At 42.6% G+C, this 144,179-nt stretch overlaps 1 protein-coding gene, 1 long non-coding RNA gene and 1 pseudogene across 2 annotated transcripts; 1 reads left to right on the top strand and 2 right to left on the bottom strand.

The window, feature by feature from the left end:
- Positions 1–5,746: 5,746 nt before the first annotated feature.
- LOC122487437 (RING1 and YY1 binding protein) lies at positions 5,747–90,408 on the bottom strand. The gene is made up of 5 exons (XM_043587937.1): positions 90,281–90,408; positions 89,402–89,527; positions 10,366–10,542; positions 10,171–10,269; positions 5,747–9,736 (listed from the first exon to the last, which is right to left on the bottom strand). Exons 1-5 carry the CDS (start codon positions 90,310–90,312, stop codon positions 9,484–9,486), a joined length of 687 nt encoding a protein of 228 aa, XP_043443872.1. The 5' UTR covers positions 90,313–90,408; the 3' UTR covers positions 5,747–9,483.
- Positions 27,004–27,864, top strand: LOC122487438. Its single transcript, XR_006298385.1, has 2 exons — positions 27,004–27,116; positions 27,549–27,864. It is a non-coding gene; the product is annotated as an uncharacterized LOC122487438 (long non-coding RNA).
- A 13,934-nt stretch (positions 90,409–104,342) lies between the features above and the next one.
- Positions 104,343–105,529, bottom strand: LOC122488181 (annotated as a pseudogene).
- Between the last annotated feature and the right edge of the window lie 38,650 nt (positions 105,530–144,179).

Consider the following 144,179-nt stretch of genomic DNA (forward strand, 5'->3'; position numbering starts at 1 on the left):
TCCAACCGGCAGCGAGTCCGCCAGTTCTTGCGCTTCATTCTTAAACACGTGGCCGGAGGACTTGGCCACACCACGCTTCGGGCAAGGACACTGCGGTCCGGCCGCTCCTGCGAGCCCACTGGCCTCTCCGGCTCCACCCTTTCCCTGCCCCCTTCCCCTTCTCCGTCCCCAGTCCTGTCCCGGGCCCCTTTCCCGTCCCCCCACCTTCCCCATCCCCGGATCAATCCCCACCCCGTTCTCCCGACCCCTTCCGCCACCCCGGCCCCCACTCCCTGGTCCCATTCGTGGCCTGTCCGCTTGCCCCCGGGGCCCTTGGCGCGGCAGCCTCCCGCAGGCCGGGAGCCCCCACAGCCCTCCTTCGCGGCACCGGACTCTATTAAACCGCATCTTCAGATGTCTGGGATGCGGGCGGAGGGGACTTTCTCAGACTCCGAAGTGGACGGTCATGTCAAGAGGCCGCGGAAGCCTCACCTGCTGCCGGGAACAAAGGCTTCCGGCGTCGGGGGAGTCAAGAACGACTCACTCAAGCAGGAGTGTGACTGAGATGAGAGCGGAATCCAGAGTCCAGCTGACAGCCAGGGCGCACCGTTAGATCTACTCAGAGTGGGTCGGAGGAGAAACCTCTGAGGCTGAGCGCACGGGCTGGCCAGGGCCTGGGCCACGCTGCTGGCTCTCACTGGCTGGAGCCCGCTCTCCCCGCGGCTTCTCTCTCCTGCGGTGGGGGTTCCCTGTTATGGCTCTGAATGGTCCTATCCTTGTAACTCATGGGCACTGGGAGGTGACGCGAGCCACCCCTTTGCAAAGCTACTGTGGTCCGCACGTGGCCTCAAAGGTAGGAAATGGCGGGTGTGCCCGATGCGGAGTCACCCTGTGGAGCAGGGAACTGAGATTTTGTAGGTATCTAGGAGGAGCCGGGAACTCTAGCTCACGAGACCTTTGTGTTACCGTTCTCCAGAGAAAGAAGCCAAGGTTCAGAGAGGCTCAATCATTTTCTAACGGCCACAGAGAGGCCCAGTAGGTCTTAACTACAGTCTTTTCACAAACGCTCCCCCCAGAGTTAGGTTAGTTGGTGGAATACATTTTTAAAACACCATATTAAAGAAAGTGAAATGGGTTTCTTTCCAGCAGGACTTCTCAGAGCCTTTGATATACTAATGATCACTGTGAAACTCCAAGAGGGCTTCTGTATTAAACAGGACTTCAACCAAATGTATTTGGCCACAGCCAGGCATCTGGCCTAACTCGAGTTCAAGGAACATACTTTGGAGGAAGCTGCCCATTCAGCCTCTTGAAGACTAAACTCTGAATTAGACAGCCTTGATTCAAATCCCAATTCCTCCACTTACTAGCTGGGTGGCCTTGGGCAAGTTCCTTAAGATCTCCGTGCTCCAGTTGCCTCATTTGTAAAACAGGCAGGCAGTGATTTCTTCATTCCACAACCATTTATCCAGCACAAACTGCCAGTAACCCTTCTAGACACTGAGGGCTATGTCAGTGCTTACCTCATAGAATGTGACAGACGGCAGTGTATTCCAGGAAGTAGTACATTTTTTTCTCCGAGGGGCCAGATAATAAATATTTTAGGCTCTGTGGCCCACACGGTCTCCACTGCAACAATTCCACTCTGACTTTGTAGCAGGAAAGCAGCCACAGACAGCACGTGAACGAACGAACGGGTGTGGCTGTGTGCCAATAAAACTTTATTTATAGATGCTGAAATCTGAATTTCATATATTTTTCATCACAAATATCATTCTTTAAAAATTTCTTTCAACCACTTAAAAATGTAAAATCCATTCTGAACTCATGGGCTGTACAAATACAGGCAGTGGGGAAGGATGTGGCCCACAGGCTGTCGTGTGCCCATCCTGACTATATTCCATAATGTTTCTGTGCGGATTAAGTGAGTTAATACTAGGCGCTAAACACAGTACCAAGAAAGTGTGTTCTTGCTATGTAAATAAATTTTGCTACGGTGATGTCGCTCCACGTTGCGCAGAAGGGATTCACAGAGTCAGGATGAAGTGAGGGATTGTCACAGAGCTGGGAACATAAAAAAGGGTCCCACGCAACTGTGGTTCCCAGGACCCGCCACTCACACCCGCTGTTCCTGGTGTACACAGTGCTCTTCGAGGGTAAATCCCCACTAGGGATTCACGGGGCTTCTACGGAAGAGTAGCAAGCCCAGACGTTGTCGGCCCTCGGCCTCTGCTCAGCAGCCACCGAAGTGGTCCCCACGTCTCGCCGGCCACACAGGCAAGCTGGCCCCTCCGTCCACCAGTGGCTGCTGATGGCTTCGGGATGAATGGAGGTGCCAGCAGTTCTCCCTCTTATTAGTCTATTTGTTTGCATTGTCAGGATGATCTCTGCACACAGGAGTCACTTGGAACGTTACAGTACCATTTATTAGAGGGTCTTGCCTCTTGGGAATGCCTCCCCTTCACACATTTTCCACTCTGGCAGATTGTTATAATTCCAGCCAATGAGATAACTCTACTGTAGACTTCTCCAAACGGGTACAAATTTCTTTAAACGTGAAGAGGCAATGAATACAATTTATATATCTGCCTTGCTCCCCTGCACGGAGCTCTCCTCCTTCTGGGGCTGCTGTGATGGCTGAATTACTCAGGCTGAAAAAATGGTTCTCATCTACAATTCACTCTCCATGAGCGTATTTGGGGCCGATCTAATGGATTGTAGCTCAAACTTCTCTGTGCCAGGAGCTCGTGACATTTATGCACGAATGAAAAGCCCCACTCCCCATCAGTACACATGTGCGTATACACTTATGACATACACACGTATAGACACATATGCATGCAGGTACAATATATGTGTGTGTAATCCACAACCGATGCTTAGTAATCTACTGTCATGATGCCAGGCACCCTGTGGCTCTCTAATTCTCCCACTGACTCTAAACTTCTTTTTTGGTAATAACAGGACAGTGAACATCATTTTAAAAAAATCAAACTTTTAATGAAGAGAAGCCATATTCATTGTAACACTGTGTGTAGATACAGAAACACCAAGCAGCTGTCAAAAATACCACCGGACTTGATTTACATGTGGCCTTTGCCCGATTGCTCTGGGCCAGGGCCGGGGGGGTGGGGGGGGCAGGTATATAACATAAAATATAAAAAGATAAAACAATCACAAACCAAACCTTTCTCATTCCCAGTGTTGCCATCAGCGAAGCATTATAGCGAACGTCCAGGAAATAAAGTTGTCCCACTTATTAAAACCACGACAAAATAGAAGCAACCCTGGGGGGCGGGGGCGGGGGGGGGGGAGCAGAGACCTGGGCAGAGTAGGGTTTGTTTCTGAGATGAGGAAAATGAGCCTAGGGAGGCTGACTTGCCCACAGTCACCCACAAAGTCAGGTAGAGGTGGGAGCCTTCCACAGCTCTGACTCCCAGCATGAGCCTTGCTGTTTCCAGGAATCACATCCGTTTGGTGTTTTGCCCTGTTATTTGAGAGTCCCTGGGGTTGGCAGAACCGGTGCGACAGCCTGGGCAGGTCCTGGTCTGGCCTACATGGCTACACCCATCACTGCCAGCAGGCCTTTGGGTCTGGCATTTAAAGCTACAATGCTTGGCACTGGCCGCCTCCTCTGGTCCCATTTTAAACAGGAAAGCGGAGGTTTTCGAAAAGTTGGTGTTGGATATTTAGTTTCCTTCTTTCCGGACTCCTTCAAGTCTCTCAGCCAGCCTTCCATTGAGAATCCCTATGGCCCCAGGGAGGGCTCCACAACGGAAGAGTTGACTAAGTCAGCCTTGTAGGGTCCCCCAGTTGCTTTGGATGGGTTTGGTCCAGGGAAGGAATGGCAAATGAGTTTTACCACACAGGAACACGGGGTCACGAAGACTGTAGAGCTGTGTTGAGGCTTTGGAGTCTGAATTCAGCTGAAAAGACAGTACTGTGAGTGATTAGTGAGGTCTGGCACAGCTCCAGATGGGGGAACAGGTGGGGGTGTGGTCACTTGAATGCCAGGTCTAGGTCAAAAGCACCAGCAGGAGGGGGCCAATTTCAGTCTGCATCCACGCGCTTATCCCCCTTAGCTGTGTTCTGGCAAAGCACTGGATCTGTCATTGGGACTAGAAACACCCAGTCCCCAGGTGCCCTACAGTGAGCTCCCCGTCGCAGCCTTGTGATGAATGCCTGGAGAGAAGGCAGGTTTCCCAGGCAGAACATGACACCTGGATATCTACTTTCGCTTCAGGGTCTGCCCTGACCTGAACCTGCCCTGAGCCCCTTCCTCTCTCTTTCCAGACATGTCCTATGACCTTTTCTAGAAAAATCAGAGCCTCCCCTGCAGTATTCAGTGGTCCGTGTCTATTGCACTTCACAGAACTCCGACTGCTAGGGAAAAGACTGCACCTTCCTGACAAACACTATTAGGAGCGGCCAGAACAGACCTTGGCTTCTTTGACAATTAACAAGCAGGACCTTGATCAAGAGGATGGTTCTGAACCTTTCCTTCCCGGGATGTTAAGGTTTCGGAGTAGCTCTTCAGAACCGCTCGGAGATCAGGGACGAGACAGACCAAAGGCCTCCCTGACACCCCTCATCTCCTTGCTGCCCCAGGCAGAGGCTGGCCAGTTGCCACGTCACAGGATTGTGAGAGCAGAGCATAAGCCTGGGTGCCTTCTGGCTTCAGGGATCATCCTATCCTTGACCAGGATGAATTCAGCCAGCGTCTATACCATGTCGGTGTCACACCTCAGCCACGGTGTTCCTCAGTGGGGGTCTGGACGCGTCGACACGGCGTTTAGCCGAGGACAAGAGGGAAGGAGCCATTGTCTCCCTTCCCTCTTGTCCTTACGGCCAGAAAGGATACAACTTCTTGCTGTACGCCTCTATCTATGCGAGGCAGCTGCCATCCTCCTCAAAGGGTGGAGCCAGGGCCACCAGCAGCGGGGACCCTCACGCAGGACTCCTCAGACACCAAAGAAAGCAGAGAGGTAGGGGGTACAACCAATCGCCTGTCTATAGCCACAATAGCCGCTGGGAAACAGGAGACGCCATCTGATCCCTGCCCTTACACCCTTCCAGATCCTTTCCGAGACTTCTGAGGAGCCAGACTTGGGTGACACTCCGTACCGGCAATTAAGGACCAAGGAGAACGCAGCTTTCTTAGTTTCCTTTCGTCAGGACGAACCCATTTTCCAGTTGGGGGTCCTGCACCATGTTACACCGTGTTCCTTTCAGTGCTAGTCCAAGTGCAAACTCAGGACAAAGAAGAGTAATCGGGTGCATCCTGAAGCGTTTCAAGTGGTTTTCGTATCCTCTGGAAGGGCACAGCGACTGCTGCGGCCACTCAGCAGTGGTCTCCCTAGCACGCGGCAAGCTTTGTGTGTGTGGCCTTCAGGTCTGACACTGCACTTCGTTTACATCGGAGTGACAATTTACCTAACTGCAGTTGGCCAGAAATGGGTTGTCTTCTGACAGTTTGCGGCGAGCCACCGAACTGACTGTTGTCAGCCGCCAGCTCTTTTTAAATCGCTATAACCGATCTCAAAGGATGAGCTTAGACACATTAAGATGGTTTTCTTCCCAAATCTGGACATTCTTTTTGTTCAGTTAGGTTTGCTGTTGCAGCTTTGAGATATGCACACCTAAACCAACTTGCGCTCTTGGCCTCCTGTTCCCACTGGAAATAACCCGCGAGCTAAAAATCCGAGTACAAAATGGAACCATTTTCCTAAGGCTAAAATCTATACACAAGGAAATAAAGATTTCAGTGTAAATTTTACTATTTTATTTGTGAAAAAACTACAAGCAGAATTCATAAATAGACATTTCTATTTAAAGCAGGAAAATGATAAAGTGGCTTCTAATAACATAGTCGTGCACATGCCAGTAACAGGAATATATTAACATCTTTTATTTGCTAGACAAAGAGCAGTGTCCAATATAAATTTCCCCAAAACATTTAAGACCTGTGAATTTCTGACCAGTTCACAAAACCACCAACTGACACTTTAGCATGAAGAAAAAAAACAAACCTAACAGACTGTCAGCTCTAAAGACGTTACAGAGCAGAAACTTCCAAAAGCGTTATACAAGCTGTCTTTCTGGGCAAATGAAAAATATAGCTCGTATAATACATTAACAAAAATTCACAAGATAAGATTATGTTTTGACATACTTAACAAGCATTCTCTATTTGTCTCCAACAAACAAAGCTAAGGAAATAATGTAACCATCTTTACACAGTAAATTAAGGTTACAAGTCATACACAAGAACAGAACTGCTTGCGCATTAAAAACTGTTCAGCTCCATTGTCATACTCTAAATGTTGGCTCTTAAACCATTTTCGGTTACATACAAGCAAAGGTTATTATATATTCAGCAATTAATAAATTTTCAATAATTTAAGATACGGTAGCTTAAAAAAGTAGACTGAGAATGGTCTTGATAAGGCAGGTGAGACATCTTAGTGGAACTAAACTCACAGAAGCTTCTGCCAATGTTTTTAAAGATCCAGATTGAAACTGAAAGGTTTGATCAGAATATTTTGTGGGTGTCAAGATGTCTTTCCCTTTTTTTTTTTAAAACTGCATGACTCAAGCAGAGCACGCTGGGGAAGCTCTGTCGTGTGTGCGCACGCACGAGTGTGATAGAGCGTGTGGTATGAAAACAAATGGAAACTTGCAAGCGTAACACTGTGCTTTTGTTTGTTTTGTTTTTATAACCTGCTTACTGTGCCACTGAATACCAAGTATTTCTGGTCCTCTTTTAATATATATCTTTATAAACTACACTAGTGTTTTTATGCGCTGCCTACTAGTTGTAGGGCAAACTGCAAATGCAGAAGTTATAGGAATTCCATTTCCAGAATACATGCCTGAGGGATGTCTTCAATTTCGGAAATTAAAAGTGTAGAGTCCCCACCACTTCACTACCTCAACAGGATACACCACAGCAGCTGGAGGACTGGCCCAACGGCATGTGACTGTCGAGAAGTCCCAGTGTTAGCTGCAGTTTCTAGCAAAATGCCAATTTCACCTTACCTGTTTGAAAGCAACCCTCCCTGCCTTCACCCCTCCCAATCCTTTCCTCTATTCTTTATCACGGAGGCAAAACTGAAAAACCAAGACACTGGCGATGAATTAATTAGCAGCCTATGAGTAGCTGGTTCATCAGCTCTTTCCACTAATCTAGGGGTCCAATCACTTTACATGAAACGAATTTTGAGAAAGTACACAGTGTTTCTGAACAAAGTGCATACCAACACTTATTGGTTCAAAAAGCAGTGCAACCCACGAGTTTGGTGGCATTTAAATTTTCTTAAAAAGGTAATTAGAAAACGTAGCAATTCCTTACATCTCTGGAAAATAAATATGGCTGACTAATTTACCCTCCCTGAGACCCTTAATAAAAGGAATATTAAAACTTTAGAAGGAATGTCTTTGCAATATCCCACTAATATTAAAATGTGGATTTAAAATTCATAGTCAAATCACTATGGATTATATATTCTGATGCTTACAGAAAGCATCTGATTTCCTTTGGTTCATTAATAAATACTTTAAAAATGTATTTAAAAAGAGAGCATAGCTTGCATCCCAGATACAAGCATCATTTTAAAAAGAGGGGAACAATTGTCCATGCATTTGAGAATAGGAGCACAGCAACAAATAGCACTGCTTTACAGCCTACACCTTTGAGGACAGAATTTAAATTACGGCACACCAGTGACTACCGAATAGTTTTAATGTAAATGTGAAAGGAACCTTTCCTCTTGGCTACTCAAATCAAGCTGTTAATTGTTTCTTTTTACTCGTTGCCTCCATAGACAGGTACTTCTGTTCTTAAGCAAACCAGGTTTTTCACCCCACAATGTGGCACTTCATCACAAATCGCTGCCCTCCTGTGAGTCCTTCAGTATGATCAAATAAAGGAAGGTGACACCAAGTTCCCATGTTTGAAATGACTCTGAAGCCTACAGACCGCGTGGATATGAACGTAAGAGTCAAACGCAAGAGACCCGAAATCCAAACAAAGCAAAACAACACATTTGAAAAACAAGGAGGGGGTGGAATCATGTTAGTGGTCTTTGTTTTTTGTTTTGTTTTTGCAAGACAGTGAAAAATAAGGGAACAGAAATGTTGAAAAAGACAAAGATCACACGCTCGCAGGAAGTCTGAACTTTCCCTGCAATTCTGGCTGCTAATGCTTAAACCATTCACCACGTTCCCACAGCAGGGAATCGAGAAATGTCTCTAAACACTGTAAATACTCCATGTCGGGACTGGATGTGCGTTTGATAACCTTGGTTCAGTCAAAAACAAACAAGAGTAGGTTTTAAGAAGGAAGAAGAATTCTCATAAACTAAATTGGCAGGGTAAGGAAAAGGAGAGGACACAAGGCAAACCAACTTCAATTACAAAAACCACGACTGCAATGTCACGTGCAAAGTGGTAATAGGGAGTTGCTTCTTGTATGGACCAAAAATATAGGTTAGACAGTTTCAGTCCTGAAACTAAGAGATTTACCTCAGACATGAGTGGAGGTCTGGAAAATGGATGGAATTCGAGTTACAGAATACCATATTTTCATGAGTGCTTATGTAAGAACAGCAATGCTAACATGTAACCGGAACTTACACGAATACTTGGCATTCTGGAGCTAGTTCAGTTACTTTTGAATCGTCTTCAAAGCCCTCCCAACTAAACCATTTGTGATTTGTCAGTTATTCCATTGCAAATGCAGGCTATCTGGAGCAGTCTTGAAAACTGAGATCACATTGTGTAAAAAATATATATTTTTATATCGTCCAGTACTCTTTAGACAGATGAGAGTCAAGTTCCCACGTGGGTTGGAACATACTTCATGTAGGACTGATTTTAATTTAATTTCAGCACTTTCCTAGAAGGGACTGTCCCAGATCTGTAACTGTTCAATGTTGTATTCACTTCACAGTGTATCAAGCACCAGCGTTGCCATGGATTGGTTTCAAATAACCCTTTATATATAATTTTATATTTATATATATATAGTTATATCAAAACTGATAGTACATAGTATAACTGGAAGAAAGAACTAAACTTAAAAGGATATGCTGAAAGGATGGAGTCTGTGAACACAATAAATAAAAGTTCCCTCCCCCACCCAGCCCCCCACCGCCCCCCCCCAACAAAACAAAAACAAAAAACCAGTTGTCATGTACATGGAAAATTGTGCACAGCAGATTTTTTTTTTTTTTATAAAAAGTAGATTCAGGAGCACATCCAATTATAAATGATTGTTAGGAAAATCATATAAAACAATGGAATACATAAAAGTGTCAAGAGTAATCGTCAGGGTGCGAAATTCCTTGGTGGCCAGATGCCCATGGCAAGCAGAAATCATCCTGGCAGCTTCACTAAGAGGCCGATGTCCACAGAAGATTCTCCAGGGGGTGCAAGCAGCATGGGCAGGTGGAGGATTTGAATTTCATACCCTGATTCATAGTTTTCACAATTCCATGTGCAATTTCAGAAAGATTCATCATTTACTGCTGACATGTCGCCCTTTGGCGTGGAGGAACGGGAGGAGCCCTTGTCTGTGCTCTCTGACCCCGAGCTGCTCTGGTTCTGCTGTTCTGACCCTGCACTGGAGGTCACTGTGGATGAGGAGGTCGAGGAGGAGCGAGTCTTTTCCTTAAAGTCTGTGATAATGACGGTGACGTTGCCCACAGTCACTGCCAACTGCTGTGCGGTGCTCCTGTCCACGTTTTTCAGCCGGGGCCTGAAAGCAACACCCCGGGGAACAGCCAATTAAATATAAGCTATGGATTCAAAGCAACTTCTCCATCAATATACACACGGACCTCACGCTACCGTGGGTGGCAAGGGGTCTAAATCGCCACCACACACACCAAGAGCTTCCAGCAAAGTCTGCTGATTAACTTTTAGCGACAGAAACCACCACCGGTTAAACCAAGCTTTTGGACCAATGCAAAATTATCATCGGTTGATCTTTCTCCTGTTGTGGGCACAGTGATACAGAAGAAACCCACATATTTACAAGTGTGTTTTCCAAGTGAACAGGCCCACACCTAGCTCCTGCCCCCCACCCCTTCTTAGCTTGCAAGCTCACAGGCACAAAACCTGCCCCGGGTTATGGACCAGGACAAAGTAAATCAGAGCAGCAATGCTGTGTTTCAATCTAGCTTCAAATACCTTGAGGTGTGATTCGTTTCACTGGTCTTTGTTGTAGCATTTGCAGACTGTATACTGTTTGCTTCACTAGGAGGATCTTTCAGAATATCGGACTTTGGTCTGGGGGGCGGGGCGGAAACAAAAAGAGGCATTTAAAACAGGGCTGGAGTTCACCGGCAAAATAACAGAACTGTGCAGAGTGGGCTGGGAACTTACTTTGTTTTCTTGTTGGTATTTTTCTTGGTAACACTAGGACTGATTTCCTTATCTTTCTCAGGTTTCTCTTTGTCTTGCTTCTCCACCTTCTCCTTCTTTTCCTTCTTCGGGGGCGGCGGGGTGGCGTACTGCTGCGCCACTTGCTGCGCCACCAGCTGAGAATTGATCCGAGGTTTTCTAAAACGTTTAAGGAAAGACACGTCACTATTTGCTTTGTATTATTTCTCTCACTTTTTTTTGCTTTGGTCTTACAATCTCTCAAAGTATTTTATGACCGGTGTCTGGCAAGTGCAGACTACACTACTTGTTATTTCTCCGTTATTGCTCCTATGCAATAGGTAGAACCCTCTTCCTCTTTCAGATCCACCTCTTGCATGTCTGCCTTTAATGACACACACACATGTGCTCACACAGACACATCCCTTTGCAGAAAAAGTCTTTTGGCCCATAAAACATGACACTGTTTCTAAGAGTGCAGAGAGCACTTCTTCTTTTGAGCTGTCAAGATTATACTGACTGACAGCTTTCAAATACTCCTGCTGCAGAGGGTTAATCTCATTTTATTAAATGGACACTGGTAATCCCTTGAAAGGAGAATGAAATTAGAAGTGTGACATTCACTCCTCAATCTAATTATTCCAACTCGGTCTGCTCCCCTGCAGCTCTGTGATTGGCATGGACAACACATATAGAGCAATAAAAGGTAACTGTGGTTCATACTAGCTCCCAAGGGGAGTCAAAGACTGAAAGTCACTATAAAAAAACCTCAGACAAGTGATACATTCATTGTGCCATCAACCATTATGTCCGCGCCAATCTCCAACTGACACCGGCTCTTAACACTATTGTTTACAAAATCTAAGTGCTGCCAAACACTTTGCACAATGCAGGAGCATTCAGACCCAAATGGGAAAGGGAGACAGAAGAGCCTATGCGTTATTTCTATCAATATTAATTTTCAAACATTTCCCATCTAGATCTCCATTTATAATATAATAGATCGCCATTTGCAATATAGTAACTTCTCCAAGAACAAGGTAGGAAACAAACACCTCCAGGTGGGTCGTTAATAAGGTGAAATGACCGGCTGCCACAATGTAACCATCACCTTCAGACCCTACATCTCCCTCTGGGTCCCCAGGATGGAGAAGAGGGCTGGGGAAAAATAACCAGCCACACTAGGTCCAGCTCATCATTGGGAAGCCTGGGGGCGGGGGGAGTGAAACAAATGTGTGTGTGTGGGAAGCTTCCTTCTTAAGTAATTCTGCCATTTTGGGGCAGGAAAACAGTTGCTAGATACCTGACATGCTGAACCCCTAATTCCTGGAGCTTCTGAGGGCCGGTGTGGCGTGGATGAGGAGGAAAGCAGCACAAGGAGGAGACAGTCAGCTCACTCCTGCGAGTTCCCCAAGGTGAGCCTGAGCGTGGAAGGCACTGGGTTTGCTCTGAGCGTTTCAGTACTTGTTCGGTGGTAGGGTGGCTTTACCAGAAAACGTACCAACAAAGGTATAATCTCAGAGCAAACCTCCTATCAGTCTCTAGCAACATAGGCCTTGGTCATGGGTGGTCACCACAAAACCCAGTCACAGGTACACCTCAGCCTGGACCACAATATTGCCAGTGGTAAGAGATGCAAACACAGACGTGAAGTACCTCTAGAGAAAGGGAGGAAGGTACTTAACTCTAAGCCCCCAGAGGATCCCGTATGGAAGTAACTTTCTTTTTCCACAGGTTCTGAGAAAGGCGGCAGCAGCCATGCTAACACATTCTACTCCTTCAAAGAGCAAGCACGAATGTGTTCATACTTACAAAGAAGATCATCACCACCACAAACATTTCCCAAGCGCTCACTGGGGATCCAAACAGATCAGCTGTCTAAAGGGATTACCAGTTTAATTCAGGTGAAACAAAATGCCACACACTAAACAATACTCTGGTATCAAAATAAGTCAGCCAGAGTTAATACTGTGAATAAACCATAAAAACTATGAAAAAACTACACCTTGAGAGAGAATTTCAATTAAGCCAGCACATTCATTTTATTCCAGAGAAGTCTGACGTGCAAGAAGATGAAAGGACACCCGGACATCAGTCTAAGAGAACCTTCCACAGGGAAGGAATAGAAGGTTAACTGCCAGCCAAATCACCAAGCCCATCCAATCCGAGTTAGAGGTGCCTGTCTCATTCTAGAACACTCTACAAAGTTCTGTCACTTACAACGCTGTACTGTGATTGCCAGTCAACTGTACACCCCTCAGTGGCAACCTCACATCTTAATCATTCTTGTCACCATGTCATTCAGCACAGTGTCAGGTGCTCAATAAAGTTATCTACTGGATGAATAAAGAATAAACGAACATAGCAAAGACAAAGTAAAATGAGGATGAACAAGAGGGCCCAAGCTTCGATAACCAGAAGGAGGTCAATGCCAACCACCAGGAGAGCAAGCCACATGGGATCAAGGGCTGCGAAGATGGACGGACGGTCAGCGCACTAGTACAGAGATGGCCAATAGGAACCCTTCTGAGAACTGTGGTGCGAAAGTGAGCACGGCCCTGGCCATTGTGGAAAGGGGTAAGCAGGGTTTGAGACTGCTATAGGAAAAGAAGACTTAAATCATGCTGTATGCTGAAACAGACTGGAGGCAGGCAAGAGAGGTTAATTCATGGGGTAAAGGAGAGAAAGTACAATCAAGACAAGTCCTGGGAAAGGAACGGGGACACATTCTTCTGAAGCAGGAAAGGGATGCTAAATGGGGGTTATGGGCAAAATTTGGGAATGAGAAGTCAGAAGAGATTCAGAAACCAGGGACCTTAGAAGCAGTGCCTGGTTCAGTGAGTAGCAGGCACTAACATTAGCAGAAACGAGAGCTAATGATGAACGGAGAGAAAGGGAAATTGCTTCTTTTGAGTACAGCTGACATACCAGGTTAGTTTCAGGTGATTCAACAACTCTATATGCTGTACTCACCCCAAGTGTAGCTACCATCAAAAAGAAAGCTACTTGTATCTCACGAATGGCCCTTAAGGGCATGAGTGGGGGGACCATAAGAAGCTGTGAGGCAGCCAGACATCACACGTGTTCAGGACGGAGTACCCCGAAACGAGGCCGGCTTGCCAAGGCTCCAGGCAGACTGTGGACAACAGGTGAGGTGCCTGCGGTGTGTTTCTGTGCCAGATAAGCATTCCCTAAGACTTCAGCAAAATGCATGGTCTAAATTCTTCAGCACATGCAAACCATGATTCACTATCTACAGGAAAAAATCTATATATACCTAAGGTAAAAATCAGCTGTGATTCCTAATACACAACACACATGCACAGCCATGTGATGGCTTGTACCTGCTCCTAAGAAAATGAATGTCTGACTAGAAGAGTGAATGCCGCTCTCCGCCAATGGTTAACCAAGCCACAAGCTCAGAAAACGACAAGGACCCAAGGCTATTTGTGATCTGATAATAAGCAAGGAATAGGGGATGTCTGCTAAAGACATTTGTGTTGTTTCAAAGGTATTACTGTGTTTTATGTCACCCATTTCCAAAGTCACAACCTAACTCCTCAGTTGTTACCTGACCCCCTCCTCACAAAAAAACCCTCCAAAACTGAGGAATATTTATTATTGAAATTACTATTGCCAAAAAAAAAAAAAAAATTACTATCGCAGCTTTTTCAAACTCTCTCTCTCCAACAAGTCCCATAGGATTTCTAAGATCAGGGTACAGAGGATGTAGGAAATAAACCTAGCCAATTTTTAAAAGATTTGATTTTTAAGTAATCTCTACACCCAACATGGGGCTCAAACTCACAACCCCAAGACCAAGAGTCACATGTTCTCCTGAGACAGCCAGGTGCCCCAAACCTATCCAATTTTTACCAGCTGCACAGTACTTTTCTCAATCAAGTGCATACCAATACTTACTGGTTCAAAAAGCAAAGCCAACTTTTTTGCAAGGGGAAGGTTAAGAAGACCAGAAGGCCCACCAGTGTGTACCTGCCAAATAAAAGTGCCACCCCGTCAGCACTACTCGGGCAGCTCCTGCCATCTGTCCCCTCTGGTTCCTAGGCTTATGCTCTGACTGCATGTGGGACAATGGGGACGCCCCATCTCCATGAGAGCTGCACCCACCTCACTCCAGTGAGGCCACCCCAGCCTCTCTAGACTAGACACGGCGAAGTGCCTGGAGTAGCAGAGGCAGATCCATTTCCCAGCCATCACAAGACAGGCACAACGTGAAGCTAGATTTAGCACAACTCTCGGAAGAACTGACTGTCTCCAAATTACAAATTAAGAAGATTGAGGACCACAAAGATAAACTTGTCTAAGGCTAACAATTAAGTGGCTGAGCTGGGATTTTTAACCCAAATCCATCTGGACTCTTCGTGGATTCCTATCTTGAAGGTAACCTCAAAAGAGTCTCTCTGCCTTAAATAGCCCAGACATGTCTACGTGTGTGTGTGTGTGTGTGTGTGTGTGTGTGTGTGTGTGTGTGTGTGTGAGTGAGTGAGTGAGTGACTTGGGCCTGAGGTACTAGAGATGAAAACCTCAGGTCAATCCGTTGAGCTAGACAACTCACTGACAATGCCAGGAGCCTCATTAGCCTCGTCATCCTCATTGTGGCAAGAGGACTACTTGGTTGTCCCTAAGGGAAGAGAAAAGGGCAGTGGAAACTACCAAGAATGCTTTCCACTGCCTGTGGAACATTCCCAGTAACAAGGGAACACCTATCATGATTATGTGATACTGCTGATCAGTGAGAAATCATTACTTCCCACAGATTTACATAGCTCACTGCATCTTCTAAGTGTCATACAACACACAGTGTAGACAGCACATTTAGTGGGCAGAACTTTCAACATGTTGCAGAAAGTCAATCCTTCAGTATGCAGCTGCAGAGTCTGGGTTCTTCAAAATTATCTGTTTTCCAACTATCAAACCTAAAATAAACTATTAATAGCCTTCAAAATACAGTGGGAAACATAGATCAAAACATATGGCTTAAGCTTTTGATGTCTAAGCCTTGAACTAAAGCCAATAAACTAACAACAACATAAAACAAAAACACTACTGGAGAAGTTATAGTAAACAGGGGTTCTAGTTTCTTTAAAAAGAGTAAAGCTGACACTGAACAAGTTTTCTGTATCTTCCTCAAGACTTTTTTATAACCAAAAAAAAAAAAAATTACCCTATGGGTTTATGGTTGCTGTCTCAGTAACATTTACAAATGAAAATCTGCTGTGAAATTTCAGTAAAAGACATCATCAGGAAAACATGTCTATTTATTTGCTTTTAAAACAGCTTAATACTTCAGGGGTGTCTGGGTGGCTCAGTGAGTTAAGCATCTGACTATTTCATTATCTGGCTGAGTGTGGTGCCTGCTTAAGATTCTCTCCCTCTTTCTGGGGCTCGCACTCTCTTAAAAACAAAAAACAAGAACCCAGCTAATATTTCAGAAAAGTCCATTCCATGAAAAGCGAAGCAAATCTTCATCTAGGGACAGCCTTAATTTTAGAAAAGGAAAATTTTCAGAGTTTGAACATACATGAGTAAATGAACACAGTAAGAGCACAAAACAATCTTTCTGAATTGTTTCTGGTATGTGTACTCATGTCACTGGGGTAAGCACAGACCTTTTTTTCTTTCTTTTTTTTAAAGGCAAACCATATTTTTAAGAGGTGTTTCTACCATATACCTTTTTCCTTGTTTGCCTGTATACTCAGGGGAACCTGAGATTTTACCGCTCATTTCTCATAAACTCTATATCTAAGCTACCTAACAAGCAACAACACAAACCACCGTCTTGTGGTTCAGGCAACAAAGAGCAAGAAGAATCTCTAACAAATTGTATCTTTCCCTTGATTATGTTCAGCTTTTCCTAAATTATCATTTGTGCATTTTGCCAACTTAGAGAATTCCATCTGGTGTTTCACTTTTCAATTAAAATACCCTAAAGGCTCTGGAATCAGACAATCAACTCATCCATTAAAAAAACAAAAAAAACAAAACAAAAAACAAAAAAAAATGGTGCTTTACAAACTTGCCAAATCGTCTTCACTGAGCTTATACAGTCCTTGAGTTCTCTGGCCATTTACATCTCCCCAACCTCTTCCTTGCTTTGGTGATCTGCTAGGTGAAGAACTATTAACTTCTAGGATTTAACAGCTGTGAGAATGCTTTTCCATTTAGCTCACTTCTATCAGGACCCAAGATTCTTCATGAGAGACCACATGGCAATACAATTTTTTTTTTAACGTTTATTATTGAGACAGAGAGAGAGAGAGAGAGCATGAGTAGGGGAGAAGCAGAGAGAGGAGGAGACACAGAATCTGAAGCAGGCTCCAGGCTCCAAGCTGTCAGCAGAGAGCCCGACGTGGGGCTCGAACTCACAAACTGCAAGATCATGACCTGAGCCGAAGTCAGACACTCAACCAACTGAGCCACCCAGGCACCCCGACCACATGGCAATATAAAAGGAAACTTGACATGACCAATTTTCCGGTCCTTACATGCAAAAGGTCATCCTACACATATTGTTACACCAGCTAGGACAGATTCTACGCCACCCATAGTGATTGAATTTTTGTATTGATGATGCCCCCCACCCAAAAAAAAAAAAAAAAAAAAACACACAGCAGCTGGGAACACAGCGCAGTCTGTATTTATGGCAAAGGCAATATACATGTTGGGTCAACAACACTGGTCACTACACACTAATGGCCCCTGGCTTTGATGCCTAGTACAGAAAAGAGGCCCTACAAGAACAACCTGTTTTCTTTTAAAAAAAAAAAAAAATTTTTTTTTAACGTTTATTTATTTTTGAGACAGAGAGAGACAGAGCATGAACGGGGGAGGGTCAGAGAGAGGGAGACACAGAATCTGAAACAGGCTCCAGGCTCTAAGCTGTCAGCACAGAGCCCGACGTGGGGCTCGAACTCACGGACCGTGAGATCATGACTGAGCCGAAGCTGGCCACTCAACCGACTGAGCCACCCAGGCACCCCAAGAACAACCTGTTTTCTATTCATTTTACCTTTCGGCTCTTGAGCCATTGTATTTTTTTTTTTTTTTAATACCAAAGATAACCCAAAGTAGAAATGCTGCAAACAGAACACAAGTTAGAATTCCAGCTTTGACACCAAGGATCACAAGCCTAATGAGTCAAAATCATTTGTTTTAGTTTAAACTAATTATCATATTCAGTTCATTCTAGCCCTTTCTGGATTCGTTCATAGGCTAGACTTGTGGCTCAGAAATGAAATTAATAGTAGTGTCACGGTGAGTATGGTTGATAAGTTGTCTCTTTGAGAGGCTCAGGGTAAGGGTAGCAGGAGTGCGATCTCTAGGTCAGTAGAAATGTAACAGCTACTAGGAAAAACTTTATGGAGAAGGGCAGGCGGGCAGACAGACCCTAGCGTGGGTCAAATCCGCATTCATATGGGCTTGCTTTTTCTGCGTAGATGTTTAGTTGGAGCAGGCAGAATGCAATTAGTATGAGTAGTGTAGATAATAATGTGTTGGTCAGTAAAGTTAATATTCCATTTATTATTCCTTTTCGGATTACACCGAATGTATAGAACAGATTTCAAGTTAACAGGCTACCTTTAGGGCTCTTCCCCCTCTGCGTGTACTTATATATATTTTTTTAACAACTGTTGCCTCACTTTGTATCTTTAACAGTTCTAAAAGGTAACTTAAAGACTAAGATTCTCAGTTTTTAAAAATGAGAGGATTAACAACTAGACCAGAGAAATGGAATCTCCAGACTATTCATGTGGTGATCTTTCAGCTACACCATGTGAGGCTAAGACTTTTTTTAAATAAAGGGTTTTAATCTCTTAAAAACCTCTGTACTTTTTCATATTTGCTCAAGTGTTATAGGACAGTATTAAGAATCACCAATGTGATCAATTGGCCCAATGAAGAATAACGGATGAAGAAACACAGCAGATAATCTGGTTTAAAAGTAAAACCCCATGGAATTCCTAGGTATGTGCTTTGTTTGCCACTATTTTATTTTATTTTTTTAATGTTTATTCATTTTTTGAAAGGCAGAGACACAGCACAGGCAGGGATGGGGCGGGGCGGGGGGGACACAGAATGTGAAGCAGGCTCCAGGCTCTGAGCTGTCAGCACAGAGCCCGACACGGGGCTCAAACTCACGAACTGTGAGATCATGGCCTCAGCCGAAGTCGGATGCTCAACCGACTGAGCCACCCAGGTGCCCCAATGTTTGCCACTATTTTAAAGGACGGGTTATCTTAACAGACCACTGTGCAAATATTCGTTATGTTCAGCCATGGGAAGATGAAACCAGCTCCAACCTAATTCCTCTCTGATGCAGGACATACAAGACTTTGTTGTACCAGGTGTTAGTCCCAATGACCAAGGTACCCTTTCCGCTGGCTTGTTCAGGCCCATGTGAACACTCCTTAGACCTAGCTGGCTCTCCTCTGAAAGATGAGTACCCCTAGCTGTCCCCTGAGCTGCTCCTGACGCAACCTCCAGCCATGCTGCACCAGGGTGAAAAGAAACCTATGTGACCTTGTGACCTACACTGAAGCCAACCATCATAATAAGGATAATTTTAAAGTATCTTTTTCTAAAAAAAAATGTTTATTTATTTTTGAGGGGCAGGGGGGCGGTGCCAGAGGATCCCAGGCAGGCTCTGTGTGACGTCAGAGAGCCCGATGCAGGGCTCCAACACACAAACCGTGTGATCATGACCTGAGCTGAAGTCAGACGCTCATCCAACTGAGCCTCCAGGTAATCCCTAATATGGATACTTTTAAAAGTCAACTATCACTTTACTTTGCTAGGATCATATACATGGTAGGGCATTATTAACTTCTCCCTGCCTTGCAAATAGTATCTCTTCTTGCTGTTCTTTTTCTCCCACACCATTCTTTCCTTTCTCATGTAAATATCTGACTTCATGAAATCTCTCAAATCCTCTGGCTCATCCTTTAGAATGAGGCACTAAGTGACCCAGGGGGTCTCAGTTACTACCATTTTAGGTTACTCCTTCCCAACAGTACACATCCTTGAAACAGGGTAACCACTCTACTCTGTACCAGAAAACAAACCTTCTCTCAATTCCGACTCCAACTAACAAATTTTTTTTTAGAAAACAAACCATCCCCTTTGTCTGTCTTTCCTTCTGCCGTCTTCACAGCTAAGAAGGAGAGCATGGACTCTGGAGTTAGGATAACTTTATATAATAGGCTCTGCTACTGGAGAGCTCAGCAGTAGTAGTAACTCAAAAGGGAATGGGGCCCTATCTCATTTAATAGAGCTGAAGCGAAGATTAAACGAGGTGAAGTTTACTTAGCTTGTCATAGGACATGTACACAGAATGTATAAATACTTAACAAAATAATTCCCCTTAGAAGTAATATATATACACTACTTTTCCAGCTGCAGATGTATCTACCACCCTTCCTCAGGTACTGGGAGGCAAATATAAAGGTTTACAAGTGAGACAAGTTGGTAAGCCCTGCCCTAGGAAAAGGATTCTAGAGACACATATCTTTCACAAAAGTTGGTGTCCCAAAGCTAATTATGCTGTTTAGCTTCAACACAGCAGCACTAAGCATCTTCATCAACATGGCTACCAATATTTCTACATACTTCAGAGAGCACTTTGGCTGTAGATATTCCTTTTATTTATTTTATTTAATTTTTATGTTTATTTATTTTTGAGACAGAGAGAGACAGAGCATGAACAGGGGAGGGTCAGAGAGAGAGGGAGACACAGAATCTGAAACAGGCTCCAGGCACTGAGCTGTCAGCACAGAGCCCGACGCGGGGCTCGAACCCACCAACCGCGAGATCATGACCTGGGCTGAAGTCGGACGCTCAACCGACTGAGCCACCCAGGCGCCCCTGTAGATATTCCTTTTAAAAGAGAACGCCTTCAGGGGAAGCTACCAGGCTTCAACTGTGCAATATCTACAGTATTACCCAAATCTCACCAGACACAACTTGGTTAGGAACAGCTGACTCCAACAGAACGAACGAACGCAAGCATCATTCATAAGCAGCAGAATCAACAATGTTCTATTCCAGGTTAAAAATTGCCGTTTTGAAAATTCAAATGTCTCTTATGCCCTGAAACACATGACTTTACAAATAACCACCACTAAGTACAGGCACCAGAACTTTTTTTCTAGAACTCAGAAACATATTCAAGTAGGTAAAAGAGCAACAAATGGTTTAGAGTCTTGAAAGCAAGACCTGTATTTCATAAGCAAACCTGTGAGCAATGAGTATCTTAGCCCCATAGTTCTCAAAGCATGGTCCAGAGATTCCTGGGGGTCCTCTAGAACTTTTTAAGGAGGGTCTACCTATGAAGGCCAAAACTATTCCCATAATAATTTTCCGTAACTTTTACTTCCACAATAATTCTAAGACAACACTTGCCTATTCACTTTCCAAAGATTACATGACATGTAACATCACTGCTCTGACACCTAATGAAATGTATGTCTGTACAACTGACCCTTGAACAATACAAGTTTAAACCACACGGGTCCACTTATACAGAGATCTCCTGATACAGTACTGTAAATGTATTTTCTCTTCCTTATGATTTTAATAATGTTTTTTCTCTAGCTTACTTTATTGTAGGAATACAGTATGTAATATAAAATGTGTTAACTGTTTATGTTACAGAAAGAGAAGGTAATAGCAGGCTATTAGTAGGTCATTGCTTTCTGGGGGGAGTCAAAAGTTATATGCAGATTTGACTTCAGGGGTGGGCGGGGGGGGACTGGTGCCTCTGACCTGCGTGTTATTCAAGGATCAACTGTATAGTTTTGTGTTCTAAACATTTTTCAGTTTTCATTTCTGATATGGAAAACATCTATAGATACAACCAACATGATGCGAAAGCTCCTCGGGATCCATAATAATTTTATCAACAATGCAAGAGATTCTCTGGCCAAAAAGCTTGAGAACTGCTATCCTAGGACCATGCCAAATTATTTTTTTCTGTGCCAGTCTGCTTCATTATAGGCAAAGAAAGAAGAGACTTTCTTTAGATGGCAACTTCTAAAATAACTCAAGCTTAAAATCTTCCTTAGCAAAACTTCAAAAAAGAAACATGAAAAGCAACATTACCTCCAACTGCAGGTTAAAAAAACAGTTTGAAAATAAAGAAAAATTTTAAACTTACTAAACATCAGAACAACTTTCAAGAAGTGGGCTTAAAAGTATTTCAACCATAGACTATAAATCTGGCTTCCTTCTATTTCCTCTCCCCTGTGGTGCCTAAAATAACAATTTTATTGTGGTCATTCAAATATTTTAAGTAAATGTCCCATAATAAATATGCCCTTTAGATCTCCCACAGCTATCTTTCCAAAAGCAAGCCCACTGACAAAGAATGTACTAGTTGACTTTATATAAGGAAAAATGTTTCCTAAACTGTTTTTAAACTGGACCTTCTTTGAAGGTAGCTAACTGAATCTCTTTTTTTAATGTTTATTTATTTTGAGAGAGAGAGAGAGAGAGAGAGAGAGAGAGAGAGAGAGAGAGAGAGAGAGAGAATCGCAAGCAGGCTCTGCACTGTCAGCACAGATCCTGATGGGGCTCAATCTCAAGAACTGAGATTGTGACCTGAGCCAAAATCAAGAGTCAGATGCTCAAATCACTGAGCCCAGCAAGGGTTCCTAAGTGAATTTCTTTTTGATACCTCCATTCATTATTTTCAACATGAATTTTATTCTACAGCAAAAGACTTCAGTGTTCAGACTGAAAAGGTCTTTTGCTTGCTGAGGATTTGGTCTGAGTAAGTGTTTTAGGGAATACTACTCATACTGGAGGCAGCCTATTACCGGAGCCATTGGTCATGTGACTACAGGTGTGGTAGCAACACTCTTCTCTTCACCAGCCCCCTTTAGAGGAAAGCCCAAACAGGCATCTAATCCCTAATTTCTGGGCCAGCATCCTCTACCTCTCAAACTTCATTTGAATAAAGGGGCAGAGACATGGCATGCCTTGTGCTGTCTCCTTTCCCAGTTTCACGTATGGCATTCTGGCTTTTGTTTTGAAATTCACTAAACATGTTTTTCCTGGTGCCTACCATATGCTGAGGCAGGGTGCTGTGCACTTGGGATGTGCATGCATATATGCTCATTATCCAAGGAGTTGGTAAGACATGACATAACAGATACCAATAGCCGAGATCACTGGTGATGGTCCTCTGGGTTTTATGGGGTGCTCCCTGACACACAAACCGGATCATAAGACTTAACAGGTGAGATGCCTAAGCTTTCCCTCTTCTTGCTTTCTGTACTTATTTTGGGACCTAACTCGGTGACTGTGAGTACTACCCTCTCTAAACTTCAGTTTCCTCACTGGCAAAGAGATTAGAGGTAAGTGATCTCTAAGGTTCCTTTAGCTGAGACACCTGTATTCAATATTTAATAAAGACAGCTACATAGAGTATTTGTTCTCAAGGTAGAGGCAGGTTTTCAGTTTATGCTGTTAGTAACTCATTTAGCCTCTTATTTTAAAAAGGATTAAATATCATGGGGTACATTCTACAAACTATACTGTTGGTTTAGTGACTATGATATGACCCCTCTCTCCTGCTGCGAAAGACATACGAAATTACCTTATAAATCATGTCAATAATTTAGAAGGAATCACAGAAACTACAAATCTCTAAGCAAACCACATTTTCAGATGCAAATAAATCCAATGATGAACCAAGGTTTTCTCTCTCCAAGAAACACTTTACAACAGCAATCCAATCTACTCTGCAAATTACTTTATAGTTGTCAAAGATCCCATTTAAAATGCATTTAAACACTTCAAAATTACAGTTCATGTCACAAAACTGGGCACCTGCAAAGCACACAAAAGAATTAGTAAATCTTCAAAGGGGAAAAAAAAGGCAATTAGATAACTCAAAGGAATCTGAGGTCTAACAAGTCCATTGCCTCCTTCAGGTCTTGGGTTTCCTCACCTGCAAAATTAAAGCATTGGGCTTCATTAAGGTCATCGTTTAGGATTCCTTCAAATCTAATCCTTGAAAAAACCAAACCAAAACGTACATACTAGACAGTAACCGTTCTAACAAACATGGCTAGAGCTAGTTCATGGTCAAATTATCATGTCATAATGGGTTTCCTACATCACTGGGAATCAAAACTTAAAGCCCGCCATCACTTGGCAAAGAGGTTCACCGCAGGGTTTTTCAGCCTCAGCACTGTTGATCTTTTGGACCTCCTAACTCTTTGCTATAGGGGCTGTACTTAAGCACAGAGGAATATTTAGCAGCATCCCCCCCCCCCACCTACCAGATGCCAGGGGCACCCCAATTCCCAAGTCATGACAGGCAGAAATTTCTCTAGACACTGCCAAATGTTCTCTAGGAGGCAAATCACTCCCAGGTGAAAACCACTGTTATGTACAAGGTTATCATACAGAGAAGCAAAATATCTACAAAGATGGGAAAGCAGCCCAGAATACAACAGTGCTTCTGTTAAAATGTTATCGAAAGATATCCACCAGAAACATCTGTAATGTGTTCATCATCTTAATTGTTGGAGGTTACCAGAGAGTGAGATTTAGGAAGAACAATCTGAAGAACTTTGAATATATTAACAGTGGTTTTTCAAATGAAGTCGTATGATCACTCTTCTCAAACATTTTGCGATACTTTTACTAAATAAAGTTCTATACCTCACAGCAACACAAGGATTTACCTGTAAGATATATCATTTACACTGACATTAAACAGAAGTCTTTGGTAATTTCATATAGAGCCAAGCATCACACATTTGGTCGGGAACATACCAGTCGCTGAGATCTAAGTAACAGTGTTTTAATGTGTAGCACGTATTCTAAGGGGGGAAAACCCAAGGTAAAATGTAAAGCAACTTCAGTATATTAATAACCACGAGACCGGTCTGACCAATCACCAAAGAGAAGGCAGAGGAAAGACTATTTGACGGTCTCTACACAATTTCAACTCTATTAAGATCATCTAGATTTCAGGCATTTCAGGTGAATCAGTTTTTATTTCCAGTAAGGGAAGGGAAATTTTAGGGTTATCTCATTTCAAACGGTTGAAAAGTTCGATGCGAATGAAGGCGAGAACTCTGAAACCACCAGTAGCTCTCAGCAAGAGAAACTAGCACTGGAGTTTGAGAACTCCTTCAACTCCATGAATAGGATTTTGTTTTGCTGGGACAGTGTGGCACAGGCTGGAGATCGGGATTCAAAGAGCAACTTAAACAGTACGGTAAATCTTTGAGTTAAATATTGGTCCTATTTGTTACACAGGGATGAAACATTTCTCAGAATCAGAAAATAATGAGAATTATTTGAATAAGAATAGAAGTTTCAATAAAGACGAGAATATTTTGAGATACACTGTCAGCAGTCACGTATCACACCCCCAACAGGTCCGAGCATGCACCTTATCTTAGTGCCTAAGAAATCAGTGATGCAAGTATCAAAATCTATGTCAGATAAGGAAAACACATTTGTTGGAAAATGTTGATAGCCACGCCTCCTAGAATGAATACTTTTAACTCTGAGGGACCAAAGGACGTGTTTAGGACACTACATTAACCAACATCTCTATGTAAAAAGTGAATTCTGTGCACAGCCCCTACCCACCCTTGAGTACTTTTCTTCCCTTAAGCAAAATTCTCAGAACAACTTCCCTAGCAATTAAGTGTGGTGAACTGAATGGGCGCTGCCTAATGCTTTCAGTGTCAAATCATGTGTTACTACTATGGTCAGAACACCTTCCCAGGAAGATATACTCTCTCCCCTTCCTCATTCTTAACATGCTACTGTGACCTCAGAACAGGGGCTGCTTACCTCCACTACTCATCCCTACAACCCCACTTCTGGATCTTCACTGCCTTCCTCCATTCTAGCTCAGGGCCTAAACACCTTCCTCCTCAATGTCCTACCTGCAACGTCCAGTCTTGCCCCTAGTTAATCCCACATGACGCTACTGAGACCAAGGGTCTGAAAAAGAAAGTGTAATTGGCGATTTCTCTGTTTAACATCTACCCCCGACCACGGTTTACAGAAGTAAATCTGAACTCCCGAACTTGATGGGAGGGGCTCCTCACAACTCGGTTCTGACGATCCTCTCCAGCTCACTCCGCCTCCACCACAGCCTGCTCCTGAGCTCTAGCTTAAGCCACACGGACTTGAGCCCATCTTTTTCAGAAGATACCTTTTATCTCTTGCTGTATTTGCTCACCATACTGATCCCTTAGCTTCTGAAATGTCCTTCCCCATAACTGATGTGCAAAACCCATACGTACCTAAGACCCAGCTCAAATGCTGCTTTTCCAAATTCTACTGGCTAATACCGGTTTGTGGCCAGATTTTCAGGGTTCCCTAACACCCTCTGTATTATAATCATTCTGTCTCTCCTTACTAGATTATAAACATCTGAGGCCATACTGACACTTTACATTTTGTTTTACTTCCCAAACTTGCTTCAAAGTAACTGACAAGAGCTCAGTTAATGTTGCCTGCAAGAACCCAGGTCCTCTGTACAATGTGGTGCAGACAGCAAGTGCTGTATCAGCATGTGACACAAGATTATATTATCATCATGCTGTACATAACAGTCTCTCTGGGACTCAGAACTGAGGGACTTTGTACAACTCCTCTTTCACACTGCCATTCCCCAGCAAAACACTAGGACACAGGAGGTTCTCAAAGAATATCAATACCTACCCCAAAGGCAGAACAGCTCCCAGTTTAAAAGAGGGGAAGAAAGGAGCAAGAAAATGAATGGGGAATGCACTGCACCCTCTGAAGAGGCACTGTGTCACGTGTCCTGCACGCATCACCTCACAATCCTCACAACTTTCCCAAGTCACTGAAGGGACCAAAGCCTGAAGGTCCAACGGTAAACGGAAGGCTAGAGCCGGTAGAGTCTAATCCAAGTTTATGCTCTTTCCACTAACCCACACTGCCTGCCCAGTGAACCTCGAGAAGGAAGAAAAGAAGTGAACTGAAGCCAGTGAAAGTGAGGAAAACACAAGAGAAGACTATACCACAAGAGACACAGAGGCAGAGACAAAGAGACAGAGAGAGAGGGAGGGAGACGGAGATCGACTCCAAGAAAGAACAGCCAATATTGAAAGCTGCAGCAAATGAGGACACAAAAAACGAGATCTCTGAATCTGCTAATCAACGAAGTGCATTTGCAAAAGAAATGTTTCTCTTCTGTTCCTTCACTACATAACATATGTGCCCCTTCACCTTTCCTCTGACCTCAAATATCCCAACTATTTCAACATATCCAACCTACACTCCACAACTATATAGGTATGGAAAAAGCAGACTCTGACATTCTGTTGTACGATGCCTGTATTTTTAAATATCTAGAGCCCAGGAATTGGTACAAAATTCTTAGGAAGTCTAAGGAATGCTCTTCATCTTTTCCGTTTCTTTAGCAAAGTAAAAAGATCTATGGGTACTAACAAATGACTTCTCAAAGCATTGCACAATTAGTAAGTCCGCTTACTTAACCTTACAGGAACCACACTATTTTCAAGAGTAAGCACTGTGGCATCAAGTGGGATCCTCATACTACCAGCAAGCTCTCCAATTACACAGCTTTATCTAAATCCCTGGCTTGTAAGAAGGGACTTTCGGATACACAGAGACGGTGGTGTGGTGCATACCTGCAAGTACCCGCACCACTCTGGAACAACTTCTCAAGCTGGCACTCCACTCCACATCAAGTATCTGCCTTTGGCATGAAAGTAAGCCAATCTTCATGCCTTGTAGTAAGTTTCCAACAGGGTAAGGATCCTACAGGTTCCAAAAATGACTCTTACGTGTCTTTGTTTGAAATGGGCTTTTTTTTGTTCTTAAACCAAACTGCTACAACTGCACTTTGTTTGAAGGTTTGCTGAAAATTTGATTTGCTAACTGGCAAAGATAAAATAGAGATTTTTCAAATTCTTTGTTTTAGAAGTCTGAAAACACAAATGTTTTGTTTTTAACTAATTTTAGAGTTGCAAAAATGGTACTCAGCATATACCCCTCATGCGGCCTCTCCTGATGTTAACTTCTTATATAAACATAATTATCAAAACCTGAAAATTAACACTGGGGTACAATACTGTTAACTAAAATGGACACTTTCTTTTATTCTCACCACTCATCCCACCAATGTTCTTTTTCTCTTTCAGGATCCTGTCTAGGCTCATGCATTGCATTCTATTGTTAGTTCTCATCAGCTCCTCAGTCTCCAGGTCTCTGATGACCCTGAAACCTTTGAAGAGTACTGGTCATTATTAACAATGTCCTTCAATTGGGGTTTGTCTGATGAGTTCTCTCGAAAAAAAGAAGTCACACATTTTCACAACACCAGAGCCAAGATGTGTATCCTCCTGTGTGTCTGTTTTCACACCTTATTTGCAATGTTAACCATAACCACTTGGCTAAGGAGGTGTCTGTCAGGTTTCTCTAAAGTTATTGTCTTTTAAATAAACATCTTGAGAGGTATCTTGAGGGGCGCCTGGGTGGCACAGTCGGTTAAGCGTCCGACTTCAGCCAGGTCACGATCTCGCGGTCCGTGAGTTCGAGCCCTGCGTCAGGCTCTGGGCTGATGGCTCAGAGCCTGGAGCCTGCTTCCGATTCTGTGTCTCCCTCTCTGTCTGCACCTCCCCCGTTCATGCTCTGTCTCTCTCTGTCCCAAAAATAAATAAATAAAAAACGTTGAAAAAAAATTTAAAAAAAAAAAAAAAAGAGAGAGGTATCTTGAGACTATATATAAAAATATGTTGTTTCTCCTCAAACTTTCACCTATTAACGTCAGCATCCAAATGTGGACTGTGCAAAAATTACTATTTTGTTTTGGTTTTGCCCAATGGTGGCTTTCTGGGTGCCTCTTTCTTTCTGTATTTACTAACTGGGATTCTCCTGGAGGTAAGAACTGTCTTTTCTCTCCCAGTATGGATTCATGGATATTTACTTTATCCTACAGGTTAACATCCAATATTACCATTATTTATTTTGTGTCTCCAATCACTTCAGCTTTGGCCATCAGGAGCTCTTTCTTCAGGTTCAGTTCTACAATCCCTCATCCTTTTCTGAGGCCTTAAAACTCTACAAAGTTTTAGGATCAACTGTTCCTAGGACTATTTCACATTCCTAAGCACTGTACCCAAAACCAGTTACAGCCCAGCTAGCAAGGAATAAAACACCCTAACTTACCAGTCATGTAAAGTGATAGATAAATCACTACATCCTGTCCCAATCAGCATTATATTCCAGACAGCACAACTATTAACAAAAACGGGTGATGCCTAAGCAAATGGGAGCTCTAGGTATCATTATGAGTACATTTCCTCCAAAGGTACTATTTTAATGCCTCTTCTAACAGAAAACTGCTGTGCTCTAAAGACATCCTTGATCACCAAACAATTTGCGGCCAGAGGTAAAAATGCCAGAAAGAACAATGATGGATTCCAGTTAGGTAGAAAGTGTTCTCTAAAACACATTCAGGGAGGGGGACTTGGGCGGGGGGGGGGGGGGGGGGGGGGGGCGGGGGGGCAGACTTCAAACTCTGAAAGAACCTGGAAATATTCTGACCAGGAATAGAAAAGAGCACAAAAGCCAAAGCTGAGTGCATGCTCCAAATAGCAAATAGCCTCTGGTGGGGGAAACAGAAGCCACCCCTGTCCACTTTGTGCGGCTCTGTCCATGGCCTTGGAAGAAATAACTAGCAGCACCTCCAAAAGGACTTCCCTTTGCTTTACAGGTGCATGCTTACCTGCCATCCAAGGAAAACCAAGGGAGGCAGGTAGTAAGAGTAATAGGTGCTGTGGCCTGCTAACTAGAACAACTTTTGCCTAGGATACATTTTAAGAAGGCACAATTTACATAAAATGCACACAGTTTTAGCATTACAGTTTAAGTTTTGACAAATGTATACAGCAGTAGTCATCACCCCCAATCCAGATTCCTTTGTGTCCACCTTCCCAGACAACCCCTACTGCCAGCTCCATGAGGCTACCAATTTGTTTTTTGTCACTATGGTTTAAATCTTTGAGTTTCACATAAATGAAATTATATAGCATCTTTGCTTGTATGTAGTTATTTTTGCTGAACATAGTATTTCTGAGATTCACCTACGGTGCTGTATTTTGCTTACCCAGTCTCCTAATGATGGACAGTTGGGCCGTTGCCAATTTTTAGCTATCATGAATAAGGCTGCTATTAACATTCATGCACAAGTCTTTGTGTGAACATGTTTTCATTTCTCTTGGCTAAAATTCCTATGGCAAGTATATACTTCACTTTATGGTAAGTGTATATTTAACTTTTTAAGAAATCGCCCAACTATTTTTCAACGGGACTGTGCCGTGTTACATTTCCTCCAGCAAAGTATGGGTATTCCACTCTTCCACATGTTCAACAACCCTTGGTACTATCAGTCTTTTTAATTTGAGTAATTCTAGTGGCCGTACAGTAGTATCTCAATGTGGTTTTAACATGTAATTCCCCAAAGAATAATGATGTTCAGCCAATGTGTTGCCTAGGATGTACTCTTATACAAGTGCAGTTGATGCCTTACCAGAAACAGTAAGATTTTACAGTATTTGTAAAGATCAAGAGGCTTTCCAATACGGTAACTGTTGAAGCTGAGTGACAGGTAGAGAGACTGTGGTCTCTACTTTTGTGTCTAAATTATGTTTATTAAGAATAAATAAACCAGAAGCCTGCTGGGTTGCATGCCCAGAGAATGTCTTAATGTTTTAACGGAGGTAAAGAATTCAGAAAAGAATGAGGTGAAGACAATTACTTGTCTGATTCTGGTACAGAGTAATGAAATAAAGCATTTCTGATTCTGACTTAAACAGCCTAAAGAAACTATGAACAAACTCCTAAAAATTAGCCAACTGACCCAGATGATTAAGCGTTTATGTACTATATAGAAAAGTTTGTGTAAATCAGTGAATTAGACGCAGACACACAGAAGACAGGGGACCAGACCAGCAAGGATAGCTACCACTTTAGATGACAGAATGAAATTCTGAAGAGGTTCAGCAAACTGGAATAATGGACTTGAGATCAGACAATAAGATTTCACAGGACAGCGGTATTAACGAACATAATCTGCTTCTTGTACTTCTTAATCTGAATGCGACTGGTCCAGTCAAGAGTCACAGATGTTAAGAAAATGGAATTTTAGCTCTGGTTCTTTATCAATTTGCAGAATAATAACCAAGAAACACAGCCTTCAGCCTCAGTTTCCCCAGTTGTTAAAGAGAAAAGACCTGCCCTATGTTCCTCCCATAAAGTTAAGGAGAAAATGTTGGACAAGGAAAACAAACACTTGGGGAGACAAGTAGAGAAGACCTATTTTGGTTTTCATGTTCACATACACTTTTGCACACATGTTCAAATTTTAAAAACTTTGATTTTAGTAAAAATGGAAGAATATCTCCCCATATGTCATAACAACATATGCCTCAGAGGGCTGATGCTACATAAATACCCCAGCAAGAAAAACAGACAAGCCTCATTGCCACACTACATTTACTGAGTACCACTGGGGGTAGGTACACCCAGTGCCAACCAGGGTTAAAGATAAAGAGCTTTAAAAATTATACTCTATATTCCTATTATTAAATATTTCATGGAAAATAATTTAACCCTGATTATTTTAACCTATTACAGCGAGAGTCCCTGGAAAAGTATGAAAGGTGGCCCCAGGCCCCCACAGTCCACGCTACTGTTTTCATCGGTATGTCCATGACAGTGCCATCTCTGCTACCCCAGCAACTGTCTAGTTCCCGCTAATTAATAAGGAGCCATCCACACACACACTCAGGAAGCCGAGAATGCACTTGTAAAAGAACATGCTAGAATTGAGAATACAATGTTTTCAGAAGCAGATTACAATGCTCTCAACTTCTGACTGCTAATCTGGCATCTTCCCCAAGTAACTTTTCAAGAAACTTGTTCTTTTTAAAAAAAAAAAATTTTTTTTAATGTGTATTTATCTTTGAAGGGAAGAGAGACAGTGTGTGAACAGGGGAGGGGCAGAGAGAGAGGGAGACACAGAATCCGAAACGGGATCCAGGCTCTGAGGTGTCAGCATAGCTCGAGGGCTCGAACTTACAAACCACGGGATCATGACCTGAGCTGAAATCGGTCGCTTAACGGACTGAGCCACCCAGGTGCCCCGAAACTTGTTCTCGAGTTATTACTATGTTAAATCCATCAAACAAAAAATACACTTAAAACTTTATCTTATACTTAACTGTTCTTAGTAATAAGTCACAGCCAAGTTATCTCACTATGCACACACATCCAACCTATAATCTAGTAAGAAAAACTTGAAAAAACAAACCAACCAGTAGTCATCTTCATTCTACAAGTAGAAAGTACTATCTCACAAGAATGACATCTACAGTTAATATCAAAGCTGTTCCCTTCAAACAGCAACTAACATACATATATATACACACACACACACACACCTACATATATATACATATATATTTTGACAGCAGGGTGGGGGTGGTATTCTGTTTTCCTAAAGAAAGTTGTGATTCGTTTCTTTTTTTTCTAGTAATAAAAGTTAATTCTAAAAAGGGCTAAGTGTCTGTGATAAAAGTATGAGTTAGAAGCCAAAGCGGTAATGAGTGTAAACATTTCACACATTACAGTTCCCAGGGTAATCTTATTGTAGTTACAGGATTATTAATGCCTTCCAAAAATGTTAATAGGTAAGAGAATACCTACAGAGGTTGCTGGAGTATGCTCAATAACCTCTCTTGTGCTTAGTTTCAAAGAATGGTATGACTTGATGGTGTGAAAGCAATGCACAATCAGAAGAGGCCATCCTTCAAATTTGGAGTGTGGATCTTTTCCCAGGCTGGTGGTATATGGTATGAGCCTCTCCTGTGAGGCTGGGCATCTGCACGTGCAGCTCCCAGCCAGCCCAGCGATCACAAGGGTCAATAACTGATACGCTGACAACTATTCCATTATTCACTTTCAGTATTCAACAGATTACATGAGATGTTATTATAAAATATGCACATCCCCACAAAAAAGGCCTTGTATTACAAAATAGGCTCTTATTTTAAAATAGGCTTTGTGTTAGATGATTGTGCCCAACTAAAGGCTAACGTAAATGCTCTGAGCACGTTTAACGTAGGCTAGGCCAAACGGTGATGTCCTGCAGGTTAGGTGGTATTACATGCACTGTAGACTTATATTTTCAACTCACAATGAGTTCATTAGGAACATAACTCCATCCTAAATCAAGGAAGACCTATTAATTACTTTTTCATAATAGTAAGTAATTTCCTTTATTTTTACAGATGAGTAAATAGGCTTAGAGATAACTAGTAATTTTCTCAAGAATCTGAGTGTCATTTACCACACAGTAACAACCAACGACCTAACCAAGACTCCTAATCATTTTTCCCAGTTTATAATAGAAGGGTCATTGCCTAACTAAAGCTCTTACTCATCTATTCCAAGCCCTAAACCCAAGCGATGTCATGTTTCTTAATCTAACCAGGTGTCAAAGGGAAATTTTTACACTCCCACTTTCTAACACCAACTGAGATGTCAACAATTTTAATGTGTGTTACTATTTCAAAAGATTAAAATGTGGAAGGTGATGTATCAGAAAGGGCAAAACAGGGTATGATTTGATTTACTCCTATGGATCACTTAACTGGAAGTTACCACTGCAATAGGTATGGTGCTTAAAAATTAAACTGCATGAACTTAAAAAATACTCTAATATTCTAGTTCTTAAGTCAGATTGGACCCCTCCCTTTCTATTCCAAAATAGTTAGCTCTCATTAACACATAACTTAAAGCTCCACTTCAAGGAAGTGGCTGTTACCATGTGTCTATCAATTGCTATAAAAAAAAAAAAAAAAAACCTTAAAAAAATAAAAATTTTCACAATGATCCAGGACAAGTATTCTCCTTAAAACTGCATTTTATTCTGCTGTTCTGGGGCCCAAAGAAAAAAGCAAGAGCATGGGTTAGTGGAGGATATTATGGGTTATCTACACTAATAAATTTTCCCAGAAAAATACCAGACTTCTGTCCCAGAGATAAATTTATTCACTGTCCTAAGTGCTAAGGAAACAAATTAAGAACACTACCTATGTATCTCAAATTCTTCAGTACTTAACATGGGTTTTTGGGTGGGGTCTTCTATGGAAGCTTTTGTGAATATGATAAGTATTAATCTACTCAGAAAAAAATACACAAGTAAATATCTGTGTGCAATTTCAAATTTATAGATCCCCCAGTTATAGCTGGTCCAACAAATATAAAAACAAACAAGAATAATAGGGATGACTGGCCAAGTTTCCATCTGGAAGCCACAAAATCTCCAAATGTTACTGTTCAAGCTGACTGACTCTTATCAACTAGGAGAACTGCAAATTCAGCATTTAAGGTAGATCATGCCTTTAACAGTATCCAAAAACTTAGCTAAATTAAAATGACTGAAAATGGCCACACAAATGCCATCCTACCTTTTTTTTTTTGCCATCTTATCTTTTTTGGTAAGATAGAGTCACCTGTATTGTTTCCGTTAGCGTGCAATTTAATCCTTCCATCTTTCCCTCTCCCTTTTCCCAACCCTGTCACCGCCATTTATTACAGAGAAATTAACACAGAGTTTATATTTAAAAAAATTTTTTTTAATGTTTATTTATTTTTGAGAGAGAGCAAGAGAGCGAGTGGGGGAGAACCAGACAGAGAGGGAGATACAGAATCCAAACCAGGCTCCAGGCTCTGAGCTGTCAGCACAGGGCCTCATGCGGGACTTGAACTCATGAACCACAAGATCATGACCTGATTTGGATGCTTAACACAGAGTTTATATTTTTAAACTTGCTTGGGGAGCCTGGGTGGCTCAGCCGGTTAAGTGTCTGACGTCGGCTCAGGTCATGATCTCATGGCTTGTGGGTTCAAGCCCCGTGTCAGGCTCTGTGCTGACAGCTCAGAGCCTGGAGCCTGCTTCAGATTCTGTCTCCCTCTCTCTCTGCCCCTCCCGCCTCGTGCTCTCTCTCTCTCAAAAATAAACATACATAAAAAAAATTTTTTTTAACTTGCTTATTTCTCTCTTAAGTTGAGTTTTTGCTGTGTGTTTAACTTCCTTAACTAAGTATTTTGTGATCAACAGTTTGCTTATTCTTTTTTCAAATCTGAGCCTCTGTAAAATATTATCTTGAAGATGAAGACGATTACCAACATCTAGCATTACAGGACTAAGATCTGTTTCTTTTCTATGACACCTTGAACCTGAATTCAAAAATCTGCACTTTAAAGTTCTCTCAGAATAGAGATTATTTTGAAATATGTTCCAACACGAGGGAATAAGTCTTTATACAAAGGTTTATTCAGTCTCCTTCACAGCTGAATCCACTGGGCCCATTGTGAAAATGTGAATATGAAGAGAATTTGGCCTTAACTCAGTCAGATGCTTGAGTGATGTGATGAGGGCAGACTAAAATGGGGTGGGGTTGGGTAAGATGAGTTCCACAGGCCTATGTAGCAAAGCCATCCATACGGAATATGTGTGTGTGTGTGTGTGTGTGTGTGTGTGTGTGTGTGTGTGTGTGTAATGAGACAATCCCAGTTGAGGGCAAAGGCAACTTCCAAAAGCCGAAATGTGGCCTCTCTTGGAGGTCTCCAAATGAAATTTCAACCTGCCAGATAAGAACCTACTCTTTCCCACCAAACAGCCTTCCTTCCAGGTAAAACAGTACTCTACTGTTAACTGCCTCTTGTTCTTCACCATGGACTATAGCTAACAAACAGAATTAGACTTAACTGACTTCTGAGTTTAGAATATAAAAAAATCATGGCTTTCTTCCTTGTTCTCTCTTGGACCATTGTGAAAAGCTGGCAGTCATGGTCATGAAGAATCTTACAAAGACTCAGGGAGAGGTTCATATGGTGAGCAACCAAGACCTCCCCTGCCATGCCTGCCAACAGCCAGCAAGGAACTGAGGTCTTCCACAAAGTCATGTAAATAAGTCATTTTGAGAAGCAGGACCCGCACGCCCCCCCCCCCCCCCCGCCAATACAACCCCAGTCAAGCCTCCAGATGACTGCAGCCCCACCAAACATCTTGCTGCATACATTCTTATTAGGGACCCTGCCTGAACCAGAACCACCCAGATAAGCCATTCCTACATCCCTAACTCTTAAGAAAAGATATGACAATTGATAAAGGTGGTCAAAGGTACGAACTTCCACCTGTAAGATTAAATAAGTACTGGGGATGTAAGGTACAACATAAAGAATACAGTAGCACTGCTCTCTGGTATATCTAAAAGTTACTAAGAGAGTACATCCTACAAGTTCCCACCACAATGGAAAAACCTTCCTCCTCACTTTTTAAAAAAAATGTATGTGGTTAAGATGTTAACTAAACTTTGGTAATCATTTCGCAATATATGTAAGTCAAATCATTATGCTGTACATCTTAAACTTATGCAGTGCTGTATGTCAATTATATCTCAAAAAAAAAACTTGAAAAAAAGGTGTGAAATAATAGGTTTAAGTTGCTATTTGGGGAATCATTTGTTACACAGCCATAGATAATGCATGCATACACACACACACACACACACACACATACACACACACACTTACTCTCAAATATACAGTAATTTTTTTATAAAGTAAAATAAAAAAAAAATGCCTAGAAAAAAAAAAGATTCATGTTCCAGGTTATAAAACATCTACTACTTCCTACAAAACCTTTAAAGGTTATACATCCTAATGAGATCCACTCTAGGGAGAATAAAGGTTAATTTGAGAAGCCAGAAGTGAATCTTAATTAATATAAGTAACCCAGCTGACCTCACAGTCCAGTCATCAGATATTCAATCAAATACTGTCAATAGTTACTGTATTCCTTTAAAACAGGGATCAGTGAACTTTTGATGTAAAAGGCCAGGTAGTGACTATTTTGGGTTTTGTAAGCCAAGAGGCAAAAACTAAAGAGTATGGACAAACTTACGTAACAACCATTTAAAGCTGTAAAGAGCATTCTGAGCTCCCAGACCCTACAAATGTAGGTGGTCAGCTTCAGAGTCTAGGCTACAGAAAATATATGGTCTCTCATATTAAAGCAATCCAAAACTTTCAGGGTCTGTATTTCAAAGGACTTCCCCCAAAGGTTGCACATTATGCAAGTACTGGTAAAGCAACAAGAAACCTTATAACTAGAATGGCTGCTTTTTCATAAGATGATAAGGTCTGCCATTCCAAAGTTAACAAAATCTCAATACCAGAGTCAGAAGAACAAGGATACATTCCTGTCAAACTGGAAGATGCAAATGTGTTTCAGTAAGAATATTAAGGGCAAGAGAACGATAATGGTAATATTGCCAGCAAATAAATTTATCATTATACAAGGGGTCTGAGTAGCAAAAATGGCATAGTGGCTAGCCAATACAACAAAGAAACACAACTCACCTTCAACAATTCCCATTCTCTGGCTTTAAAACTCATCAAGTTACAGATATACACACGCACACACACACAGCTTTGTAAACTCAACTTATGTGGATCAATGGGTGCCGGAAATAAGGTTAATCACATTAAATTAGCTCTCATCACACTGTAAGAGTCAAGAGACCTCCAACATCTAGTCCTTATACTTTGTGACTAACTGCTCAATCTTTGTCCATTTATCTTCACTGGGATTCATTCATATTCTACGTGATGGAACTAGAATTTATTATATCTCTGAATCTTGTGAATGGCAAAAATCCATGACCATAGGTGTATCTATTTATAACAAATAAAAAGAAATCTAAAATAAGTTAATTCTGTCTCCTTAATGGATTTAAGGCAGTACACAGGTGTTCTTATACTAAAAAGAGGCAAGAAAACCAAGAGGCAAGAAAATACTCCATTTGCTCAAGTTCTCACATAGAATTCTCTAGCCAATGAAATGTTTTCTTAAGGGAAAATATCACTAAAGAACTTGAAATCAGTCTGGCAGGCCAATCAATGACCCTGAAAACCCCTACAGGAAAATAACAGGATCAAGCTACATCTGCCACAAAAGAGTAGCCAGGTAGTTACTGGGAAATTAGAGAGAGGCCTGCACTCAACTTGTCTACATGTTATCCTACTTGATGGATGAAAGCATTGAGGGAAGACATTATCCTATCTTTGGCACATAGTGATAGCAAGGATCCAGTCTGAACCCAAGCAGAAACTGCTCAAAATCTTCAATATTTTAGATATATTTAGCATAAAATTGTGAATGTACTTTAGAGTCCATACTGAAGTAAAAAAATTTTTTTAATTTGAAAAATAATTTTGATCTTTAGGAAAACTGGATGTTTTAAGAAAACTTGTATTTCCTTAAATTTATTTCTTCATAAATTTGGTGCTGCACCATGGCTAATCATTTTCTGGCTAATAAAATCTATTTTATATATTACTTTAATGAGGGTCAAACAGAGGGAACAGAAAAGACCTAAATGTTTCAAAATAAAGAGTGCAAATGAAACGAGTATTTATTAAAAAATGTTTTTCTAATGTTTATTTTTGAGAGGGGGAAGGGAGGGACAGAAATAGAGACACAGAATCTGAAGCAGGCTCCAGGGCTGACAGGCTCTGAGCTGTCAGCACAGAGCGACGCGGGGCTCTAACTCACAGACTGCAAGATCAGGACCTGAGCCCAAGTCAGATGCTTACCTGACTGAGCCACGCAGGCACCCTAAAACTAGTATGAGCAGATTTGGGACTTGAAAACAAAACAAAACAAAACTTAACCATTATTCTCCTTCTTCCGTGTTCTACAAAGGATGAGATGGCTTACAATATTTAAGTTGCAATATTTATATATACAAATCAATATATTTATTTATATATACAAAATCAATACTAAATGAAAAACAAAGGCAGAAAATGAGGACAAGGAAAAAGAATATAGAACACTGTTGGTATATAGTTAATCAAACTTCAAATTCTGGCTCTGTGTTTTCCAGGACTCTTAGGCACATGTGAAAACCACGGAGTAACAAGCCTGTGTGGCCACTTGATCCTTAAGGGAGAGTTTAGGAGCAAATGGACTAAGGAGTCTCTCTAACCTTCCTTTAGTATCAGTAATTTTTTGTTTTTGCCAATTTTTGAGAGAAGCTAAACAGAATCAACTGGAGGAAAAATTTTTTGGCGAGGGCCCAGATACTAACCAGCTAGAAGTTAAGTGCTGAGGCAGGACAACAATTAAGACACTTAGCACCAAGCCATCTACCCACTTGGGGAGTGAACAGCAGAGAAAGCTATAGGCAAAGTGTCATTTTTTTGTTATTTGGATAGCCCATTTACGCACATGTACAAGTTCTTAAGCTGACCTCCCTGAAGTTCTGCATCACAGGCTATGTAAGGTGATCCTCACTTGGAAAATTTTCAGAAAAGGCGCCCCCACCAAGATCACAGAAAGGTCTTCCGGATCCTGCCATGGATATTCTGGCTTTGCTAATGCTTTCCCGTGTGTTTAACCACTAAATAAGCATAAACTTCTGGCAAGGCCAGTTATTAGCAAAGAACACTGATAAATCTGTGATTTTATTCCCTGGATAATTAAAAAAGGGGATAACTAAGGTGGGAGGGAAGCCAACTACAATTATCATTTTTCCCTTAGTTTATGTATTAGAATGTCTTATTTTAAGCTGTGAGATAAATCCAGACAAAATATACTAGGCAACTATGTTCTATTGGTTCTTCACAATTAAAAAATACTTACACCAAAGTCTTTTGTTTTATAGATAACAACAACAACAACAACAACAAAAGCAGATACTTGTGTTTTGCCAAATGTTTTACTGTTATTTTGTCTCTCCTACCTCCTGGGAGAGAGGAGAATCTTATAAAATTCACATATATATCCTGAGTATTTACAGATGGATGAAAATACATTATCAGAAATTTGCCCTAAAGAATCATCTGCTATCAAAAAGCATCAAAAATTAATGAACTGGTTTGCCTGTGAATTTTGGACAAAGGAATGGATCATCCCCATCTCTCTAAAAACAGTAACAACAACAAACCAAAAAAACCCCCAACCATCCACCGAAGTCACAAATACCTTATTTAAGTCAGTAAGTTTTGCTAACCATTTGACAGTGGTTCCACTACAAAATAACTGCTCTTTATTATTTCTCCTCTACAAGTGATCTTACCATCCATCCCACAAAGTCCAAGAATGACAAACAGCCGGCATCAATTCTCGTCCTTCCAAACCCAGAGCAAACATGGCCAAGCCCAAATGAGGCTCCAGATTCCTCAAAAATACATTCCAGGAAGCTGTTAAGATCAAACCCATAACCTACTCTTTTCTCTCACCTAGTACTTCCAGTTCCTTCTTTCTCTTCCACTTTAGCCTCTATACTATTGCCAAAATCATCTTAAAATACAACTTTGACCCTGCCTCTAAGATCTTAACGGTCCTTCAACTACCTAGAAAGTAAATCCTAAAGCCCACAATGTAACATGACATAAATCTAAAGCCTGCCTTTCTCCAGCCCAACTGCTATGTCCTTAAAAATTGGTTTGGCCACTGACACTGTTCACCAGCCCAAACTGACAACTACTCCCTTTCCTACCTCCTTCTACCTCTGTTTAAACCTTTCCTGACTGCTCCTGTCCATGACAGGATCTCCAGCCTCAGTAATCTTTGACCTCCTATTCGCTCTCCTATTCTTTATTTGGTTCTACAGACACATGGCTAATGGAATTTCTGTCCAGTTACTCTGCACTTTCATTTATTCTTTCATTCAACATATGCTGTAACTCAAGCACTATGCTAGAAACTAGAAATAAAATGGTGGATAAAAACAGGCTAATCCCTGCTCTTTAAGAGCTTCATCTAAACAGATAAGTCAAACCAGCATATAATCACACACAAACAGAAAATTACAGAGGAAAGAGTTCAAAAGAAACATCAAGGGCATATTAAAAAAACAGTAGTTTGGGGGTGAGGGAGTTAATGAGGGATATGGGGACATAAGAGTCAAGGACAGCAGGCTCAGGTAGGGGAAACATGGAAAATAGCACTGTGGTAGGAAAGAAAGTCTTATGGTATTAAGTAATACTAAAAAAAGACCAAGGTGGCCAATTTGCAAAGACCAGGCAGTAAATGATGAGGCAGGAAGAGTAGGCAGGGAGCCAGACTGTCACTATTATTTAGGGATCATGTATTCTGTTTACTATAAATTCCCTGTACTGTCTACTATAGTATCATATAGTGAAAAACTTAACATTTACTTGCTGAATGGAGGTAAATGCATCAACAGAACTGTGCTGAAATAGTAAACAAAATATGCAACTTGCTAAAGAAATGAGCAGTCTGGTAGCCAATCCTATCAAATTCATATCATTGATTCCCACCCATGCTTACACTTACAGAGCCTCAATTCTCAAATCTAACTGCACATTAGCATCAACTGGGGAGCCTTTAAAGAACCGTAATGCTCTGGCCCCAACAACAGGGATACTGATTTAATCGGTCAGAGATCGGGCCCACCTAGGCAAATAAATTTTATTTTTTTATTTATTACTGAAGTATAACTGGCTTACAATACCATACTAATTTCAGGGGCACAACATATTGACTTGACAATTCTATACATTACTTAATGCTCACAATAAGTATAGTCACCGTACAATGTTACTAATATTTTATTGACCATATTCCCCAAACTGTACTCCTCTCCTCCATGACTTATTATTTTATAACTACAAGTATGCACCTCTCAATCCCCTTCATCATTTTGCCCATGTTCCCACCTACCTCCCCTCTGGCAACCACCAATTTGTTCTATTTAAGTGTCTGTTTTTTTGGGATTCCACATATAACCATATCTTCTTTATCTAGTCATCTATTAATGGACACCTGGCTTGCTTCCAGATCTTGGCTACTGCAATAATGCAATAAACACAAAGGTGCACATATCCTTTTAAATTAATGTTTTTATACGGAAACCCTCTTGCACTATTGGTAGGAATGCAAACTGGCGCAGGTGCTCTAGAAAACAGTACAGAAGTTCCTCAAAAAATTAAAAATAGAACTATCCTATGACTCAGCAATAGTGCTACTAGTAATTTATCCAAAGGATACAGAGTGTTGATTCATAGGGGCACATGTACCCCAATGTTTATAGCAGAGCTTTCAACAATAGCCAAATTACGGAAAGAGCCCAAGTGTCCACCAACTGATGAATGTTATGATAAAGAAGATGTGGTTTATATATACAATGGAATACTACTCGGCAATGAGAAAAAATGAAATCTTGCCGTTTGCAGCAACATGGACGGAACTGGAGGGTATTATGCTAAGTAAAGTAAGTCAGTCAGAGAAAGACATATCCTATGTTTTCATGCATGTGGAGTTTGAGAAACTTAACAGAGGACCATGGGGGAAGGGAAGGGGAAAAAAAGAGTTTTAAACAGAGAGGGAGGTAAATCATAAGAGGCTCTTAAATACAGAGAACAAACTGAAGGTTGATGGGGAAGAAGGGGAGGGTGCCACAGGGAAAATGGGTGATGGGCACTGAGGAGGACACCTGTTGGGACAAGCATTGGGTGCTATATGTAAGTGATGAATCATGGGAATCTACTCTTGGACCCAAGAGCACACTGTATACACCTTATGTTAGCTAACTTGGCAATATACTATATTAAAAAAAAAAAAGATAAAAACCATAATCGAAAACAATGTAAAAAAAATATGAATTAGTGTTTTTGTTTCTTTGGGTAAATACCTAGTAGTAGAATTACTGGATCCTATGGTATTTGTAATTGTTGAGGAACCTCCATACCGTTTTCCACACTGGTTGCACCAATTTACATTCCCAACAACAATGCATGAGGGTTCGTTCCCTTTTCTCCACATCCAACACTTGTTATTTCTTATCTTTGATTTTAGTCAACCAAACAGGCATACAGTGATATCTCATTGTGGTTATGATTTGCATTTCTCTGATTAGTGATACTGAACATCTTTTCATGTGCTTGTTGGCCATCTGTATGTCTTCTGTGATCTTATTCAGGTTCTCTGTTCATTTTTAAAATCGGATTGTTCTTTGGTCATGAGTCTATGTATTTTAATTATTACCTCCTATCAGATACATCATTTGCAAATATTTTCTATTTACGAGGTTGCCTTTTTACTTTGTTGATCATTTCCTTTGTTGCACAAAAGCTTTTTATTTTGGTGTAGTCCCAATAGTTTATTTTTGCTTATATTGCCAATGTTTCCTTTTAGTTTTAAGAATTCAGGTCTCACATTTAGGTCTTTAATCCATTTTGAATTTACTTTGTGTAAGGTATAAGTCATCTAGTCTCATTCTAAGAAATTGTCTTTCCCCAACTGTATATTCTAGCCTCCTGTGTCACAGGTTAATTGACCAGAGAGGTGTGGGTTTATTTCTGAGTTCTCTATCCTATTCCATTGATCTGTATCTATTTTTGTGACAGTACCACACTGTTCTGATTACTGTGTGGCCTTTTTATTTATTTATTTATTTATTTTCGAAAGGTGGGGACAGGCAGAGAGTGAGGGAGAGAGAAAATCCCAAGAAGGGTGTGCACTGTGAGCAGAGAGCCTGATGTGGGGCTCCAACTCATGAACTGTGGGATCATGACCTGAGCTGAAATCAATAGTTGGACACTTAACCATGCCCCTCTGATTATTGTACTATTTCTTCATATCTGGGATTGTGATACCTCCAGTTTTGTTCTTACTCAAGATTACTTTGGCTAGTCGAGGTCTTTTGTACTTCTACACCTATTTTGCGATTGTTTTAGGTCTAACACACTACTGCCATTTTGATAGGGATTGCACAGAATCTGTAGACTGCTTTGGGTAGTATGGACATTTTAAGAATATTAATTCTTCTAATCTGTGAGCACGGTATACACTCCTCTGTCGGTATGGTCTTTAGTTTCTTTCATCAGTCTTAAACAGTTTTTGGGAGTATGAGGTTTTTTACCTCCTTGATTAATTACAATTTACTCCTATGTATTTTATTGGGCAAAAGTATTTTAAATAGCTTCCCAGGAAACTCTAATGTGATCTCTAGGTAGAGAACCATTTGCCTTAGGGACAAGTCCTCTTAACAAATTGTTCAGAAATAGCTTTATGTTTCTCCCAGCTTTTCCTTAAACACCAGACATAGGCCCGCCCCCATTCCTCCTAAGTTTAACGCAACCGCTGGTGTTCCCAAACACCAAACGCATCTCTGTAGCTACATCCCAGGAACCACCTTCATTCATTTTACACACTTTCAAACAAGCAAGATGGTATAAAAAAATGAAGAGGGGCTGAAGGTGTTGAGTTGGAATAAAAAAAAAAAAAAATCATGAAACTAACCCAATTCAGTTTTGAATACCCTAGTCAAAACTCTAATTTGTGCAACAAGAGTAAAATCTCTAAGGTGGCAAACAAAATGAGAAGATGAGTGAATTCTGTCCTAAAGAGAACAATCTGCCTCCATCATCAGTAAAAAAGGAGAAAGAGCTGGGAAAGGGAAACCACTTAATTCATGTTTGCTTGTGTCCCAGGCAAAAGGCTTTGAGAGACTGAAAGAACATTACACAGCAGGGTCCCAAGACACTGGGAGGAGAGGAGTGCATTCCAAATTGCTCCTGATGTTGCAGGCCTGTAACAGTTATAAGAGCTCAAATACAAGTCAAATGTAGGTCGACTCTTAAGCTATTAAAATTGCTTGCCTTTAAGGAGAGAGATTTTGGCTATTGCTTTCGTTTTGTAGTATAAGAAAATTGCTAATTGAGGTCACCTGTAATAATAGGATTCTATCCCTAATGCTGGTTATAAACAAAGGTAATATTTAAAATAATTCAGGGTGCCTGGGTGGCTCAGTCGGTTAAGCGTCTGACTTCGGCTCAGGTCCTGATCTCAGAGCTCGTCGGCTTGAGCCCCGAGTCGGGCTCTGTGCTAACAGCTCAGAGCCTGAAGCCTGTTTTGGATTCTCTGTCTCTGTCTCTCTCTGTCCCTTCCCAACTCATGCTCACTCTCTCAAAAATAAACAAACATAATTCAAAATTAAATGCATCTTATGAACAAGTTTAGATTTCACTGGCTACTTTGGATTATCTGTGCATGTCATATTCTTCATCATCAGGCTGATGTACAAGCACAAGGTAAGATTTTAATCCTTATGTATGTAGTTTTACACATGAAAAAAAAAACAGGGTTTGCTGAAATTTATCTCAAAAGATGCAAGCCAATTTCACCTTCTCTATTTTAAAACTAAACCCATTCTAAGAACAATTACAAGTGACACAATGAGAAAAATTAGCTCTCTCCAAGAACTTTCCGTTCTAAGACGAACCTGGGCCAATTGTAAATCACACCATCCTGGCACCATTATTTGAAGTCCTTTTCCATTTAAAGAGTCTCACATCAATGGCAGAAGTGCCTTTCATAACCCTTCCCATTTAATGGCCACAATCTCTCCCAGGTTCCACCAACTGGACTATATAGAGCTGATGTGAGAATGCATTATTGGGCTTCTTAATGCCTTTACTTCCTGTTAGCTAAAGGTTGAACACTTGGCAAAGCATCTCAACTATGTAATGTGTGGAAACGTCAGCCTAACACAGTGTTTTAAGCAGAGTCTTGAATGAATAAATGAAATAAACAATGTCGGCTCAGCAAATGCCTCCCACCTCCAAACTTCTAAATTTCAAACATACATAAAATGTTTTTTTCTTTAAATCCAGGAACAAGAACATTCCGCTTCACCTTTTGAGGACACAATTTAAAAGACATTTCCACCAGATTTTTATTTCCTTCCCCGAACATAATTACACTTTGGAAAAAAGGATAACTGAAAAATGCCATCCAGTGTTAAGTCTTTCTTTTAAGAATGGCTGTACTCTTGGAAATGTGTTCTATCATCACCATTAAAGACAGTGGTATGTGTTTGTGTTTAAAATATTAACGTTACATAAATCTTAGAACTGGCAGAAACAATGCCAAATTACTTTATCATGCAGCAGGCAGCATTTTCAAATATATTCTCTTCATGTGGTACTTAAAAGTTTTTTTTTTTTAATTTTTTTTTTTCAACGTTTATTTATTTTTGGGACAGAGAGAGACAGAGCATGAACGGGGGAGGGGCAGAGAGAGAGGGAGACACAGAATCGGAAACAGGCTCCAGGCTCCGAGCCATCAGCCCAGAGCCTGACGCGGGGCTCGAACTCACGGACCGCGAGATCGTGACCTGGCTGAAGTCGGACGCTTAACCGACTGCACCACCCAGGCGCCCCTGTATTTGTTTGTTTTAAGAGAGAGAGAGAGCATGAGTCAAGGAGGGACCCAGAGAGGGGGAGACAAAGAATCCCAAGCAGGCTCTGGGCTGCCAGTGCAGAGCCGGATACAGGGTTCGAACTCACAGAACTATGAGATCATGACCTGAGCCAAAACCAAGAGTCAGATGCTTAGCTGACCCAGCCACCCAGGTGCCCCAACTATCCTCATCTTTAAAATGAGTGAGGGGCACCTGGGTGGCTCAGCTGGTTGAGCGTCCAACTTCAGCTCAGGTCATGATCTCACGGCTCATGAGTTCGAGCCCCGCGTTGGGCTCTGTGCTGACAGCTTGGAGCCTGGGGCCTGCTTCAGATTCTGTGTCTCCCTCTCTCTCTGCCCACCCCCCCCCCCCCCCGCTCATGCTCTGTCTCTCCCTCTCTGTCAAAAATAAATAAAACATTCAAAAAAAATTTTTTTAAATGAGTGATACTGAGGGCCTTAAAGGCTGCTGTAAAGAGTCACCTAAAAATGTACCAGACCTGGGAAACTTACTGGAGATTTACTGGTCACTTGGTAAATCGTTATCATCTCACCTCCTGCTGTAGATCAAAGTACAGCTCACCTGAGCTACTTGTACTTAGTACAAACCTCCTCGCCTCTAGTACTGCCCTTTCTTGTTTATCACAGAGTCTCAAAGTTCATTCTTCCACTGTCACCGATTATATACCACTCCTTTCCTCCAAAGCATCAGCCTGAGTTCCCATATGCATTATGGGGCTAGACCCAAGTTGTTCACTTCATGACCCATTCCTCAGGAGCAATGGCATTTCTAGACGTTCTCCAGAGGTACCTTCTCCCAGAGTACTCTTTCCGCTGCATAGTTTAACCTATGGTGCCACTCTTGTTCATTATACCTCGAGACTCACTTCTTTCACTGACTCAACAACTAAGTACTGAATATCTACTATATACAAGGCCCAATGTATTAATATCTGATCTACAGAATAGCCAATAGCTAGAAACCTCTCCACAATTCAAACCCAGAATCTGTTTCGCTACACTTCACACTTGTACTTTGTTGCTTCCTCACTTGCAACACAGTTGTTCATACATTCATTTCTCCCAAAACAACACTTTCACAAATAAGAAAACTATGAGTAATCAGTAATGGTGTTGACCTTTTAAGACCTAACTAGGAACTGGGGCGTCTGGGTGGCGCAGTCGGTTAAGCGTCCGACTTCAGCCAGGTCACGATCTCGCGGTCCGTGAGTTTGAGCCCCGAGTCAGGCTCTGGGCTGATGGCTCGGAGCCTGGAGCCTGTTTCCGATTCTGTGTCTCCCTCTCTCTCTGCCCCTCCCCCGTTCATGCTCTGTCTCTCTCTGTCCCAAAAATAAATAAACGTTGAAAAAAAAAATTTTTTTTTTTAAATAAAAAAGACCTAACTAGGAACAATGTAGGCAATCTCATTTAAGTCTTCTCGTACACCCCTCCTGTGAAGCTCTATTTATTTTTTTATGTTTATTTTGACCCGGCAGGGGGAGGGGGGGAGAGTGAACGAGAAGGGGAGGGACAGAGAGAGAAGAGACAAAGAATCCCAAACAGACTCCACACTGTCAGGGCAGAGCTCGACACAGGGCTCTAACTCATGACCTGAGCCAAAATCAAAGAGCTTGATGCTTAACCAACTGAGCCACCTGGGCACCCCTAGTTATTTCTTTAAAGACCCTGCTGGCTTATTCTCTGCCACAAATTACGTACCTGTGTTTGATGTATTGTAGTTTCTACATCACTCAGGACAGTGTTTTAATGTTCTCATGGTCCTGTCAGGCAGCAGCAAGTAGTATGGGTTCAAAGGGTTTGAGTGTGGTGTTTACAGAAGCCAAGACTGATTTTCTATCTCCGTGTAGACCAAGGTGTTCTGTCTGGTGCCCAGATACGCTGCTGCTGTTATTGCTGCAAAACCTTCCGATAAATGCCTACCATTACGTAGAGCCGGAGAGTGTAATGTTTCCTTCAACAGTCAACCAACACACATTGGCTGTTGACAGGTCAAACGGTCCCTGACTTCCGGGGATGGGTAGGGACAAGGGGTGGGGAGACAATTCTGTGAAACATTACTGTTAAATGTGAAAGATGGTGAGGGTGCTAGCTATGGTGGCACAAAAAAGAGGGAAGACCAACTTCGCCTTGGGAGATGAATGAAGGAGTCTTCATTCACAGAACTAGGTGAACAAAGGGAGGACCCCCAGGAGCGACAAGGTCTAAGCGAGGGGAGAGAGCCAAAGAAGGATGGGAAACTCCCAAATCATTTGGGCAGCCAAGCACGGTATCACTGCTGATTAGAAAGGACTTCAGGTGCTAGGTATTCGCGTACCCGGAAAACTAAAAGCATTTGTCTGGTGGTGATGTCTTAAGTACAAAGACCATCTCTGCTGCCAGTTTTGTTTTGCATTTGTAAATTCACATGAGAAATGATTCTATCACAGTATATTCTTCTAGCTCCACAGCCTTTCTCAGCCTCAACTGCACATCTCAAAAAATGACTTATTTTCTCGATTCTCCCAAGGATATACGTAACCAGTATGATTTCAAACACAGAGAGGGTAACTCACTATCCAGTGGAAGCCTTAGAGCAGTGGGGCCAATTCTCTCCAGAACCGAGTAAGAGAGGCTGTTGGGCTTCACAACGCTGCACTTGCACTTGTCTTAGAAATGAACACTGAACGGATACATAACTCAACCTGAGGTTTGTGCTCTTATCTGAAACCTAGTAAACGGTAAGGGATTTCCACTGCTGTTTTGTTGTTTTGTTCTCAGAGGTGAGGGGGGAAAAAAGCAGTAGGAGACACTATTTTCCATAGTCTGTGAGATAACTGCAAATAATGCAACTGTTAAGCCTTTCAGATGAAGTATTTACTTAAAACAAAGCTTTGTAACACACACACACACACACACACACACACACACACACACACACACAGAACCACAGCCTGCAAACTGAAGGATTTAGAACTGGAAAGCACTGCTGAAGTCTAATAAGCCTTTCATTTTAGAGATCAGAAAACAAAGGCCAGAGAAGGTGTGTGACTTGCCCAGAGTCGCACGCAGTGCTCAGGCAGAGGCTGCACACTGAATTCCAGACTTTCCAGGCATGCCCCCCTTCACTACTTACCGTCCTTTCAAGCAACATACCCCACTTCAAAACTTTATAATCGAGTAATAATTAGCAACAGCAATGATGGGGGGGGGGGAAGGTTGACTTATATTGCTTCCCAAACTCGGTATTTATATTCACTTGAACATATACTATAATAACTAAGCTCATCTGGTTGTATTTCAGTGACAACCTCTTAAGTCTAAAAATACTTTTAAATGTGTTTATTACTGACACTGTTGTTCTACTCAGTGAGAAACTGATTACGATCAGAAGTATTTTCTAATGTGCTAAGAACATCTAACATAGGTACCAATTTTGTAGTAATTTTTTTTTTAATTTTTTTTCAACGTTTTTTATTTTATTTTTGGGACAGAGAGAGACAGAGCATGAACGGGGGAGGGGCAGAGAGAGAGGCAGACACAGAATCGGAAACAGGCTCCAGGCTCTGAGCCATCAGCCCAGAGCCTGACGTGGGGCTCGAACTCCCAGACCGCGAGATCGTGACCTGGCTGAAGTCGGACGCTTAACCGACTGCGCCACCCAGGCGCCCCTGTAGTAATTTTTTAAAAGCTGCTACATTGCTAAAGTTTCTATAAGGAGATATTTTACAAATTCAACTATAACAACATCTTGTGTCTCATTTAACTCTTGCTTTACCAGAACAAATAATCAAAGCATGAATTTATTTGACCCACACCAAAGTAATTTATTTTCAGTTTCATTTCATTGTGGTGATTACCTACTTTTCTGTGATGTATTTAGAAACTTTAAAGTACAATGTAAACTACATCGATACCTCAGAATACAAACCTAAGTACATCTTACATATAAAGAGAATGAGTCATCAACCAACTTTAGCCCAGATGACAAATTCCAGAACAAGTAGCAAAAATCAAGGATAATTCAGCGAATTTGTAAATATGTTGAGAAGCCCTCTGAATATTTATCACAGATAAATGTGATTAACTAATGTGAAAAGAGGATTCCCTCATGTGCCTTGACCGTTTCATACGTGGCCTGCATGAAATATACAGTTTGGCAAATAAAATTTTTTTAATGTTTTTTTGGGGGGGGGGCAGCGTGAATGGGGAGAGGCAGAAAGAGAGGGTGACATAGAATAGGAAGCAGGTGCCAGGCTGCACAGAGCCTGATGGGGGGGGCTCAAACTCACAAACTGAGATCATGACCTGAGCCACAGTCGGATGCTTAACCAACTGAGCCACCCAGGTGCCCTCACAACCTGGCAATTTTAAAGGCCAAGATCTGTAGGAAGGTAAAATGAGGTTGGTTTCACTCTTCTCCTTGTCAAAAGATTCAGGATTCCAATCAATCCTTATTCCAATCAATCAGCTATACTAATGATGTAAGAAGCAACAGACAATTTTTTTCTATACTGCACCAAAAGGGGTTCCATTATTTGTTAGCAGATTTACCTTTATAACACATTCATCCTTAATTACAGGACGGCTGTCTAGAGATCAGGGCAAGTGTACTGGTCAAAGCAAATTCCTTCCTCAAACACCCTCCTCTCCCTCCTCCTCAAGACACTGACAAACAAGTGTTATTAGAGAATATTCTTCAAAAACAGAAAAATAAAATCCATCACCAGCTCTTAAGCAAATGCTGTGAAGAAAAACCTAATTAACTCATACAGTGAAAATGTAGCCAGGGAGCAAAACCATAATGCTTGGGAAGAGAATTAAAGCAAGTAGGTTAAATCTAGTCACCTGCTTGTTAACTACCCATCTTTCTTCAATGGTCCGCACATATGCTTCCTGGTTTGTAACTGAGGGAAAGCATCCACATCAGCTGGGGGCGGGGTGCCGGGAGGAGGGCCTGCCCACTCAGTTTCCCAGACTATGTGTGGCAAGAGGGCAGGATCAGAATGACTACCCAGCTTGGTGCAGCTTTGCTAACTGCAGCCTAACCAAAAGCTTGGGGTTAACAACATGACCCATCACCACAGAAGGCTTGAAACTGTTACCTGATATCAGTTTCTGGCAAATTCCAAGAAAGGAGAGATTTAAAAGATTACAGCATGCTTAGTAAAATAACACTTTCCCCTCTTTTCTGTGCATCAATTATGTGGGAAAAAAAACTGTTACGTCTGCAGAAGCAGACACTCCATATCTACAAGATGAACCTCCACACAACTGTGTTCCACAGAAAACAGAGGAGACACCCGCCAAAAAGGCACAGCTAAGTCTCTGGTGGCAACAATCTTGTACATGAGCTTCACATGTTATTTCACCAACACTCCAAATGCCATACTTTCTCCCTCGCAGAATTCCCTCGTTTAAGAGGCTTTCCAGTGAAGCAGCAATTCAATTCCTACTGACTTTCCCATCTTCTCATCAACTTTAGAGATGCTGTTTTACTCCTTTGCAACAAGAAAAATCCACACTTTTCCAAGCAAAAATCTGCCTGTGAACCAAGAAGCATACACTCCTCAGTTCGTACTATCCTGTCCTGAGACGCTGTCCCAGGCCCCTCTGGTTTCTCATTTTCATTGTTGGATTCACTGATACAGCTTGAGCCTGCACGTGTTTATACAATGCCCAAAGCAGAACTGTTCTGTACAGAATAGATGCATACAAGACAGCTGATAGAAGGCAGTGCTAAGTATATGGAAAAAGTACTCAGAGAGCTCTTGAACTGGTCCCCATCTTGAAACGCACCTAAGCAGTTCACTTGTAATTATCAATATGCTGACTTCTGCGTATGAAGGTGCTGAGTGGGTAAGAAGTCCAACTCTAATGCCATAATTAGGGATATAGTTTGCATTCCTTCCCTTATCAGATTTTCCTTTTTAACAAAATTTACTCACCGTCTGCCTCTGCGTTTCGATAATTTTACTAGTAAGCTGATAATGGCAAACTAAGATGACACTGAGACATACAGTATGAATGGAGGAAAAAAGAGGACAAAAATTTAATATTTCTCAAGCCAGAATTACACTGCTGCAATTTACTTCTAGAGGGCAATTTTTAAAAAGTTTGTTGTAACAATGAAGTCTGTATTAAAAAGTTGCAGAAGGAGAAATTGAAGACCCTTTCTACTTCTGCTACGAGTTCGAAAAAGGTGAGGGATAGATGATAGAGCTGGGATAGAGAATGGTTCCCCACTAGCCTGCACTTCTAATAATATTCGGATGGCATCTGGCATTCATTTTAACGTGTGTGTGTATGTGTGTATATATATCTATATCTATCTATATAGATATAGATATAGATATATAGTGCATCTCAATCAAGCTCAATTACTATTATTCAAGAAAATGTCCTGAACAGGTCTAGGGTGAAAAGTATTCATTGCTTTTTCACAGTAAACAAATGATGAAAACCAAACTGTTCACATAAGATTTATAATATATTAAGATGGTTCTGGGGCAAAAATACAGATACTATAAGCTGTTTTTTCATTATTGGGTAATAAAACTAAAAATCAAGAAAAGAATCAAGGCAGTAACCCAACATCATTTTAGAAACAATAATAAAAGCTCATAATGTACATAATTCTTTCGCTGGCTAAAACTGACTTCTCAAAATATGTACTTCTGTTAAGACAAAAAAAAATGTGCTAACTGGACTTCCATCAAAATTTAAAACTTTTGCTCTTCAAAAGATATAGGTAAGAAAATTAAAAGGCACATTTACTTAATAAAGGACATATATCCAGGATGTAGAAAGAACTCTTACAAACTTTAAGCAGACAACCCAATTTTAAAAATGGGCAAAATATCTGAATAGACATTTGGCCAAAGAAGATATACAAATGGCTAATAAGCATAAGAAAAGATGCTCAATATCATTAGTCATTTGAAAAATGCAAATGAAAACCACAGTGAGCTTGGCACAATACATCTACTGAAAAGGTTATAATCCAAAGTGTTGGTGAGGACATGGAGAAATGAGAACCCTCATATGTTGTTGGCGTAATATAAAATATTGCAATCGCTTTGAAAAACAGTTCAACAGTTTCTTCAAAGATTTAAACATGAAATTACCATACAAGCCAGCAATCCACCTAGGTTATCTACTCAAGACAAACACTTGTCCATGCAAATGTTTATAGTAGCACAATTCATAACAGCCACAATTTGGAAACGATCCTAATCCATTAACTGGTAAATACAGAAAATGTGGTTTATCCATGCAATGAAATACTACCCAGCGATGAGATGGACAAACCTCACAGAGATTATGAAAGAAGCCAGAAAGAAGCCAGATGTAAAAACGACTACAGACAGTTATTCCACTGACACAGTATTTCTATAGAGACTAAAAGTGTTATCAGTGGTTGCCTGGAGAGTAAGGACTAACTACAAACAGGCACAATGGGACGTTGTGAGATGATTAAGTGTCCCAAAACTGGGGTAGGGTGATGGCTGTACAACTAAATTCACTAAAATTCACTCAACTGCTTGATAACTCAACTGTATAGTCAATTACAATGCAATCAAAGTTGTAAAAGTAAAAAGTTTAACAACCCAATCCTCCAAAAATTTTAACATAGAAGCTACTTTAATTTTCACATTTATTTATTTCACATTTATTTACCAAAGACAAGAGATTATGTTTTCAAACACAAACTGTATTAGGCTTAAAAGGAACTCAAGACGATAGCAGTTTCTCATTTAAGGCATATTGTTTAGAAATATCTAACATGGCAGACACTTCATTCTCCTCTATAGGGTCAAATAAAACAGTGCATTGCTCAGTAATTGTACTCTTGGACATTTACTCTAGAGAAAGGAAAACTTACACTCACATAACAAACTGTACATAAATGTTCACAGTAGCTCTATGTGTTCATAGCCCAAAACTGAAAACAACCCAAATGTCCTTCAATGGGTGAACGCTACAGCTGTGGTACATCCATACCACACAGTACCACTTAACAACAAAAAGGGATGAACTACTGATACACACTATCTTAATGGACATTAAAGGAATCAGAATAAGTGGGGAAAAAAATCCAATCTTAAATGGTAACATATGTAGGATTCCATTTACAAAACATTCCTGAAATGATGAAATTATGGAGATGGAGAAGAGATTAATAGTTGCCAAAGAGGCTGGGAGCAGAGGACAGGACAGTGGCTGCAAGAGAGGAGCATGTGGGATTCTTGTGATGGGCCTATTCTGTATCTATCTTTACTGTGACAGTGGCCAAACACACTACACATATGGTAACATTACCTTTAAGTCAATATGCGGGTACACACACACTCTCTAACAACATCACATATAGGTCCAAGTGAAACTAGAGGAATTTGAATAAAGTTTTGATTGTGTCAGTGTCAATTTTCCTGATGTGGTATCGTACTACAGTCATTCAAGATGTTATCGCTGGGAAAAAGAGGATGAAGAGTCTATGAGATTTCTCTAGTATTTCTTACAACTGCACATAAATCTACAATTATTTCAAGATAATTTTTTTATCTTTTAACTATTTTTTAATAGTTAAATCAACACAGTGTATTTTCACTGTTACTTTCATGGAATACCAATATACCACATATTCTGAGGCTATACTACATTTAAGTCTTACAATATACTACTCTTTTTTTATGGGGTACCAGCATTCTCATAAACAGAAGGTTTACCAAGAAAAATGACTAGAATCAATCATTAACTACTGAGTTTTAAACACCGGAGAACAAAAGGTAGGAAAGACATCTAGCACTTACAACTTCTACACCAAGGCTGCAAACAACAATCTCTAGAGGTGGATTTAAGTTTTTCTCTCTCTCTCTCTCACTCACACTCTCACACACACACACACACACACACACACACACACACACACACAAAATAGGGAGTTTCTTCAATTAGAAAGGTATTTTCTAGGGGCGTCTGGGTAGCTCAACCAGCTCTTGATTTCAGCTCAGGTCGGCTGAGGTCATGATCTCACAGACTGTGGGATCGAGCCCCACAAGGGGCTCATGCTGATGGCAGAGAGCCTGCTTGGGATTCTCTCCCTCCTTCTCTCTCTCTGCCCCTCCCTCGTGTATGCACACAAGAGCTGGAGTGCATGCTCTTTCTCTCTCAAACTTTAAAAAGAAAGAAAGGATATATTTGTACAGAAGGACATATTGTAGTGTGCTACAGATGAAACCATGCCTTAAAGAATACAAGACACACAAAAAGGACACATCTTTCATTGTGAATTCCAAGTTTACCACGTGGGTTCTGAGCACATTTTGACACCTTAAACTGCATCTGACAGGATCCTTGGTTACTGGAAAGAAGGATCACAATCAACTGCCATTCTGTGAATACTTCAGTCTTTTGGGATCCCAATTTCATCTCCATATCTCCACTCCACATAAAGCATGAGAAGCCAAACCCCTTCAACCTGGTGACCTCCTGACGGCACCCAGAAAATCTTCCAATGCTGGACAGCAGTCAGGAAAGGGAGAGCTGGGAGTGAAGAAGGTGGGGAAGCCTTCCTCTCCATTTCAAAGTAAAGAGAGACAGTAAAGGAGCCATTCGAAAACTGTAACATTACCTGATAGTTAGAACAATAGAAAGAAAAGCAAGATGGGCATATACTGTAGTCCTTTTCGCACCCTGAAATAAACAGTTAACTAAAGACAAAAGACAGATAACATGAGAAGAGACTATAAAGGAACCAAAAGAAAGGGAACACCAAAATTCAAATTCAAAAATCAAAACTAAGGGACCTTAACATTCCAACACAGTTAACAAAAAGAGCAAGACTTCAAAGAGCTAACAAACATATGAAAAGAGGTTTACACTTATGGATAAGGGAAATGTAAATTAAAACAATGAAACATCATTTTTAACCCTATGCTTTCCACTCTTTTCTGAATTTGAAATCTAATAATCCCAACTATTGGTATTATACAGGAAAACTGGAATTCTGCCCTTAGCAAAAACACTTTGAAGACCCAATTTAATAATTCTTAAACACTGAAGAAGCCCCATCCTATGATTCGGCAATTCCACTTAAAGATCTCCAACCTAAAGAAATCTATACTTGTCACAAGACGTGTACAGAGATGCTCACAACAGTGTTATTTGTAATAAAGGCAAGGAGAAGCTACCTAAGAATAGATAACTGTATTTTACCCAAGGAAACAGAACCTAACAGTTAAAATGTGCAAGCCAGATACACCATCAACATGGTAAGGTTGATCCAGCATCACCAGGGCATCTAAGACAATGCTAAGCTCTGTGTGTGTGTGTGTGTGTGTGTGTGTGTGTGTGTGTGTGCGCACGTGTGTGTGTGTGTGTGGCAGGGCAGGGGGTGGTGGTGAGACAAGGTGCAAAAGGATATGTACAGTACACCATTTAGGTCGATTTGTAGAACGATACACATCTTCAACAAAAGTGGTTGGGGAAAGGCACCGAGGGAGAAAAAGTCAGAGAAAAGAGGTGCTCACTGTTTACATTCCTGCTAAATAAATGTTTACCGTTTGAACATTTCATCAAAACTATCCAAATCAAATGCAGAAAAACTGTTAACACTAATAAGCAGTAGGTGAGGAGTATGTAATACTTTTGTGTGTTCTTCTATTAAAGGATTATGTGTTTTCTGAAGTTTTAAAAGGCGGTAGTATATTAAGTCAAAGTGAAAAAAGAAGATGCAAATTCTTTGTATCAGGAATCAAAGAAGAGACATCATTACAAGTCTTACAGACATTAAAAGGATAAAGGAACTTATAAACAATTTCTGTCTAAGTTTGACAGCTTAGATGAGATTGTCTCAAAGAATTTTTCCAAATTAACAAAGCTTACATAAGAACAGGTAACATAAATAGACCTATACATATTTTTTTAATGTTTTATTTATTTGGGGGAGGGAGGGAGGGAGAGGGAGAGAGAGAGAGAGAGAGAGAGAGAGGCAGAGCACAAGCTGGGGAGGGACAGACAGGGAGACACTGAATCTGAAGCAGGATCCAGGCTCCGAGCCGTGAGCACAGAGCCTGACATGGGGCTGGAACCCATAAACTGGGAGACCATGACCTGAGCCGAACTCGGACGCTCAACCGACTGAGCCACCCAGGCGCGCCAGACCTATACGTATTAAATAAACTGGTCTGTACTTGACACAACAAACCCAAAAGAATCCTTCCCCGACCTCTAATCAAGAGGACTTCATTGGTGAATTTCTACCAAAAATGTAACAACGAACTCTACACACACTCTGGCAAAAGAAAAAGAACACTTTTCAATATTATAAAGCCAGCATTACTGAAACACCAAAATTAAAGACAACACAAGAAAACTATAGATCCATCTCTCAAGAATATGGAACCAAAACTCCTTAGCTAATTATTAGCATACTGAATCCAGCAATACCTAAAAAGGATAAATAACATGTGATGACCAAGTGAGTTTATACCATGAATGCAAAATTGTTTCAATATCTGAAAAATGAAGATAATTCACCATGTCAACATATTAAAGAAAAACTATATGATCATAATAATAAATGAGGTAAAAATGTATTGACAAAATTCAGCATCCATTCATAATAATTTTTAAAAAGCCAGCAAACGAAGTCTTCTGGTCAACATCTGGTGGGCCAGGAGTATGGAGTAAGTGGGGAAAACAAATACAATTAGAAACTAAAAATAAAGACAAGTACCACTTACAGTAGCATAAAAAATGAACTATTCAGGGATAAATCCAACAAAATATGTACAAGATCTATATGCCACATTCTACAAAAAACAATGATGAGAGATCAAAAATTTAACTGAACAGGAGAAATACTATGCTTGTGGATTAGAAAACTCATTATTGTTAAGTCAATTTTCCTGCAAATGATCTATAGTTAGGATATTCAATACAGTAGACACTTGTAACAGGACTATTTACATTTGAGTTTAATTAAAATCCGGTAAAATTTAGAATCTATTTCCTCAGTCTAACTACTTTTCAAGTAGCCAGGTCACATGCTGTTAGTAACTACCACATACTGGACAGCATAGACAGAAAACATTACCATCGTCACACAAAGTTCTGGTGTTATTGGACAGTGCTGAGCTACAAATTCAGTGCAATCCAGTAAAAGTCTCAGCAAATTTCACAGAAATGAGGATGGAAAAAGAGGACATATTATACTCAAAAAAATTTTTTTCTGAAAAAGAAGTACCAAGTTTAAGGATAGATTTCATGATTTATGTTGACTTACAGTATTCAACACAGTGTTGCTGGATTTTATGATTTATGTTGGCCTTACAGTATTTAAACACAGTGTGGTATTGGCAAAAGGAGAGTCCAGAAATATATACACACATTTATGATCATCCGATTTTAAACAAAGACACCAACTTAATTTGATAGAGAAAGGAGAGTCTTTCAACAAATAGTATAGAAAAAACTGGGATGTCCACAGGTAAAAATTAAGGACCTTAATCTATACTTTATCCATATATATAAGAATTAACTTAAAAAGGCAAACACATTATTGAAAAAGTTACTATAAAACTTTTGAGAAAACATAAAGGAAAATCTTTAAGACCCCGTCTATGCAAAGATTCCTTGGATAAAACATAAAAAACAGAAACTGCAAAAGAAAAAAAATATTGAATTACAAAAAGTTAAAAATAAAAATCCTCTGAAACATAGCATCTCTCCAGTTTTATTGAGAACAAAAAGTTTAAGGTGTGTAGCATGTGGCTTGATTTACACTTCTTATAAAATGATAACCCCAAGTTTAGCTTAACAAACCCATCATCTCACAGAGATACAATAAAAAGAAAAAAACTCAAGGGGCGCGTGCGGCTCAGTTGGTTAAGCGTCCAACTTCGGTTCAGGTCATGATACCGCAGTTTGTTGAGTTCGATCTCTGCGCCCAGCTCTGTGCTGTCAGCTTGGAGCCTAGAGCCCGCTTCCAATTCTGTGTCTCTCTGTCTGCCCCTTTCCTGCTCGTTCTCTGTCTCTCGCTCTCAAAAATAAATAAACATTTAAAAAATTTAGGAAAAAAAGAAAAATGAAAAAACTTTCTCCTCGTGGTGAGAACTCTTAGAATCCACTCTTTTAACAACTTTCCTATATGCCATACAGCAGTGTTCATTATGGTCATAATGCTGTACATACATCCTTAGTATTTATCTGTAAGTGGGCATTTCTACCTTTTGACCACCTTCCTCTTATTCTCTGCCCCCACTCCACCCTGAAAGACACCATCAAGAAAATGAAAGCCAGACTAGGAGGAAAAAATATGCAAAATACGTATCTAATTTTAAAAAACTGTTATTTAGATTATATAAAAACCTCTAAAAGCTGAATAATAAACACCACACTAAAAATGGGCAAAAAAAATTTGAAGTCATTTCCCCAGAGATATATGGGTGACTTACATAAACACATGAAAAGAGATTTATCACTAGTCATTAAGGCAATGCAAACTAAAACTACAGTGAGATAACCACTAAGATGTATATTGGCTATTCAAAAAAAAACAAGTGGCAATGCTGAGTACTGAGGATGTACAGAGACAGGAATTTCTATAGTGTTGACGATGAAAAGCAAAATGGTATTTTGGGGGGGATGATGGGAATTTGTTCTTCTTAATTGTAATTACAAGTCTAAGTGCGTAAAAATTCGCAGACCTATACACCCAAAAGGGTTACGCTTAATATGAATTACCTCGGTAAACCTGACCTGAAAAAAATTCTCACTTTTCCAGTATTTTCTTTGAAATATTTTAAACACTTCAGTTTTCCAAATTCAATTCAAACTTTTCTAACACCTCTCCTCAATTACTTCTAAATGGCCTTCTGAAAGCCTCCTATAACCAGTTTGATCAAACCTTAACTCCACAAGACAAGCAAACGTTCCATATGACTAGACAATCTGTTTCCAATGCATAGGATGTACAATTAATCAGAGAAGCTTCAAGAAGGAAAGACACGTAAAGCATTCCACCTGCACCCAAGTCCTACAGGTGCTCCAGTTATCTAAAAGAAAATCGTCAAGAGGAATAATCAAAGGAAAGGATTCTAAAAACAAAAGAAATCTTATGAAGGGAAAGGAAGTGCTCTGGATGCGATGGTCACAACAACAAAAAACCACCAATCCACACTCAGACATACCCCCTCTCACTGGGAGAAATCAGGTGGGCAGAAGAACAGAAACTATCAAAAGAAACCTAATGCTCACCCTGAATCATGTCATATCAAATTTCCCTGTCGTGCAAACCAAATCATAGGACTTCCAAGACAATATACAAGCACTGGAAGTCTAAGATAGTTAGAACAGTTAATGGACTATGCCAGAGAGAACTTCACAGAAATGATTATGCAGAGGAAAGTAAGAGCTGGTAATTGAGAAAAAACAGTTGCTATTTCATTATGAAATGCACATGTGCCTGCCATAGTTCCAAATCTTAACTGTAAAGAAACCCTGAAATACAAAGCACTTAATACTGCATAGAATCCAGAGGAATACCTCTAATCATCTTCTTAACGCCTGCTTTGTCACAAAGACGGTACCATTTGTTGGGAATAGGACAAATCTAGTCCAGAAGTCTAGGCCAGGTTCTATTACTACTAACCTGTTTCACAACTTAGGGTCAGTCCCTGAATCTCACTGGCTTCTAGTTTTCCTGGATATAATGACTGGATAAAATTACCTCTATGAGGCCCATTCTAAAGACATTTTTCCATGGAGGAAGAACAGGAGCCTAGGGCAATCCAAAGAATTGTAGTTCTTCTTGGCCAGATACGGCTACAGCCATATGAATGTGGATTTAACACTATCTCATTTTGTAAAACTACATTATATATTTACCAGTAGCATATGGGCTTCAGCAAAAAGCAAAACGCTGCCCTACAAACTCTAAGCACAATAAACATCTTCTACGTAGAGAGCAACACCAAGGCTCACCACAATCAAACTGCCAAAAGCCAGTGATAAAGGGAATCTTAAAAGCAACTAAAAACACATTTTGTAGAGAAAGAAAGAAAAAAGAATGGCAGATTATTCATCAGAAGTGATGCAACCCAGAAGACAATGGAACAACATATATTTAAGGTACTTAAGGTACTTTAAGGTATTAAGGTACTTAGATAAAGAGGTCTGGGCGGCTCATGTGGTGAGCTTAGGTTCTGAACTCCGGGCTTGTGAGTTGGAGCACCACTTCCGGTTCACTGCTGTCAGCATGGAGCCCACTTCAGATCCTCTGTTCCCTGCTCTCTCTCTCAAAAATAAATTTAAAACAACATTAAAAAGATAATAAACTGAACCTAGAATTCTATATCTACCGAAAACATCTTTCAAAACAAGCACAAGAAATTGGAAGGCTCATAGACCATCAGTGGTAATATAAAATGGTGCAGCCACTTTGGAAAACATTGTGGTAAACTTCAAACTATTAAAGACTTATCAACTGTCCCAGCAATTCTAGGTATATACCCAAGAGAAATTAAAAGATATATCTATTGGGGCACCTGGGTGGCTCAAGCAGTTGAGCGTCTGACTTCAGCTCAGGTCATGGTCTCACAGTTTGTGGGTTCGAGCCCCGCGTCGGGCTCTGTGCTGACAGCTCAGAGCCTGGAGCCTGCTTCGGATTCTGTGTCTCCCTCTCTCTATGCCCCTCCCCACTCACACTCTGTCTCCATCTCTCAAAGATGAATAAACATTAAAAAAAAAAAAAAAAACTAAAAAAAACCCAAAAGATGTATCTATTAAAAACTGTATATGCTAATGTTTATAGCAGCATTCACAATGGCCAAAAAGTGGGAAAATTCAAAATAACCAACTGGATAAACACAATGTGGTATATTATACAATATTACTTGGCTATAAATAGGAACAGGTACTGATACGTGCTACAACATACATGCTGTTTCCAAGGTGAGCCTTGGAAACATGGCAGTGAAAGAACCCTGTCACAAAAGACCACATATATTATTTCATTTACACAAAATACCCCAAACAAGGAAGAGTGTATCAATGGTTCCCTAGGACTGGGGATGCCTGTGTGCAGTGGAGTGGGGACACCCTGGAGGGTGACAGCTTAAAAAGCACAGGATTCCTTTGGGGAGTAAGGAAATGAAGCCACAGTTCGTTATTCTGTGAATGTACTAAACACCAATGAACTGCACACTTTAAATAGATGAACTGTATGATACAGGAGTTGTATCTTTAAAAAAGCTGTTATAAGAAAAGCAAAAATTAAAACTTCTGAGGAATAAAACACAAATCAATCAATCACCCGCAGACCTCAGCTACAAGGAATGTTACACTAAGTCTTTCAGGCAGAAGGAAAATATTACCACATGGAAATCTGGACCTAAAGAAAGGAATGAAGAGCACCAGAAATGGTAAATATGTGGGAAAATACAAAAGACTTCTTTTGTTATACTTTGCAATCTCTTTAAAATATAATTGACTACATAAAAATGTTAATATATATGGGAGATTACAACAGCAGCAACAGCAGAAAGGCAAGGTATAAGAGTGGTAGCATACTACTCTAAGATTCTTATATTACAGATGAACTTGAACACCACCAGTCTGAACTGCATGGGTTCAATTACAAGTGGGTTTTTTTTTTTTTTCTCGAAAAACACAGTTTCGTAAATGTATTTTCTCTGTTCTCTGATTGTGTTAGTATTTTTTTCCTTAGCTTACTTTATTGTAAGAATACGCTATATAATACATATACAAAATGTGTTGAGTGTTCATGTTATTTGTATGGCTCCCTATAAATAGTAAGCTATCAGTAGTTAAGTTTTAGGGGAGTCAGAAGTTATATGTGGATTTCAATTCCATATGGAGTCAGCACCTCTAACCCCCATGTTGTTCGAAGGTCAACAGTATAGGTAAAAAAAAAGTCTGTCAGGGACGCCTGGGTGACCTCAGTTAAGTGTCCTATCAGGATCTAGCCCCAGGTCATGATCTCAGGGTTCCTGAGTTCCAAATGCCACATCAGGCTCTACGCTGACAGTGGAGAACCTGCTTGGGGTTCTCTCTCTCTGTCCCTCTTCTGCTTGGGCACAGGTGTGCTTTCTCTCTCTTTCTCTAAATAAATAAATAAATAAGTAAGTAAGTATACTAACGCAACAAATTAAACCAAAGACTTACAGGTAAGAAGAAAGAATATAAACAGAAATTAAAAAAAAAAAACAAAAACAAAAACCAAACACTCAACCAAGCCAAAGATGGCAGAAGGGGAAGAAGATAGGTGGGAAAAATAGAAAACAAAAAGTAAGACAGTAGATTTAAAACCAATCATATCAATAATCACATTAAATGTAAATGATCTTTAACTACAAAAATTTAATTATATCTGCCTGTAAGAAATCCATTTCAAAGATAAAGACAAAAGGGCGTTTGGGTGGCTCAGTCGGTTAACCATCTGAGCCTTGATTTTGGCTCAGGTGATTATCTCATGGTGTGCAGGTTTAGCCCCACACTGGGATTCATGCTGACAGTGAGGAGCCTGCTTGAGATTCTATCTTCCTCTTTCTCTACCCCTTCCCCACTTGCACACTTACACACACATGCACGTGCTCTCTCTCAAAATAAAGTTAAAAAAAAAAAAAAAAGACACACAATTATGGAAAAAGAAAAGATAAGTCACGATAACCCTACTCATTTATTAAACCTCCTTGATATATGACAAAGGAGTATCAGAACAAAAAAACTTATCAGTGATAAAGGTGATCCCATAATGACAAGGGCTCAATTCCTCAAGAAGACACAATTCTAATTATTTATGCATCTAATAAGAAAGTGGACATAATTAAATCAGAAGTCAAAAACAGAAGGGTAACTGGAAAAACCTCACGTTTGGAAACAAGGTGACAACTTGAAATCACGCATCAGCCAAAAGAGGGAGGGAAAATTTAAAACACTTTTAACGGAATGAAAACGAAATACAATAATATCAAATTGCATGGACTGTAACTAAAGAAATACTCAAAAGGGAAATTTATAGCATCAAATGTCTTTATCTGAAAAACAAAGTTCTCAAATCAATCACATCAAACTGACACCTAAGGAAACTAGGAATAGAAGAGTAAATGAAACTTAAAATACACAAAATAAAGACCAGATCAGGAATCAACGGAAAACATAAGAAAAACAATGGAACCAAAATCTTGTTGAGCTCAATAAAATTCTAATAAGCCAGACTCATCAGAAAAAGAAGACACAGGTCAACAATAAGGAGGAAGGTGACATCTCAATAGCTGCTACACATCTTAAAAGGATAATATGGGAATATTATCAACAGTTTTATTTCGGTAAAATGGACAAATTCCTACATTCCTTGAAAGGCACAAACTGCCAAAGCTCACTCAAGAAGAAACAAGTAATATCTCTATAAATTTTAAAGAAATTCAATTTGTATTTCAAACCTCCATAGACAAAACTCTAGGCTCAGACGGCTCCACTGGTGAATTCTACCAAACATTTAAAAAGAATTAATACTAATTCTACAGAAACCCCTCCCGAAAAATGAAAACGAAGAAGGAATTCCCAACTCATTCTATGAGACCCACATTAGTATGAATACAAAACCAACTACATGACAAGGTTAAGTAAACCACATACCAATGGCCTTCATGAGTGTAGGTGCAAATATTCTTAAAGAAAAAAAAAATCTAGGGGCACCTGGATGGCTCAGATGGTTGAGCATCTGACTTTGGCTCAGGTCATGATCTCACGATTTGTGGGTTCGAGCCCTGCGTAGGACTCTGTGCTGACAGCTCAGAGTCTGGAGCCTGCTTTAGATTCTGTGTCTCCTTCTCTCTGCCCCTCCCCTGGCTCATGCTCTGTCTCTCTCTCTCTCTCAAAATAAACCAACATTGAAAAAACTTTTTTAAAAATCGAACACAGATTATTGCCAAGAACATAAATGTATCACAACAAAGTGGGCTTTTCCCCCAGGAATGCAAGGTTGGTTTAAAATTCCAAAAACCAACCAATGTAATTCGGCATTAAACATGAACAACTGTATGATCATCTTAATAAATGCAGGAGATGCAGAGCAGGGAAATGTACTTGACAAATCCAACGTTCATTCTTTAATTAAAAACTCTTGGCAAAGTAGAAAAGAACTTCCTCAATCTACAAAAAAGTACAGCTAATACCATACTTAACGATAAAAGACTGAATTAAAACTCAAGAACAATGTAAGGATGTCCGCTCTTTATAATTTCTATTCAACACTATTCTGAAGAGGTAGTGTAGCAGGCAAGTAAAGAAAAGTAAAAGACATCAAAACTGGAAACGTAAAACTGTCTTAATTCACTGATAGGGTCATCTATAGAAAAAACTGCAAAATCCACACAAAAGCTACAGAAGCAGTAAGTTTAAAAAAGATGCAGGAAACAAGACACACAAAAATAACTATTTGTATAAACCAGCTAAAAACAACCAGAAATTAAAATCTTTAAAGTAGAAACAGTTACAAAGATAGCATCAAAAATGTGAAACACTTTGTGATGAATTTGACAAAAGATAGCCAAGAATGAAACACACAGAACGCCACCAAGAGAAGACCTAAATGGGAAACCCATACAGTTTTCAGAGATTGACTACTGAATCTAACGTGGTTAAGATGTCTGTTTTCTACAAATTCAATGCATCCCAATAAAAATCCCAGCAGGCTTGGGGCGCCTGGGTAGCTCTGTCAGTTAAGCGTCTGACTTCGGCTCAGGTCATGATCTCACAGTCCATGAGTTCGAGCCCCGCATCGGGCTCTGTGCTGACAGCCTGGAGCCTGCTTCAGATTCTGTGTCTCCCTCTCTCTCTGCCCCTCCCCCGCTCTCACTCTGTGTCTCTCAAAAATAAAGATTAAAAAAAAATCTTTTAAAAATCCCAGCTTTTTTTGCAGAAACTGACAAGGTGATGCTAAAATTTATATGCAAATACAAAGGACCTAGAATAGCCAAAATAACTTTGAAATGAACAAAAGTGTATCTTAATACTCCCCAATTTCAAGAGCCTAAAAAAAAAAAATGTTAAGACAGCACAGTACCAGTGTAAAGACAGAGACTGAGGGAACAAAACAGAGTCCAGAAAGTGACATGTATACAGTCCATTGGTTTTCACCAAGATACCAAGCCAATTCAAATGAAGATATAATCTTTTCAATACAAGATCCTAGAATAACAGGATGGGCATATGTAAAAAACAAAACCAAAAGAAGCCACCTAATTCACCCTTCAAATATGTATACAAATATCAGCTCAAAACAGACTGAAGATCCAAATTTAAGAGTTAAAACTATAAAACTCCTAGAAGTAAAGACCTGAGAAAAGCTTGGTGATGTTGCGTTTGGCAGAGATTTCTTAGATATGACACAAAAAGTTATAAGAGAAAAAAATCACAAATTGGACTTCATCTAAAACCAGTGTTCTTCAGAAGACTTTTAAAACATACACCTGAATCAGGGGTGCCTGGGTGGCGCAGTCGGTTAAGCGTCTGACTTCAGCCAGGTCACGATCTCGCGGTCCATGAGTTCGAGCCCCGCATCAGGCTCTGGGCTGATGGCTCAGAGCCTGGAGCCTGTTTCCGATTCTGTGTCTCCCTCTCTCTCTGCCCCTCCCCCGTTCATGCTCTGTCTCTGTCCCAAAAATAAATTAAAAAAAAAAAAAAAGTTGGAAAAAAAATTAAAAAAAAAACATACACCTGAATCTAGAATAAAGAACTGTCACAATTCAGTAAATCAAACAACCCAATTTAAACATGAGTAGAAGATCTGGGGGGGAAAAAACCCCACAAAAAACCTTAAAATATACAGATGGCAAATAAGCACATGAAAACAACGATCAATGTTATTAGTTATCAGGAAAATACAAAACTGCAATAAGAGACCTTCAGGCATCCTCTATCTGCCTAAACTTAAAAACACACACATCAAGGTTGACAGAAATGGGGAGCAACACAAACTCTCACACACTGCTTTGGGAATTTAAAATACAAAGCCACCGTGAAAAAACAGTTTGGCAGTTTGTTAAAACATTAAAAATACCCAGTGACTCCAGAGCTTAACCCAAGAGAAATGAAAGCATAGGTGTACACCAAGACTTGTTTGGAAATGTACAGAGCAGCTTTCTTTGTACTGGCTAGAAACTGGAAACGCAAATGTCCATCAACAGGTGGATAAACAAGTAGAACAGGTGTACAATGGAATATTATTCAGCAATAAAAAGGAATAAATATGGACAAATCTCAAAATAAGTATGCTGATTCAAAGAAACCAAAGGAAAACCAAAAAGTGTGTGTTGTAGGATCACATGTATACAAAATTCAAGAAAACGCATACTAATGTGTAGTTGCAGAAAGCAGATTAGTGGTTGACTGGGAACAGAAAAAGGTAGGAGGAATTACCAAAGGGCAAGAGGAAATTTTTAGAGATGACAGATAATTATTTCACTTGTGGTGGTTTCTCCAGGTTCTTCTTTAAACATGAAGTTTCTTACAGGCCAATTATATTTTAATAAAGTTAAAAAATTAAACCCAGATGACAAGATGTTGTGCTTTTTCTCCTGATTACAATACTTTTTAGCTTTTCCTAAATATTAGAGGATTTAGTAATACAGAGTAATAGAGAAATTATACATCAGTGTATAAATTAATGTTTTGTTGTTCATCACTTTTTTAAAATCAGGACATCAAATCTAGTTGTTCGGTACTATTTGATAATGTATTACAGAAATGCTACGAATACATCTGCTTTTTGTAAAGTAAAGTATTTCTCACTAGCTTGTAAGTATTTTCAAAATGCTCTATCTTCCTTCCCAGTAATTTTAATTGGCAAATAAGCCTAACATTTTAGCTGTAAATTTAGTATCAATACCATCATTACCATTACACAAACTCACCCCATAAATTATAACATGCATCTCTTCAGAAACAATCTGTACCACCACAGTTTTCACCAAGGCATAAAGTGGTTTTCCCGACGGCTGGAAGAGTTCATAAATCCAGCTTGTTTACAACTTCATGTAATTTTGGGGTCACTATGTTATTTCTTATATTGCTTATATAGTAGAGTAAAATCCTATTCTCCTTCCCGATCTCTACACCAGTATCTAGTCCGAAAGTTTTTAGGCCCAGCACAAGAAAAGATATGAAAGGCAAAAATCACAGGCAGGCTAAGTTTACTTAAAGGTCAATTACCTAGCTAGTTCTTTCTTGCTTATGGCATGTAAGTTTTCATGGGGCCAGACACAGGGAGAGATGGGACTTCTTTCACTACTTTTGAATCCCTGAGCCTTGAAAAGCCAGAAGTAAGGAAAGAAAGTAAACCAACTCTCATTTACCAGAAGTCTTGCTTTTTTAAATTCCAGGGCTAGGGTTTGTTTGTTTGTTTGTTTGGGGGGGATGGGGTAGGGTGGTGGTAAAAAGGTTTAAACTACTAATTAAAATGAATTTTCAGGTTAGATGAGGAAAATCCAAATCACGTAAGACAAGTGGAAACTGGCACTAAATGCTCTGCATTCATCGTTCTTAGGCTGTTTTTTGCTGCAAAGCAGATGCAAAGGAAGCCAACAAGATCGCTTTCTTGAGTCTAAATACAGCCAGTCGCAAGAATTAAAAATATGTTCATTCATATACAATAAATGGTATTCCATAACTTACAACAAATACTTGCTAAACTGAAGATCCAATTAGAATCCTCAAGAACGGGCCTGTAGAAAAAGTCTGATTTAGGGGCGCCTGGGTGGCGCAGTCGGTTGAGCGTCCGACTTCAGCCAGGTCACGATCTCGCGGTCCGTGAGTTCGAGCCCCGCGTCAGGCTCTGGGCTGACGGCTCAGAGCCTGGAGCCTGTTTCCGATTCTGTGTCTCCCTCTCTCTCTGCCCCTCCCCCGTTCATGCTCTGTCTCTCTCTGTCCCAAAAATAAATAAACGTTGAAAAAAAAATTTTTTTTAAAAAGAAAAAGTCTGATTTATCTGCAAACTACAAATATTCTAACTCAAAAGGGCAATCCATCAGTCCAAAAGTCTGTTCTTGAAAGAAAAAAATATATATATACATATATATATCACAAAAGAAAACCACATTCTGTATCTTACTTTGTACAATCCTGATAGATTTACTCAATTACATCAAGGTAAGAGTTTTACAATGAAAGATTAAGGAGCAGACACCACCAGGAAGTCAAAGTTACAAGTTTAGCTCACACCTCTTTCCTCAAAAATCTGACTCATTAGCACTAGACTTAGCAAAGTTAAAATGACACAGAAATATCCAAGATATGTTTGTCATTATGTAGAATTTGAAAGATTTTTACACTTCAACACACTGCCTATTATTAAGACTTTGGAAACACTACTATAAATTTAAGTTCCACTATATAAATAAGACACTTGAAAAAGTAAAGAGTTACCAAAATAAATAAATAAATAAATAAATAAATAAATAAATAAATACGTAAGTAAATAAAACTAAAGAGTTACAATAAAACTCTCATTTCTAAAGCCCTATTTCATATAAAACTAGACAGCCTGGATAAAGGAAAGAGGACTAGGAAAAGATAATTAGGACCTATTTACTTGACAAGATCAATGAACTGGAAACAAAACAAAATTCTGGTGATTACAAAACATAACTGAAAGAGTGAAGACTATACTGGTCACTGAGAAAAACAAGGAAATATCCTTATACAATTTTCTGTGCATGTTATGAATAAAATTACATCTGAAAATATACCTTTCAAAACAAGAGGATCACAAAGATTCATCAAGTTACCATTAGCTGGTTTAACTAATAGGATTAAGCCAAACACTAAATTTATAGCAAAAGTTCCCGAGCTAGGGATCAACATGGTTGCTGTGTACTAAATTTATTGATGCTTATATAGAACATTTCCTGTTTGTAAATGCTTTTAAAACTAGGTATGGACTTTAAGTTTGCGTGTAACATCTTTTTAGAAGCCAACTCTGCAGTTTGGCATGAGTCTCTATTTTCACTGGGTATTTGTTTATTGCCAAAGTCGTGTTCCACTAATTAAATGCGTATTAATAGCTAACAGGTTAAGTGAAAATGTAAAATTCTCTTTTTACAAAAACATTCCAATTCATCAGAAGTATCTTCTTTCATGAAATTCATTATTAGGTCAATGAGTTTTAAAAATACTGATAAATAATTAAGAGGCTTCATTTATAAAATAGAACCAACTGAAAGGGAAAGATCATATAGGACTTCCATTCTGAAAATAATAGGTAAAATACCAATATCTGTATTATATTAACCAGTTCAAAAAATTCTCCAACCCATCTCTTGAAAACCCCTTGCTGAGAGAATTCCACCCATTCTGAGTCCTACTGAGCTTCAAAATTTCTAAGAAAAACAGACTTCATGACTTGGTCAATTTTAATCCTATCCTCCTTTAAACCATATTGCATCTAGACCACGCTAGCCACTGTTTTACAAACCTTTCAAGATAGCTGTTTCTAAAACCTTAAGCCAGCAAGCAGAGAACAGAACAGAATTTAAGAGAAAGGTATTTTTTAGTTCTCCTGAGAGGGAGAACCTTTTTAAAAAAGACACTGGTTCACAAGAATTCTATTTTGGGGTGCCTGGGTGGCTCAGTCAGTTAAGCATCCAATTCTTGCTTTCAGTCCAGGTCATGATCTCCAGGTCCATGAGCTGGAGCCTCACATCCTGCTCTTTGCTGACAGTGCAGACAGCGCCTTCTCTCTTTCTTCCTCTGTCCCTCCCATGTCTCTCTCTCTCAAAATACATAAATAAACTTTTAAAAAATTCCATTTTGCAATAAATTGTAGTCTCAGCTGTGAGCAGAAAAGCAAGTATGAGTTTGAAAGGGAGATAATGAAGGAACCTATCTTAAGAATAAGACTATGCAGGGGCGCCTGGGTGGCGCAGTCAGTTAAGCGTCCGACTTCAGCCAGGTCATGATCTCGCGGTCCGCGAGTTCGAGCCCCGCGTCAGGCTCTGGGCTGATGGCTCAGAGCCTGGAGGCTGTTTCCGATTCTGTGTCTCCCTCTCTCTCTGCCCCTCCCCCGTTCATGCTCTGTCTCTCTCTGTCCCAAAAATAAATAAACGTTGGAAAAAAAAAAAAAAGAATAAGACTATGCAAAGAGTAAAAATTCTATAGAAACTACAGAGAAAGTAAACAAATGTGGGTAGTATTTCCAAGTCATTTACCGAGTGTTTTTTTTTTTTTTTGAAAGGACATAACCTATTTGCACATAGGGTTAACCAATATGACATTATTTTAAAAAGGAAACACTTTACACTAGAGACTGGAGAATGGATTACACTTGAAAAGGTACACCTAAGAGTACAAAGCTGCAGCACAGTAAGATCCTGCCTCTGAAGACTGAATAACAGTCACTGTCCCTGCCCATGAGGGCTTCAAATTTAAATTTGGGGCAACAAATGTTAACAAGAAATTCTGGTGCAAATTGATGATGTGCTGCTAGAGAAATACACAAAGTTCTTCTATGATCACGGAAAAAAAGAATCAAGAGAGGTTTCCCAAAAGAGTTGACATGAGCTGGGTCTTACCATGCAAAGGTGGTGTTTACTGTTTACTTTACCAAGTAACAGTAATAAGGTAAGAGTCTTCAGGCACTGTCACAAAGAACATGCTGAAGGAACACTTAAGTTTGACCAGAAGGTGCATGGTAAGAACAGGCATACATGAGCGGGTGGGTAGGACAGTGCCAGCCTAGGCTGGGCCTTGCACATGACGTTTAAGGAGACAAGGCAATACCTCCCTGGGCAATCAGGCAGCAACCAAGTATTCTAAGCAGACAAGCTACATGATCTAGGTGTCTTCTAGAGAGATCACTGACTACCTGGCCGACCAAGGCTACTGCAATAGTCCACGTGCAAGTCTGGACTAGAGAGGCTTGCAATTAATGAAGTTCACAATGAAATAATGAGGACCTGAAGTGAGGTGGTAGCAACAGGAACACAGGAGAAATAGAGTAACAGAATTTGATACCTGGCTGCTACAGGTGGGTGTCTTAAAATGATGTCTACAGAGGCGCCTGGGGGGCTCGGTTGGGTGTCCGACTCTTGGTTTCGGCTCAGGTCATGATCTCACGGTCCATGAGTTCAAGCCCCACATTGGGCTCTGCGCTGACAGCGTGGAGCCTGCTTGGGATTCTATCTCTCCCTCTCTCTCTGCCCCTTTCCCCCCAAAAGTAAATAAACTTAAAAAAAAAATGATGTCTACAGATTGGCGGCTATATAGGTGGCAATGCCATCTTCAGAGGAAAACTAAATAGAAACAATATAAATGTGGAGTTGGAAAAGATCTGAGTCACGTGCAACTGTGCTATGTAAACTCAGGGTGGGAATGTAAACTCTAAGCCTCATTTCATTATCTGAAATGGAGATATATATCATAAATTTAAAGCGATGAAATGAGACAATGCATGAAATGGGCTTAATATAGTGCCTACTATACATTAAATGCCCATTAAATGTTGGCCCTTATCAGCATAATTATTAGGTAGGTTGGGGCCAGGTTCCTGATGAAACCTTCGATGAGCTGCGTCCCACACGTCTTGCTGTTACCTAATGAAGCTCGTTCTAGGTCTTACAGTTACAGTACCGAACTCACTCAATTACGGTTTTTTTCAATAAATGCTAAGCATAAAAAAGTGTAGGGGCACCTGGGTGGCTCGGTCGGTTAAGCGTCCGACTTTGGCTCAGGTCATGATCTTGTGATGGTTCGTGAATTCGAGTCCCGCGTTGGGCTCTGTGCTGACAGCTCAGAGTCTGGTGTCTGCTTCCCGATTCTGCGTCTCCCTCTCTCTGCTCCTCCCCCACTCATGCTCTCTCTCGCTCTCTCCCTCTCTCAAAAATAAATAAAGCTTAAAAGAATTTTTTTAAAAAGTGCAAATTACTCCTGCTGTATTAGAACCAAGTTTTGCCTTGAGGCAGGACCCAGGATTAACTATTGCAGAAATACAAACTTTGTAAAAATAAGAAACAGAGAGAAGCATCAGAGTCATTCTTTTAATTAAAAGATAGAACAAAGACTACCACTAGGACTGCAACACACCTGTCTGTAGTTAAAACACCTTCCACACCAATGTTTTGACAGAAAGCCTGTATCTTAAGGATCCTTAATAGGAGATTAACTGAATCTAGTTTTGGTCAGTCTGAAAGTTTAATTTTTTAGACCGGGAAAAACAGAACAAAGATTTTTAAGTCCACAAATGAAGGATTTCAAAATAAAAACACTATTATCTTTTTTTTTTTAATTTTTTTTCAACGTTTATTTATTTTTGGGACAGAGAGAGACAGAGCATCAACGGGGAGGGGCAGAGAGAGAGAGAGACACAGAATCGGAAACAGGCTCCAGGCTCCGAGCCATCAGCCCAGAGCCCGACGCGGGGCTCGAACTCACGGACCGCAAGATCGTGGCCTGGCTGAAGTCGGACGCTTAACCGACTGCGCCACCCAGGCTCCCCCTAACTATTATCTTAAATAAGGAAACTTCAGCTATACATACTCTTGCCAAAAAAAAATTTTTTTTTTAATTTTTTTTTAACACTTTATTTATTTTTGAGACAGGGAGAGACAGAGCATGAACAGGGGAGGGTCAGAGAGAGAGGGAGACACAGAATCTGAAACAGGCTCCAGGCTCTGAGCTGGCAGCACAGAGCCCGACGCGGGGCTCGAACTCACGGACTGTGAGATCATGACCTGAGCCGAAGTCAGCAGCTTAACTGACTGAGCCACCCAGGCGCCCCCTTGCCAAAAAATTTTAACACATAAAGCCTTCCTATTCCTATTCAAATTCTGAAATATACAAATATCTACGGACATTATCTTGGAATAGAGGAGTGAGACATTACAAATAAATTATTTTCCATATACTTTTAGACAAATAATTTGGCATCATGGTATTTAAGTCATTTCATTATTATAAACTGCCAAAACTGACACAAATCACAGTATATTTTACAACTGGAGGAGACACAGAAATCATCTAGTTCTGCAAATTTCAGGGAACTTCAACTTATTGCAACTCAGTTTAAAATCCCAATCTGTTATCTGTACATACATAATGTCTTACAATGTGGTATTTTTAAAGCTTTCATTCACAACTGCAGTAAGCAGAAAACTGTGTACAGTGAAACTTCTAAGACATCCTAGGCATTGAGAAAAAACAAGACTCTTTTGAAACGTAATTCCATCAAATTTCAGTCTGTCTGGACAGCCAAATTCCACAATCCTCATAACCTTTCAATAAAGAAAAAAACAAAACCAAACACTAATTGCAGAATTTCATGTTGCTAAGATTCACCTAGATCAGAAGTAAGTTCTCCGTATAGAATTCTGATGGGTTTTTTTGTATATGATTTATAGGTTGGGTAGACCAGAGAGGAGGCATTGTCAGGCACATCCTGCGGGGCCAAAAACAAAAACAAAAACAAAAACAAAGGGCAGAGAAAAAATCAGGGGGCAAAGAACACTACCTACCCAGCTCCCCCTATTATCTATCACTCCGGTCCTGAGCATCAAAATGTAATTCCCCTTCTTATAAATTCACTTCAATGATGCACACCAAAAGTACATGCCAGGATAAGCTGACAGTTTATGGTCATACATTTTGTCCCAGAGTACACAACAAATTATATGTCCTGTGAGTGACTTCTTTAATTTTCTTAACTGGAGGAAAAAACCACAAATAAAGACAGCAGTACATACCAGGATAGCAGAATGTACATAACAGAACACAGATGCTGAACGTCTAATATGTGTGCTCCATCAGACCCTGCTCAGGAGACAGATACCTTCCACTGCACCACTGCCTTGGGAGAGTCAATAATTCACAAACTCACTGCTGCTTCTGACCACTGATTTTAATGGTGGCATGGCATGTTCTTTCAAAGAACTGTGTAATTTTCTGAATGAGTCAAGCGATGAACAGTACTTCAAAGGTGATTTTATGGCAGTCAGCACATACTGCATATTCTCAGCCCATTTTTATGGGCATATTTGATCAAGAGACAGACTGAAAAACATCACAACAAGCAAAATAAATCACCCAATCTATACAGGCTTATGGTAACTTTTTACATCATAGGTGATATGATTAACCTAATAATCTCAGGATAAATCTAAGCAAAGTAGCTATTCAGCAAACATTATATTATGGCCCTTTTCTAATTTTAACGGCCCTGGAAAAGGGTGACATGTTCTCCCGTGAGATGGCAAAGGTGAAGGGAAAGAATTAAAAGAATGCAGTTAAAATACTTTGGTACTATATTAATTTGTCCATTTAATTATGTCACATTTCTATTTCTTCCATTCTACTAACTGGGTAGGAAATCAAGTAAGTTACTTCACTTTTCTGAGCCCCAACTTCCTTAACTGTGGAAACTGGAATAACAACTTTATCTCAGGATTGCTTTGAGTATTACATTGGGAAAACGGACATAAAAAAAGTATGGAAAATGTAAAGTGCTATGCAAATATAAAGTATTTGAATATATCATCTTAAGATTTACAGTCTAAATGTTCAAGTGCCTGGTGCAATACACTCTACATGAGTGCTCAAATATTTGTCCATTTATTCAATCATCATTTAAAACTTAGGTCCCAAAAATTCAATTCTGGAACACAAAGACCACCTCATGTACTACTTATGTATTTTTCAGCAGTAACATTAAGAAATCAGTTTTGCCTGGGGGCACCTGGGTGGCTCAGGTGGTTAAACGTCCAACTTCAGCTCAGGTCATGATCTCATGGCTTCTGAGTTCGAGCCCCATGTTGGGGTCTGTGCTGACAGCTCAGAGCCTGAACCTCTTTTGGATTCTGTGTCCCTCTATCGTGCTGCTTCTCCCCCACTCATACTCTGTCTCTCTCTCTCAAGAATAAATGAAACATTAAAAAAAAATTAAAAAGAAATCAGTTGTGCCTTTAGAATGAATCATTCGATCCAATCCAATCCAAATCAACAGGTTTGTTTTTTTTTTTTTTTTTTTTACAATATGTATTCTGTGCTAGGTCCTGCGCCAAGTTGCTACATACAGTAACTCACTCATTTAGTACTTATAATACCCCTGTGGAGAAGTTACCATCCACAAATGAAAAACGAAAGCACAAGTTTAAGTAACATGCCCAAGGACATAAGGTTAGCAAATGACAGAGCTGGTGTTAGTTGAACTTAGGTAGGACACCAAAACCTTGGCTCTCAACTACTACTACTACTAACTCTCCAATATGGTAGCCACATGTGGCTACTGGGCACTTGAAAGCTGGCCAGTCTGAACTCAACTGTGCTGTAATTACAAAATGCACACCAGATTGCGAAGACCTAGTATGATAAAAAGAACACAGAGAGTCTTACTGCAATTTTATGTTGATTACATGCTGAAGCGGTAGTATTTTAGATAAAACAGATTAAACAAAATAAATTCTTAAAATTAATTTCACCTGCTTTTTACTCTCTCACTGTGGCTAGCAAAGTTTAAAATTTCATGTGGCTTGCAATGCATATACTTACATTGGACAGCATTGATTCAGAACATAATACAAAACATTTCTAATACAGAAAGCACAAAAGAGCTTTAAATTTACAAACACAACATGTTTTAGAGTACAAATATACTCTTCAATCTCAGCTAATAGCTGTTTTAATACTAAATTAGTGTAACCAATATAAAAAAAAAACCTTTATATAATCTCTTAATGTGAATTATTAATTAAATTTTATTCCAGAATTAAGATTTTTTAAATTTCCCATTATGAAAATTGCTTTTTCCAACTGCAAAAGTGGTATGAACTCATCTATACTATAGAAATTATAGAAAAGCACACACACAAAAGAATCCATCATCTTACCAGTCAGAATATTTTAATCATTACTTCCAGGTATATATATCAAATGATATGAAATACTGAAGTGTGATCATATGGTTTTATCATTTTGAAACTCGCTTTTTTCTAATATATTACGAACATTTCCTTTTATTACATATTCTTCCTAAAACTTAACTTTTTTATTTTGAAATAGTTAGATACACAGAATGTTGCAAAAATAGTATGAGGTTCCATATAACTTTCATCCAGTTTCCATACAGGGTCGCATCTTCTGGATTATATATAGTACAACATCAAAACCAAGAAACTGGGTACTGGCATGCGCGCGTGTGTGTGTGTGCATGCGCAGTTCCATGCCACCTTTTCACAAGTGTAGATTCATGTAACCACCAACACAGTCAAGATTAGATTTCATCAACACACAACTTTCTGTCTTGCTACCTCTTTACCCATCTTCCTCCTTTCCCACCAGCCCTAACCCTTGGCAACAACTAATCTAATTTTGTTATTACAAAAATGTTAATGGGCTCCTAGGGTATGTGATCTTCAGAAATTGGCTTTTTTCACTCAGCATCAGATAACTGAAATTGGTGCCAGTTGTTCTATTTATCAAGAATTTGTTCCTCCTTAATTGCTAAATAGTATTCCACATGGTATGGATGTACCCCTGGTCTACTGAAGGACATTTATATTATTTCCAGTTTTAGGCTATTACAAATAAAGCTGCCGTGAACATTTGTGAACAGGTTTTGTGTGAACTTAAGTTTACATTTTTCTGGGACAAATGCCCAGGAATGCAACTAGTAAGTCATACAAGTAAGTATATGGTTGATTTTGCAATAAACTGCCAAACTATTTTTCAGAGCGGTTTTATCATTTTACATTACCACCACAAATGTATAAAAGACCTCCAAACATTTTTTGAGCTACAAAATATTTACTGATATTCCATATTTTTTTTTAGTAATTCCCTGCTGATTCCTATGTAGGTAATTTTCTTCCTTTTTTTTTTTTTTTTTTTTAAACTTATAGCAAGAATTACTACTATCAAACTCCACTTACTGGGCCAGAGACCCTTGTGGTATTAGGGAAAGACTTGCCCCTCAGGTGGCACACTACCTACATTTGTGAGTTTATCATCCAGTCATTTTGTTACAATACTGATGTAATTAATATGTTTACACAAATATTTTTACATGCAGATCACACAAATTCCTAGAAGGTGAATTGTTTGGTCTCAGGGTACAAATATTATTATTTTTAAAATATAACTTATTTACATGCAACACCCAGTGCTCGTCCCAACTAGTGCCTTCCTCAGTGCCCATCACCCACTTTCCCTTCTCCCCCACCCCCAATCCACCCTCAGTTTGTTCTCTGTATTTAAGAGTCTCTTATGGCTCAGAGCATGGAGCCTGTTTCCGATTCTGTGTCTCCCTCTCTCTCTGCTCCTCCCCCGTTCATGCTCTGTCTCTCTCTGTCCTAAAAAAATAAATAAACGTTGAAAAAAAAAAAAAAAAAACTAGGGGCGCCTGGGTGGCGCAGTCGGTTAAGTGTCCGACTTCAGCCAGGTCTCGATCTCACGGTCCGGGAGTTCGAGCCCCGCGTCAGGCTCTGGGCTGATGGCTCAGAGCCTGGAGCCTGTTTCCGATTCTGTGTCTCCCTCTCTCTCTGCTCCTCCCCCGTTCATGCTCTGTCTCTCTCTGTCCCAAAAAAATAAATAAACGTTGAAAAAAAAAAAAATTTAAAAAAAGAGTCTCTTATGGTTTGCCTCCCTCCCTCTCTGTAACTATTTTTTCCCTTTCTCTTCCCCCATGGTCTTCTTTTAAGTTTCTCAAGATCCATATATAAGTGAAAACAGGATATCTGTCTTTCTCTGACTTACTTCACTTAGCATGACACCCTCCAGTTCCATCCATGTTGCTACAAATAGCATGATTTCATTCTTTCTCATTGCCAAGTAGTATTCCATTATATACATAAACAACATCTTCTTTATCCATTCATCAGTGGATGGACATTTAGGCTCTTTCCGTAATTTGGCTATTGTTGAAAGCACTACTATAAACACTGGGGTACATGTGCCCGTATGCATCAGCACTCCTGTTATCTCACGGTACAAATATTAAAGGCATGATACCAACTGCCATAATGGCCTTCAGAAAATTTAAATCAACTTACTCAGCCACCAAGTATCTGTGAGAACACCCAATTCTTCCTAGACTCACCAACAAATTTTTAATCTTTACAATGAGATTTCCCAAAAATGCTTTTTTGTATTTATTTAACTAATGGGAAGGTGATACATTTCTGTTTCCTGACTTAATTTGTGTTCTTTTATAAACTACCTATTTGTGTTCTTTGCCAACATTTTACTGAAATGCGGGTTTACTATAAAACTTAGTTCTATCGTATGTTGCAAAGAAATAGTTTAAAATACGTATATCTGAAATTCAACGCACGTGTTAATAGTGCAAGACAATATCTGATTTTACAATGAAAAAAAGATGCAAGTTTAGTTGATATGACTCCCCAATTTATTTGTAAGTATTCCTATATTACATACAACGTACTGGTTAAAAAAAAAAATCATCTCCAAAGCCAATTCTAGATTAAAAACATGGCTCGGCTGGTTAAGCGTCCAACTCTTGGTTTCAGCCCAGGTCATGACCTCAGTTTGTCAGTTCAAGCCCTGCAAAGGGCTCTGCATTGACAGTGCAGAGCCTGCTTGGAATTCTCTCTCTGCCCCTCCCTTGCGTGTGCATTCTCTCTCTCCTGCTCTCTCTCTCAAAATAAGTAAATAAAACAGTACAGAGCTGTGGTCTTCTAATAAAAGTTAAAATAAATAAATAAAAAAAATGAATGTTGATCAATTCTCTTAAATTCACTCTGAAATGCCAAGACATAAATTTTCCATAGCAAACATCAAGAACTATCTCCAGCTTCATTAAAAAACATGGCTGGCTTCTCTTTAGGAGAATTTAAGGTCATCCACCAGTGCTTCTCAAAAGTGCTTCCCAGACCAGCACAGCAGTATCAACATCACCTAGGACCTTCTAAGAAATGCAAATTCACAGGCCCTACCCCAGACCTACTCAATATAAATCCAGGGGGTGAGGGAAGGAACAGGGAATCTAGCAATGTGTTTCAACAAGCTTTCAGGTGATTCTGATACATAGTGAAGTTTGAACAAATTTAATATAAAAACACAGAATCTCGATTGCCTTGTATCCATATTCTTTTAAATGGAGGACTTGGGCAAAGTTAATCATGCCACAGATATTACAAATTCATTGACAGATTTTCATTCTTCCCCAAATTAAAACAATCCAGAAAGAAAACTGTAAACTGAATGTTAGCTTTATTTCCTGCAAAAAGAAATCCTAAAAACCATGAAGTGTTCACAAAAAATTTCCCTTAGAAGAAACATCCAAAATGAACCATATAAACTAACAGGTCGGAATATGTGTCTTTCAAACCAGAAACTCAACTAGTTTTGTACCATACACTGCCTGACTTTCCCACTCCTACGTCAACTATTCCCTATCACACTTCGACAATTCAGTGAACTTGCGTATTAGATCACACCTGGAAAACTAGTTACTCAAATATTTGTGGTCCAGTAAACAAATAAATTGGTCAATAAATAAAAATAATTCTGCAAGGCAGTATATGGGTGACGCTTGTTTTTCTGTTTTGTCCCCAAAGTTTCTGTAGTAACTATGTATTACCACCTTCACGATGAAAATAAAGGAGAATCGTGACTGTAACTAATGATACAGGAGATGAACCTACAAAACACCCATATTATTAATTTTACCAATGTACTGATAATCTTTCCTTCCTTTATCTGTATGATTAAAAAATCTACATGATGCTGGTAAACAAAATTCCAGCCTTTAAGTTTATTACAGTTCTCAATTAGAACTGAATATATATCCTAAGTATTAACCCAGTTACAAAGTTGTGTTACTATGGTAATTATTTTCTATCCACCTGGTTAAGTGTCCATCTCTCTTCAAGTAAGACTTCAGATGTGTTTGTTAGGCTTGGACAACCCAAGTATCCCAACCTCCAGGCAACAAAGAACGGTCCAAGAGCTGGGCGAGTGATAGGGGTCCTGATTCCTGCAGCTGACTCCAAGTTCAAATTATGTAAACCAGCAAAACTGTTTTGTTTTGACTTAAGGTTAGTTTGAGCTGAATTCTTCGTTCTTGAAACCTCGAATATTCCAGCAGCACTTAGGACACGAACAACTTTTAAAGGAATGTTTTGTAAAAGAATGAAGAGTGTGTAAACCTTATAACCTACATATGAAATGATATCTTCTTAGAAAGCAGTAACCAAGTTTGTTTTCTCCTTGACTAACCAGCATGTACTAAGTTTTAAGATCCAATATGTGGTGATGAAACTGGCTACATCACCTTTCATTTCTTCTCCCTCCCGAAGGCTACTTCATCTTAAATTGTACTGCTAATGCTCTTAAATGATAAAGTTTTGAGTAAGGTTTTTCTTTTTACATATCCCTTCCACCAGTTTATTTCCTAACCAAAGGATAATTTAAATGGTTTTCAAAGTAGACAGGAGAGGGAAAGGAGAACAGTAATACCTAATCCTATTTAAAAATTAAAATTGCACCTGTTTACCTTGTGATTTCAACTATCCATGATTTCTGAGTAACACTGCAGTTTATTTGCATTGCATTCACTGAGAATTCATCTTTGGCACAACAGTCTGTGTCAATCACTGTTTCAGCATGCAACTGAATTGAAGCTAAATAAATGAAGTGAATGAGTCAAGACTTCAACGGAAGTAATTAACCCAAATTACTCAACAGAACAGTAATACACACTATGTAGAAGGTACAACTACCAACTTATAGGTATGTTAACACAACAGAACTTATACAAGGGATAGTGTAACATCAACAACACCCAACACGTTTTGAGTCTATTTTTAGACTGCCTTTAGGTGCCAGCTCTCACGCACACCCATCTAGTTCCTTAAAATTGGTTTTGCACAACATGACTGATCCTCGGCCCCAGTGTCAGACTTTCATGACTTTGGGCTGCTTAAGTAACCAAAAGGGCAACCAAAAAGAAGATTAAGAATCGCCACAGTTATTTTTTAGGTAAATGTGCTAATGCTCTGAAGCTCCAAACCACTCCAGGAAGTACTTTAAATGAACTGCCTACAGCCTCCAAGGCTGAAGTTCTGTGTTTAATTTCTAGTACACGTTTAGAAAAACCCAGAAAAACAGGAATACTACTTTTAAGGACACACTTGTATCAAGACAACTTTCCCCTAAATCAATGAATTACCCACACAAGATGCAAGACTAATGTGAAAGCGTATCTATTACACAGAACCCTTAGCTGGGACAGTTTTAAAGGGAACTAACTCCTCTTCAAAGTCCTAGACTTCATTTATTCTATATACACTTACTGAACCCCTGGCAACTGCCAGGCACTGGACTAGATTTTTAAAGAAAATAAAGCTGTGAAAAGAAATGATCCTGCCCTCAAAAAAGGTGAAAACCTAACAGAGGTGATCAAATAAAAATTCTGTTCAAGTGTTACAATGAGGTATACATGATTTGAAGGGTGAGGCAATCAAATAAAAACACTTCAAGTGTTACAATGAGGGGTACCTGACCGGAGAGTGATGGAAAGGTTTCCTGAGACGTCTAGAAGGACAAACAGAAGACAGGCAGGACACAGAAGGAAGGAAAAGCATTTCAGAAGAAAATCCAGAGGAAAGGAATGTGTGAAGGTATGGAAATGAGAGATCACGGTCCATGCGTAGAAAATAAGCAGTTTGGCATGAAACACACACATGCTGTATGTGGAGGGCAGATGGGTGTGAGGTAGCAGGCAGTCGGCTTCCAGAAATCCTAAAGGAACATGAAAAGATTAAACCAGAAGCCCCTCGTGATGATCAGCATTTAGACTTACCTTAAAGGCAATAAATACTAGGAGAGAATTGAAGTTGACCAGGTGGAACGGCCTCAAAACAAGTTGGATTTGATCGTCATGGGTATGCACGCATGAGAGCAGGGATATGTATGGTTACTACACAGTATCTGCGAATTACCAGCCAGCCGGGAGAAGTTGAAAGGTATGGATGACATCTCAAGTGAGAGAAAAGCTTAAAAGGAGGTAGAGGGAACAAAGAACTTCTTTAAGCCTGTACAACAAACTCTGCATCAATCACAGAATCATACAGTCCTCATTCAAATCCCAGATTCAGTGAAGCCTTCCCCAATGTACCCACACAGACTACCTCTACCATGGACTCATTCATTCCACGCATACCATCACTGGGTGCTTTACACCACTGAAGATGTTACCTAACCTTTTCAACATGGTTGTTGGGGGTCCCTCAAAGGACGAATTTTCTGTTTACTTAACCAATGACTTGAAATATTATAAATGACTTATGAACACAACTGGATGTGAGGCAGTTTACTCCCTTTACTATCTGCAGGAAGTTCCACACACCAGGTTTTATCCTCTCACCTAATGTGTCAATTTACACCAGCTGAAAGAAGACAGCTGTGTTCAAGTATGTAGGTAATAGAAATCAAGAAGAGACCCTATCGCTAGAACGTCTCTAAGGGTCTACATGTAAAAAGCGGAGTTCCAGGGGCACCTGGGTGGCTCAGTAGATTAAGCGTCCGACTTCAGCTCAGGCCATGATCTCACCGGCTCTGAGTTCCAGCCTGGAGACTGCCTTGGATTCTGTGTGTCCCTCTCTCTTTCTATACCTCCCCCACTCACGCTCTTTCTCTCTCAAAAATAAAATTAATAAAAAAAAAACTGAGTTCCAATATACTCTTAGGATAAAACAGCACTGATAAAATAAACAAGAACCACACAATAATATGGATGAATCTCAAAAACCCAGACCCAAGGGCACCTGGGTGGCTCAGTCAGTTTAGCATCTGACTCTTCGTTTCGGCTCAGGCCATGATCTCATGGTTTCTTGGGTTCAAGCCCCGCATCCGGCTCTGTGCTGGTAGTGCAGAAGTGCACACAACCATAGGACTCCACTCATAAAGATCAGAGACATGCAGAACTCCTCTGCAGCATTACAAATCAGGACAGTGGCTAAAGTGACTGTCAAGAGTGTAAGATGGGCTCTGGGGTCCTGGCAATCTTCTGTTTCTGGGTACAAGTTACACGGATGTGTTCACCTTGGGAAAGCTCGTCAAGTCTTATTATTATGATTTGTGCACTTCTCTCTATATATACTATAGTTCAAAAAGCTTACTTAAAAATAAACAGGTAAATGGCTCCCAGCTGACTCAGTCAGTGGAGCATGCAACTTGATCTTGGGGTTGTGAGTTTGAGCCCCAAGTTGGGTGTGACTACTTAATTTATTTTTAAGATTTCATTTTTTAACAGGTAAAAAAAAAAAAAAAAAAAAAAAGAGCAACACTCATGATGAGGAGGATAAAGAGGTCACAAAGGAGAAAAGCCCTAGTGATGGAGCCAAAGAGAAAATGAGAGCCAGAAAGACTAGAATGTTTTAGTTCAAGCCGTAAAGGAGACATTTAGAGATCCACTATTACCTAAAGTACTAATGAACTGAATTAGTGCCAACAACTTCCTCAAGTAGCTGTAGTTTACCAAAATAGTTTTTATTAGTCTTGGAATTTCTTCAGTATTTACAGAAGCACAGGACAAATGTATGCCACATGAATAATACATAACTGAATCCATTCAAACCTCCTATCCCAGTAACTAACAGGATATACTAACAAGTTTGCTGGCCTGGCTTCAATACGTGACATGCAACTAAGGAAAAGTTGAGTAGCCTGTGCACAAAGGTTCCAACTCTAAACTGTCCCCAACCCAATGAGCTAAATGGCACAGACTACAGAAATATCTCCTTACTCCAAAAGAAAGCAGCATGCATGTTGCCTAAAAAGACCAATGTGTTATCTCTACGTGGTCTAGAAAGTAGTCACCTGCCCCAGCTCTCATCACTCTATAGTTCCATAGCCTGATCTAATTTCTCCCAAACACTTGCCACGGGTCGAAATTGTATTTTATTTTCCTGTTTACTATTTTCTCTTCCTCTCCATAGTATTTTAAACTCCACGAAAACAAGGACCTTGTCTGTCTTTCCACCACTGCACACCCAGAGCCCATGCGGCTGTGTGCTCAATAAAAACTTGTCAAATAACCACAACTACCCAGGTAATTTACTTTAAGGTCACCAAGTATACATAAGATCAAGTCGGTACCAATAAATCAGTAAGTCCAACGTAATAGCAAATAACAAAATAAATTATCACTGTTTCTGGGTAAGAGTGATCATTAAAACTCTACCAGCTTTGAGGCTGAAAGGTTTCCTAAGGTTTGATGGTTTGGAAGACAGGTAATTTTTCCATATATTTTATGGAGAAATTTTATGAAAGACAAATACTATGGCAAAACCAATGTGACCTAAGGAGCAAAACCACTGTGGTGGGTGAAAGCATAGGAAGAGTTAGGTACACCCAGCCCTGCTTTCTGGGAGCTTTCCTATCTGAACATTACCTCAGGGTGATGTAGTTTTGAAGATCAGAACTTTCACTTATCGCTAATTATGTGTGTTTTCCTCTAAAACTTCACAATAGTGAAGTACTTCACAACTATTCAAGGGATGTTGAGTTGTTAGGCTATCTGAAGTTAAGGAGAGAAAATGTCCACATTTATAACTGCAAAGAATGAGGGAGCTCCTATACAAGGAGAACATTTTACAAATAACACAGCTGAGTACCAACCTCTAATTCAATATCCTGAGTACCGATTTTTTTTAAGTGACATAATCTTACTACACATCTAAAGTAAATTCCTCACTTCTACTTGCCTATAAAAGCTCTAAAAAGAGTACACTTTTCAGAGGGATGGTATTTAAATAAACAGGATTTGAACACAACATCATGATACAATCTGGCACTGAAGACTAGCAAAGTTCTAAATCTCTGCTAATTACCCAAAGCAAAAGTTTACCAGTTTTCGAGCGTGACTTAAGCAGCAGCTGGTCAAAATGCAGCACTATGATCAAAAGAAAAACCACTGATCAGCGAGAGTTGCAGCAGTGTCTCGGCGATCTGTACTTTCCAACCAAGACATCGCTGCATTTCCAGCAATAGTAGACCGAAGCAAAACACATTTCATTTATCACCAAGTCTAGGAAGTTACTCTGCTCAACACTCAAGAAATTCCACTTAAGAGAATAATCAGGTAAATGTGTTAATTTGCAGGGTTTTTTCCTTCTAAAAGCTGGTGGTATCAACTTTCATGAGACTGGCAAAGTAGGTTGGGAAATCCTACTTTATCTCCTATTTACCACCTACGACAGGGATAGTGTTTCCTCCCCACCCACGGCCACCTTACAGACACACTCTTTTATTTCCTATGTTGAAAGGCCTAAGCCCTTAGAGAGCTCAGCATGGTGAGGAGGCAACCTTCCAGTGCTCTTATGACATATCACAGAACAGGCAGAAGAAAACCATGTGATGTGATGAAAATCTAAAACTAGTTTGTGGTGATGCGAAAATCTAAAATCTAGTTTGTGGTGATGGCAGCAGAAGTCTTTAAAATAACTAAAGTTCAATGAATCATACACTTACAATTAGTGAATTGCATAGTATGCAAATCATACCCAGTAAAGCTATAAAAAATGAAAACAGAGTGTGACGATATAGTTAGAAAAAGAAGCGTATACGGAGACCCTCCATATAACTGAGATATCCAAAATATAGATCTCTACTGCCCGCTGAACTTCCAAGCAGCCTAGTAAGCATCTCCTCCTTCTCTTAACACGTTCCTTAGGAGCAATCTGGTCCTCCTTCATTCTGCTCTATGCTGCTCCAATAGGAAGAAGACCTCATGAATTACTCTCATGAATATACTTGCAGAATTCAAGATATCCGGTACACATGGCAATAACAATGAAGAGGTGGCAGGTGATTTTGTAGAAATCAATTCTCCTTGCCCAAAGAAATGGGGAGGCGGAGGAGGAATCCTTCTAATTGATTCCCCAAGTCAGACTGCTCCAATCTCCCATAGCATTATTTACACCACTCTTAGAGTCCTTATAACCTGGATTCTGATCATCCCTGTACATGCCTAACCAACCCATGCTCCCTACCAATGTCTTGACCAGTATTTTTCACCTCCTAGGAACTTAATAAATGTTCTTTGGATGAGAGTCAATATTTTCCTCATCAAATTGAGTAACACCAATTCTATCTCGAAGGGTAAATGCACTTCTGTGTCCTACTGGACCTACTACTAATTAAAATCTGACTTCAATGGTTGACTAGATGATGGTGACAGAGACAAAAATGATGAACTCCAAAATGACCAGTGGCTAGGCCACCAGATAGGCTGTTACTACAATACGAGTAAGAAACACCAGCCCAGAGCAGTAAAACTTAATTTCTATACCAGTCAACAGGTTTACAAAGCCCTTTTTGATTATTTAAGTTATTCTAAAATCAATTTCTGCCTATTACTCAGCATCCAAAACCCAACAATTTTCTACTGTCATCAATACCAGGTGTGATTAAAACAATGCAAGGCAAAAAGTATTAAACCTTTGAGGTACCAAGAAAATTTCAAGAAAAAGGCACAGGAAAATCACACAGCAATAAGGAGTACTAGCACTGAGAAATTAACCAACAGCTACTAGACTGGGTAAACCTGGATGAAGAGCTGTGAAATTCACCTGTCTACATGAAATCCATTCACAGCATGAGAAAGCCAAAATGTCATTCACCTTCCAATTAATGACGACTTCAAGAATAGATCTAAAACACCAAAATATTGACAGTAACCAAGATGAAACACACTTTGGCTATGTAAGGGTATCATACGTGACTTGTTAGGAGTTTAAGTCCTCACATCTCGGAAAGCTGTGTTCAAATCCTACTCAACAAGAGACCTCAAAAAATTACACAAAAACCCGTAAAGGTTAGAAGGGACTGTCCTATTCCTAAAATATTTCATCTTTAATTATTTAATGTATTTGTTTAAAAAAACTGAATCTCACTGTCATCATCTGTAACCCCGAAAAAACTAAACATTTCTATTACTTTTAAAATCAAACCTCCCACAGGCTTTCAGAAAGTTTGATAAGTCAGATTTTTTTTTAATACACCAAGAAACTGAAACGCATTTCATTATAAGATAATTATTCCCAGCAATACATGAGATGTAAACTTGAATTTGGTTTTTGCTCTTCACCAGTAAAGTTCTCAAGTTCTTAGGAGTTTCCTAGTCACTTGAACATCATCTACGGTAACACTCAAAGCAAAACCACAATAAAGAGGTTTGGCCTCTGAGGGATTCTACGTGTAAAAAAACATTACTCATAAATAAAATACAATCACTATTGCTTTAAATAACAAATACATTTCTAAACTTTCATCCCATTTGATGGAATTCCTTGTTTCGTAGAACAAAGCAAAATCTATTAAGCTCCCAATAAGTGCTTTTTATTTTAACTAAATCTGTTCTATGGTATTTAGTTCTTGTTCTACAAAACTTGACATGAATTTGGTGTAAAAACTTCTGAAAAAATATTTCTAGTACTTGAATACTTTTATTCAAAGCACTCATTACTTCAAGAGTTAGTGGAAGTCACAGAACTGCTCTCCCAGTAATTGCACCAATTCATCCCAGAATGATATTCTTCAGATTACCCGATATCCTAGGTAATTCCCAGGTATAAATAAAGCAAGAAAACCCTAACGGGACACACTCATTCAGTCCAAGGACCTTATCCAGTTAGAACTATGCAGTACTACCACACAGTCATACTGGAACACTACCAACTCAAAAATAAGTACCTGATGAAATGAGACTTCTGGCAATCGACTTAAGTCTTCAAGGATTCACTAGACTCTCAACTCCTCTCTGGCCTTCACACACACATCCCCCAATGCCCTCCCATTAAACGACATCAAGAACAGTTTAACTTCAAACTCTAACATCCCCTGAACCAAATTCCAGATACGATTTAAAAAATGACCAGAAAACTACAAAATCAACTTTGACATTTTATCCAAATATATCTGAACGTTAAAAGTGAAATATTTCCACTCATTTTGATACCAGATGCGATTTACTACCTTCACAAAAAACGAAAAGGAATTCTTTCAACATTCTTTTCATTATAATAAAGCTTTACATGCAAACTTCAATATATTCCTTTCACCATTTTGCAAAATCGTCCTCCATCACCACTCTGCATAAGCTAATCAGAAAACACACAAATTGACAGCTCAGCTTTCCAAATACTACTTTATCAAACCCCAACATTTCTTTTCACAGGGTGAGAAATAACAGACATTTGCAGCTCAAGACAGGAAAAGCACAATAACCAGCCTAACTGTACATTCACCGTTAAATCTCTCGGAAAAGGAAAAAAAAAAATTCAGGACAGGCAAATTAAAAACATTCTACACATGGCAAAAATAAAAGGTCTAAAGTCCTACAATGCATAGCAAAAGCACTGCTTCCTCTCTTTTTGAGCCAATACCAATAAGCCAATGGATACAAGTGTCAAATAAATCCAGTCTGTTTGAAATAAGACGAAAACCTGGAAAAATTCCCTCCCATAAATCATTCAGTGAATAGGAAGCTTTGCACCCAACACGAAATACACACAACCAAAACCACACATTACCCACCCCCCAAATGCAAAAAAGCCGTAATCAACAAGTTGGAAAGAGGGCAGCAAGTACAGCTCTCTACCCTATCTCCCACCTTAAGAAAAAAAAAAAAAAAAAAAAAAAGTCCTTCAACAAAAGCTCACACAGATCCTCAAGTACCTGGTGGAGGTGCCTTTCCTCACATCGCAGATGCTGCATTTAAAGGCTTCAGCGCTGTTTCTGAAGGTGCAGACGCTACAATCCCAAAAGCCTTCGTCTGCGGCAGGTTTCGCTTGTCTTTTTGGCCTTCGGAGGAGTGAGGAGTGGGGGAAAGGGGAGGGAAGAGACAGGGAGCAGGAAAAAGGGGGAGAAACAGCAAAACACAGGCGCTGGTGAGCCGTCGCAATTTCGCAGGAATCCAGTGCTGGAAACTTCGCTCAGGCGACCACCCACCCACCCTTTTCGGGGACTGAAAGAGGGACCGGGGGAGGGCACGGGGCGCCCCTACCGGCACCCCGCAACCCCCGGGCGCGGGCCGTACTGCCTCGCACAGCAGGCGGCGGCGGCGGCGCCCCGGGAAGGGCCGCGGCGGGCGCAGGAAGCGGGCGGACTTGTGGACTTGAGCGTGGGGCTGGGGGGGCCGGCAGGGGAGCCGCGGGCCGGATCTGGAGGGGGCGCGCAGGGGCAGCCCGAGGCCGGCGGCGGCGGGGAGTGGGCCGGCTCCTTCCCTCTCCCCTCCCATGCTCGCGCCCTCCCTCCCTCCCCACCTGGTTAAATCTCCCTTTGTCTGGGAGGAGTGGCGGCGGCGGCGGCGGCGGAGGGCGGCTGAGGAGGAGCCGCCATGGCTGCGGCGCGCACGGCCGCCGGCCCCGAGCGGGAGCGACACCGCCTCCCGCCGCCGCCGCCACCGCCCGCCGCCGCCGCCTCCCCCCGCCCCCGGATCTCCATCTTAGCAGCGCCTCCCCCCCGCCCCGGGTGGCTCCGGGGCCTAGTCGTCGCCGGCCCCCGCCCGCCCCCAACCCTCCCTCCCCTTCCGCCCCCTCAGCTCGGAGCAGGTACCTGGTCGGGCTCTTCTTGTCGCCCATGGTCATGGATGGGCTGTACCCCCGCCCCCCCCAAAGCCGAAATCGGCGCCGCTCGGAGGAGAAACGCCGTCCGGGGAGTCGTCGCGGACCGGCCCCCCTCCCTCCCCCGCGCCCGCCCGCCCGCCCTCAGCCGCTGGGGCTCGAGCTCCGGCCGCCGCCGCCGCCGCCGCTGCCAGTCTCCGGACGAGACTAGTCCCCGCCAGCGCCGCCTCCGCCGAGTGACTGACGAGGGGCGGGGCCGGGCGCCGCGCGTCACGCGCCGTGTGGCCAATGGGAGGACGGCAGCCTGCGCCGCGAGGGCGGGGGCGGGGCGCGGGGGAGGGCGGGGCGTGGCGGACGTGGGCTGGGCCGTCGGTGTGCGTGCCCGGGAGTGTGTGCGCGCTGGGGGCGCGCGTGCCTGCCGGTGGCCCGGCGGCCCGGCGCGGCGGAGCGTGCAATCCTAGAGGGGCGCACGTGGCCGCGCCCGGGAAGCGGCGGTGGGCTCCGGATCCCACGCTCCCGCTTTATCGGGCTGTCTCGTGGACCCCGGCCCCGAAGCCGCCCCGGGGGAAGTAGTTCCGCGCAGTTTGCGCGCGCCACTGGGGCTGGCAACTGCCGCGCCGCTTGCAACGCCTCGAGGCTTATAGTGCCCCGGGAGTCGGCAGGGCCTCTTTCTTTTGGCCCGGGCTCCCCCGCGCCCCTCTGCTCCTCTGCCACGCGGAGCTTTGTATCTGCCTCTCTTAAAGTCTTGGCTTCCTGCGGATACTCCGGCCTGAAGCCCCTTCTCTGGCCCCTGACGCAGGAGAGAACTGTGCATTAAGGGTGTGGCACAACTAAAGGTTCCCCAAGGCCGACTCTGAACTCCAATGCACCAACTCCCACTCGAGACCACCCCCCCGCACCACCACCACCAGCCTAAATAGGGCGTTTCCCTAGGGAAGTTGCTGTTCAAATCCTGGCTGCCACATGCCAGCAGGCTAACCTTGTGCCTCAGCTTCTTCGTCTCCAAGGTGAGGGTTAACAACTGTCCTCTTAGTGTTGTTGGGGAAATTCAGAGATGGAATGCACGAAAAGCACGCAAGTCAGTGCCTTGCACTAAGGAAGGACCAATACAAAGTATCGGGTTAAGAACTTTTGTAATTGGGTCTGGGTTGAGCACCATTTCCCCCGCTTTGGAAGATTCTCGAAGGCGAAGAACAACTTTCCACCCTGCTCCAAGAGTGCTTGCCAAATTGACTTGAACATGATTCGGGCCCCTTTGCCCTCAAGGAGTCAGGACCCTAAGATGGTTAGATAAAAGGCTTGGCGGGGCTGAAGCTCTGGCTGGGGGGTAGGGACTTGGTCAAAGAATGATGCTAGTAGTTGGGAGGTGCGGATAGGGGTGTGGAGGGAAGATAAGACAGGCCTGCAGCATCTACTGAGATACGTTTATATGCGAACACAAAGTGGATTATCAGGACTGCCCCATGGAAGGGAAACATACGGAAGCCTGAGAGACCAGGGAAGCTTTCCGAGACTGAATGCCCAAGGAGCAGGAAGTCCTAGGATCATTCCAGGGAACAGAAGGGAGAGAATAAAAGAGGGAGGGAACGTGTCAATGATAAGCTTGATCAGCACATGCTGTCCTTTGCAGGCAGGCACACCCTGGAGGGCCAGGAGGGACAGCATTATTTAGCAAGGGTCAGCAACTCCCGCACCTCCCTGGCTTCCACCCCCCTGCCTTCTGAGGAAAGGAGGGAGAAAAGGAGGAAGAAGAGGGAGGCAGAGGGCCAAAGGGGCCAGAGAAAGCCAAGGGGCATGCACACAAGCAATGGCCCAGTGCCCACAGCCTTGGCCTCTGGTGTCTGCCTGGCTTCCTCCCAGGACTCCACCCCTGGTATGCAGGTACTGAAAAAAAGGAGCATTAGGAAATCCCAGCTGGAGGAGTGGCCTCTGGGTAGGGAAACTGGGTAGCTGGGAGCCACAGCTTATGGAAAGGAGACTGACTTTATTATTATTTACATAGAATAAAATGCACAAATCATTCTACAGCTCCATGAATTTTTATAGATACCTGCTATACTTTGTATCCACCATCCAGATCAAGATATAGAATATTTTCATCCTCCCACTGAGTAACTACCCTCTCCAAAGGTAGCCACTGTTCCAGCTTGTGTCACCAAAGATCAGTTTTGCTTGTTTGTGAATGTCATATATATATAGGTCATAAAGTATGTATTTGTGTGTCTGCTCAAAATTATTTTTGTGATATTCGTCTATATTGTTGCCTGTTATCAGTAGTTCCTTTTAATTTGCTTTCTTAAGTGTGTGGCATTCCATTGCAAATACACAGTAATTTAGTTATCCACAGGAGACGAAATTTTTAGTGGTTTTTCCTTTTAATCGTTGACCTGTTTTACCTTTTCAAAAAACAAAAAAGTTTTTAAAAGCTCTTTTGAAGGAAAAAGAAGTCCCAGAATAGAGAACTCATTTCTAGGAAAATATCAGACCCACACATCACCATGCGGTTATAACTGTAGAGACTAATTTGGTTTCCTTGTTGGGGGTAAATATCTTTTGAAAGCCTCCTTATAGGTACAGAAGCCAGACAAGCATACTTCTGGAGCAGTGTACTATAGAACACTTGTCTCCAGGCAGAGCATCAGATTATCATTCTAGAGTGGTTTTTGTTGCACCTGAGCTATTTGGGGAACAAATCTTCCTCCATGGTGTTGCCTTGAACCATCGTTGGGTACAGGGATGAGTGGGATTTGACAGACAGCCCCTCCTCTGCTCCTCTGTTCCCTATTTTGAACTTCCATTTCAAGTTTCATCTGAAGGGTTCTTTTGATTTAAAAATGATTTGAAATCCATGGTTTTTTAGAATAGATGCTAGTTAGAAGCACTCCCCAAGAAGTGTCCGATGTAAATGATTACACAGATATGTAGAATAGATTAAAAGACCATATTCTTTCTCCCTTCCCATCATTCACTCTACTCAAGTCACATTGGCTTCTTTGCTTTTCCTGGAGCACTCATGCTCCCACCTCAGGGCCTTTGCACCTGCTCTTCTGTCTGCCTGGAATGTTCTACCCCTAGATAATCACATTCTTAGCTGCCTGGCTTCCTTCAGGTCTTTGTTCAAAAGTGACATTCTCAGTGAGGTTTTTCCTGAGCACCCATTGAAACATATCACACACCACCGCATAACCTGATACCTTAACTATTTTACTTTTTTCTCCTTAGCACTTAACCATCATCTATGTACCATGGAGTTTACTTATCTTGTTTAGCAGCTCATTGCCCAGTAGACTATAAATTCTGTAACCGCAAGGATTTTCTCTGTTTGCATTTTTTCCTTCCCAATGTTATATATAAGTGCCCTGAGAAGTGCCCGATAAGCATGCACTGAAGAGAATTTTGTTTTCCTTTAACAGTAATTTATAGAGTAGCAACTAGGTGCCATACCCCATGCCAGGGACTGGAAGATCAGATGGCCGTCATAGACTTCATTCCTAATCTTTTGGAGTTTACATTCTAGTTGAGAAGGCAGACTTTATACAAGTAATTAATTATGATTGTGGCAGTTGCTACAAAGACAAACCATAGGATGCATGGCAAGAGGGTACTAGGGGAGGAGGGGAGTTGATACAGCTGGGGGGGAGGTGGGGCACAGCCCCGAAAAAGTAAAGATCACCCAGAAGAAGAAAAGAGCAGTCAGGGATATGTTACTTTGCAGGAGATGAAGACAAGCAGCTGTGGGCAGAGCCCTGCAGGAGAGGAGAGATGAGGCTGGAGAGGAGAGATGAGGCTGGAGAGGGAGAGCCCGCCTAGATCCCCTATATGGCAGGGCAGGCTCAGCTGGGATTGGTGTCTGTATCCTGAATGCCATGGAAGCCACTGATGAGTTTACCAAGACTATTTGTTGGGGCACCTGGGTGGCTCACATCGGTTGAGCGTCTGCCTCTTGATTTCAGCTCAAGTCTTGGTCGCAGGGTTAGGAGTTCAAGCTCTGCACCAGGCTCCACGCTGGGTGTGAAGCCTATTTAACCAAAAACAAAAAAAAAGGAAAAAGAAGAATATTTGCCTATCTGTTTGTGGTCTGCCTTCACAAATGAGATGCGGGTGAAAGCAGACCCCTTGGAGGCAGGAGGTAGTGAAGGAACTTTAGATTGGCCTGATAGTTGGAGCAGGAGGGCAGCTCCAGCAGGCTTCCTTTCTTTTGCTCAAGAAAGAAGCAAAAATTATTAGTGCCCACCAAAGAAGGGTCTGGAGTTTTATCAACTTTGCCTCCTCCTGCCTTTAAATTTGTAAGTATTTTTCCTAAACAGAAATCCTAAATACTCTGTGCTATTTCTAAAATTTTTTTTAATGTTTATTTATTTTTGAGACAGAGAGAGACAGAGCATGAACGGGGGAGGGTCAGAGAGAGAGGGAGACATAGAATCTGAAACAGGCTCCAGGCTCTGAGCTGTCAGCACAGAGCCTGACGCAGGGCTTGACTCACAGACCGCAAGATCATGACCTGAGCCAAAGTCAGATGCTTAACCGACTGAGCCACTCGGGCGCCCCACTCTGTGCTATTTCCAAACAGAAAACCTAAATACTCTTTGAACCTTAGAAATACCCAGGAAAGCTATTATACACAAATGAGAGAAAAAAGTCTTTCTCCAAATACCTCATGGTTTATCCCACCCCACCCATGTTATACCTTCTTATGGTCTGAGCCCCAAACTGTGATTTGGGGTGAGGTTTTCACCAGTCTCCAGTGAGATGAAATGAGAAAACTAAGAGTACATACATTTGTAGGAACAGTCTCCTACAGCCAAGTAGATTACCAACAACTGATTCTTGGGAAAGAGTATTTTTTATTCTGAGATTATGTCCTGCCGACTTTTTTCTTTTCTTGGAAGTTTGGATAATTTATTTAAAAAAAAAAATTTTTTTTTAACGTTTATTTATTTTTGAGACAGAGAGAGACAGAGCATGAACTGGGGAGGGTCACAGAGAGAGGGAGACACAGAATCTGAAACAGGCTCCAGGCTCTGAGCTGTCAGCACAGAGCCCGACACGGGGCTCGAACCCACAGACCGTGAGATCATGACCTGAGCCGAAGTCGGGCGCTTAACCGACCGAGCCACCCAGGCGCCCCGGAAGTTTGGATAATTTAATACCCCCCTCCCTTTTTTTTTTTTTTTTTTTTTTTTCAGATTTCTAGGTTTTTTAACTTTTTGGCCTTGAAGATATTAGGGCTTATGGTTGAGTAAGAGCATCAGATTCACACACTAGACCAGTGTAAAAAAGAATTTTGTATTCATATCTCAAGTTAAAGACCTGATACCCTTACAGAAATAGTGCCAGACCCTTTTAGATACTCTTTTTCTGCCTCATCATTCTTGATGTAATAAATAAATGCCTTCTAAATAAAAGCAGGAGTAGACATTAGTTATCTTTCTTAAAATGTTCTCGACTAGCCACATCACAACGTGACAATTCTATATTGACTTCTTTTTTTTTTTGTTTTCTTAAGCAATCTCTACACCCAACGTGGGGCTCAAACTTCCGACACTGACATCAGGAACCCCATGCTCTCTACTCATAGAGCCAGCCAGGCAACCCCATGTTGACTTTCTAACTTTCTCTCCTCACTGATTTTATTCTTGACATTTTAAGCAGAGCAAAATCTAAATGATTTTAATGAAACTTTAATGAAACTTTTATTGAGGAGAAGAGGAAGGAGAAAACAGTATGATCTGGTGACTAGAAAAGCCACCCAAGCAGGACAGAAACTAGGAAGGTTAAGATTTCCACCCTAATTGCTAAGATTTAATGCCCTACTTTGCACTGAATGTTCCTTCAGTGGTTTAAGAGAGAACACTGCTTCTCGAAGCAAACTAACTACATGGATGGAGTGTTTTAGGAACTGGGGAGAACCTAATTCATTTCAAAGACTCAGGCTTGTGCTGGTATCACTGGGGACATCGGCAGAGCAATACTCAGGATAGGATTAACATCTAAAGAAACAGCCCTGGAGGCAGAGAGAGGTGGAGCTTCCCTGACCACCTGTGTTTGAACCTTAACCAGATTTTGCAACCAGCCTGTGCACGTGCTTATCAGAGCTATGAAGTTTTATTGATCTGCTTCTGGCACAGTAGGAAATATCACCAGTCAAAATTTTCCCGGGTTATACCTCATGCCATTTACAAAAATTAATTCCAAATAGATCATAGGCCTGAGCATAAAACCTATAACTATAAAACTTACAGAAGAAAATACAGGAGAAAACCTCTGTGCCCCTGGATAGAAAAAGATTTCTTAGGCATGATACAAAAATATGACCCATAGAAGAAAAAGCCAATAGTTTGGACTTAGTCAAAATTAAAAACTGCCCTTGGGGTGCCTGGGTGGTTCAGTCGGTTGAGCATCTTCCTCTGATTTCAGTTCCAGTCATGATCCCAGGGTTGTGGGATCAAGCCTCCCACTGGGCTCTGAGCCGAGCATGGAGCCTGCTCTCTTTCTCTCTCCCTCTGCCCCTCCCCCATGCGCATGCTCCCTCTCTCCCTCTCTCTCTGTCTCTCAAAAGAAAAAAAAAAAAAACTGCTCTTAGAAAGCACTGCGAAGAAAATGAAAAGACAGGTCAAAGACTGGGAGAAAATATTTGCAAATCACCTATCTGACAAAGGCATCATATACAAAATATATGTAGCATTTTTACTATACACAAAAAGACAAGCAACCTAATGAAAACACAAGCAAAAGATTTGAATGGACATTTTGCAGAAAAGGATACATGAATGGCTAATAAACACATGAAAAGACACTGAAAATCATTATTCATTTGGAAGATGCAAATGAAAACCACAACTAGGTACCACTGCACATTAGAATGGCTTAAAAAAAAAAAATCCTAACAATCCCAAGTGCTGGGGAGGAAGTGCAGGGACCCTCACACAATGCCAGTGGGAGTGCAATATGGTACAGTTCCTCCGGGAAAATGGTCTGGCAGTTTCTTATAAAGTTAAACATACACTTACCATATGAGCCAACAATCCCACTTCTAGAAAGTTACTAAAAGAAATAAAGACATATGTTCACACATAAACCTGTACTCAGATATTTATAGCAGCTTTATTCATCTCACCAAACTCTGGAAGCAGCCCAAATGCCCTTGAGCTGGCGAATGAGAAACGAAGAGTGGGTCCATCCCTACCGCGGAGTACTACTCAGCAAGAAAAAAGGAACCAACTACTGACACATGCAACACAGACGAATCTCAAATACATTATCGCAAGTGACAGAAGCCGGTCTCAAAAAGAGACAGACAGGCTCATGTTGTGTGATTCTTTTTTTTTTTCATTGGTTTTTTTTTTTTTTGAAACAGCACAAGGAGGCGAAAGAGGCACAGGGAGAAAGAGAGAATGTCAAACAGGCTCCACGTTCAGCATAGGGTTGGGGAACAGATCAGTGGTTGCCAGGGTTTGGGTTCGAGAGAGGGTTTGACCACAGAGAGGAGCAGCAAGCAAGAGGGGTTTTGGAGAGGAGATGGGAGTAATTTACATCTCGGTTGTGGAGGTAGTTACTGGACCAAATGCACTTGTCCAAACGCGGACCTATACACCAAAAAGAGTTTTATTACCCATAAATTACACTTCAGTAAATCCGACTTTGGATGCTTCTGCCATGTTAGCATGGAAAATTCCTCATGCCTCTACCTCCCATCCTGCCTGCCTCATTATAGTATTAATTACATGAGCTAGCATTCTGTAGTTTAACTGTGTGCCTAGCACGGGGGGCAATCCTGCGCTTTCCTGAGTGCTCTTCTCTTCAGTAATTCACCCAGTTCCTCAGGCCATGATTTGTGGAATCATCCTGACTCCACTCTTTCCCTTATGCCCTACATCCAGCCCATCAGCAAATCTTTTGCACTTGGCCTTCACTGCACATCCTGCATCTGACCACTTCTCATTATGTTTATTGCTATCACTCCAGTCCAAGCTAGGATCACCTTTTGGCCACCTAAATGGCCTCTCTAACCTCTCTTCCTGCTCCTCGCACCTGTGTATACTAGTTCACGCTATGGTTTCGACTCCCCAGTCTTTGTGATTTATCTCTGAAAGGTTGATTTATCCCAGAAGTGACATGTCCGCTGCAGGCCAGCTGTAGCTCTGCCCCGTGTCTCCTCCCTCTAGAACCCAGGCTGATGGAGCAGTGTCCAGCTTGAGCCCTGCTGGTCACAGAGATGGTGGGTGGGGTGGGGTGGGGAGGATTTATAGACAGACTTGCAGTGGCAACTAATTAACAACGTGGCCTGTAAGTGATACTTCTGACTTTCACTCATTGGTCATAGCTCATGGCCCCACTCAGTAACAGGAAGTGCAGCCCACCATGTGTCTAGGAGGTGGAAAGCAGGAAGTGTGTGTTCATCAGCTTTGTGATGACCATGATTCTTTCAAGTCTCTTCTCCAAACAGTAGTCAGAGAGATGTGCATGACCAAGGCAGTCTCCTGCTCAGAATCCTCTAATAACTTCTCATGACACTTAAATGAAAAATCACAATCTTGGGGTGCCTGGGGAGCTTGGTCAGTTAAGCATCCAGGTTCGGCCCAGGTCATGATCCCTTGGTTTGTGGGTTCAAGCCCTGTGTCGGGATCTGTCCTGACAGCTCAGAGCCTGGAGCCTGCTTCATATTCTGTGTCTCCCCCTCTCTCTGCCCCTCTCCTGCTTGTGCTCTCTGTCTCTCTCAAAAATAAATAAATAGTAAAAAATTATATGTGTGTGTATGTATACATATATATATGTACACGTATATATGTATACATACACACACACACATACACACACACACACACACACATACACATATATATATCTCACAGTCTTGACCCTGGCCTTCAAGGCTTACTGACTTCATCTACTTCCAATTCAGCTCTAGGCACACTGGCCTCTTGTGGTTTCCTGGCAAGCCCCAAACTTAGGGCCTCTCTAACTGTTCTCCCCCAGATATTGCCATGGCTCCATCTTTCTCACTGTCCAGGTGTCTGCTAAATGCCCCGACTTCAGAGAGGATCTCCTGGCTGAAATATCATACATGGCATAACCCCCAGTCAGTGCTTATCCTGCTTTTTCTTTCCATCCTTTTTATGCCCTGGCATTATCTGATGTAGTATTTGTTTTTGCCTGACTCTTGCACTAGAATTCAATGTCTATCAGGGCAGTGACTTTGCTTTGTCCCAATTCTGTATCCCCTGTGCCTAGAACAGTGTAGAAAATGTTCCTCCACATAGTAGAAACTTAAAAATTATTTGTGGAACGAATGAAGCACTTTCATTTTTTATTATTTTTAAAAATATTTAGTTGTCATGGGGAGAGTGCAAGCTGGGGAGCAGCAAAGAGAGGAGGACAGAGGATTTGAAGCGGGCTGCACACTGACAGCAGCGAGTTGGATGTGGGGCTCAAACTCACAAACCACAAGATCAAGACCGGAGCTAAAGTTGGACACTCAACCAACTGAGCCACCCAGGTGCCCTGAATGAAGCACTTTTTTTTTTTTTTTTACGTTTATTTGAGAGAGAGAGAGAGAGAGAGCAAGCACAAGTTGGGGAGGGGCAGAGTTCAAGGGAGACACAAAATCCGAAGCAGGCTCCAGGCTCCGAGCTGTCAGCACAGAGCCTGACGCGGGGCTCGAACCCACAAACCGCGAGATCCTGACCTGAGCTGACGTCAGACACTTAACCGACTGAGCCACCCAGGCGTCCCCTGAATGAAGCACTTTTATATTCGTTACCCTCAATGAAACCCCAAATGACGCAGTGAGGTAAGAACTTTTATAGCCCTATTTGACAGATGAAAAATCTGAGTCAGGGAAGCGATTTGCCTGGAGCCAGGGACAGAGTTCGAATTCAAAGTCAGCATCTGACTTTCCAACTCCACCTCTTACATTTCTCTTTCTGCCGTGCTGCTTATGAAGAGTTGCGTTCACTGAAAAAGAACCAGCCGGTTTTAGAGGGTGCCTGAGGAGGACGGGCTGACGTGGAAGCTCAAGTGGTCCTCTCTGACAGGAGATCCCAGGGTCCTCTTCACAAACAGAGAGGTTTTTGGCCCTGGCACACCTAGTTTATGGGCCCACGTTACTGTGAGTTCTTGCCACATCAGACAAGACACGCGTGCCAGAACCCAGGGCATGAATGATATGCTTTGGTATGGCTCCATTTGGGGCCTTAAGAAAATGCACAGTGAGGGTTCTCTATGATGGTGTGATTTCCGTCATTGATTCAACATTATCTATTGGCGCTTTGGATGCAGAAACTGTTTCCCTAGAAGCTTCTGCTTGATACTTCCTACCTTTAGAGTCAGAATCACAGAATTTTGAGGGTGGAAAGGAGAGAATCAATGCATCTGCTTGTGTCCTTTTACTTCAAGGGCAAGAACCCCGGGGGGCGTGGAGATTACAGAGGGCTTTCACACACATGGTCGCCCTTGATCCTCACTGAACCCCTCGTAAGAGCTACCATTGTCCTCCTCTTTAGAACAGAGGTGTCCATGCTGAGGCTCAGGCAGGCTTTTTCTGATGGCAGGTTCTCTCTACTACACAGCAAACAGAATCCAGAGAACCTGGGATAAATATCCTGGGATTCATTAAGAACTGCATTAAGAAAGAGGCTCCCCCACAGGAACAACAAATGTTGTGGTCGGTTTATGCATCGTCATGGACTGGACTGTGTCCCCCCACCCCCACCCCCGCAGATTCATATAGAAAGCCCTACCCCCCAGCAGCTCAGGATATGACTGTATTTGGAGATAGGGCTTTTTAAAATTATGATAAAGTTACAGTGAAGCCCTTACAGTGGGACCTAATCCAATGTGACTGGTTTCCTTATAAGAGGGGAGGAGACACGAGGCACATGTGCACACAGAGGAAAGGCCATGTGAGGACACAGTGACAAGGAGGCCATCTGCAAGTCAAAGAGAGTCCCCCACTGACACCTTCATCGCTGACTTCCAGCCTCCACAATGAGAGACAACAAATGTCTGTTGTTTAAGTCACCCAGTGTGTTGTATTTTGTTACAGCAGCCCCAGAACACTGATAATACCCGGTTCATGAGTTTGTGGGTGGCTACAGAGTGGCCACCCGTGGCATAGTAATAGCCAGCCTACATGGAGTGTTTACTCAGGTGCTAAAAACTTTAGGTGTGTTAATGAAATGAATGCTAACAATAGCCCCGTGAGGTAGATTCTATGATGGTGCCCCTTTTAAAATCAGGAAAGTCAGACAAAGAAAAGTCACCTGCTCTGAGCTGCCTGTTTGTAAAGTGGCAGGGCGAGGATTTGAATCCTGGTGGCCTGGGCTCCCAGGCCCTTGTTCTGAAGGATCTAGCTGAGTGTGTTATCATCACCCCCATCTTCCAGATGGGCAAACTGAGACTCACACACTTGTCCAACATCCCAGAACCAGGGTGTGGTGGAACCAGAATTCCAAATTATTTGATTTTGTCGCAAACGAATGGCTGGAACTCAAGGATCCTGAAAGTCATTCACTGGAGGAAGGGAAGGGACTCACCCGAAAGAGTAGGAGCAAAAATCTATATATACACAAAATGAATTTGTGGGGGGAGAGGAATGTGACAGAGAAGTTTGGGCCCACTGAAGGGTGAGCGGCCATACAGCTAGGTAGACAGCTGGCAGGATTCATTCAGGTGTCCTTGACTCTCAAGTCCACTCTCCTCTATCATTTTTAGCTTTGACAGGTATTTACAAGGCATCTACTATGGGTCTGATATCAGAGGCCGACCACACGGGGATAAAGGATATGGCAGGCCTTGGCCTTTGGAACCCACAGTCTGGATGAAATGGGTACACACACAGATCATTTCCAGGGTGGCGAGGGCCATGGGGGCCAGGGGATCATAACTGTCCATGTTCTTTTGTGTCCTGGTATCTTCTTCCTTTCCCAAGAAGGTGATTGGGCCTGTGATCTCTGTCTTAAGGTAAAAAATCTGACAGAGTAGAAAAAAAAAAAGGCCTTAGTCTCTGCCTCTCGTGTCCATAATTCTAACCTCTCAAAGGTCCCCCCGGGGCAATCCAGGGCCGGTAAGGGATAAATATTCCAAAGAAGGAAGGAGAGGAGAGTGCTTTTTCAAGACAAGAAAACTCTTCAAAGGTGCTGAGGGAGGGAGAAAAGACAATAAGTACATTAGAGAGAGCTGAGGGCCAGAGAGCAGGAGGGTATGTCCATAAAGGGGGCCCTGGGAAGGGGCCCTGGGAAGGGGGCCTGGGAAGGGGGCCTGGGAAGGGTGGCAAGGCCTCAGAGTAGGTGTGGTAGTGGTTGGTGATATATATGTGCAGACAAAGCCAAGGCCACCCTGCAGAGATTCTAGGGACCCAGCATGGAGTAGGCATTGCTAACGTGACTCCTGGACTTGAAGGGGCCACGAGGAGAAAACCAGGGATATCTTTATGGGAACCTGTGATGAACAGATGCCCTGAAACTAGGCAGACACGTCCCTCAGCACTGTGACACTAGAAAGTCTAGAACTTAGATACAACACTCGAGGGAGAGGAAGTGCCAAACTGATGGCGATTGAGTTGGGATGGGGTTCAAAATACAAATCGAGAAGGGAGAAATGAAAATAAGGAAAGATATTCCTGGTGTGCCGGAAATTCACACCTAAGTTGTACGAAAGGTGAACCAAGGTGCGTGAGAGCATGCTGGCCAGCCAGGATTGTCCAGGGAGACGCCAGGGAGGGCAGCCCAGGCCCAGAGGACCACCCATGCAGTGACACTACGGGGCAGTGACTTGTGGACCACAAGGAAATCAGTGTGCAGGAACTAGGAGGATGTGGAACAGTGGAGGTGACAGTCCAGAGAGGCATGCCCAGTCTTGACACAGCTTACAAACCCTGCACGATGGCTGGAGTTTATGTTGAAGATAAAGGTAGGCTATGGACACATTGTGATCAAGGAAGTTGTAGGATTAATACCAAGTTTTTCAAGTCTCTTTGGGAGGGGGGCCGCTTGGGTGGCTCAGGGAGTTAAGTGTCCGACTTTGGCTCAGGTCATCATCTTGTGGTTCATGAGTTCAAGCCTCGTGTTGGGCTCTGTGCTGACAGCTCAGACCCTGGAGCCTGCTTTGGATTCTATGTCCCCCCCCCTCTCTCTCTCTCTGCCCCTCCCCTGCTTGGCTCTGTCTCTCTCTCTCCCTCAAAAATAAATACACATTAAAAAAAACTTTTTTTTTTAAAATAAAATCTCTTTGGGAGCAATATAGATGGTGGTGGCTTGGGTCAAAATGAGAAAGGGCTCAGAAGAACAGTAAAAGTGGCAAAGAGTTGAACAAAACAAGGAGGGGATTAATGGAAAGAAAGAAAGAAACAGATTTTCAGCAGTAGAATCTTCTGGACTTTTTTTTTTTTTAAAGAACAATAAAGATTTATTTTCCAATATGTTTTTATTTGGACCTCCCCACCCCCACCCCAGCCAACTGAATTCACTCCCCACCATTAGTCCAAAGGGAGGGTTCTCTCCACTAGGCATCACAGCACATCACAATACTAGCCTCCTCAGCTCAGAGGAAATAGTGTTTGCCCTGTGGCTCAACAATCTTTGTCCTAACCTGGCCCCAGCCTCAGGTGCACAAGCACATGCCTTTGGTCACCTGAGACTTTTAAGTAGCACCAGCTGGTACCCTAGCTGATTTGGACCTTAAATGCCACTACCCACCAGAGAAGAGGCTCCGACTCGATTCCAAGCCTGTTCTTTAAATTATTTTTCAAAAATATTTTTTAAAAAGCAACTTAGTAGAAAACAAGGCCATCCTAGGAATGTTGTCAAAGTCTCTAGTCGGCTTTTGACTGATATATGAAGTTACAGATAATAAAGAAGACCTCCCCCACCAGGTGTAAGACTAAACCAGCAGCTTCTGGGCCCCGGTCTCCAGTGTTCAGAAAGACACATTGGCTTAAAGACAGAGACTAGAGACATTGTAGCCCCCGGGGCCTCTGTAAATGACGCCTCCCAGTCACCGGTGAACAGACACATGGTGTTGGGCATTTGTCCTTGGGCCCTCCCTTATCCTGAGATTCACAAGCAAGATCTCTGTGAGGGGAACAGCCCATACTTCTGTGGGAGGATGGATGTAATACTTTCCAGGGCACAGCCTGGATGAATGATACCAAACTTTCCAAGTACAGACAAGTCAACCACAGTTGAGCCCAAGCAGTACTCAGGGCTCTGGCCATCCCCAATTGGTCCCCCATCAATGACCGGCAACAACTGAGGCCAGAGGTACAGGAATTCCTTGACATTTGGAGAACTGGCCTAAGAGTCAAGGTTGGTACTGGTGAGAGCAAGTGTTGCTCAAACACCTAGGCCAAATCCTGCATGAAGCCATGATAGGAGTCCAGGTGCCTACAAGAGGAGTAAAGGGGTTCAGGTCCTTACTGAGCTCTTGGGAGCTTTCCAACACCAGGGTCACTGGTTCTGAAAATAAGTCTTTCAGGAGCACCTTGGATATGCTCAACATGGCAGTCCCTGTAGACATCGGCCACATGGCCCAGATAGACAGGCAGCAGCTTGGCCTTGCTGCAGCCCTTGAGGGGGTACACAGCGCCCTGTGCCACTGAGCAACTTGCCGAGAAGGCCAGGCCCTATGGCGTGTGGGTGGGGACCACCACCATGGCGGGCGCCTGTGCGCAGCTCAGCCACGGAGGCCCAAAACACCTTGGTCCAGCGGGCAAGGCCACACTCCCGGGGAGCCACAACAGCCAGGCCCTTGGCACTGGCAGAGTGGGGCTCAGAATGCAGAGGAGCTGGCTGCTGTGGACAAAGCCCCCGCCCCCGCCCCCATCCCTCATTCAACCTGGTGCTGGCAGCCACCACGGCTCTCAGCACCTGCAAATCTCCTGGACTTAACTCATGATTAGATTTTAGGGGTGAGGCAGAGGGAGGAGTCAAGGATGATGGCCAGGTTTCTGATGTGGGTCAATGAGTCAGTCATGGTGATATTAACAGGGCTAGAGTTATAGGAGGGGAGGCTGGTTGGAAGAAGATATTGAGTTGAGTTGTAGATGTAGTGAATTTGACGTATCATTTAGGATGCTCTTGGCTGCAAGTAACAACAAAACAAAACAAAACAAACTAAAAACCCACGCAAACAATAAGGGACTATATTGTTTAACATAGTTGGAAGCCCCTTTCCCAATAAGATTCAATCAGCTGGTCATTAAGGACCCAGGCTCTACTCCTGTTGGATTTCACCTATCCCTCATGGTTGCAGTTGGTTTTCCTGACTCTGACTGACTCCAAGGCACAGCAGTATCGAGAAGGAGAAAAGAAGCCATCATTCATGTATCTGTTTGAGAGAAAACTTTTCCTAGACATTCCCAGCAATCTGCCCTGTCTGGGTCACATGCCCACTCCTTAAGCAATCACAGGCTTCAGCCAATCGTCTGGAAAGGATTGGCAGCTGAAGAGTCGTCCAACACCACGACCAACAGCCCTACAAGGTGACCGTGGCATATGCAAATGGGGTTAGCTTGGAAACAGTCAGAAACAAGGAACAAAGGACAGATTTGGGGTGAAGGCACCATAGAGGTGCTATGAGGAAAGCTGTCCCCTGCAGAGACAGGGGCAGAGAGAAGAACAGGGGCCAAACACACAATTCCAGAGAACACGTCTATCTAAGGGGTATCCGAGGAAGAAAAACTGCATTGTAATGGTTGACAACTTGACTCTGGATTCAGACAGACCTAGGTGGGAATTCAATTCCTGCTGCTTATAAGCCATTGACCTACAAGGGGGTCAGTGAAGATCCCTGCATTACGCAGAGCCTTACCTTCCTTGTCTGAAAAAGGGAACCCATAAGTCCCACCTCCCAGGGCTGCTGTGAAGCGTCGATAAGAAAATGCACACAAAGCCTCCACACGACCTCAGCCCACGGCAGCTGCTCCTAGCCATTGGTGAAAAAGAACAGCCTAGAGAGTATCTGAAAAGTGAAGGGGGAAGCTGGTGAATAACCAGGATGAGATGGAGTCATTGAAGGCACAGGGTGAGAGGATTTCAAGGAGGAAAGAGTGGGCAATTATGTCATCTGCTGAAGAGAGGTCAGGTCGGAAGTGGACTGAAAACTGCCCTTTGGATTTAGCAATTAGAAGGTCACTGGTACCCTTGACAAGAGCACTCTCAGTGGAGTGCTGGGGTTGGGAGCCAGGAAGCAGGGGGTCAGCAGTGAAGACCAGAATTCAAGTCGCCTGGCTACCAACCGACAGCAGCGTGCTTTGCACGATGCCAGGAGCTGCTTGGTGTTGAAAACTCCCGTTTTCAGTCATGCCTCAAAAATACTCATTCGGAGAGCAGTAAACAGTAGGATTCCACAATCTGTGAACGAAACGGCCCCTGTTCATCATTTTTAATTTTTTTTTGTGGATAAAGCGAAGGTGGTTGTTTCCTTTCATTAGAAATATGTTGCATCCTTTTCGAGGATTTGTGTTTACATTACCATTTTATTGCTATATGGTTCTTTTTTATATAACATATTTTGGAACCATAAAAACAAACAAACACAACAAACAAAACCCAAACAACATATGTGCTTTGCATTAAATTCAGAAAGTTCAAACCCCTCACTCTGTGCACGTTTTCGAGGCAAAGTGTGGGACTAGGAAAACCCTTCAAGAAACACGCAATTTGACAAATCCTCCTTTAAGAAATGATAGCAGTTGCTTTTGAGACCAATTTGGTCACACGGATCCTGTTTGTCAGGGCTGTCATTAAAAGCCTAATATTTTTCCCATTGCAGAATGTCTCCCAGTGACTCAAACGTGGGCAGAAGCTAAGCACGGTCAATTTCGTGACCTCCCTTGTGCTACCCACTCCCCCGCCCCCCTCACCCCGCCCTGGCTATCTCAACTCCCCAGTGGATGATCTCTTATCCCTAGCAACAACTGGAGCTGCTACTGTTTCTCGACTCTGGCGAGGAAAGTGGGCTTAGGGCCAAGTCTACTGGCCAGGGCTCCCCGTGGAAGATGCTAGAAGAGCACTCCACATTCTCTCACCATCAGTGACCCAAGTTCCTCACCTCTGCCGAACATCTGGATTGCAACACACAGAGTTCAAAGGTCCAGCATGTGTGTCTGCACCTGGCCTCGCTGTTGAAACAGAGCTGACCTCAAACCAAACACGCGGCCTCTCTGCTGTTATTTATGCGGAGGGTCGGATGCCAGATATAAATATTAACTTCGGCATCTTCTCCCCACAGGACTTTGTGATTAAAGGATGCATGTAAACCATCTACCGGGCAGAAAAAGCAGCTCTACTCTTCTCAGCGTATTGAACCCTTCTCAAAAGAAAGCTGATCCCCTTTCCTACCATTGTGAATGTGTGTTGGTTTACTTTAATAATAGCATGGCTCCTTCCCGCCATGGGGCTCCCCGTAGCCTCTTGCGTTTGAAGCCATCAGGTGGTGGGCCTGCTGCAGACATGGTGCATACCGTCCCCAGGAGAGGCTTGCGAGCGAGCACCATATGTTATTAAGACCTCCCAGAACTGGTTGCCATCGTTGGGAGCACAGTCAAGGAAGAGAGAGGCAAGAAGTGGCCGTGTAGCAGACGTGGGTCCTCGGTGCCCAGCAGCTCTGAGCCATCCCCCCCTCTTTGAAGTCGGCTAAGGAAGATAGATGAGTATGTGGGAGGGCAGGTGTGGCTGACAGCAGCCAGGGGTAGAACAGGTGTAGTAGTTTAAGGAAAACGTAGATCATGAGATTCCCGGGCACAGGAATGGACCTAGTTTTTCTGTTTCTAGAAAGAGACCGGAAGATACAGAGAGCATGATTTAATTTCCACCAACATGTGTTAGCAAATTATGATACCCAGTGTAGTAATGCTGGGGGACAAGGGCACGCACAAAATACTACGGAGTTGAGAGGGGAAAACATCCTCTCCACTTGACAGGGAAACTAATAAAATTTTCACAGAGAAAGAAGCATTTGAATGAATGACCGAGTCATTCCTTCATTCAACAAATGCTTATGGAGCCCCATCATGTGCCAGCACCATCCTGGGGGCTACACAGGTGACAGGCAAGGTCACTCCCATCTGCGAGCCCACTCTTTCGTGAAGCTAGACTGCATGCCTACTGGGTGCCCAGCCCTGGGAGACGCCCTCTTGGAGATTAACATTCTGTTGAAACAGATGAGTCACTTCAAAATTGTGCCATGGGTGTTATGCTCAGAGCAGGACAGGAAGCCATGGGATGACAAGAAGGGGACTGGGTTAGTCCAATGGTTTGCAACCCGGGGCAGGGGCAATTCTGTCCCCTAGGGAAAATGTCACAGTGTCTGGACACATTTGTGGTTGTGGAAACTGGGGGAGGCAGGTGCCGCTGGTGTCTAGCAGGGAGAGGCCAGCCATGCTGCCAGACACCCTACGATGTCCAGGGCAACCTCCACAGCAGACGATGAACCAACCCGAAATGTCAACAGGGCCAAGGTTGAGGAACTCTGGCCTAGTACTAGACTCAGGGAACGATTTGGGGAAGTGCAGTTTGGGTTGAGAACTAGTGGGTGCTAGAAGTTCAGAATGCCTGGCATAGGAGTCCAGCATGGAATCAGAGGACATCGTGAAGAGAAACAGAAGTCCCCAGGAGCTCCAGCTGAGAATGCAGGGAAGGTGGAGGGGATACAAAACACAAAATCCGGCCTGTTTCCAGAGGGACTAGAAGGTCTTCTGTGCCATGTTATGAAGTGCAGACTTTATCTGGAGGGCATGATGGCTAATACAACCTGCCCCCCACCTCCTCCCCCACACATCTACTCCGTTGGAAAATTTTAAATCCCATGACACGATTCCGTTGGTTTTTAGAAAATCCCTTCTAACAGCAATGCAGGTGATTGTGGAGGAGGGGAGGGGAGATTGGAGGCACGTGAGAGACTTTTGCAATACAGAAGTGACGGCTGGAGGCCATGGCAGGGAACACGGGGGGAAGCTGCAACAGACTCCTGAGAATAGAGGAATTTTTATACTTGATGATTGATTGGGTGTTGCAAAAGAAGGAATTCCTTAGAATGACTGAGGTTTCTAGCTGAGGGCCAGTGTGAGTGGTGAGGTGTGTGACAGAGGAGAAGTCATTTGTAGGGGACAGAGTTCAGTTTACAGATACGGTGTTGATGGTCCCGTGGGGACATCCAAGCGGACACATCCTGTTCACAGAGAGAAAAGCAGATCTGTGTTGGGGAAAGACGTGCCCTGGAAACATGGACGTGGGGGTCACAAAGGCCCACCGGTGGTAACCAAAGTCTTGAACGTGGAGAAGGCACCTCCTGGTGCTGGTGAGAGACGAGAAGCCACCAGGGCGGAATGCCGGGGTTCATACAGAGTCGAGGGGCAGAAAGAGAAGGAACCACAGAAGGCGGACCAGAGACATGGAAAGAGTAGTGACACACACCAAGAGAGGGACTCACTTTAAGAATAAGAAAGTGGTCAAGCTGTCTAATGCAGCAGAAGTTAAGCAGGATGTGAAATTAGATGGAGCTATTCAACATGTCAATCAAGAGGTCATTGGTGACCTTTTCAAGAGCAGTTTCACTACAATGGTGGGTGAGGAATTTATTTAAAAACACTTGATTACTCAAATCAAGAGGAAGAAAATGGGAACCGAATGTCTTTATATCTGGGCAGAATTTGAATAGCGGTCATTCTGCTGGCTTGGCAAACAGAAAAGGAGTAAAACAGTTAGGCAGAAGACCGGATTAACAATAGGCCCAATCATAAAAACAGTTATTGTATACCAAAAAGACGTTTAGAGGCGAACAGCCTCAGAGTCAACTTGGCAGCTCAGTGATGTCTTTAAGAATCTAGACTCCTTCTATTCTTCTGCCCTGTCATTCTCATGCTAGTTACCACGAGGTCACAAAATGGCAGCTGCAGGCTCCAAGCATTACATCCCCACGTGACAGTACCTAAAGCAAGAAGGAAGATGCCAGGGACCAAACTGAGGCTCACCTCACACTCCGCTCTCCTTTTGTTGGGAGACTTTCCCTTATATCTAATCACATGCCTCCTCTTAGACCAATTAAGATAGAGGTAAATGGGACTACCAGAAGTAGCTCGCACGAATCATCGTTCTTCCCCTGGGGCTAGGCACATGGCTGCTTGAACAGAATTGGTGTTCTGTTTCACAAGGAAGAAGGGGGACTGGCAGTTGGGGTGACAACCTGTCATGTCGGCCATAGGAAACTATCCTTTCACAGGGTGAGGGGAGCCCATCAGAGACCTTACAGCATCGGACAAGCCCTTGGGATGCTTCGAAAAGAATGACTAGCTGTTACAGTTAATATTCAGAGCTGAGATGTTATTATAATATCCACTACATATAGGGGCGCCTGCGTGACTCCGTTGATTAAGGGCCTGACTCTTGATTTTGGCTCAGGTCATGATCTCACGATTCGTGAGTTCGAGCCCCACATTGGGCTCTGAGCTGACAGTGTGGAACCTGCTTGGGATTCTTTCTCTCCCTCTTTCTCTGTTCCTCCCCCACTTGTGCTCTCTCTCTCTCAAAATAAATAAACTTATCCACCACGTATTCACTACCAACCCTAGGCAGAAGGCTGATTGTTTCACGGATCGCATACGCTCAGCAACATCAAGATGTAGGTAATAATTGGATGATGATGCTGGCAATGAAGTACGCTTATTGAGGGCTTACTATGTGCCAGGCACTTTATATTCATTACCTTAATCTTCAAAACACAAGTGAGATGGATAGATGCTATTTATATGTCCATTTTCTTTTTAAATTATTTTTACATTTATTAATTTTTGAAAGACAGAGAGAGACAGAGCATGAGTAGGAGAGGGGCAGAAAGAGAGGTAGAAACAGAACCCGCATCAGGCTCCAGGCTCTGAGCTGCCAGCAGTGAGCCCGATGCGAGGCTCGAACTCATGAACTATGAGATCATGACCTGAGCCGAAGTCGGACGTTTAACCAACTGAGCCATTTTATAGAGGTGAAAACTGAGGCATGTAGAGTTTCAATAACTTGCCCGGTGTCCCTCAGCTAGTAGCAGCCGGCCCAGGACCACCCCATCCCAAAGTCAGTGCACGCGCTGACACTCTACTACCTACCGCCTTTGATAAAAAGAAGCCACTGGGAAGTTTTGTTACACCCGGGAGTGGAAGCAATTGTATGTGAGGATGGAAAAATGTGCTGCGATGAGCTTTCTCTCCTTTACCAGTGTCCTGAGTTTCCAGCCTTTCATTTTCCCACACAACTTTGCAACAAAAGCACATCCAGCAGACAGCCCATTCCCTTCCAGCTTCGCCCCCTCGTTAACAAGCTCACTGATCTTACACTGCTCCTCCGGAAACTGAAGACTGAGGTGGGTAGGCGTGCTCACGGGCTAAGACTAGGTGCACATCACGGTAACCAGAACTTCTTCCTGGTGGGCGCAGTGTCGTGGATGAGATTTGGGGAGGAGGATTAAAATCTGAGGTCATTTATATGGAATAAAAGGGGACCTCCAATCAAAAAAGGTCAGAAACTCTTCTGTGTTCAACAGGGTTTCAGGCAGAATTTGGGTTCACGTCTTGAGATGAGCAACGAACGGGAGCTGACGTTGCTAACTATGTTCTCTGCTCTGTGCCCAGCCTTCCACGTGCATTATCTCAGGGAACCTCACCATGAGGTTAGAGAAGAAACTTTTATTGTCTCTGTTTTATAGATGAGGGAAAGGAGGTTCAGAGCATTAAGCAATTTGCTTAGGGTTCTACAACGAGTGAGTGGCAAAGATGAGATTGAACCCACCCAGAGCTGTCCCTGCAGACTGATCATGTGTAACCACTACGCTTTACTCCCGGCGGACTCCCTAGGTACTGCTGTGAATACACAGCTCCACGGAGGAAGGGGTTCTTGGGACTCACCAGCTTTCTGTTTCCTTAAAATCCTGTCTCTGTTCCAAATACATTCCCAAGGGCATAAATTTCAGGATGAGTTCCCATACAGAATTTAAATCATGGAAGCATGTTGGGAAGGCATTTTAACAGGACTACAAATAAAAGTAAAGAGGCCCTAAATACTATACAACCCCTTAGCTAGGCCTATAGTGCCCTAAGGGTGGGGTGAAGGGGCTTTGCGTTTTCTCACACAGTCCTAAGACAAGCCGGCCTTTCTCAGGGTTAACATAGGCACCTGCTCTAGACTGGGATTTTACAGGGTTGTTTTGCTAAACAGGTTTCAGTTTCTTCCCCCACCACTCCCAAGACCGCTAAGACCACTCCTTGGGATTTGGATCAGGGCTGTGTGTAGAGAGACCAGCTGGGAACTGGCAAGAAGACCCTACCCACCCACTGACAGGTGGAAACGCAGCTCCAGGCACCAATGTCAACCCCTCTCTCCTTCGAAAATGATGAACAGAATTTGGATTCCTCTTGCCAGTACATACACCAGAGGTATGATCCAGAAATGGCATTAACACAAGTCATAGTCAAAACTTAAAAGTTAAAGCAGGGGAAATCTGAAACAATGTTATGCCCATCCAGTGCTCCCATAGGTGCCCTAAGATGTGCATTAGAACATGGCACGTCTTCTTCTGGGCAGTATAAGCTGGTGCCAGTGTACAAGATGTAGTGGGTCGAGGGTGGCCTGGATTTGAGCCCTCACTATGCAAAGCACAATAAAAAATGGCAGCACTGACCCAGGTCCTGTCTCAGCTTCCCAGAATGTTTTCCAGTGTTCAAAAGCAGAAAGCTGGTGGACACATTCTCACCCAGCTTAAAGGGAGAGAAGGAACCTGAGAACTCTTTTCTTGTTGAAATACTTAAATCCTGTAGCTCAGCTTGGAAAGACTCAATTAAGAGGAGTTGTTGGAAAACCTCAGAACCATGAAAGGCCCAAGGCCATGTTCAAAAAGCTTTCAGAAACTGTTAGCATGGAACAATTTTGTTTAGTTCACAAAATTGGCATTGACCCAACACCTCTCCTCTTAGCTTCATCTCTCAGCCTCCTTCCCAACTCCTCATGGCAGAGGAGGAAGGAAAATAGAAAGCTTCGGAGGGTAGCCTCTAGATTTAGGTTTAGAATTGGCCATGGCACTTTAGAGCTGTGTGACCCTGAGCAAGTTACTAAACTTCTCTGAACAATTTTCTCACAGGGTCATCATAGTGGATAAGTAGGTTAGTGATGCATACAGTACTCTGTATTATGCTTGCCCCTTGGAAACTGAAGAATACATAATAGTTATTATTAACCCAAGCAATGCTGGAAGAAAGAACTCAGGAAGGTTCAGCCCATCTGACACCTCTTTTTGTTTTCATGCCTCATCCCCACATGGGTTGGGGCCAGCATGGTAAAAGAAGTTCCAGTAGGTACAACTGGCAGTAGGCATGACCAACTTTATCTTTTTTTTTTTTTTTTTTTTTTTTTTTTATGTATCGAGCATCTATAGATGAGGCACTGGCCTAAGAATAGTGGTGAAGATAAGGATTAAAAAAAAAAATCCTCTGCCCTTAAAGAATGTGCAGATTGGCAAGAAAAGAAGTGATAAAGGGGTATCTGCCATTTTCAGTTCAGGAAAAACTTTTGGAGGTGTCTGTCACTTATTTCCTCCCTGCTCCATTCATCACCTGGGGGGGCCAGCCCTTCCTTCATGTCTTGTGACACCTGACCCATCCTGGGTACAGCTCGTTGCACCAGAGCTAGTCACGTGACCACACCTGGCGAATCAAATTGTTTTCCTGGGAATTTAAAATGGAGTGGATTCAAATTCAGACTCAGGATGAAGTTAATCATGGTGATGGGTACAAATAGCAAAAGTGACATAAACTCAGGGCTGCTGGAATTCTCAGCCTTGGGCACACCAGTGGATAAGCAGAGAATTATCCACACCAGTGGATAAGCAGTGAATAAGCAGGAAAACTGATGTGAGGCCAGGTAGCTGTAGCCAGACATGAGAGAGAAAGAGATGGAAGGGGTAGCCTTTTATGTTCCTAATGGCTTTTCACTTCGGACGAGGCACCGCTATACTTTCTTCAATGGGGCTTCGTGAGCCTTCTCTTCCCGTACGCCCCTTTTTACTCGAGCAGTTGATGCCCCCCGGTTCCACAGAAAAGCTCAGTGTGTGGGACCCACTGCCTGGAGATAAGAAGCTGCCAAAGCCCGCTCAGATACGATTCTTTTAATCAAAATAACTGCCTCTTGAAAGCCTGATTAAATTAACCACTTGGTTTTAATCCAAACAACTGTTTGGCAATTGATCCCATTTGAACAGATCCAGGGAAACAGGAGTAGCATCTCTTTTTACTCAGAGCACCATGATGTTATGTGATGGTACACCACTATGAAGAGTTCCCTGAAAAATGCATACTTCTGGGGAAACAACATTCCAAATTTGTAGATGAGAAAGAAGTGCAATTAACGTTATTTTAGGCTCTTGTAGGCTTATCTTGTGATTTCTAAGGGGAGGCAACCACTTATTTCCAAGTCTTGGCCTTTTAGACGTGTACTTATTTCCACGGCAGACTTAAGGGACACCTTATGCCCACACCACCCGTTGTACAGAAGGCAGGGTCAGCTGGTCAACAATCCAAACACAGTGCCCATGCAAAAGATTTTTTTTTTTTTAACGTTTATTTATTTTTGAGACAGAGAGAGACAGAGCATGAATGGGGGAGGGTCAGAGAGAGGGAGACACAGAATCTGAAACAGGCTCCAGGCTCTGAGCTGTCAGCACAGAGCCCGACGCGGGGCTCGAACTCACGGACCGCGAGATCATGACCTGAGCCGAAGTCGGACGCTTATCCGACCGAGCCACCCAGGCGCCCCAAAGATTTTTTTTTTTAATGTTTATTTATTTTTGAGAGAAACAGAGACAGAATGCGAGTGGGTTAGGGGCAGAGAAAGAGGGAGACACAGAATCCAAAGCAGGCTTCGGTCTCTGAGCTGTCAGCGCAGAGCCCGACGCGGGGCTCGAACTCAGAAGCCGTGAGATCGTGACCTGAGCTGAAGTCGGATGCTCAACTGACTGAGCCACCCGGGTGCCTCCAAAAGTTTTTTTAAAAAAGCACAAAGACAATTCCTTGTATCCAAGCATCCTTTCTGAATATCCTGGGCTTGCCGGTACATTAGCAACATTATTTTGCCATCACTGAAGCCTCTAAGATTTAATTCAGGGAAGTCTATGAAAGGGGTATTGCATTTGAGGAATATGTATATTGCCTGTACATCAATTGGCATCTTGGGACCGCTCTGGGGCACCGAGGTCAAAGTTTAGTGATGCATGGAGTTGTCCTCCTAATGGTAAGTATTGATCAGCAGCCTCAGAAAAAAAAAACAGCACGCACTCAGTCTTTCCCCAGCCAGACGCCAGGCTCCCGAAAAAAGGAGTGTCTTTCCCAGAGAGCCTTGGAAAACGATGCACGGAACACTCGAGCCTGCAATACATTCACTAAGATAGTGAATGACTGCTTCAGCAGGATAAGTGGAAAATGATAAATAACACTGTGCACCATCTGCATAGCTATGATACCTGGTAGGAAGGGGCTCAAAAGCAATACATGCCATATATGCATAAATATGTTCGTTTTCCATGGCTGCCGTAAAAAATTACCCCAAATTTTGTAACCAAAAATAATACAGATTTATTATCGCACACCTCTGTAGACCCGAAATTCCAGGTGGCTGGATTGGTTTCTCTGCTCTGGGTTTCACAAGGCCAACATCAAGCTGTCAGCAAGGCTGCATTCCTTGCTGGAGACTTCAGGATAAATCACTTCCAAGCTCATTCAAGTTGGGGTTGAATTCAGTTCCTTACAGATGTAAAGTTGAGGTCCCTGTTGCCTTGCCAGCTGTCAGCTGGGTGCTAGTCTTTGCCCCTAGAGGCTGCCCACATTGACTCTCACACTTTACACATTGCCCCTTCACCAGTGGTGGGATCCCTCTCTTACTTGGAATCTCTCCAGCTTCTGCCTCTGCCAAATTTGTCCCACCTCCGGCCAGAGAAAGTTCTCTGCCTTTAAGGGTTCGTGTGATTCGATTGGGATCACTTGGATCACCCAGGATAATCTATATTAAAGTTTGTAATCTTAGGGTGCCTGGCTGGCTCAGCCAGTTAAGCGTGCAACTCTTGATTTCGGACCATGTTGTGGGATTGAGCCCTCCTGGGATCAAGCCCTGCTGGGATCGAACCCTGTGTCAGGCTCTGTGCTAGGCACGGGACCTGCTTAAGATCATCTCTTTCCCTCCCTTCTGCCCCTCCGCTGTTTTCACTCCCACTTTCACTCTTGAAAGAAAGGAAGATAGGAAGGAAGGAAGGATGGAAGGATGGAAGAAAGAAAGAAAGAAAGTTACATGGGCAAAGTCCCTCTTGCCATGGGACATAATGTATTCACACATTCCAGGGATTAGGATGTGACCATTTTGGAGGGCCCATTATTTGATCTACCAAAAAATATACATACAATTTTATATCCTGAAAACAGGATTGCAGCCAGTGCCCTGGTGTGGTCTGCACTGTGGCACCGCAACCTGACTAACTGAGCAAAATGTAACTGATGGTGTATTAGTTACCTACTGTCGCATAGCAAATTACCCCAGAAGTTCACAGTTTAAAACAAATCATCTTTATGCCACAACTTCAGTGTGTCAAAAATCAGGTGTGGCTCAGCTGAGTGCTTCTACCCCAAAGTCTCTCGTGAGGCTGCAGTCAAGCTGTTTGTGACGGCTACAGTTTTATCTGAAGGCGCAACTGGGGAAGGGTCAAGGATCCACTTCCAAGTATATTCACATGTTGGCAGGAATCAGAAGACTGAAGTCCGAGTTCACCCAGGTATTACTGGCAGGACGCTGCTCCTCACTTCATGGGTCTCTCCATAGGCTGCCTGAGTGTCCCCCCAACATGACAGTTGGGGATCTGAAAGATAGCCTGGGCTGGAGGGCAATGGAGAGGGGGCATACCAAGAGAGAGCCTGCAATGGAAGCCAAATTTTTTTTTTTTTACCATCTTAACCATTTCTACGTGTGTAGTTTGATAATGTTGAATATATTCACATTGTGCATCAGATCTCCAGAACTTTTCCATCTTGCAAAACCAGCACTCTCTCCTCGCTGAACAACTCCCCATTCCCCTCTACTCCTGCCAACCAGTATTCTACTTTCTGTCTACAAATTTGACTTCTCTAGGTGCCTCACCTTGGTGGAACCATATGGTATTTGTCCTTTGGTGACTGGGCCATTTCACTAAGTATACTGCCTTCCAGTTCATCCATGTTGTAGTATGTAATAGGATGTCCTTCTTTTTTAAGACCGAATAATATCCCATCATACGCATTATACCACATTTTCTTTATCCATTCATTTGTCAGTGGGCATTTGAGTTGTTTTCACCCCTTTGCTATTGTGAAGAGTGCTGTTGTGGACATGGGTATACAAATATCTCTTCAAGATCCTTCAAGACCCAAGTTTTTTTGGGTATAGACTCAACAGTTGGATTGCTGGATCAGATGGCACTTCTATTTAAAAAAAAAAAAATTTAATGTATATTTATTTTTGAGAGAGAGACAGAGTGAGGTGGGGAGGTGCAGAGAGAGAAGGAGACACAGAATCCGAAGCAGGCTCCAGGCTCTGAGCTGTCAACACAGAGCCTGACGTGGGGCTCAAACTCATGAACTTTGAGATCATGACTTGAGCCACATTTGGACGCTTAATCGACTGAGCCACCCAGGTGCCCTGGTAATTCTATTTTTAATTTGTGAGGACCCTCCATACTGTGTTCGTCTGCACGTGTTCAATTTCTCCACATCCTCACCATCACATGTTATTTTCCATTGTTTCGTTTTGTTTTGTTTTATGGTAGCCATCCTAATAGGTGTGAGGTGATATCTCACTATGGTTTGGATTTGCATTTCCCTACTGATGAGTGACACTGAGTATCTTTCACACACTAGTGGCCATTTGTATACATTCTTTGGATGGAAGCCACAATCTTTTAAAAACCTAATATTGAAAGGACTATGCATCACTTCCATTGTATTCTGTTCATTAGAAGGGAGTCAATGAGCCCCGTCCACACTCAAGAGGAGCAGAATACTAGGAGGCAGGGATCACAAGGATAATCCTAGGGGCTGCCAACCTCAGATGGAGTGTCAAGAGTCTGTGCAGAAGTACGACTCAGGCCTTCAGTGTACCAAGGAGCTCTTCCTAAACTTCCCTTGTGTTAAGAATCACTTGAAGCATTTATTAAAATCAGATTCTTAGGATCTTCCCTAGAGATGCTAACTAAGTGGATCTGAGGGAGGATCTTAGATCTTGGGATCTTAGATCTTGGGAATCTGCTTTTTTAAACACTGCCCAGGTTTTTGTCTTTGTTTCTTTTTTCCTTTTTCCTTTCTTTTTTTTTTTAAGACTTTATTTTTTAAGTAATCTCTACACCCAACGTGGGGCTTGAACTCACAGCCCCGAGATCAAGAGCTGTGTGCTCTATTCACTGAGCCAGCCAGGCACCCTCGTTTCTCTTTTTAAAGATATAATTCACATGCCATAAAATCCACCCTTTTAAAGTATACCATTCATGATTTTTAATATATTCGCACAGTTGTGCAACCATCACCACTTTCTGAGAACATTTCATCACCCCTTAAAGAAACTCCCATCCATCAGCACTCACTCTGCATTCCTCTCTCCCTCTGAACCCCTGACAACCACTGATCAACTTTCTGTCTCCATGGATTGGCCTATTCTGGACATTTCATATTAATGGAATTGTATACTACGTGGCCTCTTGTATCTGACTTCTTTTACTTAGGATAATGTTTTCAAGGCTCATCCACTGTGGCAGCAAATATCAGTATTTCACTTCTTTTTATGGCTGAGTATTATTACATTGCATGGCTACATCACATTTTATCCATTCATTTGTTGATGGACTGAGGAGATGCTTATCATAAAGGAAGCCTGAGAAAGGCTGCAAACTAAGTTTTACAGGGAGATCGAAAGTAGTTCAGATGCCTTAGGAGCTTGTAAAAATGCAGGTTTCTGGGCCCAACCCAAATCTCCTTATTACAATTAGGGACAGGCCCAGGAATCTGTATTTTTTCTTAAGTAAGCTTTAGGCCCAACGTGGGGTTTGAACTCACAACCCCAAGATCAGGAGTCACTCGTTCCACTGTTTGAGCCAGCCAGGCACCCCAGAACCTGTATTTAAATAAGCATCCAAGAAAGATTCTTTTGCACAGTGAAATTCAGACTTAGAGGAGAAGTGAGGTGAGGTAGGTAGCAGGAAAAGAAGACAATTGTTCTAAGAACTTTATTCCCAAGCAGCACCTTTTTAACCATTAAAAAAAAAAATTTTTTTTTAAACGTGTATTTATTTTTGAGACAGAGAGAGACAGAGCATGAACAGGGGAGGAGCAGAGAGAGAGGGAGACACAGAATCTGAAACAGGCTCCAGGCTCTGAGCTGTCAGCACAGAGCCCGACACGGGGCTCGAACTCACGGACCATGAGATCATGACCTGAGCCGAAGTCGGACGCTTAACTGACCAAGCCACCCAGGTGCCCCTAACCATTTTTCTAAAGGTAATGTGATAAGATGGCAATTTGACACTTAGCAATATGACTCTAACAAAAAGACCTGGGCAGAAGCCATATGAACACAGGATCTTGAGACATTTGCGGGAGGTGGTCAAAGATGACACTTCTTATTGTGGGTTTCCTATGTTTATCCCTCTGCAGACCCAGCCCTCTGGCCAGGCCCTGTCCCCAGACCAGCTTCTTCTGATAGTGGAATTTAACCAACTAGGTCTAATGTCATATATTCATAAAGCGGAGAAGAACTAAAGAGCTTATCTTGTCCAATGGCTCACAACCACAGCTGATTTTCCAGTTTTAGGATTCTTTCAAAAATCCTGTTTTCCGAAAAGCAAAAAAACAAAAAATCCTGTTTTCCAACACTGCCCACTGCCCCCCCACCCCATAGACACACACTCCAGAAGCTTCAACTGGTAGCTCTGGGGCCTTGAAATCTGTGGTTTTGCAAAGCTCTCCAGGTGAATCTGATGGTCAGCCAGATTCCATAACCACTGGTCCAACACCCTTGTTTTTCACAGCAGGAAACTGACCCAACATCAGACAACTTCAGGAAAGAACATTGCCTAGAACTTAGGTCTCCTAGATCCTCATCAGTATTCTTGGAAACCCATGTCGTCGAAATGTCAAATTGCTGGAGCAAAAACCATGGAATTTGGTTTTTGACACTGGGGCACAAGCCTGTACACAAATATGCTGTCAGGACTGAGGTCACTCCTGGGTGCTGTGTTGGCTGGCCCGTGTTAAATGGTAAGAGAATAAAGGATGAACCAAATTGTCATTACCAAGTTAATACTGCTTGGAATCAGCCATTAGTATTTCAATTTGGGGGGTAGCTCCCGGTGGTTTGACCATCATTAAGTTTTAGGAATTACAAAATTTGGACTTTAGGCGTATCATAAATATGGATAAAATGCTCGCTCACATTTATTTCCCGTAAACCTGGAAATAACAACTTTCCAGCTCAGTGGTTCTCCAATCTCACTGTGTATGAGAATCACCTGGGAGTGTTTAAAAATGTCCTATTGCCCAGCCCTGACTGTCCAGAGCTCAAGAAATAGAATCAAGGGCCAAGCCCGGTCATTCATTCATTCATTCGTTCATTTACTTATTTATATTTTTTCAGGCTTATGTATTTCTGAAATGAAGCTCCTAACTAAAGCTCCCCCAAGTTATTCTGATGCATAGCCAGGGCTCACACCCACTCTTCTTGTAGCCACGTAAGTGTCTAATAAAATGAGAATAATTAGAAAACTTTTAAGTTTCCCGTTATATTCTGAGAAACATTTTCACCCTGAACGGGCTCGTGAAGGATCACGTTCTGGGATCCCTGGGAATTCTAATCAGTAACATTTGTGCCCTGCTTTATAATTTACTAAGCGCTTTCACACACATGTCGCCACCCGGTTATGATTATTTATTAAGTGTCTATCATGCCTTTTCTGCTAGAAGTTCAAGGTGGTGGATTCTCCTGCCCATTCTTAAAAGAAATCCATTGATGAGGCTTTTCTTTTTAGAATTTTAAATAAGGCAGAGGAAAAAAATGTCAGAAAACGGGGCAGAAATCTCACTGGAAAATTGTGCTTTATGTAATGACACCAGGACTCCTTGCACATTATATTCGGAGATTGGGCTAAATTCAGCCCCAGAGGGTCACAGACCCTCAGGGTTGAAGTAATGATGAGAAAGGAAATGGGGAAAATGTGAGTTCTAAACCAGAGCTTTTCAGATTCTAAACTGCATGTGAATCACCTGGGATCTTGTTAAAATGCAGATTCTGTTTCACCCGGTCTCCTATGGATTTGAGATTGCGCATTTTTAACAAGCTTCCAGGTGACACCAGTGCTGCTGGTCTGCAGATTACATATTGAATGTAAAGAGTCTAGAATTAGGGACAGGCAGAGGGAAAGAGGTCGGGAGATTTGTCCCCCAGCCCTATTCCCCCAGGTTCTGCGACAAATTTAGATTTCTCATTCAGATAATGGGGCCGGGGGATTGGTCTAGATCAGAGATAAATAAATACTTATCCCTTATGACCACTCTCCCAGATGTCGTGGAAAGACAGAAGATCCTGGAGACAGAATGGGCATGATTTCTAGTCCTACAGCCCAGAAAATGCAGGTGGTATCTTCAAGAAGCACGTAGTGAATTTAAGTTGTCACGTATTGCAAACCATGACCCCCATAACTCTTTCACACGGATGTGATTGTCAAAGCAATTGGGTTCAGAGTTCGTCCAGGTATGGTTAAGTTTTGATGGGGAAAGAAGTGGCCGTAGTGAGAAAGCCTGATGTACCAAAGCCCCTTTGAAGAGAAAGACGCAAAAAGGGAGGGAAGGAGTCCAGCAGGAGATCGGCAGGGGAGCCACAGGGAACACACTTAACCCTCTCCCTAGTGTGCTGGCCCTTGTATTATCATCTGGAGCCTTGATCTTCCTAGGATTTCTACCTCAGCTCCTAAACCTGGACTCCTACCATGGAAGGGACCTCTCTGGCCCATCCCAAGCAGAAGAACAAAGACCCTTATGGGAGAGCCTGCCCACATTCTCCATTAGAACCCTGGAGGTTCAGTTGGTTAAGTGACTTTGGCCCAGGTCATGATCTCATGGTTCTTGAGTTCAAGCCCCACGTTGGGCTCTGTGCTGACACCTTGGAGCCTGGAGCCTGTTTCGGATTCTGTGTCTCCCTCTCCTTCTGCCCTTGCCCTGCTCAGCTCTCTCTCTCTCTCTCTCTCAAAAATAAAAATAAACATTAAAAAAAACTAAAATAGAACCCAGTATCCTTTCCAACCTTGATTAGTCCTGTCTAGTGCTGGGAGTGTGCTCCTAGGACTCGTGGATGGACCTCTCTAACTCACTGCCTGGAGTTAGGCTATAGCATCTCCTAATCTCACAGGGAGATGATTTTTATATCAATTGAATAGAGACACTATTCAGTGGGCAGCCGTCCATGGGCAGAATTTATCAATGCTCTCCTCATGCAAATACCTTGGGGATTACATGGCTGGCACTGCTTTTAGACTTTCAAGGTTAAGGAAGATATTCCCAGCGGGAAGAATATATATGCTTCAGAGACAATGTGCCAAAGCACTGCCCTATCCACTTTAACTTTTATCTCATTTAAGCACTGCAACACTGCAAATTTAATGTTGTTGTTCCCACTTCACAGAAGAGGAAACTGAGGTTCACAGAGGTCAACAAAACTCCCGCAGCTCACAGAGCTGAAAAGTAGATGACCTGCCATCTGATTCCTGGTTCATCAGACTGCAAGCCTGGGGCTCATAACCCCTCACCTCACTGCCTCCTAGACACTGGACTTGAAGGGAAAAATCTTTGGAAGCTGAGAATGAGTGAGAATGATGAGGTAGAGTCAATTTCCTTCTGTCTTCCTAATTTGGAACAAAACAGGTGCCCAGGGCATTGGAACACTTCTTACAGTTCGTGGAAGAAAGGATGTGGCTCTTCTGTTTCCAGGTGCTGGCAACCTTATTTTAGAGGTCCTGAGTTACAAACAGATGACATAGAGAGGGTGCCTGGGACTTTGACTACCCCCTTGAGTCGGGTCTAGGTCCTTCTACATAAAAGGAGGGATGCCTTTAGCAACTATCTTGTGCATACCCTCAAACTCTGCAATCAATTCAAGCATGTTTTGAGTACTACAACCTGCCAGACAGTGAGACAGGCGCTGAGAGGTAAATGCGGGTGAGCAAGGCCGATGAGCCCCCCTCTGTGGGCCTGGCCTTCTGGCTGGAGGAGGGGCGGGGCAGACGGTCACAAATAAGACACTTCATGTGTAAGGAAAATAACGAAAGGGGACGTCGCCCTGTCCTGGTGCCTGAGGGACCCCATCTCTCAGCAGCAGCCCCATTGGACTAAATTAAACTTAACCCTCCCTTGCCTACGGGAGCTTGAACCAAACTAGAAGGCAGGCCACTTTTGTCACTTGCAGTCATGGCTGCTCTGCGTCTCACTTGCAGAACCACTGTCTACGAAGTTGTAATAAATTCCCTACCAACTTGGCTAGCCGCTGATGTGCCAAGCGCTCTCTTGGGCCCGGCAGAGAAGGGCCAGGCACGTACACACGTGTGCACACGAGCACACACCCACGCACATGCACACGCACACCGCCTGCTGCACTCATTACTTTCCCATTCCACGTCCTTCCTCCTCTCAGGTGAAGCCCGAGGATGGGATTTCTTTCACAGCTTGCCCTGGAGATGCCGTTAATGCAATGTATTTTAAAACCATTTCCTTTGTTCTTAGGGGAACACACTAAGATATTAACGGTGGTAGATTCGGGTGGGTGGAATTATGGGGGGGGGGGTGCCTTTTCTTCTTCCTTTTTTTTAAGTTATTTTTATTTTGTAGTTTTTTCACAATGGGCATGAATCACCTGTGTAATAAGTTTTCTTAAAGAAAGAAAGAGGACATCTCTTACACTACAATTGCTTTCTAATTCGCCTAGAATTTGCCCTGGAAGACAATGAGGCACGTGGCATGTTTAAGGCTTGTTGGCACTGTGTGGTGTGATAGCAAGGACCCTGGACTAGGCACTACAACGCGCAAGTTCAATTCCCAGCCTTCCAGAACTTTCTCACTTTGAGACACTGGGCAAGTCATTTAACTTCTCTGAGCCTTCATTTCCTCATTTGCGCCATGGAGCAGTAATAGCTCCCAGAAGATGAAATTGATCCAGTAATGTCAAGTGGGATCATCATTATTATTATTCATGTAACTGAAAATCAGCCAATTTCACACTCACGTAGAAAGAAGAGAAAAGCCATGATTCTGGGAAGTGTAGCCTGGTCAGTCTCAGCTGGTATCAGGGTGGGGGGAGTGGGAGGATGGGAGCCAGCACCGGATGGTCTCCTGTGAGTCTCATGGACCCGTATTCATGCCTTTGGATGGTCCTCTCCCCCAGGGAGTACAGCTGACCCGTGCAACCAGTAGGACATTGCAGAAGCGACAGCATGTGACTCTGAGGCTGGCTCATAAAAGGTATTATGATTCTGCCTTACTCCCTCTTGGACCACTCATTCGGAGGGAAACGGGAAACTAGCTGTCGTGGCATGATGACACTCAAGTGGGGTCGTCAGGGCAAGGAACTGAGGCCTCCTATAAACTGCCATGTGCCATCTTGCCAGCCACGTGAGCGGGCCATCTTGGAAACAGAGGCTCTCAGCCCCGCCGACATCTTGACTGTAACTTCTTGAGCAACCCCGGACCACAACCACCCAGCTAAGCCACTCCCTATTTCCTGACCCACAGAAACTGTATGAGAGAATAAAAGTTGACTGTTACTTAATACTATTAAATTGTGGGGAGATCTGTGACGCAGCCACAGACGATCAAGCCTTCAGCAGGCAGCTACGTAGGAAGGCTAGGGACCTGCACGCATGGCTTCAGGAGGAGTAATTCATTCTGAGCCCATTTAACTTCCTTCCATGATGAAGTGACCCCGTGTGTGGATAGAGGGGGTGTGGGCAGTAAGTGTATCTCTCTGGTCTCAGGAGGGCTTTTAATTTGATACCACATGCCACTCTCATCAACACGCAGGGAGGCAGGGTCTTAGTGGTGGTTCATTGATTTGGCCTCAGGAGAATGGATGCAAGAACCAATTCAAGACTTGAGCGAGGGAAAGGAATATACTAATAGCAATACAAATATCAGTAATAATAGTAATACTCTTGACTACTACTCATTTTAACACTGCTGATACTTGTCATCAAGACACCTCCCCATTGGAGAGCCCAGGTTCTTCAGAATTCAGTAATTATACTTTCCTTTGATAAACAAAATCGTTTCAGCCCCCACTGCAGTGCTTTGACAAGTCTCCTTCAGAAACTCCACAGATTTCCAGAAAGGTCTGCCTTGTCTGATCAGTGGGGGCTGCGGCCTTGGTCTGTACCGCCCCCTAGTCCTTCTCCATCACCCTCTGCTCTTGAGGCTCCATCCCTGGTCTCCCGCTCTGTACCTGCTGGACCAGCTCACTTCCTCCATGCCTCAGAGCCTTATGAACACAAGGTGGGGTCCTAAAAGTTTGTGGATAATGAGAGGGATATTACAGCCCGGCACAGGGGATTGATTAAAATGGAATCTACAGCAGCTTGGTCCATGAGCTTCTTGGTGATGGCCGCGACAGGGGTTCCCGTCGCTCTGTGCACACCCTTGCTGATTGCTGCTTTCCTGAGCCACGTCCATTTTTCTCTGGACCCCCTCAATCTCCCTTCCTCCCATTCCCGGCCACCCCTCGCTTCCTTCTCACAGGCTTGCCGCCCCACCTCCAAAAAAACCTGTCACCTGTTCTGCAGACAAGCTTCCTCTGTGTGATGTGTTCCCACCAGGGTGGTATAGACATGGTTAAACACCCGGGCTGTGACGCAGGACAAGATGGCCCCTGCTGGACTCCCAGTTCTGCATTTTCCCTTCAAATCCTTCCTATCCCTGTTTTACGGGTGACAAAACTGACTTCCAGGGGGATTAGGTTTTGTGCAAGGACCAGGGTGAATAAAAAAGATCTGGGACAATTCCCAGGCCTCTTCCAGGCAGAGGGAGAACTAGGTTGGAGATCGTTAGTTGAGGGCACCTGCAAAAGCTAAATTGAGGCTGCCTGAAGCTTAGGAGGAAGGAAATGTATGTAGAGTTAGTTCCTAGAGGGCTTATAAATAGGACCATTGCTCATGAGTCCTGAAAAGTCCCAGGGCCAGCCTTCCCGAGGAGAGGGAAGGGGGCGGGGTCACATGCCCTCCTGAGGTCATTTCTAGCTTAATGATTCAGGCGGCAAAATCCCAGTGTGGGTTTGGCTCTCCTGAATGTACTTTCATTTTGCATTATGATTTGCCACTCGAGCTGATGAGAACCAAATTGATGTCATTTCCCTCCCAATAAGCTCTTGACCAGAAAACATCTATTTCTCCATCTAACAGGGATTTTTTTTCCCCACCCTGTTTCTACAAAATCATGTTGCCTTAATATTTGCCTTCTTTTTTAAAGATAGCATTTGTCAGGGCTTCTCATCTGGTTATAAAAGTCATGTGTGTTCACTGCAAAAGAATTTGTAAGGCATAGCACGCTAAACGAAAAAAATAAAAATTATACATACTGTCACACCCATAGACAAACATTAAAAACTGTAGTATGTTTTATGTTTTCTTCCAGTCTTTTCTTCATGGATAGGATAATTCTCTTCACCCTAATTGGATCAAATGCCTTTAAAAAAATTTTTTTTAAGTTTTTATTTATTTATTTTGAGAGAGACGGAGACAGCGCAAGCAGGGGAGGGGCACAGAGAAAGGGAGAGAGAGAATCCCAAGCAGTCTCCACACTGTCAGTGCACAGGCTGGCACGGGGCTCAAGCTCACGAAACCAGGAGATCATAACCTGAGCAGAAACTAGAGTCGGATGCTTACCCGACTGAGCCACATAGGCACCCTTGGATCGACTGCCTTTTTTCAAGACTTCTATTAAAAGTGGGGAAGGGGGGCACCTGGGTGGTTCAGTTGGTTAAGCATGTGACTGCGGCTCAGGTCATGATCTCGCGGTCTATGGGTTCAAGCCCCGCGTCGGGCTCTGCGCTGACAGCTCAGAGCCTGGAGCCTGCTTCGGATTCTGCGTCTCCCTCTCTCTCTGCCCCTCCCCTGTTCACACTCTGTGTCTCTCTCACTCAAAAATAAAAATAAAACATTAAACAAATTAAAAATAAAAATAAATAAGCTTTAAAAAAAAGTAGGGGAGGGAAGGATTATACGTTCTGGCTTTAGGGGAAAATGAGTGTTAATAAATAGCTTACATTTATTAAGTACTGACAATGATCCAGGCACTTTATATGCATTGCCTTAATGCATGTAAGTACTTTATATGAATTGCCTAACTGAATCCTCACAACAATCCACTGAGGAAGATGCTAATACCGTGCCCACGTTACAGATGAGGAAACTAAGGCTCCAAGAACCTTAAGTAACGTGCCCAAGAATAGCTAGTTCATGGCACAGCTGGGATGGTAGATTTTTTTGCCTCTACAGCCTGGGAATATTAACCTTTATAGTACATAGAGAGTTTAATCTCTTTTTTAGCAATAACTGCCACAACCGGAAAGGCCATAATGGAAATACTGGCGTGCTTCTTGTTTAACTGGGAATATTTTAATGGAACCACAATACATTGATGGAACAAAGAGCATGCTCCCTGCTGACCTTTCATCACACTTTGCTCTTAAACCGTAGAGGGAGAAAGGAGATCCAAGGGAAAGGTCAGAAGTTTATTAGCTAGTGCTGCTACAAGCTTACACAGGCTTTCCTATAAGCTGTTGCTATTTTAGTATTTGATGGCTGTCTAACATGTCCCTGGGCACGGGGGCAGCTGACACATGCCAGGGCTCAGTGCACATGCTGTGAAGTGACTGCTCATTCTTGCTAATGGCCATCCATTGAGCACCGACTGGGTTTCTCTCAGGCACAGTGCTAGGCATGGACTCCAAATGGGGATCTGTAAAACCAGCCACCGTAGGTGCAGCCAAAGTGGTGAAGTGGTATTATAATTATCACCACCCTGCCACCTATCCCCCCGCCCCCAGTCAGGAAATGAAACACTGTTTCAAAATAATAGCTCAAAATGTTATATTGGTTAAATAGCATATCTGTTAGGGTGCTTTGATTGCAAGCAACAGAAACTGACTCTGGCTGGTCTAGGCAAAAAAGAGGATATCTTGGAAGCATAGTGGAGAGTGCACTAGAGCAAAGGGAAGGCTAAAGACTCAGGCGTGGAGCCATCAGGCACCCAGCATCTCCAGAAGGTTCTTGGCAGCAGAAAGTGCTCAAAAATCTCACCCAGCTGCCTTGGCTGGAAAGAGAACACTCCAACTGTTCTCTGTTTTGGGCCTGAATCCATGATTCAGATTTCAGAGCCGGAGCCCTCATTGGGCTCACTGGCAGTCACGTGCCGGGGGAGGGACGGGCACCTGGCTAACCATTCCGTCAGACAAAAATGGAGAGCTATTAGCAGAAGACAGGCTAGAGGCTGGGCAGCTGACAAACAATGAATATCCTTGAATTTCTTGAGAATGAGGAGGGTCAGCTACAGAGGCTATGGTAACACCTATTTAAAAAACAAAAAAAAAACAAAAGCCTTTTCTATCCATTTCTCTCACATGCTGAAGCTGCTCTAATCTCTCCAGTTACGTGCAGACCTCCCAGATATCCAGCCCCGTGTACCCTTGCCGGGCGAAATGCGATGTGAACACCAGCAGCAACTTCGTCACCCGGGAGCATGTTAGAAATGCAGAGTCTCAGATCTACTAAATCAGAATTTGCAAGATTTTAGATCAGAATTTTAGATCAGAACTTAGCAAGATCCCCAGGTGGTTCTGATGCAGGCTAAGATTGGGACGCACTCTTACATGCATTTTCCTCCCCCTCTCCCCCCTTCTTTCTTTATTATAGATCAAGCTAGTTTCTCACCAACCTAAAACAATACCACCTCTTCAGCAAGAGGGACGACGTGGGCTGTCAACTACAAGCTTGCCTCTGATAGAGTGACAGAGACGAAATGAGAACATATGCATGCTAATAATTTTTGTCCTGTAAACAAAAGGACCAAACAGACACAGTCTGTGACCTTGGAGTGCACGTGTTCTAGAGGGAGGAGCCGGCCAGGCAGTCCAAACAGATACTGAGGGCTTCCAAAGGCCATGGCACGGTTCTCAGGGCTGAGCTGGCTTCGGCACAGCCTGATCTAGTGTGGATCCCGGGGACAAAGGGACAGAATGGGAACTTAAGTTTTAATGGGCTGGACAGATACATTGGAGGTCCGGCGGTACTTTGCGTGCCCTCCCAAATGCCACGCTGAGATATAAAACTGTGGCTGGCTTGTCTTCTACTCAAAGAGAGCGAACGGGGAGTGGGTCCCAAAGAATCACAGGGTGGGGCGTGCACGGGCCTCTAAAATGTTGTTCTGAATGTTGAGTTTTAAAAGCTCTGGAGTTCAGGTACTGCTTTGTGGCCTCTCATCATGCTGGTCTTCACACCATGCAAATAAAACAGGCACGAGATTTCCCCCAAAGTTAGCAATCTCCTGTGAGTCATTTCGCAGGAACTTGGTGGCAGCCACTTGGCTGAAAGCAGCTGTGAGAAGGAATGTCCAGGCGGAGTGGCCGCAGCCACGGGTGTGGTTGTGAGTGTGGCTGGAGCCTGGAGACAGGCTGTGGGTGTGGTCACAAACAGGGGCGTGGCAGTGGGCGTGTCCGGCCCGGGGCATGCTGTGGGCGTGGCTATCCGACTCAAGGGGTTAACCCCGGGAGACCCTGCTGGCTGGCCTCATCTCAGGAACCGCAGGGACTTGAAAAACTGTGCTCTTGGTCCCCCAGAGCAAGTAGAACTCTAGGCAGAATCAAAGTAGAACTGAGCTAAGGATGGACACAGGCCCTGAGTGGGGGGGGGGGGGGGGGGTAGCGGGCAGCAAAAGATCAGAGAAGAGGTCCCAGTCACATACCTTGGTGCTTTCTGGGTCCTCTGGTGAGAGTGGGGTTTGGCATGCAAATGACCTGAAACCACCCGGACTCCTTTCTACAGGATATGTGCATTCAGGAAGCCCAAGCTGACAATGTCTGTGGCAGAGAACCTGATGTTAAGGTTGCCCCTCCCGTGCATGGGGCAGCAGTATTCTGCACCAGGATCCTAAGCCCCCTCTCATCATCCAGATCCCTCAGGATGCATGAAGGGACCTACACTATCCCACCCTCTTTTTCATCTTCTGTCTTCTTCAGGTCTCCCAGCCCACGGGGTAATCTTGTCCCCTTCACCAGGAAGAAATAGCACCCGTTTCCCCTCTCCCCCTATTGCCACTCCCTCCCCGCCATGCCCCCATCCTCCCCCCACCACTGTGGCGCACGGACCCTGTGAGCTGTCACCCGACCAGGGTTTCCCCTCCACCCCACAAACAACAAAGCTAGTAATTCCGTTTAGGCTCAGCTAGAACACGCTATGGTGGCGTCCAATGAGTTAATGGTTGCAAAAGCTTTAGAAAAAGACACTCTCCTGCTCCTAGAGAGTATGATTTACATTTCTTTGACATTCTCCACTTTCAAAAGCCACTTGCAAATGCCAGTACTTCTAAGTTTTATTTCTGATACTTGTACCTATAAGGAAAGGCACCTCTCATAAGAAAAAAAAAATCCCTTTAAACCATGGCACTTTACAAAGGAAGAAGAGAAAATGCAAAGAGTAATAGTGATGAAATAAACAAGCAAATTGGTTTGTGAAGTAGCCCCGGCCACAAGTTCACATCTTTCTAGGAGCTCCTCCGACACCGATGGTTAAGGTTTACTGAGTACTTGCCGCCAAAAACTCTTCTAAGCACTGTACCTATGGTATCTCAGGTGATACTTGTAGTAAATCTAAGCCACTGCTCCTCAAAGGGGAGTTATATTGCTTTCCCCCTCAACCCTTAGACATATTTGGCAATGTCTAGACACACTTTTGCTTGTCACAACTTTAGGGGAGGGTGTTGTTACTGGCATCTAGTAGGTCACACATCCCATGATGCTCAGGACAGCCCCACCACAAAGAATGAACTGGCCCAAAATGTCAATAGTGCTGAGGCTGAAAACCCCTGCTGTAAGAGACAGGGGAATCATCATTCAACCCGTTTTACAGATGAGGAAACAAGTACAGAGAGGTACTTCCAGATACTTAGGTTTATGATCAAACATAATTGGCAAAATGAATGCAAACAAGGGATTGAGAAAAAGTTTGCCAATATTTGAGATGAACTAAGAGAGGGAGGAAATGGGAAATCGTTCGCTTTGCACCTGTCCTGTGATTTTCTTTGTCGGGGTGATGTGCATCCATGGATCCCACTAAACTGATTCGCTGAAATTGTTCACACGCAGGTTGAGCTGCCCAAGAAGACACTTTGGGTGAGGGAAGGGACTGCTTTCCAAACTCACTGCTCACTTCCCTCTTTACTATCAGACTGTTTTCCAGGTTCACAGCTGCACTTCTCATTCTCTTCTCAGTCTGCAGCCTCTAGTTTCACCTTGTTAGGTCCATTTGTGATTGCTCAGGGCAGAGGTGATGGAGAGAGGCATCTGCCCTCCTGACCCGGCACATTCTCACACTAGACAGCCTGCATCTACCTGGGGATTGTGGTGGACAGGGTAGGTGGCCAGCTGTCTCCAGGTCTCTCCTGGGTAAAACCTCAGAATCATCGCAAGTGTTAGCTGATGGCCTATCAAGGAACAAGGCCAAATGGAACTAAAAAGAGGGTAAGAGCCTTCCATACGGAGTATGATGAAAAAATGCTCATGATATTTGCAGTGCAAAAGCCAGGTCGGGGGCACCTGGCTGGCTCAGTCAGTAGAGCACACTGCTCTTGATCTTGGGGTCATGAGTTTGAGCCTTACACTGGGCACAGAACCTACTTAAAAAAATTAAAAAAAAAAAAAAAGCCAAGTACAAAATTGAATGTACATTGATGACGACTTGTTAAAAAACTTTGTATTTTTGGATGTTCCACTTTCTAAATGAATATATATAACATTTATCAGAAATAAATAATAATTATTTTGACAAGAATTTTTTTCAAAAATGTCCACAGAAAGGCATGAACAAAAATGTTCATGGCAGATTTTGTGTGTGATAACTAAAATGGAAACGAACCAAATGAAGGGTAGAAAGGCAAGATAAATTGAGGGTATTTTGCTACAACAGAATACGACATAGCAACGAAAAAGAACATCCACAGCTCCATGGATGAGTATCGGAGACGGGATGTTAAACAAAGGAAATCAGAACACATGGAACACACGCTGTAGAATCTGATTTATAGGAAATTCAAAAATAGGCAAAACTTATCTGTGGTGATGACTATTGACGGGGAAGGGGCACAGGACAGTCTTGCAGGGACAGGTAGCTGGAAAGGAAGGTCTGTGTGCTCTCCCCTTTATCACCCAGAACCACTGGGCGGGCTCTATATTTGCATAAGCCACTCAGCAAAACAAAAGCCCTGGAGGTGACAAGAATCTGCTCCCTTAGAAGGCAGTGTAGCCACAATTTATTCAAGCCTGCTGATAAATTCAGTGTATTCAAACTCAAGCCTAATGCTGCCGTGAGGTCTTACCCAACAACCCTAAACCCATATTACGCCCCCCCCCCGCCCCCCACCACACACGCTGCCAGAGGAGTTCCTATCATTACAACTGTATTGGGGATCCTATTTCACCAACACTTTGCCTGTGTATTTTAGTTTCCCGCTTGAAACTATATTTTCTTGCCGCTTCCCAGCTCCAGGGCTGAGCCCGGAGTTTTAGTGCCCTAGGGAAAAAGAAAGATCAAAGAATAAAGAGACCATTGATCAGCATTAGTCTCCAAACTGAGGTTCTTGACCTCTGCAGAGAGACAATGGCCTTGAAAGCAGGCTTTTTGGTGGGGAAAAGGGATTTCTCAACCACACAGTTCCGCTCTAATAAAGCCAGGCTGAAGGTTCTAGAGAGGACTGCCTAGCCAGAGTGCTTCCACACATCCCAGGGGACTTGATCCCCACTACTCTTGGAGCAGCCTGGTTAGGATCTTGGTGGTTGGGATTCCCGCTGCACCCCCCCCCCCCCCCCCCACCAACCGGCTTAATCCTGCAAAAGAGCCCGCTAGGGTACCAGGTCTCCTCCAGGTCACCCAGTGGGCCATACACATATTCTTTTCTAGAGGTGCTACCAGAGGAAAAAGGTAGACAGGTGCCACCCCAGATCACGGAGTTTTATCATTCCCAGATATGCCCCAGACCTATTCATGCCACTCTGGGAAGATGGCAGGCAGGAAAGGAAAAGCTGAAGGCCACCGATAAGGTCAGATGCCTCTAGGGAGAGGAGATTTAGAAACATCTAGAAAATAAGGGGGGGGGGGGGTGTGTGAGAACATCAGGCTAAGTGCCTCACATCCCAGGGCAGGGTAGAAGGAAGTCTGCCACCCCTGGGGGACTTGCCTCTGGCTTAACGCCCTGTGTCCCTCAGCCCAGGAGCGATGGTGTGCACATGGTAGCAGGAGGGTGTAGAGGAGTCTGAGGAAGATACCCTGGGCCCCTGGAGCCTGTTTGGGGCGTGCAGGGGGCCCAGAATTTCCATGGTAATGGCAAAGCTGGCCTGTAATCGGGAGCAGCAAGCTGCCACAGGCAAAGAATGCGAAGCCAGGAGCACATAACCTGGACGCTGGGTGCTGGCCAGGGTCTGTCCTGGCCCACAGAACGCCTTTGTGCTAACTAGCAAAAGCCTCCTTTTTTCTGACAGACACAGCCTTATGGGCTCATAGCTTGGTTAGCAAAGCAGTGGCTACATTTCAAACCCTTGGTGGGTGCGCTTGTGTAGGAGGGAAAGCCACACCCATGAGAGATGGCTCTAGTTTCAGAACACTGCCACAAAAAGCTAGGCAGATAGCCCTTCAACCACCCCCCAGTCCAGGTATTCGCTCAGATCAATCATTCTAAAGGAAACCTTGTGAGGATCTTGGTTCCCAGTCCACTTCCTACCTATCCCCCATATGCCCAGGTTCCGTCTTAAATGGCGAGGAGGAGGGTTTCCAATCATGGGGATGGAAAGACAAGGCTCAGAACCCTGGCCACATTCTCCCCCCTGCTCAGCCAGGTGCTGACGGAACAACCTCACAAACTGTTTAAATTATCTGGCATAGGGGTACCTGGGTGGCTCAGTAGGTTAAGTGTCTGACTTCAGCTCAGGTCATGATCTCCAGGTTCATGAGTTTGAGCCCTGCGTCAGGCTCTGTGCTGATGGCTCAGAGCCTGGAGCCTCTTTCAGATTCTGTGTCTCCCTCTCTCTCTCTCTGCCCTCCCCCACTCATGCTCTGTCTCTCAAAAATAAATAAACGTTAAAAAAATTTTTTTTAATTAAAAAAATCATATTTCGTCCCCTCACTATCTAGCTGGGTGGAGATATGCAAGGCAAAAGGCCTATTACAGAAAGATAAAGAAGTTACATTTTCTTTGTACCTCCAAGCATCTGACAAGCAAAAGTGTAACCATGCTAAGCAATATTCTCTCCTTTGTTATCTTTCTGGGAGAGGCATTGGCGCCTCCCACAGATAGGGTGAATGGATGTTATAGTCTGCCCTAGAGCGATCTTGGATTTTGCTGATTACCATAATCATTATTTTTTTTTAATTTTTTTTAACATTTATTTATTTTTGAGACAGAGAGAGAGCATGAACAGGGGAGGGTCAGAGAAAGAGGGAGACACAGAATCTGAAACAGGCTCTAGGCTCTGAGCTGTCAGCACAGAGCCCGACACGGGGCTCGAACCCACGGACCGTGAGATCATGACCTGAGCCGAAGTCAGACGCTTAACCGACTGAGCCACCCAGGCGCCCCCCCCATGATCATTATTAATAGCACCCCCTTCACTCTCAGAAGTGTCTCAGTGCAGAGTATAAACTACATGGTCACTTACTAATAAAGGCACAACACATGTCAGGCCTGGCTGATCTATCCTTCCTTCTTGTAGCCTAATGCCACATAAGAAGGACAGGCATGGTGACTGGGCTTGGAGAAAGGGAGATCCCTCCAGGCTGGAGAATCCAGACAGGATGAATTTGACCTGAGCCTTGAGAGAGTGAATTTAGAGGGCAAAAGGAGTAAGCCTTATACATAGACGGGTGAATGTATAAATTACCTACTGCTGCATCACGAATTACTATAAAACCTAGCAGCTTAAAACAAACGATGAATCCTAGCTTGCACAGTTCTGTGGATCAGGAATTTGAAAGTGACTTAGCTGGGTGGTTGTGGCTCAGGGTGTAGCCAAGATACAGGCTGGGGCTGTAGTCATGTGAAGGTTTGACTGGGGCTAGAAAATCAGCTTCCATGATGGTTCACTCATATGTCTGTGGGCAGGAGTTCCCCACCATGTGGCCCTCCCCCAGAGCAAGCTTTCCAAGAGAGAGCAAAGCAGAAACTGCAATGACTTCCGTGACTTTGCTTCGACGCCACGCTCCATCCTTTCTGCAGTATCTCATTGATTACCTAAGCCAGCCCTGTACAAACGTGTGACCACCAAGAGGTGAGGATCACTGAGGGTTAGCTCAGACTATGGCTGCGACACAGACTATGCGCTAAGTCACAGAGGCAGAAATAGGGAGCGTCTGCTCAGAACATTAGTGATGGGGCAGTTGTCCGGAACAGTTACTGACTTCCCACTATATTCAACGCCAAACAGCGCTCTCCAGCCAAAGTCCAGCAATCCAACCTTGGAGAGTATTGATCTACCGACATGTGTGAGGAAATGGGAATTTGGATTCCCCTTATCCATAGCTGAAATCTAGAGCAAAGCACTAAGAAACATTTTAGTTTTGTTAGAACAAGAACGCACTCTACGTAAAGCACATTGTGGTCCTATATAGGAGTTGAAGATGACTACTTTTTAAAAGTACACTCCTGGGGGGGTGGGGTGGGGGGTGGGAGGGGAAGCCACATTGGAAAACAATCTTTGAAAATTCATTTTTCTTTTTATTTATGGACATTTTTCCCATTAAAAAAATGATGTAGTGCTTGTGTAATTTTTAAAAGATTAAAAAGCATGAAAAATATGCTCTGCACAGAGCTACAATCATTCTCCTCCGCAATATGTGACTCTCCTGAAATAAAGGAGAATGAGTTTCCAGGAGTCTGCACTGAGCAATGAAATGCAGCAAAGGGGGAATCCACCGTGGTTACTGGCTGCTGGCTCTGGCTAGGTCAGCATTTTAAGCAGGTTAAGGTAAGGCCTGGGCATTTGCGTTTTGGAGTTGCAATTGATTTTTGTTTTACTCTGTGATCCTAGAAATACTAGCCCTTTTCTAGATTTTTCTCCATTCTTAGCTAATGTGTGACATGTCTTATATCCTTGTTTTAAAATGCTTTACTACTTGAAATTGGCTTGGATGTCCTTTTAGAAAATAGTTTCTCCATGCTCAATGTTTATTTATTTAACAATTATTTTTTGGTAATTTCCTAGGGATATCATGATGCCATGGCAGACACAGCCCAGCAGCCCACATGGACCTTCCAACCTGGGGGGCAAGTAAGTGAAGGGAATACTGCCTTGTGATTTCATTTACAGAAGATGGGCCTGAAGGGAAAACCAGCTATCTGTAAATCTTATGGGGCGGGGCGGGGGCGGGGGCGGGGGGGGGGGGTGGTGTTAGAATTGACTGGAAGGAAGCCAGGATGGAGATATTAGATTAGCATATAAACACCATATAAGTCTAGCAAATAGCTACATAATCCCTGGCATCATTTACATCTTATGTGTCTCTATGGTTTCCCTCTGTTTTTCTTTCCTCTATTTCTATTGCAAACACATAATGAAACAATTTGAGTTATTAGGAATACATCATTCTGGAGGTTCCTGGGTGGCTCAGTTGGGTGAGCATCCGACTTAGGCTCAGGTCATGATCTTGAGGTTGATCAGTTCCAGCCCTGCCTTGGGCTCTGTGCTGACAGCTCGGAGCCTGGAGCCTGCATCTGATTCTGTGTGTCTCTCTCTCTGTCCCTCCCCCACTCCCACTCTGTCTCTCTTTCTCTCTCTCTCTCAAAAATAAAGAAACACTAAGAAAAAAATTTTGGGGGTCGCCTGGGTGGCTCAGTTGGTTAAGCGTCTGACTCAGTTTTGGCTCAGGTCATGACCTCATGGTTTCATGAGTTCAAGCCACGTATCTGGCTCTGTGCTGACAGTGGGGAGCCTGCTTGGGATTCTCTCTCTCTCTCTGCCCCTCCCCTACTCATGCTATCTCTGTCTCTCTCAAAAAAATACATAAACTTAAGAAAATGTTTTGAAAACAATTTTTTTAAATAATAAAAGAATACATCATTCTGCACATTAAAAAACAACCCACACATGTCCTGGGTGCTTACTGTGTGCCAGGCACAGAGCTGATGGCCTCACTTACATTATCTCAAGTAAGTCACACAACAGCCCTAGCTGTGGGGTAAGTTCTGTTTTTATTCCCATTTCACAGATGGGGAAACTGCCCCCACTGCAAGGTCAGCACACGCTTTCAAAGTCATCTTGTTACTAAATGGCAGAATAGGGATTCAAACCCTCGTGGGCCAGAAATTCTTATCCCCCACAGTGATGGTGCCAGTTCTAACTTTTGGCTTCAGTTGCTTCGGGAGTCTGTCTTGACATCACCCAGAAAAGAACTTTAGTCGTAGCTCCTATGAACTGAAACGGCAAACTGAAAAAGAGGAAAGAAAACAGCTTGAAACCTGTTTCAGACCCTGCATGAGGCGAGGAACAGAGTCAGCGGAAATGAGAAGCCAGCTGGATTCAGCGACTCCTCAAGTAAGGGGGGCCATGTGAACTAACTTAATTGGATGATTATTTCAATTATCTAATTAAGAAAGATTACAGCTGAACAAAGACAGAGAGGGCCTCCAAGGTGATAAAAAAAAAAAAAAAGTTGATTAGCTGGGTTGGCCCTTGGCAACCCTGGGAGGTGGAAGGGACTCCCCGTTGGACGCCATGGCCCTTGGGACAATTAGCCACAGAGAGCCCCTCCTTTCTTCCCCCATTCCTCCCCAGCTGAGAGCTGTCTTCCACTTTACTGCCTGAGACTCAAGTGGTCAAGTAGCCAGCATTCTCCTCCCTTCCTTCTTTCTTCTTCCTTTTCCCTGCCTATTTGTTTTGTACTGGTTTAGTAAACAAAAACAGTATAGATTTCCCTGTATAGTTTAGGACAGAGGTTATAGTCTGGTTACTACTATCCATCCCCCAGTTCCGCTTCCCCAGGTATGGCCCGTACACTTAAAATAAATTAGGGGTGACTGGGTGGCTCAGTAGGTTGAGTGTCGAACTCTTGCTTTCAGCTTAGGTCATGATCTTACGATTTGTGGGTTTGGGCCCTGTGTAGGGCTCTGCACTGGGAGCACGGAGCCCGCTTGGGATTCTGTCTCTCCCTCTCTCTCTGCCCCTCCCCCACTCGCATGCATGCGTGCACGTGCACTCTCTCTCAAAATAAATAAATAAACTTAAAAAAAATTATTCATCAATATTTAAAAGTCGAGGATTTCACATAAAAGTCCAGATCTCTGGCTTGATTTGAACAAATCAGATCTGACAACACTGGGTCCACCTTCTCAGAGGCCAGGTTCAAAATATTTAACACAGTGTGTATGTGTTGGTGCTGTCTTATCAGAACAGACGCCAGGCATAAGCCACCCAGATGCCATAACCATGAACACTGGTGGGAAGGTGGGGAGTCTGCCCTCTCAGACCAGCCATGTTCTCCAGCTCCCAGGGCCTCTTTCGGTCCTATTGTCTCCTTGACATTGAGGTGAAGGTCACCTGCCATTTATCGTACCTGCTTGACCCACTTATAGTAAAGAGGGAAGAGACTCTTCCCTTAGCTTGACCTTTGTCTCTCAGTTATATCATCAGCCTGGCCCAAGTTGGCTTGTTTTAGGTAGCCTGTGGCTTTTATTCTTTAATTTAACAAATATTGGTTGAAAGACTTCATTATGCAACACGATAGAGCAGAGAGAGCTATTAAGAACTAGGCCAGAGAGCCAACAGTTCTGGACTCAAATCCTGCCTCAATCATTTGCTAATTATGTAACCCTGCTTCATTTCCTGATTTTGAAAGGAAGAATTTAGAACTTATCTAAATACCTGAATTTTCAAAACACCTGTTTCACTGCTACAGCTGTGAGCTTTACTGTGAGGACTACATGGGAAGAAATAACAAAGGACCTAGCACGGTGCTAGGTAAGCACAAAATGGCAGCCAGTTTAGGGGGAGAGCACTAGCTGTCATGATGGTGCATCTATGATATAATAGGCACTGTGCTGTGCACCCACGTGTGTTATTTGTTCCAGTCCTCATGAGCTCCCTTCTAAGGTGAATAACATTATTTCCATCTTATGGAAGAGGACACTGTCCATCAGACATTGGATTCTCTCCTTCAGGACCCAAGTGTGGTGGGGAAAGAGAAGATGTGCACACAAAATACATAAGGTGGTTAAAAGATAAAAGTATCCTACCAAACAGGGGGCAGGGGAGTGTAAATTCACCTAGCAGATGAGAAGAAAGATTACTTATTGCTGGGAAATAAATTATACTAGAATAGTGCTTCTCAAATTTTAATGTGTATACAAATTACCTGGAGATCTTGTGAAGAGAGAAAACAGATTCTGAGTCAGAGTCTAGAGAAGGGCCAAGATTTGGGGTTTCTTTTTTTTTTTTTTAATTTATTTTTGGGACAGAGAGAGACAGAGCATGAACGGGGGAGGGGCAGAGAGAGAGGGAGACACAGAATCGGAAACAGGCTCCAGGCTCTGAGCCATCAGCCCAGAGCCCGACGCGGGGCTCGAACTCACGGACCGCGAGATCGTGACCTGGCTGAAGTCGGACGCTTAACCGACTGCGCCACCCAGGCGCCCCAGATTTGGGGTTTCAAACAAGGCCCAAGATGATGCTTTCCTGCCGGTCCATGGACTACACTTTGAAAAACAAGTTAGTTGTGGCCAAGGTACTGGTGACCAGTCATATTTCCCCATTTCTCTAGCCACAGTGAGTGGCTAAGACACAGGCATGGGGACCAAACTTGGCCAATTATAGTATTTCCTAGGAATATACGTGACTGTTGGGGGAGAGAAGTCCTGTGCTTCTCTTATGGTCATTAAGCTGGAATGAAGAAACCCTGGGTTGCCTCTGGCTGGGCTAACCCATACTGTATAGAGAAGTGTCTTTTTTTTTTTTTTTTTTTTTTTTGAGAGAGAGAGCATGCACACATACACAAGCAGGGGAGGGACAGAGAGAGAGAGAGAGAGAGAGAGAGAGAGAGAGAGGCAGACAGAGGATCCAAAGTGGGCTCTGTGCTGACAGCAAAGAGCTCAATACAGGGCTTGCACTCATGAACTATGAGATCATGACCTGAGCCAAGGTTGGACACTTAGCCAACTCAGGTGTCCTGAGAAAGTGTCTTTGTGGAGGGAAAGAATGATTCCATCAGAGTGAAGTCACAAAAGAGAAACCAACAGAGAGACGATGAGAAAAAGAATCCTGATGACATCATTTGACAACATGGTGTCTCTAAAGCTAGTCTCTGGTTTTCCCAAGGACCAATAATTCTCTCTCTCTCTCTCTCTCTCTCTCTCTCTCCCTCCCTCTCTCTCTCTCTCTCTCTCTCCCTCCCTCTCTCTCTCTCTCTCTCTCTTTCCCTTTCTCACCAGTGAACTGGATTTTCATCACTTCCAACTCGAAAAGTCCTGGGTAAATATTAGTGTTAAATTAAATATTAGTATTAATTACTGTAGCATATTAGTTACCTAGTACAGCTTAACGATCACCCCAAAATGTAATAGCTTAAGGTAATAATAAACATGCAGCATCTCCCACAGTTTCTGTGAGACAGGAGTTGGAGAGAAGCTTGACTATGTGGTTCTGACCTGCCATCCATCTCCCATGAGGTTGCAGTTAGGATTTCCGCCCGGGCTAATGTCATCTGAAGGCTTGACTGGGACCAGAAGTCAGCTTCCAAGGTGGCTCAATCATATGGCTGGCAAGTTGGTACTGGTTGTTGGTGACAGGCCCCAGTTCTTGCCCAGCAGACCTCCCCTTCAGTGTCCTTGAAACATGGTGGCTGGACATAGACAGAAACAGAGAGAACCAGGAAAAATTATGTTCTTTTTATGACCCAACCTCAGGAATCACACAGTGTCACTTTTTCACATTCTATTCATCAGAAGTGAGTCCCCATATGACTGATTAATTATAGAACCAGGATCTGGATTCTTGTTCTGGCTTTGCCACCAATAGACTGTGTGGCCCTGGGCAGGTCATTCCATGTCTCTGAGTCTTGGTTTCCTCATCTGGCAAATGAGGAGGCTGGATTTGACCCATTTAGTCTTAAAATCCCTCAGTGTCTCTACCAAAGACACAGAAGGCCATGTATATCCTAGCAGGAGCCTAATTATCTTTGTCTTCTGTTGGGCTTCCTATCTTTTGAAAAACAACTCTCGGACATAAAAAACCAAGACGTCTTTCAACTATGAATGTAACTTGCCTCATATCGCAAGCCCTGAACCTCATGAACCAGGACTTGTTTCAACTAGTCACCTTATTACACAAACGTGACCATGTAAGAGCCAGAGGAACATGTGAGTTTTAGCCAGGGCCAGTGGGGAATAATTACCACCACACTGTTGCTTAATGAAGTCAAGCTTCAGGTGGTAGAGATTACAGGCCAGAATAAAGGATGAGCAGGCACATGACAACCCAGTTTGTGAAGTATTGGGAAGGAAGGGAGACCCTACTACCGTTAATAATAACAGTGATAATGATAATGCCTTTAATTGAGTGATTATGGATGGCAGGAACTGTGCTAAACATGCCTTTTTATCTCTTTTTGCCCATAACAACTTCATGAAGAAGGAAATATTAGCACCATTTTATGGGTGAGGAAATACACATTAAGAAGAGTAGGATGAATTGTACAAATCCACATAGCTAATAAGGGGTGGAAATGGTATTAAACCTGGGCCCACTAGATTTATAAGACTGTGCCCTCTATCATTATCCTTAACTGCTTGTTTCTTGTGGGTGGCCAAATAGACTCTCAAAGCCCAAAGAAAAGTCTTAAGAACAGGTCTGATTTTTTTGTTGTTGTTGCCATTTTCAATTTCTTTTTTATCATAAACTTTGGCTCTCTACATTTTAAAGGAAGATTAAAATCTAAGAGTTACTCATTAGTATAAAACAACCGTGAGGTCCCCCACAGTGTGATTCTGTATCTGACCAAGGTAATTAAATAGACTCAGCCTTAAGTCCATCTACTTAAAATATTCAATCAAGGGAAGCCTAAGGTGGTGCCATGAACCAGGTAGGTGATGCCAAAGCAGCAGGTGACTCTAGAAAGGAAAGGAGAATTAATCAGAAGAGTCAAGGCCAGATGGGTAGCCAGGATATATAAAGAAGGGAGGCATGGGGCCCCTGGGTGGCTCAGTCGGTTGGGTGGCCGACTCTTGATTTCGACTCAGGTCATGATCTCACGGTTCATGGCTTCCAGCCCCATGTCCGGCTTCCCTCTGTGCTGTCAGTGAGAAGCCTGCTTGGGATTCTCTCTCTCTCTCTCTCTCTCTCTCTCTCTCTCTCCCCCTCCCTCCCTCCCTCCCTCCCTCTCTGCTCCTCTCCCGCTCATGCACATTCTCTCCCTTTCCCTCTCAAAATAAACAAGTAAACTTAAAAAAAATAAAAAAGAAGGGAGGCACTTGAGGGGCCAATGTTGGCAAATATAAGGTCCTGGATCCAGACTCAGCTGAGGCGTCAAGAGCTGGGTGAGTAGCTGGGACCCTATTATACCCAAGTCAGCACAGAACCCCCCAGTAGAAGTCGGAATGAATAAGTGCCAGGGGTCAGGGGAAGCAGAAATCAGGTTGAAGGCTAGAAATCAGGAGGGAATTTCACTATATACTAACTAATTTGGATGTAAATTTTAAAAAATAAAAAATGTTAAAAAAAATCAGGAGGGAAGCAAAATCAAGAGTAAGACAAAGCAGTCAGAGGAGACAGGCAAGGAAATGCCAGGCCCATGGACAGGAAAAACCAACTGATGAGGACCCTGAAGACACAGTTTTGTCATCGACAGAGAACTTGGCAAAAGGACAAAGAAAAACTTGCAATTCTGCTCACGGTGTGTTAGTTTGGACCAGCCCTCCTCTGGAAAACAAGAAAACTTGCTGAATAAATTGAGTATCTTACAAGCACTTAAGAGTTAATGATACAGTAAGAAACCAGCAGGCCAAAACTGAAGGGAAAACAGGACCCTAAACAGATAAGGGGAGCACAGAAGTCACTTGTGAACCAAGAGCATTAGCTGATTCCAGCAATGTGAATTTTTGTTTTGATGGTCTTGTGGGAAAAAGGAGGCAGAAATCAAAAGGGCAGGCTAATTAGAGACCCTCTCTATAATAACAGAGACCTGTCCTCCCTCTCCCCCCACCCCCCACCCCGCCATGGCCCTATACACTCAGGGAAGAAGTGAACCAGAAGTAACCTATGCTTTGTGGACTTGCAGCCAGGAGCCAGTGTCTGGTGTTCTGGGAAACCTCAAGCCTCGAACCTGGTTTAAGGTGATCCCCAAACACCTGACAAATTAAGACACACATACTCTCTGGAGGAAGGTACCTTTACCCAAGACTTCAAATTACTCCTACAATTATTCTTCAGGTACAATGAACAGCATATAATCAAAGATAACCAGGGATAAAAAGAAATAAGGCTCTATGAAGAACAAGCAGAAATAGCAGCCAGCAGAAATAATCCTGCAATGAGTTTATAGAGTTATCAAGGAACATCTTATAAAGTAGGCATGCATAATAT

The sequence above is a fragment of the Prionailurus bengalensis genome, chromosome A2 (genome assembly GCF_016509475.1).
Source record: "Prionailurus bengalensis isolate Pbe53 chromosome A2, Fcat_Pben_1.1_paternal_pri, whole genome shotgun sequence".
Taxonomy (NCBI): Eukaryota; Metazoa; Chordata; class Mammalia; order Carnivora; family Felidae; genus Prionailurus; species Prionailurus bengalensis.

Bases quoted from the DNA above. Each gene is read 5' to 3' on its own strand.
- LOC122487437 (XM_043587937.1), bottom strand. From the start codon at position 90,312: ATGACCATGGGCGACAAGAAGAGCCCGACCAG. The intron at 89,528-90,280 runs GTACCTGCTCCG...ACTCCTCCGAAG, and splicing joins GACAAGAAGAGCCCGACCAG to GCCAAAAAGACAAGCGAAAC. The intron at 10,270-10,365 runs GTAAGTTCCCAG...CCCGCCCCCCAG, and splicing joins AATACCAACAAGAAAACAAA to ACCAAAGTCCGATATTCTGA.